The sequence below is a fragment of the Hyla sarda genome, chromosome 10 (genome assembly GCF_029499605.1).
Source record: "Hyla sarda isolate aHylSar1 chromosome 10, aHylSar1.hap1, whole genome shotgun sequence".
NCBI lineage: Eukaryota > Metazoa > Chordata > Amphibia > Anura > Hylidae > Hyla > Hyla sarda.
The window spans coordinates 31,056,257-31,200,435 of record NC_079198.1 but is presented as its reverse complement, the minus strand read 5'-3'; the positions used below and the strand labels follow the sequence as shown (position 1 = coordinate 31,200,435).

The 144,179-nt window shown below is 43.6% G+C and overlaps 1 protein-coding gene across 1 annotated transcript; it reads right to left on the bottom strand.

The window, feature by feature from the left end:
- Window positions 1-38,471: 38,471 nt before the first annotated feature.
- MYBPC2 (myosin binding protein C2) lies at window positions 38,472-132,330 on the bottom strand. Its single transcript, XM_056541695.1, has 29 exons — window positions 132,225-132,330; window positions 125,357-125,437; window positions 121,904-121,933; window positions 117,487-117,564; window positions 116,507-116,655; window positions 115,407-115,524; window positions 113,708-113,750; window positions 113,561-113,623; window positions 103,907-104,082; window positions 103,030-103,162; window positions 95,434-95,558; window positions 92,722-92,827; window positions 92,440-92,606; window positions 90,038-90,203; window positions 78,944-79,050; window positions 75,234-75,263; window positions 75,002-75,141; window positions 74,608-74,767; window positions 74,396-74,500; window positions 74,085-74,273; window positions 73,453-73,587; window positions 61,233-61,400; window positions 61,049-61,137; window positions 60,017-60,212; window positions 56,637-56,776; window positions 55,168-55,327; window positions 46,248-46,384; window positions 41,620-41,806; window positions 38,472-38,497 (listed from the first exon to the last, which is right to left on the bottom strand). The coding sequence occupies exons 1-29, from the start codon at window positions 132,328-132,330 to the stop codon at window positions 38,487-38,489; spliced, it is 3,495 nt and encodes a 1,164-aa protein (XP_056397670.1). The 3' UTR covers window positions 38,472-38,486.
- Between the last annotated feature and the right edge of the window lie 11,849 nt (window positions 132,331-144,179).

Sequence of the window (144,179 nt, the reverse complement as noted above, 5' to 3'; positions counted from 1 at the left end):
ATAACGGGAACTCAGGCCTCTCACTACAACTCCTGCTGCCACTTGCCCCTAGTCTGCTGCGACCTCTACGTGAAGTATTTAGGTCTCTGCCACTCCTCTGTGCACATCCTGGCACTTCTCTGCATGACAATACTTATACTGCATATATGAGGGGAGTACAATACGCTTCACAACGCTTAAAACACTATTTGTTTAGAACAGCAGCAGGTGTGCACTTTTGGCTGGCCTTTCACAGTATCTAGGCCCTTGACAGATTAACAGGTACAAAATAGTACACTACTTAGATGTAGGCATGTGGTATGCACTGATGAGGGCAGAAAAATGCTCTACAGTACACTTAATAAAGTATCTGAGTACAAAACCAGCCGCTGAGTACTTTTTCCTGGACTTTCACAGTATGTAGGCCCTTGACAGATTAGCAGGTACAAAATGGTACACTACTTAGATGTACGTATGCTGTATGCACTGATGAGTGCAGAAAAATGCGCTACAATATGCCTAAAAACTCTGTATTTTTTTTTTAAACACCAGCCAGTGATTACTTTTGGCTGCCCTTTCACAGTATGTAGGCCCTTGACAGAGTAAAAGGTACAAAATCGTACACTACTTGGATGTACGTATGCGGTATGCACTTATGAGGGCATAAAAATGCGCTACAGTACCCTTAAAAAAAACATATTTTTGTAATACACCAGCAGTACACAACAGTGCTGCAGCCAAAAAAAGCCATGTACTAAACACAAAATTGCACTCTGTCACAGACTATTAGGAATGGACTGCTGGGTATTATACCGTCTACAGACCAGTATAACCAGCAGATGATTTTTTGTGGAACAAAGACACTGAATTGCACTGAAAAATTATTCCTGCCTCCTCTGCTAAGGTTTATGAAGTTGAGGCAGCTTGTTGACATGTATGAGGCAACACACTGCTATCTACCCTTCTCTGTAATACAATGCTGAAGAAAGTGACTGGGAGTTTAATGCCTGCAGCTGCAGTAAAAATCCTTTTCAGTGAGAAAAAAACAATGCTCTCCGTCCACGAGAACGCTGATGTGACAGAAGGATGTTAAACGCAGCTGGACTGCGCTTTTCTCTGCTCTAAGACACACACAGGCTCTGCGTCCTATGATCCTTCTGCAGTATATTGTAATGAAGTGACTGGCCGCAAGATGGCTGCCGATTATATAGGGCTGTGACATCACAGGGGTGACGGCTGTATCCTGCATGTGATTTAGGGTTATCCCATCTACGTCCCTTCCCACCTTGCCTTCCTGCCTTCCCAGCGTCCCTTGCCCCATGTACTGACTTGTGGATCTGCCATTTTAGATGCCCTGGAGCCTGCACCACAGTAAATGGAGTTTAATTAAGTGATTTGCACGATAGAATTGCGGCGATATTCCCATTAGTTGCGAATCGAATATTTCCTGAAATGCGTAATGAATTCGGGTTCGTCAGCTTTGATTCGCTCATTTCTATTCAGGAAGTTGTAACACCCCAACGGGTGTGGAACCGCTGTGCCACCTACCTGTTTGATTTCAGGCCAAACTTGGGAGCGAAATCTAACTGTTTCCCTTAGTCTAAGTCTGTAGCACAGCAGAGTAGAGAAGCTCAGATGTAGCCAGTTGATGCAGGCTTGACGAGAGCACAGACATAATTCACAGTCCAGACCATGCACTGGAAAATTAGCAGGGTACAGAGGAATAAGACAAAGACACCAGGGAGACAGGCATAGGTCAGTAACATAGATCAGCAGGACAGAATCAGACACCTTTGCTAGTAGGACTGGTTCAAGGAATTTTGCAATCCTAGGCAAAAGCTAATTTTGCTGCCCTTTTACCCTGCCCATTGGCTCCGCCCTTTGACATGCCCCATATTACTACTGGGGTGACACACTGTAAAAAACCTCCTCTTCATGCTATTACCTTACTACTGGGATAACACACAGTAAAAAACCTCCTCCTCATGTAATCACCTTACTACTGGGGTGACACACTGTAACAAACCCCCTCCTCGTGTAATTACCTTACTACTGGGGGACACACTGGAACAAACCTCTTCTTCATGTAATCACCTTACTACTGGGGGACACACTGTAAGAAGATACCTCCTCATGTAATTAACCTTACTTCTGGGGTAACACTGAGGTGCAGATTTCTTCACACAGAATCGGATAGTAGTGGCTGTGCAGGCATCATGTGACCTCCACTTCATCTCAGCCCCGCCTCCTCTCAAGCATCACCAAAGGTCCTTCAGCAACTATCTTTCCTATCCTGCATTTTGAAGCTCAGCCCCCGAACATTTAACTGGTCACATGATGTGACATCATCAAAGGTCCTCCACCTTCAGCATCTAATCGGCTCAGTCAGCGGAGGAGGCGTAAGAAGAATTCTAGGGTCAGCCCTGCAGGACTTGAGCCCTGCATAATAGTGGAGGAGCGTGCAGTGCTGTCTCCTCTATCTGGACTTTTGGAGCGCAGCGCTATCACATACGCAGAAATATTTACTGTATATGTAATGTGACAGGTTTGCTGCTGATAGCCAAATAGAGGAGACCACATGCCATGCGCTCATCAAGATAGCGCTCTAGACAGCTGCCTATTTTGCCTATGGCAAGAGCTGGCCCTGTTTGCTAATAGTTAAAGCGGTATTCCAGGACAAAACTTTTTTTTATATATCAACTGGCTCCGGAAAGTTAAACAGATTTGTAAATTACTTCTATTAAAAAATCTTAATCCTTCCAATAGCTATTAGCTTCTGAAGTTGAGTTGTTGTTTTCTGTCTAACTGCTCTCTGAGGACTCACATCCCAGGAGCTGTGCAGTTCCTATGGGGATATTCTCCAATTATGCACAGCTCCCGGGACGAGACATCATCATTGAGCAGTTAGACAGAAAACTTCAGAAGCTAATAACTATTGGAAGGATTAAGATTTTTTTAATAGAAGTCATTTACAAATCTGTTTAACTTTCCGGATGCCAGTTGATATATATAAAAAAAGGTTTTGCCTGGAATACCCCTTTAACCACACGTGCTCAGGTGAAAGGAGATGAGTGGCACAACCTCATACTGTATATTTGGTGCCTGACTGGAAAACTGTAGAGAAGCTCACATTGACCCGTTATGCCAGTGCTTGCATGCAGCCCTTAGAGGACAGATCTGCAGCAGTGGTAGAAGCAGCAGGAGTGAGTCCAGAGGCCTATTGGTTTCAGCACAGAGGGTTTTGTTAAGTAGCAGTACAATGGAATGGTATGGTGGTATTTGTGCCTTGTATAGTGGTATTTGGTAAGTGTATGGCAATACCTAATGGAATGTGGGTGCCTTTGGTGGTACAGTGCAAGAAATGAATATAATATTGGAGTAGTTAAATACAGAACAATCTATACTTGGCAGAGTAATTCTGCAGCAAAATTGGGACACAGTCTCTTTTGAGCATAACTGAACAATATGGTTGGAGCAGGGAGTACCTGTTTTGTAGGTATGGTAAAACGCTGAATTTCCTTGAGATTGTAGATTTTGCTCTAGTCAAGATGGACCACTAGTCCCAGGGTTCTCTTTCCAGAGGTGTAGAATGCAACTGGTTGCCTACCAGTGAATTTGAGCAGCAATGCCCACTGCAGGGTGCAGGTTGTTTGAAGAAATGTAGCTTGGTAGCCACTTGGTTCCTAGGCTCAGCCTGATGCCTCCCTGAAAGGTCTGAAGACAAGGGAAACATGAACCACCTCCTCCCTACAGGCTCTGTAATTCAACTTCTTAGCTCTTTCTGTTTTTCTCTCATGAGGAATTAGGCTAAAATCAGGAGGACAAGACAAAGTTCATTTCAGATGCTTTTCTAGCAAATAAGAGGTCCTGGGTTTAAGGATGTTTGGTAGATCCCCCATGTTGAAGCAGCATTGTGATTTAAGAGGTTATTTGTTATTATTTCTGCAATAAAAATAATAAACTTTAACTTACCTTTTGCTGCTCCCTCTGTGTCACTGGAAACAGTCTCCCATCCCCCGGCCCTGGTCTTGTTCCAGCCTGAGCTAATTACTGGCCACAGTGATGACAGCCTGAACCGGTAATAGCCTGAGCAGCGATGTCATATAACAGGCCCAGTGCCAGCTTTAGAAGGGGTTTGTTAGTAGAGCAAGCTCCACCCATCTTTAGAATGCTTCATGTGTAGTTGTATATACAAGTTTGTAGTACATACACTGCTCAAAAAGTAAAGGGAACACTCAAACAACACTATGTAACTCCAAGTCAATCACACTTTTGTGAAGTCACACTGCCCACTCAGGAAGCAACACTGATTGACAATCAATTTCACATGCTGTTGCACAAATGGAACAGACAACAGGTGGAAATTATAGGCAATTAGCAATACACCCTCAATAAAGGAGTGGTTCTGCAGGTGGTGACCACTTCTCAGTTCCTATGCTTCCTGGCTGATGTTTTTGTCACTTTTGAATGCTGGCGGTGCTTTCACTCTAGTGGTAGCAAGAGACGGAGTCCACAACCCACACAAGTGGCTTAGGTAGTGCAGCTCATCCAGAATGGCACATCAATGCGAGCTGTGGCTAGAAGGTTTGCTGTGTTGGTCAGCGTAGTGTCCAGAGCATGAAGGCGCTACCAGGAGATGTGGAGGAGGCCGTAGGAGGGAAGCAACCCAACAGCAGGGCCGCTACCTCCCCTTTTGTGCAAGGAGCAGCAGGAGGAGCACTGCCAGAGCCCTGCAAAATGACCTCCAGCAGGCCACAAATGTGCATGTGTCCACTCAAACGGTCAGAAACAAACACCATGAGGGTGGTATGAGGGCCCGACGTCCACAGGTGGGGGTTGTGCTTACAGCCCAACACTGTGCAGGATGTTTGGCATTTGCCAGAGAACATCAAGATTGGCAAATTCATTACTGGTGCCCTGTGCTCTCCACAAATGAAAGCAGGTTCACACTGAGCTCATGTGACAGACGTGACAGAGTCTGGAGACGCCATGGAGAACGTTCTGCTTCCTGCAACATCCTTTAGCATGACCGATTTGGCGGTGGGTCAGTAATGGTGTGGGGTGGCATTTCTTTGGGGGACGCACAGCTCTCCATGTGCTTGCCAGAGGTAGCCTGACTGCCATTAGGTACCGAGATGAGATCCTCAGACCCCTTGTGAGACCATATGCTGGTGTGGTTGGCCATGGGTTCCAATACAATTCTAGACCGCATGTGGCTGGAGTGTGTCAGCAGTTCCTGCAAGAGGAAGGCATTGATGCTATGGACTGGCCCGCCCATTCTTCAGACGTGAATCCGATTGAGCACATCTGGGACATCATGTCTCGTTCCATCCACCAGCGCCATATTGCACCACTGTTACGCCGAGCGCTCCGGGTCCCCGCTCCTCCCCGGAGCGCTCGCTACACTTCCCTCACTGCAGCGCCCCGGTCGGTTCCACGGACCCGGGGCGCTGCGTTACCACCTCCGGCCGGGATGCGATTCGCGATGCGGGTAGCGCCCGCTCGCGATGCGCACCCCGGCTCCCGTACCTTACTCGCTCCCCGTCAGTTCTGTCCCGGCGCGCGCGGCCCCGCTCCCTAGGGCGCGCGCGCGCCGGGTCTTTGCGATTTAAAGGGCCACTGCACCGCTGATTGGTGCAGTGGTTCCAATTAGTGTTTACACCTGTGCACTTCCCTATATCACCTCACTTCCCCTTCACTCCCTCGCCGGATCTTGTTGCCCTAGTGCCAGTGAAAGCGTTCCTTGTGTGTTCCTTGCCTGTGATTCCAGACCTTCTGCCGTTGCCCCTGACTACGATCCTTGCTGCCTGCCCCGACCTTCTGCTACGTCCGACCTTGCTTCTGTCTACTCCCTTGTACCGCGCCTATCTTCAGCAGCCAGAGAGGTTGAGCCGTTGCTAGGGGATACGACCTGGTCACTACCGCCGCAGCAAGACCATCCCGCTTTGCGGCGGGCTCTGGTGAAAACCAGTAGTGACTTAGAACCGATCCTCTAGCACGGTCCACGCCAATCCCTCTCTGGCACAGAGGATCCACTACCTGCCAGCCGGCATCGTGACAGTAGATCCGGCCATGGATCCCGCTGAAGTTCCTCTGCCAGTTGTCGCTGACCTCACCACGGTGGTCGCCCAGCAGTCACAACAGATTGCGCAACAAGGCCAACAGCTGTCTCAACTGACTGTTATGCTACAACAGTTACTACCACAGCTCCAGCAATCATCTCCTCCGCCAGCTCCTGTACCTCCTCCGCAGCGAGTGGCCGCTTCTGGAATACGACTATCCTTGCCGGATAAATTTGATGGGGACTCTAAGTTTTGCCGTGGCTTTCTTTCCCAATGTTCATTACACTTGGAGATGATGTCGGACCAGTTCCCCACTGAAAGGTCTAAGGTGGCTTTCGTAGTCAGCCTGCTGTCTGGAAAAGCCCTGGCTTGGGCCACACCGCTCTGGGACCGCAATGACCCCGTCACTGCCTCTGTACACTCCTTCTTCTCGGAGATTCGAAGTGTCTTTGAGGAACCTGCCCGAGCCTCTTCTGCTGAGACTGCCCTGTTGAACCTGGTCCAGGGTAATTCTTCCGTTGGCGAGTATGCCGTACAGTTCCGTACCCTTGCTTCAGAATTGTCCTGGAATAATGAGGCACTCTGCGCGACCTTTAAAAAAGGCCTATCCAGCAACATTAAAGATGTTCTGGCCGCACGAGAAATCCCTGCTAACCTACATGAACTCATCCATCTTGCCACTCGCATTGACATGCGTTTTTCCGAACGGCGTCAGGAGCTCCGCCAGGATATGGACTCTGTTCGCACGAGGCGTTTCTTCTCCCCGGCTCCTCTCTCCTCTGGTCCCCTGCAATCTGTTCCTGTGCCTCCCGCCGTGGAGGCTATGCAGGTCGACCGGTCTCGCCTGACACCCCAAGAGAGGACACGACGCCGCATGGAGAATCTCTGCCTGTACTGTGCTAGTACCGAACACTTCCTGAGGGATTGTCCTATCCGTCCTCCCCGCCTGGAAAGACGTCCGCTGACTCCGCACAAGGGTGAGACAGTCCTTGATGTCTACTCTGCTTCTCCACGTCTTACTGTGCCTGTGCGGATGTCTGCCTCTGCCTTCTCCTTCTCTGCTGTGGCCTTCTTGGACTCTGGATCTGCAGGAAATTTCATCTTAGCCTCTCTCGTCAACAGGTTCAACATCCCGGTGACCAGTCTCGCCAGACCCCTCTACATCAATTGTGTAAACAATGAAAGATTGGACTGTACTATACGTTTCCGCACGGAGCCCCTTCTAATGTGCATCGGATCTCATCACGAGAGGATTGAACTGTTGGTCCTCCCCAATTGCACTTCTGAAATCCTTCTTGGACTTCCCTGGCTTCAACTCCATTCCCCAATCCTGGATTGGTCCACTGGGGAGATCAAGAGTTGGGGGCCCTCTTGTTCCAAGGACTGCTTAAAACCGGTTCCCAGTAAACCTTGCCGTGTCCCTGTGCTTCCTCATGTAACCGGTCTCCCTAAGGCCTATATGGACTTTGCGGACGTTTTTTGCAAAAAACAAGCTGAGACTCTACCTCCTCACAGGCCTTATGATTGTCCCATTGACCTCCTCCCGGGCACTACTCCACCCCGGGGCAGAATCTATCCTCTGTCCGTCCCAGAGACTCTTGCCATGTCTGAATACGTCCAAGAAAATTTAAAAAAGGGCTTTATCCGTAAATCCTCCTCTCCTGCCGGAGCCGGATTTTTCTTTGTGTCCAAAAAAGATGGCTCTCTACGTCCTTGCATTGACTACCGCGGTCTTAATAAAATCACGGTTAAGAACCGCTACCCCCTACCCCTCATCTCTGAACTCTTTGATCGTCTTCAAGGTGCCCATATTTTTACCAAACTGGACTTAAGAGGTGCTTATAATCTCATCCGCATCAGAGAGGGGGATGAATGGAAAACGGCATTTAACACCAGAGATGGACACTTTGAGTATCTGGTCATGCCCTTTGGTCTATGCAACGCCCCTGCCGTCTTCCAAGACTTTGTTAATGAAATTTTTCGTGATCTACTATACTCCTGTGTTGTTGTATATCTGGACGATATCCTGATTTTTTCTGCCAATCTTGAAGAACACCGCCAGCATGTCCGTATGGTTCTTCAGAGACTTCGTGATAATCAACTCTATGCCAAAATAGAGAAATGTCTGTTTGAATGCCAATCTCTTCCTTTTCTAGGATACTTGGTCTCTGGCCAGGGACTACAAATGGACCCAGATAAACTCTCTGCCGTCTTAGATTGGCCACGCCCCTCCGGACTCCGTGCCATCCAACGTTTTTTGGGGTTCGCCAATTATTACAGGCAATTTATTCCACATTTTTCTACCATTGTGGCTCCTATTGTGGCTTTAACAAAAAAAAATGCCGATCCCAAGTCTTGGCCTCCTCAAGCGGAAGACGCCTTTAAACGACTCAAGTCTGCCTTTTCTTCGGCTCCCGTGCTCTCCAGACCTGACCCATCTAAACCCTTCCTATTGGAGGTTGATGCCTCCTCAGTGGGAGCTGGAGCTGTCCTTCTACAAAAAAACTCTTCCGGGCATGCTGTTACTTGTGGTTTTTTTTCCAGGACCTTCTCTCCGGCGGAGAGGAACTACTCCATCGGGGATCGAGAGCTTCTAGCCATTAAATTAGCACTTGAGGAATGGAGGCATCTGCTGGAGGGATCAAGATTTCCAGTTATTATTTACACCGATCACAAGAACCTCTCCTACCTCCAGTCTGCCCAACGGCTGAATCCTCGTCAGGCCAGGTGGTCTCTGTTCTTTGCCCGATTTAATTTTGAAATTCACTTTCGGCCTGCTGATAAAAACATTAGGGCCGATGCTCTCTCTCGTTCCTCAGATGCCTCTGAAATTGAACTCTCTCCGCAACACATCATTCCTCCTGACTGCCTGATCTCCACTTCTCCTGCCTCCATCAGACAGACTCCTCCAGGAAAGACCTTTGTTTTTCCACGCCAACGCCTTGGGATCCTCAAATGGGGTCACTCCTCCCATCTCGCAGGTCATGCGGGCATCAAGAAATCTGTGCAACTCATCTCTCGCTTCTATTGGTGGCCGACTCTAGAGACTGATGTGGTGGACTTTGTGCGAGCCTGCACTATCTGTGCCCGGGATAAGACTCCTCGCCAGAAGCCCGCTGGTTTTCTTCATCCTCTACCTGTCCCCGAACAACCTTGGTCTCTGATTGGTATGGATTTTATTACTGACTTACCCCCATCCCATGGCAACACTGTTATTTGGGTGGTCGTTGATCGATTCTCCAAAATGGCACATTTCATCCCTCTTCCTGGTCTTCCTTCAGCGCCTCAGTTGGCTAAACAATTTTTTGTACACATTTTTCGTCTTCACGGGTTGCCTACACAGATCGTCTCGGATAGAGGCGTCCAATTTGTGTCTAAATTCTGGAGGGCTCTCTGTAAACAACTCAAGATTAAATTAAATTTTTCTTCTGCATACCATCCTCAATCCAATGGACAAGTAGAGAGAATTAACCAGATCTTGGGTGACTATTTACGACATTTTGTTTCCTCCCGCCAGGATGACTGGGCAGATCTTCTACCTTGGGCCGAATTCTCGTATAATTTCAGAATCTCTGAATCTTCCTCCAAATCTCCGTTTTTCGTGGTGTACGGCCGTCACCCTCTTCCCCCCCTCCCTACCCCCTTGCCCTCTGGTCTGCCCGCTGTGGATGAAATTTCTCGTGATCTTTCCACCATATGGAAAGAGACCCAAAATTCTCTCTTACAGGCTTCTTCTCGCATGAAGAGATTCGCAGATAAGAAGAGAAGAGCTCCTCCCATTTTTTCCCCTGGAGACAAGGTATGGCTCTCCGCTAAATATGTCCGTTTCCGTGTCCCGAGCTATAAGTTGGGACCACGCTATCTTGGTCCTTTTAAAGTTTTGTGTCAAATTAATCCTGTCTCTTACAAACTTCTTCTTCCTCCTTCTCTTCGTATCCCTAATGCCTTTCACGTCTCTCTTCTTAAACCTCTCATCCTCAACCGTTTTTCTCCTAAATCTGTTCCTCCCACTCCTGTTTCCGGCTCCTCGGACATCTTCTCTGTCAAAGAGATTTTGGCCTCTAAAAAGGTCAGGGGAAGAACTTTTTTTTTAGTGGATTGGGAGGGTTGTGGTCCAGAAGAGAGGTCCTGGGAACCTGAGGACAATATCCTGGACAAAAGTCTGATCCTCAGGTTCTCAGGCCCCAAGAAGAGGGGGAGACCCAAGGGGGGGGGTACTGTTACGCCGAGCGCTCCGGGTCCCCGCTCCTCCCCGGAGCGCTCGCTACACTTCCCTCACTGCAGCGCCCCGGTCGGTTCCACGGACCCGGGGCGCTGCGTTACCACCTCCGGCCGGGATGCGATTCGCGATGCGGGTAGCGCCCGCTCGCGATGCGCACCCCGGCTCCCGTACCTTACTCGCTCCCCGTCAGTTCTGTCCCGGCGCGCGCGGCCCCGCTCCCTAGGGCGCGCGCGCGCCGGGTCTTTGCGATTTAAAGGGCCACTGCACCGCTGATTGGTGCAGTGGTTCCAATTAGTGTTTACACCTGTGCACTTCCCTATATCACCTCACTTCCCCTTCACTCCCTCGCCGGATCTTGTTGCCCTAGTGCCAGTGAAAGCGTTCCTTGTGTGTTCCTTGCCTGTGATTCCAGACCTTCTGCCGTTGCCCCTGACTACGATCCTTGCTGCCTGCCCCGACCTTCTGCTACGTCCGACCTTGCTTCTGTCTACTCCCTTGTACCGCGCCTATCTTCAGCAGCCAGAGAGGTTGAGCCGTTGCTAGGGGATACGACCTGGTCACTACCGCCGCAGCAAGACCATCCCGCTTTGCGGCGGGCTCTGGTGAAAACCAGTAGTGACTTAGAACCGATCCTCTAGCACGGTCCACGCCAATCCCTCTCTGGCACAGAGGATCCACTACCTGCCAGCCGGCATCGTGACAACCACAGACTGTCCAGGAGTTGGCCACCTCATCAGGAGCATGCCCAGGCATTGTAGGGAGATCATACGGGCACGTGGAGGCCACACACACTACTGAGCCTCATTTTGATTTGTTTTAAGGACATTACAACAAAGTTGGCTCAGCCTGTAGTGTGGTTTTCAATTTTGGTTTTGAGTGTGACTTCATATCCAGAACTCCATGGGTAGATAAATTTTATTTCCATTAATAATTTTTGTGTGATTTTGTTGTTAGCACATTCAACTATGTAAAGACGAAAGTATTTCAAACAATTAGTTCATTCATTCAGATCTAGGATGTGTTATCTTAGTGTTCCTTTTATTTTTTTGAGCAGTGTATTTTAACCCCTTAGTGTCACCAAATAGTGCAATCACAGCATCAGAGAAATAAAAAAACAATATAAAAGTGCAAAATCACATGTAATACAAGGCACTCTCTGCCACATGATGTTGTGATGTTTGACTCAATAAACAAATTCAAGGGGGGCATGGATGTTTTTCTGTAAAAAATATAATATTATAGATTTTGGATGTTACGCCGAGCGCTCCGGGTCCCTGCTCCTCTCCGGAGCGCTTGCGGCGTTCTCCTCTCTGCAGCGCCCCGGTCAGACCCGCTGACCGGGAGCGCTGCACTGACATTCACGATGGGGATGCGATTCACATAGCGGGAAGCGCCCGCTCGCGAATCGCATCCCAAGCCACTTACCCGTCCCGGTCCCCGGCTGTCATGTTCTGGCGCGCGCGGCTCCGCTCTCTAGGTCGCGCGCGTGCCAGCTCTCTAAGATTTAAAGGGCCAGTGCACCAGTGATTGGTGCCTGGCCCAATCAGTCTAATTAGCTTCCACCTGCTCCCTATCCATATAACCTCACTTCCCCTTTCCTTCCTTGCCGGATCTTGTTGCCTTGTGCCAGAGAAAGCGTTTAGTGTTGTCCAAAGCCTGTGTTCCAGACCTTCTGCTATTGCTATTGACTACGACCTTTGCCGCTTGCCCCGACCTTCTGCTACGTCTGACCTTGCCTCTGCCTAGTCCTTCTGTCCCACACCTTCTCAGCAGTCAGCGAGGTTGAGCCATTGCCGGTGGATACGACCTGGTTGCTACCACCGCAGCAAGACCATCCCGCTTTGCGGCAGGCTCTGGTGAAAACCAGTAGCAACCTAGAACCGGTCCACCGACACGGTCCGCGCCAATCCCTCGCTGACACAGAGGGTCCACATCCAGCTAGCCGAATCATAACAGTAGATCCGGCCACGGATCCCGCTGAGGTGAAGCTGCCAAGTCTCGCTGACCTATCCACGGTGGTCGCCCAGCAATCGCAGCAAATTGCCCAATAAGGACAGCAGCTGTCGCAGTTGACCACCACGTTACAGCAACTTCTGCCACTGCTACAGCAGCAACCATCTCCTCCGCCAGCTCCTGCACCTCCTCCGCAGCGAGTGGCCGCTCCTAGCCTCCGCTTTGATGGGGACTCTAGACTCTGCCGTGGCTTCCTGTCTCAATGTTCCCTACATATGGAGATGTTGTCGGACCAATTTCCTACAGAACGGTCTAAGGTGGCGTTCGTAGTGAGTCTTCTGTCTGGAAAGGCCTTGTCTTGGGCCACACCGCTCTGGGACCGCAATGATCCTGCCACAGCCACAGTCCAGTCCTTCTTCGCTGAAGTCCGTAGTGTCTTCGAGGAACCAGCCCGAGCTTCTTCTGCCGAGACTGCCCTGCTGAACCTGGTCCAGGGTAATTCTTCAGTAGGCGAGTATGCCATCCAATTTCGTACTCTTGCCTCCGAATTATCTTGGAATAACGAGGCCCTCTGCGCGACCTTTAAAAAAGGCCTATCCAGTAACATCAAGGATGTGCTGGCCGCACGAGAGATTCCTGCCAACCTGCAAGAACTTATCCATTTGGCAACCCGCATTGACATGCGTTTTTCTGAGAGACACCAGGAGCTCCGCCAGGAAAAAGACCTTGATCTCTGGGCACCTCTCTCACAGTATCCTTTGCAATCTACCCCTGTGCCTCCCGCCGAGGAGGCTATGCAAGTGGATCGGTCTCGCCTGACCCATGAAGAGAGGACTCGGCGTAGGGATAAAAATTTATGTCTGTACTGCGCTAGTACCGAACATTTCTTGGTGGATTGCCCTATTCGTCCTCCACGTCTGGGAAACGCACGCACGCACCCAGCTCACGTGGGTGTGGCGTCTCTTGGTACGAAGTCTGCTTCTCCACGTCTCACTGTGCCCGTGCGGATTTCTCCTTCTGCCAACTCCTCCTTCTCAGCCGTGGCCTTCTTGGACTCTGGTTCTTCTGGAAATTTTATTCTGGCCTCTTTGGTGAATAAGTTCTGCATCCCGGTGACCCATCTCGTCAAGCCGCTCTACATTTCTTCGGTCAACGGAGTGAAATTGGACTGCACTGTGCGTTACCGCACAGAGCCCTTGCTTATGAGCATTGGACTGCATCACGAGAAAATTGAATTTTTCGTCCTGCCCAACGGCACCTCTGAAGTCCTCCTCGGTCTGCCATGGCTCCAGCGTCATTCTCCCACTCTTGACTGGACCACCGGGGAGATCAAGAATTGGGGTCCTGCTTGCCGCAAGAAATGCCTCACGTCTGCTTCCAGTCCCGTCTGTTGGGCCTCAGTGTCTCCTCCTGTGCCTGGTCTCCCCAAGGCCTATCAGGACTGTGCCGTGCCTCCTCATAGCCCCCGTCCTGGTGACACTCTGCCCTGTGACATGCTTCACCCTCTGCCCCCCCCTCCCCATTCCCATTCCTTCTGAACTACCTGCCGCTGGTGTAGCTACCCAGGACTACTTTTTGTTCCAGAAGGAGACTCAAGAGGCGTCCCCTATGTTCTCGTCTCTTTTGAAGGGACTAGGAGACAAAAAGAGGGGGAGACCTAAGGGGGGGGGGTCCCTGCTCCTCCCCGGAGCGCTTGCGGCGTTCTCCTCTCTGCAGCGCCCCGGTCAGACCCGCTGACCGGGAGTGCTGCACTGACATTCATGATGGGGATGCGATTCGCATAGCGGGACGCGCCTGCTCGCGAATCGCATCCCAAGCCACTTACCCGTCCCGGTCCCCGGCTGTCATGTTCTGGCGCGCGCGGCTCCGCTCTCTAGGGCGCGCGCACGCCAGCTCTCTAAGATTTAAAGGGCCAGTGCACCAGTGATTGGTGCCTGGCCCAATCAGTCTAATTAGCTTCCACCTGCTCCCTGTCCATATAACCTCACTTCCCCTTTCCTTCCTTGCCGGATATTGTTGCCTTGTGCCAGAGAAAGCGTTTAGTGTTGTCCAAAGCCTGTGTTCCAGACCTTCTGCTATTGCTATTGACTACGACCCTTGCCGGCTGCCCCGACCTTCTGCTACGTCTGACCTTGCCTCTGCCTAGTCCTTCTGTCCCAAGCCTTCTCAGCAGTCAGCGAGGTTGAGCCGTTGCCGGTGGATACGACCTGGTTGCTACCGCCGCAGCAGGACCATCCCGCTTTGCGGCGAGCTCTGGTGAAAACCAGTAGCAACCTAGAACCGGTCCACCGACACGGTCCACGCCAATCCCTCACTGACACAGAGGATCCACATCCAGCTAGCCGAATCATAACAATGGGTATGAGATTTATGTTGTTAGCACGTTTATTCCAGGGATTTATTCTGATTGCCGTATTGGAGTCGGCAAGGAATTTTTACCCCATTTTGGGGGCAATTGACATCAGCCTCATGTATTTTTTTTTTCCTCCTCTGGAACGATACAGTAGGGTTTTATGTTAAACTTGATGGACTCTTGTCTTTATATCAATCTTATAAACTAAATAACTAGTCAATCAACCAGTAAAACACTGCATTGGGGTGCACATAAATATTGATATACTAGTGTAGTCTAAAAGGGCAGAGGACAAATTTATCACTTGCTTAACCCCTTAACGACCATGGACGTAAATGGACATCCTGGCTTGGCGGTACGCGCACCAGGACGTACATTTACGTCCTGTTTACGAGCATTGGAGCGGTGCTCGTGTCATACACAGCAGGTTCAGGCTGCTATCAGCAGCCAGGGACCCGCCGGTAATGGCCGACATCCGCCATTAAAACCTCAGATGCCGTGATCAGTACAGATGATCAGCAATGCGCACGTTAAAATAGATGATCGGATCGCCGGCAGCGCTGCTGGGGGGATCCGATAATCTGTAATGGCGGACAGAGGTCCCCTCACCTGGCTCCGGCCGTCTCCCGGCGTCTCCTGCTCTGGTCTGAGATCGAGCAGACCAGAGCAGGAGAAAGCCGATAATACTGATCAGTACTATGTCCTCTGCATAGCACTGAACAGTATTAGCAATCAAATGATTGCTATAGATTGTCCCCTGTGGGGACATAAAAAGTGCTAAAAAAAAGTTCAAAAATGTAAAAATAAAAAGTAAAACAAAAGTGAAAAATCCCCTCCCCCAATAAAATAGAAAATTGTCAGTTTTTCCCATTTTACCCCCAAAAAGCGTACATTTTTAAAAATAAACATATTTGGAATTTCCGCGTGCATAAATGTCCGATCTATCAAAATATAATGTTAATGATCCTGCACAGGGAACAGTGTAAACGTAAAAAATAAAAAAAGTCCAAAAATGCTGCTTTTTTGTCAAATTTTATTCCAAAAAAAATAATAAAAATGTTCTAAAAGTTTTATATGTGGTATCAATAAAAAGTACAGATGACGGCGCAAAAAACGAGCCCTCATACCACCCTATATACGGAAAAATGAAAAAGTTATAGGTGATCAAAATATTGCAATTTTAGATTACTGATTTTGTTCAAAAAGTTTACGATTTTTTTTAAGCAGTACAAAAATATAAAAGTATCTAGCCATGGGTATCATTTTAATCATATTGACCCACAGAATAACGAACACATGTCATTGTTACCGTAAAGTGTATAGTGTGAAAACTAAACCCTCCAAAATGTGCAAAATTTTGGTTTTCATTAAAATTTCCTCCCTAAAAAATATTTTTGGGGGGTTCGCTGTACATTTTATGGTAAAATGAGGGATTTCATTACAAAGTACAATTGGTCACGCAAAAAACAAGCCCTTATATGGGTCTGTAGATGGAAATATAATAGAGTTAGGGATTTAAGAAGGCGAGGAGGAAAAAATGAAAACGCAAAAATAAAATTGGCCTGGTCCTTAAGGTGAAAATGGGCTTGGTCCTTAAGGGGTTAATGTAGTGTAGACATGGGTTTGAATGTTTTGGGTATCTATACCAGTGGTCTCAAACTGTGGCCCTCCAGATGTGGCAAAACTTCAACTCCCAGCATGCCCGGACAGCCGTTGGCTGTCCGGGCATGCTGGGAGATGATGTTTTGCAACATATGGAGGGCCACAGTTTGAGACCACTGATCTGCTTCTTAATATCTTGGTGAAGTAATAAAACTGCAAACCAGAATAAGTCACAATCATGCCATAAAAAAGAATAGGTTATCTTAGATCTTAATTACTTCTAGTTCTGTTTTCTTCTGCGTAACTGCAATTCTTGGCAGGGTGTAAGGAAATGATTGTGGTAAGGGTACTGTTATCAAGGGCATACTTGTGGCTGCTACACTGACTGGCATTGCAAGTAATAAACAGCCTTTATTTAAACCAACAGTGCTAGGAAGATGGCATAATCCCAGTGAAAATGCCAACTGAGCTAAAATAACACTGCTGGGAGTTAAATTTAAAGACGAAATATTATATTTTTATTAAATAATATTTTCCTAATAAACAGATTGCGGTATCTATTTTTAACTATTTTCATGGTCACAGATTTTTCCATTTTCTGTTTGAGTAGCTTCCTGTTTTTGCACATTATCAGTTTAGATAGTTTCACTCCTGGAATAGTATGAAAAATATATTAAAGTGAGACTAAAAATCCAGTGTGGTTCCATAAAATTTCACGTTGATTCCTGACCAATGCAGTGATGGATCCAAGGGGAGTCCATCGAGTTCAACCTAAAACCCTAATGTGCTGTTCCAGAGGAGGCAGAATAAAAAACATGAGGCTGATGCCAATTGCCCCATGACAAAGAAAACATTTTTTCCAACTCCAACATGGTGATCAGAATAAGTTCCTGGCTCAACGTTCTATCCCCGTAATTCTAGTATTCATATCCTGTCATATTATATTTTTCCAGAAAAGCAATCAGACCCCCCTTGAACATATTTATTGAGTCAGACATCACAACATCATGTGGCAGAGAGTTCCATAGTCTCACTGTTTATAGGCTGGGTTCACATCAGGGTTGGTGCAAGGATTTTTGCCACCCTAGGTAAAAGCTAATTTGCCGCCCCTTGACTTCCCCCATTGGCTCGCCCTTTGACATGCCCCACATTACTACTGGGGTGACACACTGTAAAAAACCTCCTCCTAATGTAATCACCTTACGACTTGGGTGACGCACTGTAACAAACCCCCTCTTCATGTAATCTCCTTACTACTGGGGTGACACACTGTAACAAACCTGCTCCTCATGTAACCTCCTTACTACTGAGGTGACACACTGTAACAAACCTCCTCCTCATGTTATCTCCTTTTTACGGGGGTGACACAATGTAACAAACCTCCTCCTCATGTCATCTCCTTTTTACTGTGGTTACACACTGTAACAAACCTCCTCCTCAAGTAATCTCCTTACTACTGCAGTGACACACTGTAACAAACCTCCTTCCTAATGTAATCACCTTACTACTGGGGTTACACACTGTAACAAACCTCCTCTGCATGTAATCCCATTACTATTGGGGTGATGCACTGTAACAAACCTCCTCCTCATGTAATCACCTTACAACTTTGGTGACACACTGTAACAAATCTCCTTACTACTGGGGTGACACACTGTAACAAACCTCCTCCTCATGTAATCTCTTTTTTACTGGGGTGACACACTGTAACAAATCTCCTTCCCGTGTATCCTATTTACTACAGGGGTGACACACTGTAACAAACCTCCTCCTCATGTAATCTCCTTACTATTGGGGTGACACACTGTAACAAACCTCCTCCTCATGTTATCTTCTTACTACTGAGGTGACACACTGTAACAAACTTCCTCCTCGTGTTATCTTCTTACTACTGGGGTGACACACTGTAACAAACCTCCTCCTCATGTTGTCTTCTTACTTATGAGGTGACACACTGTAACAAACCTCCTCCTCGTGTTATCTTCTTACTACTGGGGTGACACACTGTAACAAACCTCTTCCTCATAAAGTTCAATAGAAAGAGAACCTGGCACTGCCGTACCGTCTAAGACCTTAGGGTTTGTTCACACTGTGGAATTCCCGTGGAATTCCAAGTAGAATTACGCGCAGTGAACATTCCCATCAGTGTTGTGAACGGGTCTTCTGCGAGACCCTTTCATACTGCAGAATTTCTATTCATATTTCGTTCATATGCAAAATGAATCGGGAGGTTCCAACACCTGTTCTCAGAGAACGGAGATGTTCTCTCACTTGGTGGAAAAGAGGTCTTATTGTTTTCTCTATATAATAGAAGCCACATCACAAATAAGTGAATAAACAGTATGTGTGGGTCTACAGGTAATAAATTGATTGACCTCTATACAGTGTTCTCCTAATTTAATCCTATTACTTTTGAGATTGTATTTACAAAAGGAACATGAACCACATAAAAAATGTCCTTGGGGTCTGCTATCATTAAGGCAGTCAATAGAAGATTTTTTCTGAGGACACTGGGGGCATTTATCATTGTAGGTGTAAGTGAAGCATTTTTCTACACTTTTTTGTGTGTGCTGGTAATGTGTAGGAGCACCAAATTTATTAAAGGGGTACTCTGGCACTAAGACATCTTATCCCCTATCTAAAGGATAGGGGATAAGATGCCTGATTACGGGGGTCCCGCCGCTGGGGACCCCGTGATCTTGCACGCAGCACCCCGTTACAATCAGTCCCTGGAGCATGTTCGCTCCGGGTCTGATAACTGGCGATCACGGGGCCGGAGCATTGTGACGTCACGGCCCCGCCCCAATGTGACGTCATGCTGCACCCCCTCAATGCAAGCCTATGGCCTTCACTTACACCTACAATGATAAATGTCCCCAGTGTCCTCTGAAAAAATCTTCTATTGATTGCCTTAATGATAGCAGACCCCAAGGAAATTTTTCATGTGGCTCATGTTCCTTTTGTAAATACAATCTCAAAAGTAATAGGATTAAATTAGGAGAACACTGTATAGAGGTCAATCAATTTATTACCTGTAGACCCACACATACTGTTTATTCACTTATTTGCAATGTGGCTTCTATTATATAGGGAAAACAATAAGACCTCTTTTCCACCAAGTGAGAGAACATCTCCGTTCTCTGAGAACAGGTGTTGGAGCCTCTCGATTCATTTCGCATATGAACGAAGTACATTGAGGCCACCCTGACACATTGAAATTCGTCGCCCTGGAAAGGGTAGAGAGAGCGGTGAGATTCGGAGATAAAGATCTTCAATTGTTGAGGAAGGAAGCGTTTTAGATTATGCATCTTGGTGCAACCGGTCCACTAGGTTTAAGTGACCGGAATGAGATGAATGTTTTTTTATAGCTTCCTCCCTGCATTCCTGTGACTTTTTAGTTAGTTGTGTATTGTTTTTATAAGGGCTCCTTTTTTGTATGTTATTCACTTGGTGTAACATTATTTTGTTTATATGTTACCATGGTAACCTGTCTTTTGGGGCCTTTTCAAACCCGCCATCTAATCAGTTACGTAGTAGGGGCCTAATGAAGCGCATGTAGCGCGAAACGGTTCCTTAGCTCAAGAATTCCTCTCACACCTGTCGTTTCCCTGCACATTTGACTCCTGATTCCTGATGCTGTGATTATACAATAAAGCATACAGATCAGGCAACATACCTGGTGAGTGCGCTTGTCTTCCTTCATACTACATGTGAAAACCTCCTTCTCATGTTATCTTCTTACTACCTGGGTGACACACTGCAACAAACCCTCTCCTCATGTAATCTCCTTACTACTGGGGTGAAAAATGTGCTCCTATAGGAGCTTCACCCGTGGTTGTAAATAGTGTTGAGCGGCATAGGCCATATCCGAATTCGCGAATATTCGCGAATATATGGACGAATATTCGTCATATATTCGCTAAATTTGCATATTCGTAATATTCTCGTTTTATTTTCGCATATGCGAAAATTAACATATGCGAAAATTAGCATATACAAAAATTAGCATAAGCGAAAATTGGCATATGCAAAAATTCACACGCCAGTCTTACACAGTAGTATTAAAGCCTTCTTTACACCACACAAGCTGGAAGCAGAGAGGGGTGATCACTGTGATCTGTACTGTGAAAAGAAAAAAAACAAAAAAAAAACGAATATTCGTAATTACTCGAATAAATTTGCATTGCGAATATTCGCGAGCAACACTAGTTGTAAAGTCCTTAAAGAAGGATTTAATGGAGAAAGATCAGCGCGGATGGAAAAATAATAAAGATTTATTCAATGCAACGCTAGGACTACGTGTTTCAAGGGTTGGGACCCCCTCTTCTTCAGGTCCAGTGATTGGTCAATCTTGCACAGTGTCATTTTATACACATAAAAACCCACGAAAACAGGCAGTTATAATCACAAAAATTACATATCACTTAAATTCCAACATACATGCAAAGAGCAAATAAGATAACACAGAATGTTAAAAACATTCTGTAAAAGCAGCCGCTTATAATAAAAGATGAATATGATAGTCAGAATTCAACAAGTATCTGCGTTATTATAATCCTCGCTATTCCTAATGACTGGATGTTGAATTGAATGTGGGCAGTGGTTCACTGATGATAAGCCGTAGCCTCGTGTGAGATCCGCAGCAGCACCTAACAAGGCCCGTGTTGTATGGGAGACAGCAAGTCCAGACGGTCGGGACTGCCGTAGAACGGGTGCATGCTGTTACCGCCCACAGCACTGCATGTCAAGCTTGTAATTTTGAGCCTCCAAGATTAGTTTATTTGCAAGGTAATTTTTTGATATTGTTACTAGTATCATATTGCATAGTTGCATGCTCGGGGGAGAGGAAAAATATATATAAAAATGATGATGCCCAAGATCTTGTATACTCTAAAGGGAGGACTAAACAGAAGATAATCCTGTCAGTAATACACTTATTAGGCAGAAAGACATAAAAAATTGTGATAATCAATGGATTAATTCTACTGCTTCCTTCAATCCATTAGGCTGTAAAGAGTGGAGGGTGCAAATCCAGAACATCTCTTTTCTGGATAATGTCTCAAATCTATTATTGATGTGTGGGGGAATAAAATCTTTATTATATTATAGATATGATGTTTTCCACAGTATTTTCATCTTGATGGAAAAGAGCAATATGCCTTGAGAAACTATGTTGCATGAAGTTTTTTTTTAATTTTGCTGCGGTGTTGATTGAGACGATGGTGGAGCCGTTGAGCGGTACGTCCCACATATTGTTTTCCACATTTAAAATTGATTAAATAGATAATATATGAAGACTGACATGTCATATTGTTTTTGATAGAGAACTGTTCCCTCGTATATGTACTTGTAAAGGTGGTTCTGTTATGTTCTATTGTCATGCAGCACAGGCATCGGGACCTTTTACATTTATATGCTCCCTTTTTTGGAGACGTAGAACTGAAAGGTTTGGTACCCTTGGTCTCCTTGCTGATCCGTCTCATATTGCGCAGGGAAGGTGCCCTCTGGTAAGTTAAGCCAGGTTTTTTGGGTAGGATGCTTTTTAAATACGGGTCAGCTCTTATAATTCCCCTATATTTGTTTAAGATTTTTTTTGATCATATGATGACCTCCCGAATAAGAAGTTATAAAATTGGTGCTATACTTTTGTTGGAATTTTTTTTATTGATCTTGTTGCCTGTATTATTTTCTGATTCTCTCTTTCAAACAATTCTTTTCTTGTTAGGCCATGTGAGCGGGGGGAATTTGAGGACAAACAGTCGTCTTGGGTGAGTTGTTTTGTTTTTTGAGGGCATCCTCCACCAGTTTTATTGGGTATACCATTTCAAGGAAGCAGATTTTTGGGACCTCCGCTTGCTTGATAAAGGTTGAATCCTTAGTGCAGTTTTTTGTAACTCTGCAATATTGGCCATATGGCATGTTCTCTCCACTTGCGATAATGGCCACTGAGAAAAGGAATGCAGCTGTTTGAATCAACAGGTTTAAAATATGTGGATGTAATTAATTAGTTGTCTTTGTGTGTGATAATTGAATCCAGAAACTCTATGAAAATATTGGAATATTTTGGGGTAAGAAAGAGAGATGGGTCAATCTGCTTGGTACTCCCCCTCCATAAGACAAAGAGGTCATCTATATATCTCTTATTGATGACCATGTGCTCTTGAAAGAGTGGATTACAAGTAATAAAGTGGTCCTCAATTTGTCCCATGAAGAGATTTGCATATGATGGGGCCACACGGGTCCCCATGGCTGTTCCTCTTGTCTGATGGAATGTGGTCCCATTGTATACAAAAAAATTATTTTCTAAAATTAGACGTAAACAGTTTATTAAAAAACAAACTTGTTCTGGAGGGATCTGTGAGTTGGTTTCTAGTGTGGCCTGAGTACTTTAAGGGTGTGCTTAATATTCGTGTAAAGTGCTGTAACATCTAAAGTGACAAGTACCATGTCGTCTTCCCATTCGACACTTTTTAAAATAGAGATGAGTTCATCCGAATTTTTCAAATAACTCAGTAATTTTTGCACATATGTCTGTAATAAGATGTCTAGGTATGGGGAGATATTGCAAGTAACGCTATTAATATCAGTTGTCCAAAAGGGCAATGGTCATCCTTATGGACCTTTGGTAAATGATAATATAAATGAACAGATGGATTGGAGATAAATAAAAACCTATTTTTCTTCTAGTTGATTTTCTGTGAAAAGCCTTCATTTAAAAGATTTAGCATATATTTTGGCAACTGGGGAAAGGATCATAATTGATCTGTCTGTAGTATTCTATATCTCCCAAGATCTTGCAGTCTTCCCTGTCATAATCTGTACAATCTTGAATAACAACCCGACCCTCTGGTCGGGGGTGGATTGTGAGGTTCTTGTTATGTTTGAGTGTGTTCAGGGCCCGTTTTTCTTCTTTGGTCAAATGGCCTTCCTTTGATGGTGTTAGGAAATATCTTTGGGAGGTCCCGGAATTCACTCGGTACCAACTCATGGAAGGTTTTTAAACAGTGCCCTTGGCTGTCCATGGGATAAAACTTAGACTTGGGTTTTATATCTTGGTGTATACCCGGTAGTTGTTCCTCTTCAAAGGCTGGTTTGGTTATGATATTAGGAAGCGCTAAATGGCGTCGTAATGTCAGACGTCTAGTAAATTGGTGTAAATCAAGAAATAAATCAATTTTTTTAGGATTGTAGTATGGGCAATATGATAGGCCTTCACTTGTCAAGTTGAAGACCATCAAGGATTACTTCCACCCCAGAAAATCTACATAAAAAAAATTCGGATGAATTCATGTCCATTTTAAAAGGTGTCGTATGGGAAGACGACATGGTATTTGTCACTTTAGATGTAACAGCACTTTACACGAATATTAAGCACACCCTTGGGATCAAAAGTACTCAGGCCACACTAGAAGCCGACTCACAGATCCCTCCAGAACAAGTTTGTTTTTTAATAAACTGTTTATGTCTTATTATAGAGAATATATATATTTTTTTTATACAATGGGACCACGACAAGAGGAACGACCATGGGAACCCATGTAGCCCCATCATATGTGAATCTCTTCATGGGGCAGCTTGAGGATGGCTTTATTACTTGTAATCCACTCTTTCAAGAACATGTGGTCATCTATAACAGATATATAGATGACCTCTTTGTCTTATGGCGGGGGAGTACCGAGCAGATTGACCTATGGATTCAACAAATCAATGCCCATGATTGGGGCATCTCTCTTACCCCAAAATATTCCAAAATTTCCATAGAGTTCCTGGATTTAATTATCACACACAAAGACAATCAATTAATTAAATTTTTTAACATATTTTAAAACTGTTGATTCAAACAGCTACATCCCTTTTCTCAAGTGGAGAGAACATGCCATATGGCCAATTTTGCAGAATTAGAAAAAACTGCACTAAGAATTCAACCTTTATCAAGCAAGTGGAGGTCCTAAAAATCTGCTTCCTTGAAAAGGTATACCCGTTAAAACTGTTGAAGGGTGCCCTTCAAAAAACAAAACAACTCACCCTAGATGACTGTTTGTCCTCAATTTCCTCCCGCTCACATGACCAAACAAGAACGACAACAATAAAACAATTCCAACAAAAGTATAGCACCTATTTTATAACTAGTTATTCGGGAGGTCATCATATGATCAAAAAAATCTTAAACAAATATTGGGGAATTTTAAGAGCTTACCCGTATTTAAAAAGCATCCTACCAAAAAAAAAAACGGCTTAACTTACCAGAGGGCACCTTCCCTGCGCAATATGAGTCGGATCAGGAAGAAGACCAAGGGTACCAAACCTTTCAGTTAGTTCTATGTCTCCAAAAAAGGAAGCATATAAATGTAAAAGGTCCCGATGCCTGTGCTGCATGACAATAGAACATAATAGAACCACCTTTACAAGTACATATACGGAGGAACAGTTCTCTATCGAACACAATATGACATGTCAGTCTTCATATATTATCTATTTAATCAATTTTAAATGTGGAAAACAATATGTGGGACGTACCGCTCAACGAATCCACCATCGTCTCAATCAACACCGCAGCAATATTAAAAAACGCTTCATGCAACATAGTCTCTCAAGGCATATTGCTCTTTTCCATCAAGATGAAAATACTGTGGAAAACATCATATCTATAATACCAATAGATTTTATTCCCCCACACATCAATAATAGATTTGAGACATTATCCAGAAAAGAGATGTTCTGGATTTACACCCTCCACTCTTTACAGCCTAATGGATTGAAGGAAGCAATAGAATTAATCCATTGATTATTACAATGTTTTATGTATTTCTGCCTAATAAGTGTATTACTGACAGGATTATCTTCCATTTAGTCCTCCCTTTAGAATATACAAGATCTTGGGCATCATCATTTTTATATATATTTTTCCTCTCCCCTGAGCATGCAACTATACAATATGATATTTGTAGCTATATCAAATACTTACCTTGCAAATAAACTAATCTCAAAATTACAAGCTTGGTTCATACTTGACATGCAGTGCTGTGGGCGGTAACAGCGCACTCCCGTTCTACGGCAGTCTCGACCGTCTGGACTTGCTGTCTCCCATGGGACACGGACCTTCTTAGGTGCTGCTGGGGATCTCACACAGGGCTACTGCTTTGCATCAGTGAACCACTGCCCACATTCAATTCAACATCCAGCATCCAAAATTGTATATGTTAATATGCAGCAGGTGAACGTGCATGCCACTCGCTTTTTGTGATCGGCGTGCGTGCTCATGTTAGCTTGCATGCCGTTCGCATGGTGCGATCGGTGCACATGTTTTCGCACAATAGAATGAATCATTCACTCGTTACATATCAGGGAAGATTCGCATACAAATCAAAAGCTAAAATAAAAACCATTCAATGTATACCAGTACTGATTTTTTGTTGCACAGACTTACACACCACCTATATGCCATATGAAGTGGGACATATCTATTGTTAAAAATTGCACATGTGTTTTACTTGCTTTTTAATCATTGTTAAAAACACAATGTAAGTTATGAAAGAGTTAATTGTACTCTGTATAAAAGAACCCTCCCTACTCTGATTGTCCTGCCTGATGAAACCGCACAAGCGCGGTGAAACACGTTATATTTGTTTTAGTAAAATTCCTTCCTTACCTACCTGACGTGTCTGTCCCTGGTCAGTGCCGTGGAGACCCACCATCCCCTGGAGGTTGAGTTCTACTGTTATCTGCGTGACCATTGTTGTGTATGAGCTCGCACAACCACCTGGGGTAAGAGGCTTGTATAAAAAAAAACTTTTTGCCACATCCACCTGGGTGGTTTTACGCTATGGAGCGCTCTCTCTTGTTTTTATAGTCATATGGTTACAATGACACCCTATTTATATAGGTTTTTTAAATTTATTTTACTACTTAAAAAAAATATATAACATTTTCCGTATATGGGGCAGTATGAGGGCTCATTTTTGTGCGCCATGATCTGAAGTTTTTATTGGTACCATCATTGTTTTTATGGGACTTTTTGATCGCTTTTTATACATTTCTTAGGGTATACAAAGTGACCAAAAATACGCAATTTTGGACTTTGGATTTTTTTTTTTACGTGTACGCCATTGACCGTGTGGTTTAGGTAACACTATATTTTTATAGTTTGGACATTTATGCATGTGGCGATACCACACATTTTAATTTTTGTTAAAAAATTAGCTTTTATGGGAAAAGGGGGGTGATTCAAACTTTTATTCAGGAAGGGGTTAAATCACATTTATTCCCCCTTTTTTTTTTTTTACACTTTTTTTTAGTCCCCATAGAGGACTATAACATGCAATCCTTTGATTGCATACACTGGGCAATGCTATGCTGTAGCATAGCATTGATCAGTGTTATCTGTGCTTGATTGCTCAAGCCTGGATCTCTCTCTGCTTCCGGTCATTGAGCCAGTTGCTAACCCGTTTACATATGTCCTCCCCTAGTCCCAGAATCCTCATTTTATGTACTAACCTTTTGTGTGGCACAGAATCAAACCCTTTAGAAAAGTCCTGATATATAACATCCACAGCTTTATCCCGATCAAATCTATAACTGACCTCCTCAGCTCAACTGTCATTTCAAAAAACTTTCGACATTGTCAAGGAGACATATCACAAATATGCGAGCAGTAGAAACACTTTGCCGAGCACTTCTCTCCCAATCTCACTGCAGGAAACGGGCTTTAGAATCAAATGATTTTCAGAGCAGCTCGGTCAAAGGATTCTCCCTGGCTCATTCTAGCAATTGGTGGGGATAGGAACACCCAGACCCTGAAGGTTGAAAACTTTTTGTTAAATTATAGTATCTATTTAAAGGGGAATTCAATAAAGATTCTTTATTGTGCAATAAAACATTGAACAATTTTTATAATGACTTTAGCTCATAGCTTCAAAGATCTCTGTTTATGGTCACTAAATAGATACTTTTATGATTTGAATCCAGAGGATGAAGTGTATAATGTGTTACTATATGGCAAGTGTCTACCCATTTGTACTTATAACCAGCTTAGAAAGTATCAGTCATCCCCCACTGGGCAGGAACATGAATTGACAGACATGATAACGTGTGAAACAACCACATCCATAGCCTACTTCCTGTCCTAAGTTTCCATCTTTGTTTCATAGCTGAATTATGACTAAATAATAAATGCCATTGTACCATAATCCCTCTTTGCTTTGAAGCTTGCTATCTGCGTATGTGTAGAATATTTTATGACAGCAACACATTACACTTTGACCTCCATAAAATTTGTAGTAAAACTGCAATAACTTTTGAAGGCATTGCAGTAGTGAGCTCAGGGATGACTAGTAAATAAACCTGTCACATAAAAGGTCAGCATACTTCTGCCACACAATGTAATTATACAGTAGTTTTCAGCTTTTCACAGCCTTTCATTCTCTCTCCTTTTTCATGATCTAACTTCCTATATTTTAGTCATTCTTGTTATGATGGTGCCTCATGGTTTGCTGTAAAATGACACAAATGTTAAAGAGAAACTGACAGCCTGTTCTCCCGCATTAAATCCAATATACTGGGTTATAGTGTGACAGTTCTAAAAAGACGGGTTACTTATAGGTGTAGTACTTTCAGTGTTATATCAGTTTATTTGTTCCTTTCTATTGCGCTGCTGTGTGCAATGTGGGCGGGGAGCCCCCTGCTCGGCCCGCCCTGTGATGAATATGCAAATATATTCCAGCCTGCCGGTGGTGGTGAGCACTCTGCTCTCTGAGCAGAGGGAGGTGGCCGCTGCCCCACTACACCCAGAAGGCAGCTCACCATTGGTAGGCTAGTGAAGAAATTGGCATATTAATCATGGGGGTGGGCAGGGTGGGGAATATTGAGGAAGCAGGGGAGCTTGGCGAGCCAGCTTCCACCTCCATTGCTCAGAGCAGTGCAATAGGAAGGAATAAATAAATGGACATAACTCTGAAAGTACTACACCTATTAAAGTAAGTAACCCCTCTTTTTAGATTTGTTCACCTGTACTATAACCCAGTAAATTGGGTTTAGTGTGGGAAAACAGGCTGTCAAATTCTATTTAAGGGACTGTACCTTCACAGCCTACTCCCACTGCACCATTATGAGCACTTGAAGAACTAAAAGCCATCCTATGGCCACAGCTGCACACTCCCTGCTCCACCTTTTCCTATTATGTGCTCCCCCCCCCCTCACAGTAGGTGTTGTCATGTTTCCCCACTACAATGAAAGGTGAGTCTCTCCTATTTTCAGACAGAAGCAAAGAGTAACCAGTGACACTCCAAGTGCTGTGACCCACCAAGCAGAGTCATTGGGAAAGGACACAGCACAAGAAGACCATGGAAACGGGAGAACCAGCTTCCACTCTAAGAAGTTTCTACTCCTGGTTTGATTAGACTCCTCAGAAGGCATTGGGGCCGGGGTGGTGCGGTGTGCGACGCGGTGCGGTGGGTCGTGGGGGGTGTGTGGTCACGGTGCGGTGGGGGCAGTGCGGTGGGGGGCGGTACGGGGGGCGGGGCATTATCGGCAAGGTAATTGCCGATACCGATAATGCCCAAAATCGTGATTATCAGCCGATAATATCGGCCAAACCGATGATCGGTCGATCCCTAGTTTATACCATGTTGCCTTGTGCTGAGCAATACCACAAGCAGTGGAGTGAACAGGAAATGAATACAGCAGATCCTGCAGATTTAGTGACTGTTGAATACTAATCTGCTGTGTACCAAAATGTTTTACAACTGTGGGCAAGGAACTGGAGTACTGTGGAAGGGAAGTAGGCAGGGTGGGTTAACTGTGATGAAGAGTTGAGGGAAAGCAATGCATTCTTGTACTACTGACCAACTGCTATACCAGAAGATAGGAAGAGGGCCTGGTAAGGGAAATTATTACATAACCACAAAACATATATATTTTTTGTGATTACCTGGGGCAGACCAGTAAGCAATGCTATATGCTTCTTTAGCATTTTTTTTACTCTCAGGGTTGGCTCCAGTTGTTGCTCCATAATGTATACGGTGGTTAAACTTACTGGCCTAACCATTCAGTGGAAATATTTTAAATCAGGAGAGCCCTGGTACTTTTTGTTTTTGTATACTTACAAAATATCAGCAAAACTGGCCATAGACTAGAAGACAATTGCAGTCAATTACACAAAAAAAGCAGTCTTCCAGGTATGGCATCCTCAAAGAAGATGGCACAAAAAAATCTGTCTGGTCTCTTCTTAAAGTGGTCCTATGCAAAGGTTTCACTGTATGTTAAATCATGTGGGAAACTCTTATCTTGTGAATATATATACTGTAAGTGTTGAGACTTGATGATTCCTGGGCAAATGGGGAATGGTGCTTAGCTGCAATACTAGACACAGCTTGGGCCATGGGGGGGGGGGAGACACTTTTCTCTAATGTCAGCAAAGCACAGCCCTTCTCTTTGTAGAAATGATTCATTTGCACAGGAATGCAGATCGCTGGGGGTGGCAGGTTGATCCAATTAAAATAATGAATACTTTGGGCAGACGTCTATCTCCATTATTAGCGGGTGGCTCAAAGGCAAATGATAACCTTATCATATGACCAGTTAAGAAAGATGTGAGATCACAGTAAATACTGGAAATGATGTGACCGTGTACAAGACTTTATTATAATGCAACATGCTGCTTCAAGTATGCCCTCTGTCTAGCTGTATGAACAGAAAGGTCCCCTATCTGCACTGTGAGCGCCTCCAGTTGCAAGTGGAAGTAACTGTTTTTTTATTCGAAAATGGAATTTAGAGTTTAAAAGGATTATAGGAGGTTTTGTGGATCATATGCAATTCCATATACACTGTACACCAATCCACCATCACACTAAAAGCAAATATATGTGGGTTCCCCTTCGTGTCACCAAAACAGCTCTGAACTATTGAGGCCTGAACTCCACTGAGGGTGTCCTGCACTATCTGATACCAAGACAAATGAAACAGATTATAAACAGAGTCCTGTAAGTTGAAAGTCCTTCATCGATTGGACTTGTATTTCCAACAAATCCTATAGATGCTTGATTGGACTGAAACCTAGTAAAATTGGAGGTCAAATAAGTACCTGAAGTCTTTGTCATGTTCCTCAGACCATAACCCTTGGTAACCTGGCGTCGGTGGGTTCATTGCCCCGTGCCTGGCCCAGGAGAAGCTGTCTCTACCTCGGACTCTGTATAGGTTAACGGTGCTCTAGTGTTACAACCTGACAAGTATATTTTGCACCCCTGTGCCACCACACAGGTAAGTGACGCACACAGACCGATTCTTCACATAATATAAAAATTAAAAAACAACAAAGAAACAAAAAAAAAAAATAGGTCCTGATTCTCATATATCTATTGCAGGTGCTTTTGTTGGTGGAAAGGGGCCAGTATAGGCATAATGACCAATCTTTGGCTATGTCATCACATACACAGCAGGCTGCACTGTGTGTTCTGGCGCCTTTTATTATTTTCAGCACTAACTTTTTCAGCATTTTGCAATACAAGCGTAATAATCCTTGGGAAAACATGACCCTGTTGGTGATTCCCTGGATGTCAGTCCTTGAACTACTTTTGGTGGGTTCTATTCACTGGATACTGGGAACACCCCACAAGGCCTGCTATTTTAAAGATTTTCTTACCCAGTTGCCTACCAAACTGAATTTGAGTTGTTTCATAGCCCATTTTGGCCTTGAGGACAAAACCAATTTTCATTTTTGTGTTTTTATTTTCTCCTCCCATTTTAGGAGCAATAACTGATTTATTTTTTTATCCACAGAGCATATCTTAGCATGTATTGGCATAGCACTTATCAGCTAAATCTGCAATCCACTTATACAGCCTGACTGAAAGCAGACCATATAAGTGGATCCTGGAAGAGCTACATGCAGCAGTTGAGGGGACCCGGACACCATTTTTACTCATCGGATTCCCTCAATTGCACTGCAAGTGTTCAGATGATTGTAACTAAGCCCCGCAACTACATTAAATGCTGGGATCAGTATTGATCGTGGCATCTAAAGGGTTTATGGTGGGCATCAGCATGATCACTGATAACAACCAGGGTTCATCATCTATGAAGTGATCACAGCTTCTGCGATTGTTTCATAGATTGTACATGCTGCAGGGTGTAAATGTACGTCCTAGGCACTAAGTACCAGGCGGCCAGGGTAAACATATAAGCCCAGCATCTTGTAGGGGTTAAAGAGAACCTGTCATTCCTTTGGACTTAGAACAATTATAAAAAGAAAAGAGGTGCGCTCCTGGTGTAATACTGCGGGATGAACAAGAAAGGTGTATGGATAAATTGCACCTTACCGTGTGGTGTTGTACTAAGAGTACAACACCTGAGATGGCATATAGACTCGGTGACAGGTGGCAGCCTCGGTATCCGATTCCCGTAACTTCTCAGTCCGGTATAGAAAGTATAAAAGAGCAAAAGGTGAGAGACTATCCGATGGCGCCTTCCTGAATGATTCAAAATTGCCGTGAGTTTAAACAAGGCAATTTTATTGGAAATAGTGCTATTCCTTTGGACTTGTCTTAGTAAATACTCGTATTCCCCAAGAAATAGCAATTCTGGGACATCAGTTTTGCCTTGTGTGATTGATTCTCCAAGCTAAGTGATTATGAGACATTTTCCATAGCCATGTGTTGCTGACAGTGTGTCTTTAAGTCGTCTCCTGAGAGCATTATATTTAGACAACTTTCTTATGTCTAAGCCAATTATTATAGGTGTGCTGTGTACACAGGGTGCACGTAAGCTCTCAGCACTGTGTTGCCATTGTTTCCCAGACAATGCTTTCACTATTACCTTCCCTTTCATTGCACTTGCAGTAACATTGACTTATATCCATAGAGAACCGTTGTGTTCTAGACTTCCGTGAATAAACAACCCAACACTTGTTCCTGTATGAACTTTTATTGACAGACAAAATGTTGATGGCTCCGTAGCATACAGATCCAATGAGTAACAAGGCTCTAGTGAGTGATTGTGACAATGAACCGTCTGTCAATGCTGTGAATGCTGGCAGTATGTAGTAGCCTCACCGATCCCCATGGTGTTCACTGCGGACTGCAAAAGTATTCAACAAAAGAAGCAAAATGCAACAGTTGTCAGCCAAAAACATAACAACAGCCAAGACCTGGCACAGTACAATGGCACAAACAGTCCTATAATCTAAGCAAGCCATAATGTTATATTTCTAAATATTTCTCCAGATCTAGGTCCCATGCTAAAATGTTTATTACCATATCATCTCCCCCTTCATATGTAAATTCACAGTATATTTGAAATTCACAATGCAGGTCAATGTCTGCACAGATCTTTTTTTGTTTTTTTTGTTTTTGTATGCGGATGGGATTTTTCACAACACATCCACTCTGCTGCAACTGTATATGTAGCAGATTTTCTGCACCTTTCTGGACTTCTGTGCTAAAATTCTGCCACATATATGTCACATGTGACCCTTCCCAATATCTTCCTACTCCTTACAGTTACAAGTGTTCATAGGCAAAACAGATATACACATGCACGCACACTCATCACCTTCATATAGACTTACATGATGGCTCAGTGCGAGTACCAGCTGCTATTCCGAACCTACTTGGTTGGCTGAACACTATAAGGTTTACTGGACCGTAAAATTTTGTATGGAGGGCTGAAGGCAAATATAACTGTATTTTCAAGTCTTTAAGCTTGCGCAAGGGTTTATGGTTTGCGAAATATGTCTTGCATTGCATTTGCAAAATGTGAAGGGATCAGTATCCCTTCACAGAATCTAGTCACTTGTAAAGCTCCTAGCCAATAGAGATGTCTCTACTCCACCGCCGTAGACTAGGAAAAGGTGGTTCCAGTTTGTCTATCTTTGACCAGAGTTATAGAAGCACATGAAGCTCTGCAGCTCCTGTCACACTACATGAGGTTGCAATAGTGAGCTTAGGTAAAGCTAAAGTCAGGCTTTCCTGATACAATAGGCCACAAAAGTCCACCAGCCCTGTCTACAAGCAAATCCTGCCAGTTTGCCTGCCTACGGGCCCACTGCAAGGATTAAATTAACTGTTCAAAAAAGTTGCCTAAAAAAGGGGAAGCAGCATAAGGAAGTTATACAAGGTCTTTAGCTCAAAAATAATGGTTTAGTTTTGCCTCAGGTCATGTAACCAGTAGTGTTGAGCGGCATAGGCCATATTCGAATTCACGAATATTTGCGAATATATGGACGAATATTCATGATATATTCGCAAATATTCGCGCTTTATTTTCGCATATGAAAATATTCGCGTATGCGAAAATTTGCATATGCGAAAATCTGCATATATGAAAATCTATGCAAACAAAACTTCGCATATGCGAAAATTAGCATATGCAAATTTTCGCATTTGCGAAATTTCGCACGCTAGTCTCACACAGTAGTATTAGAGCCTTCTTTACACCACACAAGCTGGAAGCAGAGAGGGATGATCACTGTTATGTGTACTGTGAAAAAAACAAACAAAAAAACAATATTCGTAATTACGAATATATAGTGCTATATTCGCGAATATTCGCGAATTCGCGAATAAAATTTGTATTGCGAATATTTGCGAGCAACACTAGTAATCAGTTGTGCCTAACCTATTAAGATGGGGGAACGTCTCCTAGATATGCCTTTCAGAGTGTTTTGTTGCAGTTGCCCAGAAAATTAAGTGGAGTGAAGTTCTACAGTGTAATCATGGACCACTCTCAGTGAGAACCCTTGTCCAGTTAGCGCAAGAAATTAGCACACCAAGCTAGTGCAGTGCAGAGAGTCACCTATTTAAGTCTACATCTATTTCGGTATTGCTGCTCAGTTCCATTGAAGTGAATAGAGAAAGGTTGTACTACCACACACAATCTGTGGACAGGTGTGGGGCTGTTTCTGAAAGAAAGCAGCTCTGTTTTCCTAATCCTGAATGACACCTTTAAGTACAGTTCACTGAATCCCTGGCTATCAGAGGTCTTTTTCCTGGGCTTTGTGTAAGGGAAAAAGCTTCATTTGAAAAAGGTGCGTGTGAGGACACAGAAGGACTTTGGGTCGAAACCTCTTAGCCACTTGACACTCACAACAGGGACTACTACCCCCATATTGACCCATTCTATAAAGTGCCCTTGTTTGCCACACTCACACACATTTATACACAAACATATGCACTTACACAGTCATACAATACACTGACCTCTGTAGTGGATCTTCTCCCTCCATCCTGGGATTGTGTAGGGGTCGGGAGTAGAGATAGGAATGAAGCTGAGAGGAGAGGGCACTGGATGCACAGCACAGGCAGCACTATAGAGAAGCTTTGGGGTCATGACCTCTGCAGGCTGCCATGCATCCTCTGCCCCCTCCTCTTTGACCCGACAACTGCAAGAGAAAGCTCTGGGAGAGAGTAGAAAAACATGTAGAATGTGCAGCATACAATGGAATGCTGAGTGTCTTCCATTCTTCTACGCAGCAGTATGAGGTGGTCAGTCACCCCCACCACCAGGGACAACTCATTGTGCCCCTCCCCTGGCTTCTATGCAGCTCAACTGCCTGCTCCGTAATATCTCTGTCCCTGGCCATAGGTTACCTTTTGTCTAAAGTGTCCTTTTTCCCTCTGCCTTGATGGTATTTGTCCACATATTTTTTTTTTTATGCATGGGGCAAATGTCTAATTGTCTCAATTGGAAGAAATAGGGGTTGTGATTGTTGAGTTTCTACAAGCGCAATCTTCTTTTCTAAACCTAGGTATCTGGAAGTGGTTTATAACACCAGAACATTCATAATTGTTTATTCGACTTTCGAAATTATTGATAAGGTATGATATTCGCCAAATGAATTTTATTATTAGATCCACAAAAAAATTCAAAATAACCTGTCACGGTAAAAAAGTAGTCAGTTCTGCAGCATCATGTTATGGAGCAGGGGAAGCTGAGCATATATATATGTATATATAGTGCATAAACAGCTTCAGTATAACTTGCATACTGTTCATTTAAATCTTTTTCTTAGGAGTCCAGGGGGTGGTCCTACTCAGTGATTGACAGTTTTCTGTGTATGTATGCTCATAGAGGAAAGGCTGTCAGTCATTGAATGAGACCACTCACCGGGCTCCTAAACTATCAGTTTAAATCTATAAATTACAAGTTAGGCCAGACACTGTAAAAAACAAACAAACTGCAATATCTTGTTTACCAAATTATTTTTTCAGTCATGAAAAGCTGTATATAGTTTATGGCCATTTTATTTAAAGTGAAAACTTTTCTTTAAAGTAAATGTGAATTAAAACTATATGTGTAAATTTAAATATATTTAACTGAATTTTTATGGGCAAATTGGAAAATATAGAATCTTGACAATTTTTAAATAATATAATCAAGTAAGTAAATAAATAACAATACTTTTACTGATGCAGAAAAAGACATTATGATGTCCCATGAGACAGATCAAGGCCGGATATGGGTTTGAGGAAACCCCTTTGTATAACATTGGTGGATGCTCCACTCCCATGTTTTTTAAGGTGGAAATGAAAAATAATAGCGCCATAATACTGATGGAACCTAAGTTATACATTGCTAACATTACCATAAGGTAAATACAAAACAATTTCATACAGTGCTCAGGTGACAGTGCTATACAGTGCATAAAAAATTTATGGCATACATTTTAGGTGACCTATAGGGAATAAAGCGGCCCATAAGATAAAAATGACAGATGGCCACCCATAGTAGGGTAAACATGCAACCCATGGAGGTACCTGGACAATGGGCTCCTTTTACCCATGATATAATCTGGCCCTTAATCTGCTCCTCTCAGTCCCTGATCCATATCTCAATGTGCATCAAATTGCCATTCTTTAATAACATCTTTCAGGTCTTTTTACATATTCAGTCCAATTACTTTCCAGGATAAAGCAAATAAGAAAAACATAAAACAACCAGTAACAAATGTGACATAACAAAACATGCAGGGTGTCAGAGGCGCTGTTCTTTGTTTTCTTTGCGGTTTCGTTGGAGTAGGCCAGCATTAGACTCATCCAAACCCTGTTATGGGAATATAAACACAGACCAAATTACTGACTGCACATGTAAGTACAGCAATAGAAACAAATTGCTGACACTAAATTAATGAGTTAGTAAAACTTGTGTATACAGATTATAACTTCTGGACTCTAGAGGATACTGTACATTGTAGAAAATTTCAAGGGGTTGTTCCACCATTCAATATCATATTCATCACATAGATCATATCAACAAACATTTTCAATTTATATACTGTTGAAAAACTGATATAATGAAGAGTTATGACCGTTGATACATAGTATAGCACCCCCGGTGTTCACAATGTATAACAATATGCACGTCCACCTAGTGATCTTAGTCATGATGGACACACATGCTTCGTCTTTCTCCCCCAACCAGGTCTCTGTGTAGTAATCTAAAAAGAGCTTTCTTTCCTGCTTGTCAGAGGAGAGAAGTCTCTGCAGTGACATTGCTGCATAGCTGAGATGGCTCCTTCTGCAGGGAAAGTAATAAGGTCAGCTGCCAGAGGGGGAAGGAGATTGATGCTGCTCGGTGCTTGCTCCCAGCAGTACCAGGTCCAAATGTTGGTGCTTATTTGTCTCTTACAACATACCTGTTGTTCCAGGTGAACTTTCAGGATAAGCTGCCCTGCCTTGCTTCTCTGCCACATCTCTCCCAATGATGATTGGTCCCAGATGAGCAATGCATCCTCCCTGATTTTGGACACGCAATAGGCATCCACTCAGCAAGTCACTAGCAGTAGCGGTGAACCACCTTGTCCAGTGATTGACTCAGCAACCATTTCCTGTGTGTCTAAACAGAAGCAGGAAGTGCTGTACTTGGCACTGTTAGGTGGGACACGGCTTGGATTATGGCAGGTGAGTATCACTTTTTCTTTTCGATTCCAGCCTTAGCCCTTAGTTTGTGGGACTGGACCACCCTTCTAAAGGGATATTCCATGAAAAAACATTTTTTTTCATATCAACTGGCTCCAGAAAGTTAAACAGATTTGTAAATTACATCTATAAAAAAAATCTTAATCCTTCCAGTACTTATCAGCTGCTGAAGTTGAGTTGTACTTTTCTATCTGACAACAGTGCCCTCTGCTGACACCTGTCTGTCTCAGGAACTGTCCAGAGTAGCAGCAAATCCCCATAGCAAGCCTCTCCTGCTCTGGACAGTTCCTGAGACAGACAAAGGTGTCTGCAGAGAGCTCTGTGGTCAGACAGAAACGAACAACTCAACTTAAGCAGCTGTTAAGTACTGGAAGGATTCATATTTTTTAATATAAGTAATTTTTTGCTTAACTTTTTTGAGCCAGTGAATATGATTTTATTTAAAAAAAAAAAAATTCATGTGATACCCCTTTATGGTCTATTCACACATACAGTATTCTGCACAGATTTGATGCGCAGGATTTTCTGCTGCAGATTTCCATGTAAACTGAATGACTCAACACAGCTTAAATCCTGCGCATCAAATCTGCGCAGAATACTGTACATGTGAATAGACCCTTAAAGGAGTATTCAAGCGCAAAATAATTTATCCCCTATCCAAAGTATAGGGGATAAGTTATAGATCGCAGGGGGTCCGAGCACTGGGGCTCCTGGACAGGGCTGCGGTAGTCTGCAGGAAGTGAAGTTTTGTCCCCAGCAGAAAGCTGCGGCAGACACGCCCCCTCCATGTATCCCTATGGGGTACATGGAGGGGGCGTGTCGGCCGCCGCGTCATGCAGGGACGGAACGCCCCCTTTCCAGCATACTGCTGCGGCCCCGTCCAGGAGATCCCGGGGTGCCCCACGCTTGGACCCCCCGCGATCTATAACTTATCCCCTATCCTTCGGATAGGGGATAAGTTATATTGCACTACAGATCTCCTTTAATTTGTCAGAATGGGGTTTCATAAATCTATATTGCCACACTGTACTTTGTGCTGGTTATGTCAGAAGTCTGATGCCAGAAGAAGAAGTTGCTGGATTTCCACCTAAAAGCAGTGACTTATGCCATAGGTACGACACAGTACGTCCATAAATCACTGTATGGGAGACACATGGAGCCGTCACACTTTAAAATCCCAGCTTCTACTCTGCAATATATAATTTTCGGAGCCATGCCTTTCTTCTGGCACGTCTGAAGACGCATGTGTGTTTCATAGCCAGCTGACTTGAGGTGTGGGGTTAGTTACAAGGCTTGTTAATCCACGCTGACCGCAAGATCATACATTACTTTTGAGAAGCGATCATTAAATACGTTTGCACGTGATACTTACTGTCCTTTTTTTTTCATCCAAGTAACTGGAGACATCTTTATTGGGGAACTACAAAAAATAAGATAGTGAACAGCTGTCAGCCATAAACTTTTTTTTTTTTTTAGGTTATTTATTTCTGGTTTTGGGCCAGAAGAGAAAACTGTTGTTTGTTTAGGGCAGTGGTCTCCAAACGGTGGCCCTCCAGATGTTACAAAACTACAACTCCCAGCATGCCCGGACAGCCAACGGCTGTCCGGGCATGCTGGGAGTTGTAGTTTTGCAACATCTGGAGGGCCACCGTTTGGAGACCACTGGTTTCAATGAATATAGTTTTAAGTCTAAGGCTCTATTTACATCTGTATTGCCGGCTCTTTACATGCATCATTATTTTTTCCAGTAAAATGATGGACACCATGAGGGAACCCAGTGGATCTCATGAAATACCAATAGGGTCCATTGGGCACATTTGGTGTCTGTCATGTGACTGGTCCATCATGGTCCGAGTCCTGTTTCTTATTTTTTTTTTGGTGCTATGATGGAACAGAAAAAACTAATAGGTACATACAGCCTTAGGGTACGTTCACATGAGCGGATTTACAGCGTATTTTATGCTGCGGATCCGCTGGTGAAGGCCCGCTCTATGCTGTCTTTACATGTGCCTGCTCGTAGCGGCAATACGCCACAACGAGCAGACACTCTGCAGCGATGTGCACGGCGTACACGTACATCGCGGCCACTCTCCCTGCTCTGAGCTAGGCAGAAAGCTCCCGCGATGTGCGAGTGTACTGCGACTTGCACATCGCAGTGTGTCTGCTCTTAGCGGCGTACAGCCGCTACGAGCAGGCACATATAAAGACAGCATAGAGCGGGCCTTCACCAGCGGATCCGCAGAGAAATACGCTGTGAAAATCCGCTCACGTGAACGTATCCTTAGGGTAGGGTCACACAGAGTTTAGCGTATTTGATGGTGGGCTGCGGCGGGGAAAGCCCTGTGTGTCTGCTCATAGCACATACACAGCGTATTTCCCGCTGCCCAGCAGATTTCTTGCAGCGTCAAATACGCTGCGTATGCGCTGGGCGTGACGCTACCCTTGGGCTAGCTTCATACTACAGAATTTCCAAGCAAAATTGCCACTTTTAAAATTCTGCCAGAAAATTCTGGGGCGTTGGGATTTTGCTACACGGTGCGCATGACGGAATTTCCGACACTGAAATTCCACCGCCGAGAGTATGATCTTGCTCATTCTTTTGGTGGAATACATTGGCGTCTATGGGATCGGTCCTAGTGCGGACTGATTCAATTGACGCTGCCCACCTACGAAATCTCAGATGGAAAATTTCATAGCCTTAGGAGATATATTTCATAGCCATAGTATTAAAGTAGATAAGAAGCGGAAAAAACGTATTCCCTCAGGATAGGGGATAAGTGTCTGATCTTGGGAGGGGGGAGTTGGAGGCTTGGGGGGATTTTAACTGATGGGACCCCCACTATCTCCCATACAGGGCCCCTGCTCTTCTAATGCGCGTGCGTACCCAGCGCGGAAGCTGGTCTAAACATGTCCCCTCCATTCATATCCATGGGAGAGGTGGAGACACAGCATTCGTCTCTGCCACCCCCATATAGATAAATGGAGGGCGCGTGTTTCGACCAGCTTCCAGGTTGGGTGTGACACGTCATCACAGTAGCAGAGCCAGGCCGAGCTGGGGCCCCGTACAGGAGATTGCGGGGGGTCACAGAGGTTGGACCACTTGCGATCAGACACTTATCCCCTATCCTGCAGAAAGGGGGTCATAATTTTTTTTCTCCTTTAACATAGCCAAAACCAGGAATGGGTCTAGGCATCACATGAATATTGTGATAACTACTCTACCAAAACTGCTGTTTATGGCTAAATTTAAGTTTACTGGCCCACATTTATCATTGTAGGTGTAAGTGACGTATTTTTCTACACCTTTTTTGTGTGCTGGTGATGTGTAGGAGCACCACATTTATTAAATGGTTACAGAGCAATTGAAAAATTTTGTGCAGGTGAACAGTTTCTGAAATTTCTCTCTTCACATACACCAAAAAGCTAAGCTAAGTCTGGGCTGGTGTAGTTTTAGAGACTTTTCAGTGGCTTTGAGCCTTTTTTGCGCCTTTTCACAAAAAGGCGCAGTTCATAAAACTCTTCCATATCGTGTGTATATCCAAAATCAGTGGATTGCAACTCAAAATCAGCAGAAATGTGTAAATCAAAAGGCGCAAATAAACCCTGCTTGCGCCTTTTTTGCGCCTTTTGTAGACACAAAAAACAGTCTAAAGACAATGATAAATGTCGGCCACTGTAATTACTATTGTTGAAAAAAAAAAAAGAAGAGATTTCTGGTGATGCTTTGTTCTCCCCATGTCTCTTAGGTCACAGTACTTGTTTTATGCTAACCTTATCTATGCCGTATAGAGGGGGGGGGGGTCACAGGATATTGTATGAGATGCATAAGTGAACAAAACCAGCTTCAAACAGAAACCTTTATGTCCACATAATCTCAGCCCAAGATACTCAACATGAATAATGCGTCGTGTTTCAGATACATCTTGGTGTGGCTCCCAACAATTGCCTCAAGATGGCGTTGTTTCTTACGATTGATGGTATGTTCTGTACAGAGATCATCCAGCACCACAATAGGACACAACAATTATGGGGGATTTATCTATGTAGCCTTACATTGTACTATAAGCTGTGAAAATCTTTCTTCATCAGTTATCAAAACAGAAGAATGTATGAAAGCAGTTCTTATAAACAGGATGTTCTAGAGCCATGATTCCATCTTCTTAAATGCATAAGTCTCTACCTCTTGTCTTCTAAAGTTGATGATTGTAAATATGGAATCTGCAGCATATGTGGCAGATACTTACAAGACCACAAAACCCAAAAAAGAAAATTCATATAAATTCTCCTTCCCCCTTCACATCCCATCCCCTTCATCCAACCAACCCCTTCCCTTCAAATCCTTGGTTGAACTCAATGGACATATGTCTTTTCTTAACCGTACTATGTAACTATGCTACCGACATGTTTGTCAGCAGTTCCATGAAAGGTCCACTCTACTGCCTGAAAGGGCTGATAACAGGGAACAATTTATTACATTCACATAAAACATATCTGCAAATATGAAATAAATTGCTTCCGTATATTCACAGAACACGTCCCCACCTCTGACTTCCAGTTTGCAGTCCACTACAGCTTCTCCCAGCTCATTTACTGCTTTGCATGAGTAGGTTCCACCATCAAAGAGGCTGGGCTTGCGAATATTAAGAGTGAGGACCCCCTGATTGTGCTTCATGATGAATTTGGGGTCATCTCTGATCTCCATTTTATTTTTCATCCATATCACCTTAGGCTGTAGAATGAGAGTTAAATAAGTACTTGTATAACAACACTACCAGTGGTGAGAACCTCCAGGGGAGGAACTCATACACTTTTTCATAAGACAATATTGTAAATAATACACAAACCTTTATAATGTAATATAAAACAATGGGTTTGGGAGGGGAACTTGTAATGTATCTGAAATAATGGTGAAGTGGTGGTGGGGGGGGGCTTATCAACAACCTTGTTCCAATATTAAAGCATAAAAATGGTACAGGCATAGATTACATTTTTTGTCTACTGGTGGGACAAGCTGTGCCTAAATAGCTTGTCCCCTGACTGTTGAGCAGGTCAAGAGTTAATAAACCCCTGCTGTATGGGCTGGTCCCCCAACCCCTACCTGTTTTCTGCCTAGTAACTAACTTGGTATCTCCTAGAAGTTGCTTGTCCTATCAGGGGGGTACTGTATTTCCTGGGCTTATTGTGCCCTCCCCCTGGTTTATATATCCTGGAGGCCCCCTCCCTTTCCTCAATCTGCCCTTGACACGGAGATTTGTCCCTCCCTCCCCATTTTTATGTTTGTATGTGACAGCTGGCGGAAAAGAAGAAGATAAGTGGGTCATCCTGGGGTAGACCTGGACACCGGCGGGTGGGACAGTACCTCCCAGAGTGACAAGAAGCCATTGGTGCCTTGTTTTATATTATATTTATGGATATTTATATGGTTATTTATAAATAAAAGCTGTGGCCAAACTTCACCCACACAAAAAAGTTATATGGTTGTGATGTCTGTTATTTAATTCAGTAAGTAAGGGGAGGGGGAGGGGTAATTAAGGGGGTTAGTAAGGTAAATTGGGTCTCCGCAGTCAGGACTGTCCAGAACATGACACATTTATTATGAGGCTTGCACCTAAATTTTCATGCCAATAAACTTCAGTTTAACCCCTTAAGGACACCGCTAGTTTTCATTCTTGCATCTTCGTTTTCACCTCCTCGCCATATAAGAGACATAACTCTTGCTTTTTATTTTTATTTTTTTTGTGGGACTAATTATTTTTTGCAATGACAATTTGCAATGATTTGAAAAAACACAATTTTGCCCCTTATTTTCATGCAGTGCACTTTACTGTAAAACTGACTTGTTATCTTTATTCTGTGTGTCACTATGATTAAAACAATACCCCTATTTACATATTCTGACCCCTAAAAGTTTTTTTTATTTTTCAGTATGAGGGCTCATTTTCTGCGCCATGATTTGTAATTTAGATATGTACCATTTTTGTTACTGTGTGATTACTTTTTATTTACATTTTCTGGGATTTTATTTGACTAAAAATCTAACATTTTGGACTTTACTCAACATTATTGTTATCGGTGATCTACTGATAGAGTCGGCCTTAGCAGGAGCAGTTAAGAAGACCTCCGGCTGCCAGGGGAACCTTTCGGACCCCCCGCTTATATATGTTGCAGATGTGCTGATTGGGCAGGGTGACTGACTGTTAGGATCTTAAATGTAATTGATCACAGCACTTAAAGGGTAATGGTGGACATTGTGGGATTGCAGATATCATTCTTTGACTGTGAGTGCATGGCTGCTAATAGCAGAGATCACCCACAGTCTATGAAGCGAACACAGCTCCTGCACTCACTTATAGACTGTAAACACTGCAGGATGTAAAAACTTGTTTTCAATTGGCTCTTGTAAAATGGCCAACGATGAGCCTGCAACCAAGCAAACATTTGGTTGTCAGCTGATGGGATATGCTGTGAGGTCAATAAAATCATTGTTATCAGCCACACATTGCCCTGAGTAAGTAGGGGATGTGAGTCTGATAATGATAACTTTAAAGGACCACACACACATATAATCCAGCGATTGTTCATGTGGTCCAGCAACGAGATTAGTCAGTTGCATGAAAGCTCTGAAAATGAGCACCAATCACAGTGACCGGCACTAGCCCGTCCACACTGCCGGCAGAATCCTGCTGCAGAATTCTGTTGTTTCAATAGGATTCTGCATCTCTGTGCACCCCACCAGATTTCTACTGGAGGAAAGGACGTCCACCAAAAAAATAAATGTGTTTGTTCTTTGGGCAGAATTCTGCCGGACTGCATTGTTATCTATGGAGATGGCGTACGTCTTACCACTGATAATTTCAGCGGCACCTACAGAGACAGGATATCTGCCCAGAATATCTCTAGGCAGAGAATCAGCAGTGTGGAGTGTCTCTAAAAAAAAGCCTAAAAGGGGTTATCAAGGAAAAAACTTTTTTTTCTATATACATCAACTGGCTCAGAAAGTTGCACAGATTTGTAAACTACTTCTGTTAGAAAATCTTAATCCTTTCAGTACTTATGAGCTTCTGAAGTTGAGTTGTTCTTTTCTAAGTGCTCTCTGATGACACCTGTCTCTGGAACTGTCCTGATTAGAAACAAATCTCCATAGCAAACTTCTTCTACTCTGTGCAGTTCCCGAGACAAGCAGAGGTGTCTGCAGAGAGCACTGTTGCCAGACAGAAAAGAACAACTCAACTTCAGCAGCTGATAATTATTGGAAGGATTAAGACTTTTTAATAGAAGTAGTTTACAAATCTGTTTAACTTTCTGTTTAACTTTCTGGAGCCAGAGGTTTTGTTTGTAGTCTGTAACCATGGAAACAAATATGTTTGCAGAAGAGCTATTTGTACAAAATGATCGGATATTTTTTATGGCCCATTCACTTCTTGTTCTTGGTCTATGTTTCTGGTATCAGTGGGATACTGGCAAAAAGGTAAGCTGATGTATACTATGGCACAAAAGCATTCTTGACTATATTCTGTCCATTAAAATGTACTGCAGCCTAAGGGTGTGTTCACACGCTAGTAACTAGCAGTGGATTTTCCACTGTGGGAAATCCGCTGCGAGTTACACTACCATTGATTTAAATGAGTCCACAGACAGTCCGCAATAGTGTCAGATTTGCAGACTGTCTGCGGACCCATTCAAATGAATGGTAGCGTAACTCGCAGCGGATTTCCCGCAGCGGAAAATCCTCTACTAGCGTGTGAACGCACCCTAATACAACACTTATCCCCTATCCGGCTCTGTCTCGGTTCTCTCTGTGCAGGAGGTGTGTCGGTCGCAGCATGACGCCGTGGCCGACATACATCCTACATGTATCTCTATGGGAGAGGCCGAGATGCAGTGCTCATGCATCCCTGCCTCTCCCATGGAGCTGAATGGAGGGAGCGTGTCTGTCGACCTCTTAGTATGGTCGACAACACGAACATCATCCGCGCAGAGCCGGGTCCCCGTACAGGAGATCGTGGAGGGTCCCAGCGGTCGGAAACCCCATGATCAGACCCTTATTTCCTATAAGTTGTCTATGGCTGCAGTACTCCTTTAAAGAGACCAACTGGGGTACACCAAAAGAACCTTTGCTGGTGTCTTGATGTATACTGACACCAAGATGTGAATGGCCTTCGGCAGACATAAAGAATATTATATATATAATTATATATATCATATATAAGTATATATATATATATATATATATATATATATATATATATACACTCAGTGCTTTCTAAAACCACTGCCAAACTTGTGTGGATTCTTTATGTCTGCCCAAGGCCATTCACAAGACGACCATAGCCCTCACAGATGAGTTGAAGGAGTAGCTTTATTCCTTCACAACCCGGCTTCATCTCTATACTTTATCTGGCCCTCTAACCGGGACCGTGTACCTAAAGCACCCGAATGCTGTTTATATTGTTCACGGTGTTGCTGCTTTTCCTTCTACAGTATATATATATATATATATATATATATATATATATATATATATAGTATATATATATATATATATATATATATATATATATATATATATATATCCACAGAGCAATTTGATCAGGGTTTTCCCAGCATTACCATATTTTACATAAAGAAAATAGGGTTGAGTTGCAATGCCGGTCACAGCCATTGACAAGGGTGGCAGTGTTTCTGGAAAGCAATAGTAGATCCTTTATTATCTGTTTGTATTGTGCAGTTCTGTGTAATAGAGACACATCTGGTCAGTGAACATGTGTGTCTATAGTGCTATTCACCTGTGCGTGCACACTAGGCGGTGGGTAAATATACCTTTCAGTTTTGGGCTGTGTATTCCTTACAGTAAAAAATCCTAATCTTGTGGATTATGTCTTCCTCCAGAAGACCAAGACTTTTTCCATGTTTTAGGAGAAAATCTTAAACTAAACCCTCCCACTGACTCACACCTAATATAACATTTATGAGCTGTGCCTAGTATGAGCTGGTGTAGTAGCCAGACATATAATTGGCATGCAGTTGAAACTGTTTTTTTTTCTTGTAAGGATTACTAAACGCAATATCTATCTATCTATCTCTCTATCTATCTATCATCTACCTTTTTTTTAATCTACCTATATATCTATCTATCTCTTAGTTTTTCATTGTAATAAATATCTGCATACCTTTGGATGGCCCCTTACTGCGCAATTCAAGGCTGTGCTGTAACCAGCAACTACAGTGCGGTCTATGAGTGGGGTTAGGAACTTAGGAGGACTGCTGACATCTCGTTCTTTGTAGTCGTTTGGCTTGTAGACTATACCTGTAAAGACATAAAAATGTAATAAAGTAGACACTATGGTCCAATCTCAAAGATCCTTTGCACATGTGTATATAGACCCTTAGTAATATAAGGATTTTCCATCTGTTTAAAGGCCATCTGCAGCTGAAAACAACATATCCCCCACCCGCATGATAGGGGATAAGTGTTTGATCACGGGGGGGTCCGAACGCTGGAACCCCCCCCCCCCTGCGGCTCTCCCATGCAGGAGGTGGCTGACACGCCTCCCCTATGTAGTTCTATGGGAGAGGTGGGGAGGCAGCGTTCGTGCCTTACTGCCTCTCCCATAGAACTGTATGGGGAGGGGGTGGGAAGGGGGGCGTAACCATCTACCTCTCTAGGTTGACGCTACGCGAATTAGCGCTCTAATTGAGCACTATTGTTGTGGACCCATTTGGGAGATCATACACTTATCCCCTATCCTGAGGATATAACACTGCAGATGTCCATTAAAGGGGTTCTGCTGCTGGGGTCCTGCTGCTGGGGATCCCCGGGATCTCTGCTGCAGCACCCCGCTATCATTACTGCACAGAGCAAACTCGCTCTGTGCGTAATGATGGGCAATACAGGGGCCAGAGCATCATGACTTCATGGCTCCGCCCCCTTAATGCAAGCCTATGGAAGGGGACGTGATGGCCACCATGCCCCCTCCCATAGACTTGTATTGAGGGGCGGGCCCTGACATCATGAGTGGGCAGAGCCGTGATGTCATCATGCTCTGGCCCCTGAATTGCCCATCATTATGCACGGAGCGAGTTTGCTCTGTGAAGTAATGATAGCAGGGTGCTGCAGCAGAGATCCCGGGGGTCCCCAGCGGCAGAACCCCCGCAATATGACATCTTATCTCCTATCTTTTGATAGGGGATAAGATGCTAGGGACGGAGTACCCCCTTTAAGGGTTTCCTATACAATGCATTCAAAAAGTCTTAATAAAATATTTTTCCCATCACTATGCACTCAATACCCCATAATTACAATGTGTAATTTAATAATAAAATATCAAAGATTTCAATCATTCTTTGATCAGTAGAAATACACTACACTTCTATTTGTTGCTCACGGCAATATACACAGACAACATATTTAAACAACGTACATTTCACATAAGGTCCCATCTCATAATTATATGTAATTTCAATGTATAGTCCCACAATTTTACTCAAACCTCAACATTGCCCGGTGCCAAAATTAAATGAGCACTGTCAGATACAAAAACTTTTTATATGTTGTACATCTTGGCAAAACATTAACCTTTCTTATATACTTCATAAGAAAATTTTATTTCCTTTTTACGGAAATCATGTCTTATAAAATCAAGGCTTGGTCCAAGCTGAAGCACAGGCATAGACAAAATCCAGTAAGTGAGGGTGGGCTAGCTCCTCTGTGTTCTCTCCTGTCTGATAGGACTCCTCTATGTTCTCTCCTGTCTGATAGGACTCCTCTATGTTCTCTCCTGTCTGATAGGACTCCTCTGTGTTCTCTCCTGTATGATAGGACTCCTCGGTGTTCTCTCCTGTCTGATAGCACTCCTCTGTGCTCTCTCTTGTCTAATAGCACTCCTCTGTGTTCTCTCTTCTGTCTGATAGTACTCCTCTGTGCTATCCTGTCTGGTAGGACTCCTCTGGGCTCTCTTCTGTCTGAAATGACTCCTCTGTGCTCTCTCCTGTCTGATAGAACTCCTCTGTGCTTTCTTCTGTCTGATAGCACTCCTCTGTGCTCTCTTCTATCAGACAGGAGAGAGCATAGAGGAGTCCTAAAAGACAGGAGAGAGCACAGAGGAGTCCTATCAGACAGAAGAGAGCACAGAGGAGTACTATCAGACAGGAGAGAGCACAGAGGAGTTCTATCAGACAGGAGAGAGAACAGGGGAGTGCTATTAGACAGGAGAGAGCAAAGAGAAGTACTATCAGACAGGAGAGAGAGCATAGAGGAGTACTATCAGACAGGAGAGAACACAGAGGAGTGCTGTCAGACAGGAGAGAGCACAAACAAGTACTATCAGACAGGAGAGAGCACAGAGGAGTACTATCAAACAGGAGAGAGGATAGATGAGTACTATCAGACTAGAGAGAGCACAGAGGAGTACTATCAGACAGGAGAGAGCACAGAGGAGTCCTATCAGACCGGAGAGAGCACAGAGGAGTACTATCAGACAGAAAAGAGCACAGAGGAGAGCTATCAGACAGGAGAGAGCTCAGAGGAGTGCTATCAGACAGGAGAGAGCACAGAGGAGTACTATCAAACAGGACAGAGAACAGAGAAGTACTATCATACAAGAGAGAGCTCAGAGGAGTGCTATCAGACAGAAGAGAGCACAGAGGAGTACTATCAGACAGGAGAAAGCACAGATAAGTGCTATCAGACAGGAGAGAGCACAGAGGAGTCCTATCAGACAGGAGAGAGCACAGAGGAGTGCTATCAGACAGGAGAGAGCACAGAGGAGTGCTATCAGACAGGAGAGAGCACAGAGGAGTGCCATCAGACAGGAGAGAGCACAGAGGAGTACAATCAGACAGGAGAGAGAGCACAGAGGAGTGCTATCAGACAGGAGAGAGCACAGAGGAGTACTATCAGACAGGAGAGAGCATAGAGGAGGGCTATCAGACAGGAGACATCTCAGAGGAGTACTATCAGACAGGAGAGAGCACAGAGGAGTACAATCAGACAGAAGAGAGCACAGAGGAGTCCTATCAGACAGGAGAGAACTCAGAGGAGTGCTGTCAGACAGGAGAGAGCACAGAGGAGTGCTGTCAGACAGGAGTGATCACAGAGGAGTACTGTCAGACAGGAGAGAGCACAGAGGAGTGCTATCAGACAGGAGAGAGCACAGAGGAGTACTATCAGACAGGAATGAGCACAGAGGAGTACTATCATACAGGAGAGAGCACAGAGGGGTGCTATCAGAAAGGAGAGAACACAGAGGAGTACTATCAGACAGGAGAGAGCACAGAGGAGTACAATCAGACAGAAGAGAGCACAGAGGAGTGCTATCAGACAGGAGAGAGCACAGAGGAGTCCTATCAAACAGGAGAGAGCCCAGATGAAGTTCTAGCAGACAGGAGAGAGCACAGAGGAGTACTATCAGACAAGAGAGCACAGAGGAGTACTATCAGACAGGAGAGAGCCCAGAGGAGTCCTATCAGAGAGGAGAGAGCACAGAGGATGCCTATCAGACAGAAGAGAGCACAGAGGAGAGCTATCAGACAGGAGAGAGCTCAGAGGAGTGCTATCAGACAGGAGAGAGCACAGAGGAGTCCTATCAGACAGGAGAGAGCACAGAGGAGTACTATCAGACAGGACAGAGAACAGAGGAGTGCCATCAGACAGGAGAGAGCACAGAGGAGTAGTATCAAACAGGAGAGAGGATAGAGGAGTACTATCAGACTAGAGAGAGCACAGAGGAGTACTATCAGACAGGAGAGAGCACAGAGGAGTCCTATCAGACCGGAGAGAGCACAGAGGAGTACTATCAGACAGAAGAGAGCACAGAGGAGAGCTATCAGACAGGAGAGAGCTCAGAGGAGTGCTATCAGACAGGAGAGAGCACAGAGGAGTCCTATCAGACAGGAGAGAGCACAGAGGAGTACTATCAGACAGGACAGAGAACAGAGAAGTACTATCAGACAAGAGAGAGCTCAGAGGAGTGCTATCAGACAGAAGAGAGCACAGAGGAGTACTATCAGACAGGAGAAAGCACAGATAAGTGCTATCAGACAGGAGAGAGCACAGAGGAGTCCTATCAGACAGGAGAGAGCACAGAGGAGTGCTATCAGACAGGAGAGAGCACAGAGGAGTGCTATCAGACAGGAGAGAGCACAGAGGAGTGCCATCAGACAGGAGAGAGCACAGAGGAGTACAATCAGACAGGAGAGAGAGCACAGAGGAGTGCTATCAGACAGGAGAGAGCACAGAGGAGTACTATCAGACAGGAGAGAGCATAGAGGAGGGCTATCAGACAGGAGACATCTCAGAGGAGTACTATCAGACAGGAGAGAGCACAGAGGAGTACAATCAGACAGAAGAGAGCACAGAGGAGTCCTATCAGACAGGAGAGAACTCAGAGGAGTGCTGTCAGACAGGGGAGAGCACAGAGGAGTGCTGTCAGACAGGAGTGATCACAGAGGAGTACTGTCAGACAGGAGAGAGCACAGAGGAGTGCTATCAGACAGGAGAGAGCACAGAGGAGTACTATCAGACAGAAATGAGCACAGAGGAGTACTATCATACAGGAGAGAGCACAGAGGGGTGCTATCAGAAAGGAGAGAACACAGAAGAGTACTATCAGACAGGAGAGAGCACAGAGGAGTACAATCAGACAGAAGAGAGCACAGAGGAGTGCTATCAGACAGGAGAGAGCACAGAGGAGTCCTATCAAACAGGAGAGAGCCCAGATGAAGTCCTAGCAGACAGGAGAGAGCACAGAGGGGTACTATCAGACAGGAGAGCACAGAGGAGTACTATCAGACAGGAGAGAGCCCAGAGGAGTCCTATCAGACAGGAGAGAGCACAGAGGATGCCTATCAGACAGGAGAGATGACAAAGGAGTTCTATCAGACAGGAGAGAGCACAGAGGAGTACTATCAGACAGGAGAGAGCACAGAGGAGTGCTAACCCACCCTCACTTATTGGACTTTGTCCATGACTGTGCTTCAGCTATGATAAAGCCATCATTGTATATGCCAGGATTTCTTTAAAAAGGAAATAACATTTGCGTATGAAACATTTGCTTATGAAACATTTTCTTATGAAAATGTTGTCCATCTTGGCAAAACATTGACCTTTCTAAGGTTAATATTTTGCCAAGATGTACAACATATAAAAAGTTTTTGAATCTGAAACATAAAAAGTTTTTGAATCTGACAGTGCCCATTTAAAGGGGTACTCCAGTGGAGAACTTTTTTTTTTTAAATGAACTGGTGCGAGAAAGTTAAACAGATTTGCTAATTATTTCTATTAAAAATCTTTACCCTTCCAGTATTTCTTAGCAGCTGTATGCTGCAGAGAAATTATTTTCTTTTTGAATTTATTTTTTGGTCTTGCCCATAGTGCTCTCTGCTGACACCTGATGCCTGTATCAGGAACTGCCCAGAGCAGGAGAAAATCTCCATAGCAATTATATGCTGCTCTGGACAGTTCCTGACATGGACAGAGGTGTCAGCAGAGAGCACTGTTGACAAGACAACAAAGAAATTCAAAAAGAAAAGAATTTCCTCTGTAGTATACAGCTGCTAATAAGTACTGAAAGGATTAAGATTTTTAAATAGAAGTAATTTACAAATCTGTTTAACTTTCTGGCACCAGTTCATTAAAAAAAAAAAAAGTTTTCCACCAGAGTACCCCTTAGGTTAGTCAAATAAAGTTAAATCACCCCACAAATGACTTAAAGGGGTTATCCAGGAAAAAAAACTTTATATATCTATATATCTCAACTGGCTCCAGAAAGTTAAACAGATTTGTAAATTACTTCTATTAAAAAATCTTAATCCTTTCAGTACTTATGAGCTTCTGAAGTTAAGGTTGTTCTTTTCTGATGACACGTGTCTTGGGAACCGCCCAGTTTAGAAGCAAATCCCCATAGCAAACCTCTTCTAAACTGGGCGGTTCCCGAGACACGTGTCATCAGAGAGAAATTAGACAGAAAAGAACAACCTTAACTTCAGAAACTCATAAGTACTGAAAGGATTAAGATTTTTTAATAGAAGTAATTTACAAATCTGTTTAACTTTCTGGAGCCAGTTGATATATAAATATATATATTTTTTTCCTGGATAACCCCTTTAATGCAATCACTTTGTATCTACCTGTTGCTATTAGATATGTCCTACTCTGTCATACTATAGTAGAACATGTGCAGTCTGGTCATTCAGGGCGATCATGCTTGCTTGGTTGCTATAGCCTTTTGGGAGTGATGAGAGAGGCTATAATCTTTCTATAAATCCATAAACCACTCACACCATTCTCTAAACAATACCCAGCCATGCATGCATGCTGCGAATGTGGGGGACTCAGCACTCACATCCCAATGTAACTGGAATGTAACTTCTAATGTGTTTACAAATTCTATTTAGTGTTTCACCAACATCACTCTACAATACTGGATCTTAGCAACTATGTGTTAACCATGTGTTATCATTGGATATATTACAGTGCCCAGAGCCACAGCTACTAGGGTAGGGTCACACTATTTTGCTGCATATTTTCTGCAGTTGATTTTGATACCAATTGACTTTAATGTGTAAGAAAATACGCAGCAGCAAATATTCCTGCAAAATATGTAGAAAAATAGTGTGACCCTACTCTTAAAGGGGTACTCTGGTGAAAACCTTTTTTCTTTTAAATCAACTGGCTCCGGAAAGTTAAACAGATTTTTACATTACTTCTATGAAAAAATCTTAATCCTTCCTGTACTTACTAACTACTGAATACTACAGAGGAAATTCATTTCTTTTTGGAATGCTCTCTGATGACATAAAGAGCACAGTGCTCTCTGCTGATGTTATTATAATAATAAGTCTTTATTTATTTATTGTTGTCCTTAGTGGGATTTGTACCCAAGGCAGCAGTGCTAACCACTAAGCCACCATGCTGATTTTAGCATATGTCTGCTATGCACGGTTGCTAAAATGGACAGAGATGTCAGCAGAGAGCACTGTGCTTGTGATGCCATCAGTGTTCCAAAAAGAAAGGAATTTCCTCTGTAGTATTCAGCAGCTAATAAGTACTGGAAGGATTAAGATTTTTTTAATAGAAGTAATTTACAAATATGTTTAACTTTCTGGCACCAGTTGATTTAAAAGAAAAAACGTTTTCACCGGAGTACCCCTTTAAGGTGCATAACATTTTCTTGGAAATATTAGCAGTACCTGTGAATACTGTTCCCCTTTCCATGGCTGCAGGCTGTAAGTAAACATTCAGAAACCTTCTCTGTCACTAACATATATGTCTGGGATTTATTAAATAAAGACATGGGAGAAAGAAGGAGCATTGACTGACTCTGCTGCAGCTAATGTGTTAGACTGCTGTGAGTAGCCGAGACCACCAGGGGGTGACATCAGATAAGCTAGAGCTCAAGCACTTCTCCAAATCCACATCAGAAAGAACGCAGCACAGTTATAAAGAGAAAAGTGAATTATATATATTTATCTATCTTGGTTTTGATCTCTTTCTCTCTTTTTTTCAAATTTTTTCAATAGAGGATTATGGGGACAGTCTATTTACATGTTCTGCTGTTCAGAGCTCATGTGCAGGGAAAGGGGAGCTTGCCCATCACCTATCATTGGTGGAGGATCCTGTGTTATCTGACTTCAACTTTATAATAGAATTGTTACATTTCATTGTAATCCTGCCTGTGATCATGATAAGAGGACTGCAAAAAATGATGGGGGGTATTTATCAAAGGATTTATGTGTTTTTTTTATGTAACTTTGGCGCAATGCTTTGGCGCAGTGTCTTTTTGCGCCAAAGTTTGGCGCATTTTCTCCACTGTCATTTTTACAACTTTATCAAAATCACACGGTCCTGTGTGTGATTTTAACTTTAGTCAGTAATTCCTCATTTGCGCCAAGCGATCTTTGGCGCAATTTTGCACCTTTCGTTTTTTTGGCGCAAATCACCGCCAAGAAATTTTGCACATGGAAAACACACTTAGCAATGTCAGAAAATGTAAAGGCGTCAAAATACATAAAAACATTTTTTTGTGAAAGCAGCGACGCCTCCGAGACTGCTCAATACTATCCTGCGACATAGTTGAGCCAGCATTGGACATGGCCGCACAGGTTCAGGAAAGGTAAGCACTAAAGCAGTGGTCTCCAACCTGCGGACCTCCAGATGTTGCGAAACTACAACTCCCAGCATGCCCGGACAGCCAACGGCTGTCCGGGCATGCTGGGAATTGTAGTTTTGCAACGTCTGGAGGTCCGCAGGTTGAAGACCACTGCACTAAAGTAACAAAAAAAAAAAAAAAACTACTCAAGTTGAAAATAAAATCCATTTCACATGGTGGCTATAAACCCCACAAAAGAAAATAACTCATATCGCTTGCTGATATACTGCAGGAGGGACTCCGAAATGGCTACTCTAAAGGGTAAAATACACTGTCCTCTGTGGTGGTAAGTTCTGTGTAAAAGGCGCTGTGAACAGCTGATTTCAACATTTGCGCCAAAATTACTAACAACTTGCACCAAATGATAAATTTGGTGCATGTCCACGAAAACCAAAGTGAAAAAAAAAGGCTAAAAAGAAACTGTCAACAGGCAAAATTGATAAATACCCCCCTATCTGTGCAGAACGGGAAGTGTCAACACATGATAAGGCTTAATATATATATATATATATATATATATATATATATATATATATATATATATATATATAATTTGCCGTTTATTGTAACTCAAATTCTGAAGTTTGGAAATGAATGCTGCTAATGATACAGTATGTATGAATATGTACACTGCTGTTCAAAACAAGATGTACAGAAAATTATTCAGTAATACCCTCTGGGGGGCAGTAATGGGGTCCTGTAGCAGCCCAGATGTAACATAATCACCAGGGCTTGTGAACACTGTTTTCCCATGCTCAGTTATTTTAATGCAATTGTTGAAGCCAAACCAATGAATAGATCATAAATGGAGAACAAGAGACTGCAAATTTTCCTGTTATCAAATTGATTACTTTGGCATCAAAAACGACATAAAAAATGGGGAAAACACCTGTCAGACCACGATAAACCATTCAAATGATCGAATAGATGACTGTGCTTTTACCTGTTTTCTGGATGACTGCAGTGTTCTTGGAAACACACGGGTTCTCGCTTAGGCCACATATGTTCTCACTGAACACTCTGAAATAGTATACATTACCCATGACAAGGTCTGAAATGGTACATTGGGTTTTTCGGTTATGTTCAAATACAGTAAACCATTCCTGTAAGAAAAAAAAAAAAAATGCTGGTAATTTGTCAGGAAAGAAAAAGGCTACCAGAAGAAAAGATTAGAACAGAATTATAAACAAGGTCATGTATCTGCATAAATTCAACCAAGACCATGTGCACACATTTCAGATTAGGAAATCAGATTATTAAAGTACTATACATTTGAAATAAAGCATATTTCCATAGTGAGGCCTGCCCCCCAAATTTTTTTTTACAGGCATGTGATCACAATTACAAGGGGTCTGATTGTGGCAGTGGGACTTTGAGTGTGTTAAATAGTTGTCTTCCTGTGATCAGCTAGGCACGGCGGCAGTAACTCTATGATAAATAGGTATTCCAGCTTTATACGTCACACCGTCTCCCGTAGACATGAATGGAGGGGTGTGGGGTGACGTCACGAGGGAGCATGGCCGTGACATCATGTCCCCGTCTCGGAGGCAGCACCTGGCACAGAATGCAGGTGGCCGCACCGAGATCGTGGGGGTCCCCAACGGCGGGACCCCTGCGATCATACATCTTATCCCCAATCCTTTGGATAGGGGATAAAATGTATACAGCCGTAATTCCCCTTTAAAGATATATACTGTATATATATATATATATATATATATATATATATATATATATTTTTTTTTTTTTTTTTGGTAATGATTTTATTTTTTATTTTGCCATTTTACTATATGGAATCTAATCATTTTCATTCTAACTAATAAGCCTTTTAATAAGGTGACACATCCTGTTATGTACAGATCACTTTCCAATATATCCAAATGCTGTTAAAACAGCTCTAGTAACATGGTCCCCTCATAATAATGTACTTAAAAAAAAAAAAGTTAATCATTTAAAATATAAAAAAAAAATGTTGAAGTAACATGAGAAAATATTCTTTCACTGAAAGAGTAATAGATGGTTGGAACAAACCCCCAGCAGATGTGGCTAGTAAATACACACTAAGTGAATGGAAACCTTCCTAAGAAAATCATAGTGGCCCAGATTTATCAAACTATGAGAAAGGAAAACTAGAGAGATTTTTCCACAACAACCAATCACAGCTCAGCTTTCACTTTACGAGAGCTTGTAATGATAGGAAAGCTGAGCTATGATTGGTTGTTATGAAAAAATCTCTCCAATTTTTCTCTCACAGACTTTGATAAATCCGACCCGGTGTTTTTAGGTCTTTCATTGACATTCAATAGAAACATGAGGTGTAATACATGAGAAAAGGAAAACCCTTTTGTTCTCTCAAATAATATGAAAATAAATATAAACAGTATAAACCAACAATAGAGCATTCATATTTACCATTGTCTTCTTGTCCGCTTTCTGTATTGTATAGCCTGTGATTTCTGAATTCCCATTGTCTTTTGGAGGTAACCACTCCAATAAGGCATTGAATCCCCAAACCTCTTTGACGGTTACTGCTTGGGGAGGACCGGGTTTTTCTAGGAACAGAATCAAACATTTTAACCATGTAATATCTTGATCTCTTCAAAAATAATTTCTTAAAAATTCAGATTCCCCCTTTTAATTCCCCCTGTCAATTATAATGACAATGAGCATTTGTAGGAACACTCATTCCTGCCTGGGTAAAAGTGGCAACGATCGAATGATAAAATGTTAATTTGTCAGCTGATCACATATGTTCGGCCAATAAAACATTTGTTATTGGCCGCATATCACCTTGTTTAATGAGGTGATGTGTGACCAATGATGATCAAATAAAGGACTCTACAATCGTTCATGTGACCTGGCTGCATAATTGATCGAGCCTGGGGAAGGCACGCGAAAAGAGCGCCAATCACCAAGATTGGTCTTTGCTATGTGCAACCTGTTGGCCTATCTACAAGGGGCCTTACAGTACATCAGTGTCAGTTGCACTTAAAGCGGTTCTCCGGTGCTTACACATCTTATCCCCTATCCACTTGATCGCGGGTGTCCCACAGCTGGGGATGCCCGCGATCATGCACACGGCACCCCTTTAGTAATCAGACCCCGGAGCGTGTTCGCTCCGGGTCTGATTATGGTCAACTGCAGGGCCGGCGGTGTGTGAAGTCCCGCCCCCGCCCCTGTGTGACGTCACACTCCGCCCCTCAATGCAAGCCTATGGGAGGGGGCGTGATAGCTATCACTCCCCTTCCCGTAGGCTTGCATTAAGGGGCGGAGCGTGACATCACACGGGGGCGGGGGCGTGATGTCACGCGCAGCCGACCCTGCGGTCGACCTTAATCAGACCCGGAGCGAACACGCTCTGGGGACTGATTATTAACAGGGTGCCGCGTGCATGATCGCGGGCGTCCCCAGCTGCGGGACTCCCGCGACCAGGCATCTTATCCCCTATCCTTTGAATAGGGGATAAGATGTGTAAGCACCGGAGTACCCGTTTAATCTTGACAGACTATATATATACACGGACAGCACACAGCGATCCTAACAATTGTTAGAACGTCAAGAGTAAAGAGGTTTATTATGCAAAAAGTGGCACAATTCTGTTGCAATTTAAGCCAAATGGGGTGGAATACATGGTGTGGGACAAGTTAAAGGGGTACTCCACCCCTGGATAAGATGTCCGATCACGGGGGTCCCGCTGCTGGATCTCCCTGCTGCATCCGGCATTCTAGAGCATCGGGAGCTCATGATGTCATGGCCACACCCCATTCATGACATCATGGCTATGCCCCCTCCCATAGACTTGTATTGAGGGGGGTGTGACTGTGGCGCCACGAGCCTCTGCCCCGCATCAGACATCTTATCCCCTATCCTTTGGATAGGGCAAATGATGTCTAGGGGCAAAGAACCCCTTTTAAGCATATGTTTCAGACACCACAACAGTAATGAAAAGTGTAAAGAAAAGGGGGTGACTTAGTTGAAGTTGATGCCTGATTGAATGTCCCAAATTTAATGGAGATATCCAGTGCTGAAAAACTTATCCCCTATCCTAAAGATAGGGGATAAGTTTCAGATTGTGGGGGGGGGTTCAACCGCTGGGGCCCCCTACAATCTCCTGTACGGGGCCCCACCAAAGCCAGGAAGGGGGCGTGTTGACCACCACACGAGTCAATACACAAGTCAATACAACTCTATGGCAGAGCCGGAGTGCTGCCATCGGCAATCTCCGGCTCTGCCATAGCGATGTATTGAGGGGGCGTCTCAGCAGCGTCTTTGTGCGGTGGTCGACACCCGCTATCTGGCCAGCGAGCCGGGTCCCGTACAGGAGATTGCGGGGGGGCCCAGCGGTCGGGATAGGATAGGGGATAAGTTTTTCAGCACTGGACTACACCTTTAAGGAGTTGTTTTCTTTATGACACCTCATTTAATTTGCAGATGACTTTGTGGGGGAAGACTAAGGCCAGCCAGCAACTCTGCAGTGAAGATTCAGGTAGTACTGTCTATTGGTCATTAATATGCATGACTGTCATATAACAGATGGAGCTGTTCCTCATTCAGGCTCATAAGAAAGGGATAATGGCATTATTTTTCCATAACAATAGGGCAATATAGGCCAAATGACATCTATTGCATATGTTCTATAAATATATACATGCATCATTTTACTCAGGAACTATATCTGTATTAGTGGAAAAATTAGCAAAAAAATTAATTACTGTAACATCAACATGGACACCATACGGATATAAAACCCCTTGACAGGTGATGAAATGATAACCCGGTGTACGAGACTGTCAATATCTTACTAGGCAGATGATGAAACCAGCGGGCAGTGCAATAACATATCTCAGGGAGCTTTGCCCAGTTCCCAGAAGACCAGAAGCGCCTTCCTGACCAATTCAGGACTGGTATATTCACACGTTCGGCTCTGAATTAGGAGGGATTAAAATAAACCTTCTCTCACATTCTGTAGCTTGTATTGGATCTGCAGGCAGCACTGGATATTGTCCAGCAGGATGGGATAAATATAGGTGATATAAAGGAACCTGATCTGTATAGATATTCCCCTCACATGAACTTGAAATTTAGGTGGGTCTGGGACTGTCAGACTGTATAATTAATATTGGTAGGGTTAATAGGGTTCTCCAAGAGTGTGACAAACATGCAAAGTGTTACATACAAAGATTGATGCACATTTCAATAATATATGTCATCTGTACAGGCCAGTGCTGTGTTGTCCCCATAGTTTGCATTGCTAAGCAGCTCAAGGTGGTTGAGGCTGCAGAGGGACTGACAGCTCTGATCTTAGGTCATGTTTTGTCACACTTTGTTATATGGAGATCCCTGCACTTGCAGTACATGTCAGCAAACCTGTCAGTACAGTAAGTGTCAGCAAACCTCATTTTCACAGACATGCACTGTACATGAAAGCAGGTCCAAGCTGTGGACCTCCAATTGTTACAAGACTAGAACCCCCAGCATGCCCGGACAGACGTGATTTTACAGTACGAAAAATGTGTGACAAAACAAAAAACAAGATTTTATTGCTCCATACAACGCATTTCAAAGCCAGTCCGACTTCTTCCTCAGGTTCCTCAGCTAGAAACTGGGCTGGCTTTGAAACGCGTTATACGGAGCAATAAAACCTTGTTTTTACATCCTTTTATCTGAATAAGGTTCTGGATATTTTATTTACGAGGCAGCGCCTGGTTATCCCCAAGAGGACATGTTGGAGTGCGTGGAATTAAACATGACATATGAATATTCACAATTTGTCTTTAATCTGCAGAACCTACCCACAATTCGAATGTTGATGTCTGCTTTATCCTCCATGTTTTCTATCTGTACACTTAGACCATATTTTCCAGAGTGTCCCCTTTCGGCTGATCTTATAAAAATAATGGTGTCGACATCAGTAGTTCTGACATTAACTTGCTTGGTATCCAGAGGTTTTCCCTCTTTGTTCCATGTCACCTTTGGTCTTGGTTTTCCCTATTGTTTTTTCAGGACAAGAAAAATTTAGATAATCGAATGTTACAAATGTCTGCTTAAAATTTAGTTTTTCACCTTTCTATGGCTTCTCATTCTCTTGTTTTTTTTGCCCACATTGCATTCAGTTCACTGAAGAGGAGGGGGTATTTCCTTGATTGCCCTCACATCTTATGTGGAAACTTCCTCCCTCACTCCTCACACAGAGCCCTGCTTGTCCCGCCCTGACACATAATGTATTTTGTCTCATCAAAGAAACAGTAGGTAATAGCTGCAGGGAAAAGACAGTGTTCTGAACAGTGGAGGGACCCCTAGCTATAAAAAAAATATAGAGCATTTTCTTACCCAAAAATATACACATTTTTGAACCAAAATATATTACAAATACACATAGAGTGTTAGTATCTACATTATATAAAAAGTATTTGAAAATAACAGAGCCCATTTAACTATCTATACAAATATAAAATTTACAATAAGCCTAAGCTTGAGATGCATTAGATAAAATACATCCAGAAATGTTGTATCTAAATTGCGAATTGTGGATTCATTTTCTCTCCAAATTGTGCTAAGAGGGAAGGTTCCTTTTTCCAGTGATATAACTACAAAATGTTCTCTCTGACTTCCCCTCTTAACAGCAAAAATCCCACATCTCTCTTCTCCCCAATCCCCTCTCACAGCATGAGTCTCATAAAGACACTGAAGATGGGATTCTGCTGCAGCTGCATCCCCTCCTCCCACGTTCTCTCTGTCTAGAACTAAAAGTTTCCTGCATTCACATGTCCTACTGATTTATTTACAAACTTTTATTTTTGTATGTAACTAGAGAAACAATTTACCTGAAAGGGGATGACCAGATTGACTTGCTCTCCAACTCTTCTAATATAGGTTTGCCTGAGGTGTCTAGGCAAACGAATCTTTGGTTGTTCTGTAAAATAAAAATAATGAAGTAAGATTAAAATACATACAAACATGGGTGCATCATTCATACAAAGGGGTCTATGATCATTTCTTGTCACTTACGCACAATCTCCCGGATAGTGACAGGTTGAGCAAGGGATGTTGGTTCACTTTGTCCTGCAATATTTACAGCAATAACTCGGAATTCAATTTTCTCTCCCGTAGGAAGATCCCTTACTGTGTATCCACATCTTTCTACCAGTTCAGTGTTAGCCGGGGTCCATTCTGTATCTGTAAATTAAATAAATAAAGAGTTTATAATATGATAATTACATAATCACTCTTAGACTAGATGTCCATGATGACCTTTACTTGGGGGCTGGTCATTGCCATATCACATGTCACCACAACCTCATTTTTTTTTCTTTTCTATGGGGGACCTTTCCCTTGGTTAATATTGTGGTTGCATGTAATGGTAACTCAGTTCTATGACCTGTCATTTATCTAAATGTATCATGGAGTACTAGTTAATTCAAAGAGTCATAGTACCATAGTAATTTTGGTCGTCAATGTATCAATTAAACTAAACATTAACAATCACTCAAAAATTAGTTATCCACAAAGCTAACTTGCAATAAACAGTAAGATATATTGATTATTGTTATAAATTATTTTATTTTTTTTCAGAATAAGTGGTTGCACTTGGGTGGCAAATTATGTTCCAGAAGTACCAGAACATTCTCTGGAGGGCCCGAGCTTTGACACTATGATTAGGGATGAGCGAATTGAATCTGACAATTTCGAATTCATTACGAATTTCAGGAAAAATTTACTTTGCAACTAATCCAAATATCGCCGCAATTCGATCGCACAAATTTCTTCATTAGGCTCCATTTATTGCAGTCCAGGCTCCAGGGCATCTAAGATGGCAGCTCCACATGTCAGGACATGGGGAAAGGAACACTGGGAAGGCGGGAACACGGTAGGAGGGATGACCCTGAATCACATGCAGCATGCAGCCTATCAGCAGCCAGCCAACCCTGTGATGTCACAGCCCTATATAATCGGCAGCCATCTTGCAGCCAGCCATTACAGCGTTCTATTGCAGAGAAAGATAGAGAGGAACAGAGAGCAGTCTGTGTTTCACAGAAAAACATTTTTACAGCAGCGATTCAACTCAAGCCCAGATCAGCCTAAAAGCACTGATAGGGAAGAGAGAGAGAGATTGAGAGAGAAAGTGCAATTTTAGGTGTAGTACACAGTGACTGTGTGCTGCAGCACTGGTGTGTACAACAACTGAAAAGCTAATAGTAGCCACCCAGTTAGGGTGAGCAGAGCACTAAAAGCCATAATCACCTGCTATTAGTGCCTAATACAGGTTGCATAGCAGAGCGTATTGTCCTCTATTAAGTGTAACATGTGCGTACATAGGTGATGTTCCATTTTGTTCCTGTTTAATTCTTAAGGGCCTAGTTACTGTGAAAGGCTGGTGTTGTAGACAAATACTGTTTTAAGTGTAGTGGAGCGTATTGTACTTCCCTCATAAGTGCATACCATGTACGTACATATACGTGGTGTACCATTTTGTCCCTTTTATAGTCCTAAGGGCCTAGTTACTGTTACGCCGAGCGCTCCGGGTCCCCGCTCCTCCCCGGAGCGCTCGCTTCACTCTCCCCGCGGCAGCGCTCCGGTCACGTCCTCTGACCCGGGGCGCTGCGATTCCGCTGCCAGCCGGGATGCGATTCGCGATGCGGGTAGCGCCCGCTCGCGATGCGCACCCCGGCTCCCCTACCTGACTCGCTCTCCGTCTGTTCTGTCCCGGCGCGCGCGGCCCCGCTCCCTAGGGCGCGCGCGCGCCGGGTCTCTGCGATTTAAAGGGCCACTGCGCCGCTGATTGGCGCAGTGGTTCCAATTAGTGTTTACACCTGTGCACTTCCCTATATCACCTCACTTCCCCTTCACTCCCTCGCCGGATCTTGTTGCCTTAGTGCCAGTGAAAGCGTTCCTTGTGTGTTCCTTGCCTGTGTTTCCAGACCTTCTGCCGTTGCCCCTGACTACGATCCTTGCTGCCTGCCCCGACCTTCTGCTACGTCCGACCTTGCTTTTGCCTACTCCCTTGTACCGCGCCTATCTTCAGCAGCCAGAGAGGTGAGCCGTTGCTAGTGGATACGACCTGGTCACTACCGCCGCAGCAAGACCATCCCGCTTTGCGGCGGGCTCTGGTGAAAACCAGTAGTGGCTTAGAACCGGTCCACTAGCACGGTCCACGCCAATCCCTCTCTGGCACAGAGGATCCACTACCTGCCAGCCGGCATCGTGACAGTAGATCCGGCCATGGATCCCGCTGAAGTTCCTCTGCCAGTTGTCGCTGACCTCACCACGGTGGTCGCCCAGCAGTCACAACAGATAGCGCAACAAGGCCAACAGCTGTCTCAACTGACCGTTATGCTACAACAGTTACTACCACAGCTTCAGCAGTCATCTCCTCCGCCAGCTCCTGCACCTCCTCCGCAGCGAGTGGCCGCTCCTGGGTTACGCTTATCCTTGCCGGATAAATTTGATGGGGACTCTAAGTTTTGCCGTGGCTTTCTTTCCCAATGTTCCCTGCATCTGGAGATGATGTCGGACCTGTTTCCCACTGAAAGGTCTAAGGTGGCTTTCGTAGTCAGCCTTCTGTCCGGAAAAGCCCTGTCATGGGCCACACCGCTCTGGGACCGCAATGACCCCGTCACTGCCTCTGTACACTCCTTCTTCTCGGAAATCCGAAGTGTCTTTGAGGAACCTGCCCGAGCCTCTTCTGCTGAGACTGCCCTGTTGAACCTGGTCCAGGGTAATTCTTCCGTTGGCGAGTATGCCGTACAATTCCGTACTCTTGCTTCAGAATTGTCCTGGAATAATGAGGCCCTCTGCGCGACCTTCAAAAAAGGCCTATCCAGCAACATTAAAGATGTTCTGGCCGCACGAGAAATTCCTGCTAATCTACATGAACTTATTAACCTAGCCACTCGCATTGACATGCGTTTTTCCGAAAGGCGTCAGGAACTCCGCCAAGATATGGACTCTGTTCGCACGAGGCGTTTCTTCTCCTCGGCTCCTCTCTCCTCTGGTCCCCTGCAATCTGTTCCTGTGCCTCCCGCCGTGGAGGCTATGCAGGTCGACCGGTCTCGCCTGACACCTCAAGAGAGGACACGACGCCGTATGGAGAACCTCTGCCTGTACTGTGCTAGTACCGAACACTTCCTGAGAGATTGTCCTATCCGTCCTCCCCGCCTGGAAAGACGTACGCTGACTCCGCACAAGGGTGAGACAGTCCTTGATGTCTACTCAGCTTCTCCACGTCTTACTGTGCCTGTGCGGATGTCTGCCTCTGCCTTCTCCTTCTCTACAGTGGCCTTCTTGGACTCTGGATCTGCAGGAAATTTTATTTTGGCCTCTCTCGTCAACAGGTTCAACATCCCGGTGACCAGTCTCGCCAGACCCCTCTACATCAATTGTGTAAATAATGAAAGATTGGACTGTACCATACGTTTCCGCACGGAGCCCCTTCTTATGAGCATCGGATCTCATCATGAGAGGATTGAACTTTTGGTCCTCCCCAATTGCACCTCGGAAATTCTCCTTGGACTTCCCTGGCTTCAACTTCATTCCCCTACCCTGGATTGGTCCACTGGGGAGATCAAGAGTTGGGGGTCCTCTTGTTCCAAGAACTGTCTAAAACCGGTTCCCAGTAACCCTTGCCGTAACTCTGTGGTTCCTCCAGTAACCGGTCTCCCTAAGGCCTATATGGACTTCGCGGATGTTTTCTGCAAAAAACAAGCTGAGACTCTACCTCCTCACAGGCCTTATGATTGCCCTATCGACCTCCTCCCGGGCACTACTCCACCCCGGGGCAGAATTTATCCTCTCTCTGCCCCAGAGACTCTTGCCATGTCCGAATACGTCCAGGAGAATCTAAAAAAGGGCTTTATCCGTAAATCCTCCTCTCCTGCCGGAGCCGGATTTTTCTTTGTGTCCAAAAAGGATGGCTCCCTACGTCCTTGCATTGACTACCGCGGTCTTAATAAAATCACGGTTAAGAACCGCTACCCCTTACCCCTCATCTCTGAACTCTTTGATCGCCTCCAAGGTGCCCACATCTTCACTAAATTGGACTTAAGAGGCGCCTATAACCTCATCCGCATCAGAGAGGGGGACGAGTGGAAAACGGCATTTAACACCAGAGATGGACACTTTGAGTATCTGGTCATGCCCTTTGGACTGTGCAACGCCCCTGCCGTCTTCCAAGACTTTGTCAATGAAATTTTTCGTGATCTGTTATACTCCTGTGTTGTTGTATATCTGGACGATATCCTAATTTTTTCTGCCAATCTAGAAGAACACCGCCAGCATGTCCGTATGGTTCTTCAGAGACTTCGTGACAACCAACTCTATGCCAAAATTGAGAAATGTCTGTTTGAATGCCAATCTCTTCCTTTTCTAGGATATTTGGTCTCTGGCCAGGGACTACAGATGGATCCAGACAAACTCTCTGCCGTCTTAGATTGGCCACGCCCCTCCGGACTCCGTGCTATCCAACGCTTTTTGGGGTTCGCCAATTATTACAGGCAATTTATTCCACATTTTTCTACCATTGTGGCTCCTATCGTGGCTTTAACCAAAAAAAATGCTGATCCCAAGTCCTGGCCTCCTCAAGCAGAAGACGCCTTTAAACGACTCAAGTCTGCCTTTTCTTCGGCTCCCGTCCTCTCCAGACCTGACCCTTCCAAACCCTTCCTATTGGAGGTTGATGCCTCCTCAGTGGGAGCTGGAGCTGTTCTTCTACAAAAAAATTCTTCCGGGCATGCTGTCACTTGTGGTTTTTTCTCTAGGACCTTCTCTCCAGCGGAGAGGAACTACTCCATCGGGGATCGAGAGCTTCTAGCCATTAAATTAGCACTTGAGGAATGGAGGCATCTGCTGGAGGGATCAAGTTCTCCTGTTATTATCTACACCGACCACAAGAACCTCTCCTACCTCCAGTCTGCCCAACGGCTGAATCCTCGCCAGGCCCGGTGGTCTCTGTTCTTTGCCCGATTTAATTTTGAGATTCACTTTCGTCCTGCCGATAAGAACATTAGGGCCGATGCTCTCTCTCGTTCCTCGGATGCCTCAGAAGTTGAACTCTCTCCGCAACACATCATTCCACCTGACTGCCTGATCTCCACTTCTCCTGCCTCCATCAGGCAGACTCCTCCAGGAAAGACCTTTGTTTCTCCTCGCCAACGCCTCGGAATCCTCAAATGGGGTCACTCCTCCCATCTCGCAGGTCATGCGGGTATCAAGAAATCTGTGCAACTCATCTCCCGCTTCTATTGGTGGCCGACTCTGGAGACGGATGTTGTGGACTTTGTGCGAGCCTGCACTATCTGTGCCCGGGATAAGACTCCTCGCCAGAAGCCCGCTGGTTTTCTTCATCCTCTGCCTGTCCCCGAACAGCCTTGGTCTCTGATTGGTATGGATTTTATTACTGATTTACCCCCTTCCCGTGGCAACACTGTTATTTGGGTGGTCGTTGATCGATTCTCCAAAATGGCACATTTCATCCCTCTTCCTGGTCTTCCTTCTGCGCCTCAGTTGGCTAAACAATTTTTTGTACACATTTTTCGTCTTCACGGATTGCCTACGCAGATTGTCTCGGATAGAGGCGTCCAATTCGTGTCTAAATTCTGGAGGGCTCTCTGTAAACAACTCAAGATTAAATTAAATTTTTCTTCTGCATATCATCCCCAGTCCAATGGACAAGTAGAAAGGATTAACCAGATCTTGGGTGATTATTTGCGACATTTTGTTTCCTCCCGCCAGGATGACTGGGCAGATCTCCTCCCATGGGCCGAATTCTCGTATAACTTCAGGGTCTCTGAGTCTTCCTCCAAATCCCCATTTTTCGTGGTGTACGGCCGTCACCCTCTTCCCCCCCTCCCTACTCCCTTGCCCTCTGGTCTGCCCGCTGTGGATGAAATTTCTCGTGACCTTTCCATCATATGGAGAGAGACCCAAAATTCTCTCTTACAGGCTTCATCACGCATGAAGAAGTTCGCAGATAAGAAAAGAAGAGCTCCCCCCGTTTTTTCCCCTGGAGACAAGGTATGGCTCTCCGCTAAATATGTCCGCTTCCGTGTCCCTAGCTACAAGTTGGGACCACGCTATCTTGGTCCTTTCAAAATTTTGTGTCAAATTAATCCTGTCTCTTATAAACTTCTTCTTCCTCCCTCTCTTCGTATCCCTAATGCCTTTCACGTCTCTCTTCTCAAACCACTCATCCTCAACCGTTTTTCTCCCAAGTCTGTTCCTCCCACTCCTGTTTCCGGCTCCTCGGACATCTTCTCGGTCAAAGAAATTCTAGCTGCCAAAAAGGTCAGAGGGAAAATTTTTTTTTTAGTGGACTGGGAGGGTTGTGGTCCTGAAGAGAGATCCTGGGAACCTGAGGACAACATCCTAGACAAAAGTCTGCTCCTCAGGTTCTCAGGCTCTAAGAAGAGGGGGAGACCCAAGGGGGGGGTACTGTTACGCCGAGCGCTCCGGGTCCCCGCTCCTCCCCGGAGCGCTCGCTTCACTCTCCCCGCGGCAGCGCTCCGGTCACGTCCTCTGACCCGGGGCGCTGCGATTCCGCTGCCAGCCGGGATGCGATTCGCGATGCGGGTAGCGCCCGCTCGCGATGCGCACCCCGGCTCCCCTACCTGACTCGCTCTCCGTCTGTTCTGTCCCGGCGCGCGCGGCCCCGCTCCCTAGGGCGCGCGCGCGCCGGGTCTCTGCGATTTAAAGGGCCACTGCGCCGCTGATTGGCGCAGTGGTTCCAATTAGTGTTTACACCTGTGCACTTCCCTATATCACCTCACTTCCCCTTCACTCCCTCGCCGGATCTTGTTGCCTTAGTGCCAGTGAAAGCGTTCCTTGTGTGTTCCTTGCCTGTGTTTCCAGACCTTCTGCCGTTGCCCCTGACTACGATCCTTGCTGCCTGCCCCGACCTTCTGCTACGTCCGACCTTGCTTTTGCCTACTCCCTTGTACCGCGCCTATCTTCAGCAGCCAGAGAGGTGAGCCGTTGCTAGTGGATACGACCTGGTCACTACCGCCGCAGCAAGACCATCCCGCTTTGCGGCGGGCTCTGGTGAAAACCAGTAGTGGCTTAGAACCGGTCCACTAGCACGGTCCACGCCAATCCCTCTCTGGCACAGAGGATCCACTACCTGCCAGCCGGCATCGTGACAGTTACTGTGAAAGGCCAGCCAAAAGTACACACCTGCTGGTGTTGTAGACAAATACTGAGGGAGGTGGTGTTGCGAGCGTTCAAGCTCCTGAAGCAGACACTGTTTAAGGAACCTGAGGAGGACATCAGTGATGTGCAGACACAACTCGATGATGATGAAGCCGATTGCACTTGGGAGCCGGGGGCAGAAGGGGCTTCATCATCATCAGGAGAAAAGGGTTGCAGGTTGCCCGTGAGGCAGCAGCTGAGACAGCAAGGTGGTAGCATGGTTGGCAGTCAGCTTGGTGGCAGAAGCGAAAAGTCTGGAGCAAAACCTACCCGGGTTTGGGCTTCGTGGCAGACTACCTTCCCGGGATGTAGTGGAACAGGGGTTCCTGGAGTCAGGGCAGTAGCAGTCAATCAGTGCGGACTGTTGGTGGGAAAATCAGCTACTTGGCGGTGTGGCAGTTTTTCATCAAGCATCCAGAGGAGGTTAACATGGCCACATGCAAGATGTGTCGGAAGAAGGTGAAGCGTGGCCAGGGTCCCAATGTTGGCACCACGACCCTGCGTCAACATATGCAGCAACACCATAAAGCGGCTTGGGAGAACCATTGCTCCGATGTGGTGGTCCAGCCTGCTGCATCACTCAGTGGCACGCCGCTCCCTGATTCAGCCAGCCAAGGCTCCACCACCTTAGCCGAAGGGAGCTGTGTGTCATACCCATCTTCTGTCCCTCAAGATGCTCCTCCTACTTTAAGTCAGTCATTCTGCCAACAATCCATCGGTGAAGCCATGTCCAAGGGACAACAGTATGCACCCACTAATCCAATGGCGCAGAAGCTGAATGTGCTCCTGTCCAAGTTGCTGGTGCTGCAGTCCCTCCCTTTTCAAGTGGTGGACTCTGCCCCTTTCAGAGAATTGATGGCTTGTGCCGAGCCGAGGTGGAGAGTCACAAGAAGTCATATCTTTACGAAAAAGGCAGTACCAGCCCTGCACAATTTTGTGGAACAGAAGAAAGGCCAGTCCTTGAGCCTGTCGGAGGGTACCAAAGTGCACGGCAGCATCAATGTATGGAGCTGTAACTGCGGTCAGGGAAAATATATGTCCTATACGGCCCACTGGGTAAATGTGGTTCCTGCACAGCCACAACAGCAACTTGGACAGGTCACACCGCTTCCTCCTCCACGCTCTCAGGACATTGGTCCTGTGACAGTGTTCGACTCTGCCACCTCGTCCTCCACCAGCCTCCACTGCACAGACAAGTCTCAGTGTACCTCCAGCATACCATGTGTTCAGGGCACAGCGGTGTCACGCTGCTCTTCACATGGTTTGCCTTGGCAAATGGAGTCAAACAGGGGAGGAACTGGCTTACTCCACTAAAATTGGAAATGGGAACCATGGTGACTGACAACGGGAAGAACATCTTGTTTGCGCTGCGAAAAGAAAGCCTGAGCCATGCGCCCTGCATGGCACACGTTTTCAATCTGGTTGTCAATCTGTTCCTGAAGTGTTCCCCCCCATCTGCAAGACATCCTAACAATGGGAAGGAAACTTTGCATGTATTTCAGCCACTCGTACACCGCAAAGCACACCCTCCTTGAGCTGCAGTGTCAGAACTGTTTCCCCCAACATAGTCTTATTTGCGATTTTTCCACGCGTTGAAATTACACCTTCCATATGTTGGACCGCCTATATGAACAGAGAAAAGCCATCACTGATTTCTTGATGATCCAAATGGATAGGGGAACTCCCCTGTGTAACTTCAATGTCAACCAGTGGCAGCTCATTCATGACACCTGCCGTTTGCTCAGGCCCTTTGAGGAAGCCACATTATTAGTCAGTCGCCAGGATTACGGGATGAACAACATCATTCCACTGCTTCATTTACTACACGTGTTGAAAACGATGGCTGGTCAGGGCACTGGAGACGTGGCACCTCCATCTCACGGCCACATGAGCCCTGTGGGGGCTGAACTGGAGGGGGAGGGGCACAGTGGAGCACAGTTTAGGTTTTGCAAAATGGGCGGTTTTCTAGTCATCTGACAGGAGAGGAGAAGCAGCCAGAGGAGCTAGAGGATTATGAGAAAGGCAAGACAGAGGACCCAGACACACCATGGCAGTATGCAGTGGGGATAGAGGCAGGGAGTCCTTCTGAGTCACTTGCACAAATGGCACGATGCATGGTCACTTGCTTTCATAGTGACCGCTGAATTGTCACCATTCGGCAGCGGGATAACTTCTGCCTCTCCACCTTATTGGACCCTCGCTACTGGCGCAAAATGGGGGCCTTTTTTACACCCACTGAAAGGGAGGACAAACTGACCTACTAGAGAGACATCCTATGTAGTCAGTTGGCCAATGCCATCCTCTCGCAGGTTTGACTCGGGAGTCCCTCTGTGCTCACCTTCCACTGCCATGGATGCTGGGGAGGGGTGGGGTTGCAGGAGCAGTACCAGCTCCATCAGCAGCAGCCTGAGTCTACAGTTGCTGATGAGTAGCTTTCTTCACCCACATAGTGAAGCAACTCATCAGCAGCAGGTAGACCTGGAGTAGGACCTGAACCAGCAGGTGGTGGCACACCTTGACATGACCCTGCCAACACACTTTGAAGATCCTCTGGACTTCTGGGCAGCCAAACTTGATTTTTGGCCGCAACTAGCAGTTTTCCCTGGAAAAGCTGTCCTGCCCGGCCAGTGGTGTGCCATCAGAGCGGGTGTTTAGTGCGATGGGTGCCATAGTAAACTAGAGAAGAACTCGTCTGTCCACCAAAAATGTGGAGATACTGACCCCTGTAAGGCTCTATTCTTGCATTATTAATTCTTTTCTTGGCAAGTGTTACTTTCCCGAAAAAGTGCAGCCCCAAACAGGAACCTCTCCCTATTTCCACCTACAAACACTGCCATTTCCCAGGGTTTTTAAGTATAAATAGGGAGAGGTTCCTGTGTGGGGCCACCCTTTTCAGGGCAAGTAACACTTGCCAATAAGGCAATTAATAGTCCGAGAGTAGGGCCTTACTGGGGAAGTTTTTACCCCCAATGTTTAAAATGGACCATGTGTTGTTCCCTTCGACCTTTTGTAGGTGGAATATTTTGGGTCCATATATTTTATCCTAAGAATATTATTCAAAGTTAAGTTTTACGTAATGCGTGTCCTCAATACTTACTTGTGCACACTAACACTTTTACAAAAGAGACCGTTTTCTTCTGCCTACCTGCCTCAGCTACTATTATGATCCTGCCACCCGCCTGATGCCACACATTTAATGCCATCCACTGCCCGACTTTCAGGACTGTCTCATACTGCCACCATATGTTCTCCTCATGCTGATGCCAGCTCCAGGCTGTCTTATACTGTCACCATATCTTTTCCTCATGCTGATGGCAGCTTCAGGCTGTCTCATACTGTCACCATATGTTTTCCTCATGCTGATGCCAGTTCCAGGCTGTCTTATACTGCCACCATATGTTCTCCTCATGATGATGCCAGCTCCAGGCTGTCTTATACTGCCACCATATGCTCTCCTCATGCTGATGCCAGCTCCAAGACTCTCTCATTCTGCCACCATATGTTCTCCTCATGCTGATGCCAGCTCCAGGCTGTCTCAAACTGCCAGCATATGTTCTCCTCATGCTGATGCCACCTTCAGGCTGTCTCATTCAGCCACCATATGTTCTCCTCATGCTGATGCCAGCTCCAGGCTGTGTCATTCAGCCACTATATGGTCTCCTCTTGCTGCTGCCAACTCCAGGCTTTGCCATTCAGCCACTATATGGTCTACTAATGCTTCCGCCACCTACAGGCTGTTTCATTCTGCCACTATATGGTCTCCTCATGCTTCCGCCACCTCCAGGCTGTGTCATTCAGCCACTATATGGTCTCCTCTTGCTGCCCCCAACTCCAGGCTGTGTCATTCAGCCACTATATGGTCTCCTCCTACTTTCACAAGCTCCAGTCTGTGTCATTCAGTCACTATATGGTCTATTCATGCTTCCGCCATCTCCAGGCTGTGTCATTCAGCCACTATATGGTCTCCTCTTGCTGCTGCCACCTCCAGTCTGTTTCACTGGTCTCCTCATGCTGCTTGCACAATAAATAAAACTTTTTAGGTTCATCTATTTGAAATCTTCAATTAAAATGTTAAAAATATCTTTAATCTTTTGAATTGTGAGGCCCTATGGTCTTGTCAGGCTGTAGCCAACCTCCAGGCTGGGTCATTCAGCCACTATATGGTCTCCTCATGCCACAGCCACCTCCACGCTGTGTCATTCAGACACTATATGGTCTTCTGATGCTGCTGACACCACCACGCTGTGTCATTCAGCTACAATATGGTCTCCTCTTGCTGACGCCTACTCTAGGCTGTGCCATTCAGGCACTATATGGTCTCCTCTTGCTGCCACCAACTCCAAGCTGTGTCATTCAGCCACTATATGGTCTCCTCATGCTTCAGGCACCTCCAGGCTGTGTCTTTAAGCCACTATATGGTCTACTTATGTTTACGGCACCTCCAGGTTGTGTCATTCAGGCACTATATGGTCTCCACATTCTGATGCCACCTCCAGGCTCTGTCATTGTGCCGCTCTGCAACAGTGATTTTAATAGCGATGCCTCTAATCTGCACGTCATACTGAATAAGAGTATTATAACAGTATTCACTAACACAACAGACTCCCTATGCGTGTTACGCCAATGCAAATGTTCTACACCCCTATTGAGCTCTCTGTAGCCCAGAAATAGCAGTTTTTAATAGAGATTTGCCACGAATAAATTCGGACCAAAACAAATTTTTTCGGAAAATTTGGCAAATGGGCTGAATCGAATTTTCAAAAATTCTCTCATCTCTAACTATGACAGTAAAACTTTAGGGATGACTTTGAAGACAACCTCTTGTCACTATTACCTATGGGTTTATATAAATAACATTTCAATTAAATTTCCATTTTAAAGTGGATGTGTACCTGCTCTATAGAGCTGAAGGTTTTGCACATGGAATCATTTCTCTTTGTAGGACCACAGAACCTCAGCTAACTAAAGCAAAAATTATATGTTTTGTTGTAGTTTTCTTTTTTTATAAATACTTACTGCATCTCATATTAGGAAATCATCAGAGACTCACCTCCTTCTTTGCGGTACTCAATCAAATACCCATCAATTCCTCCAGCTCCAATACGATCTGGTGGTCTCCACTTAAGGGTGCAGGTTGTGTCTGTGACGTCATCAACCGTCAAATGTAGAGGTTCACTCGTTGGAGCTTAGAAAATGAATATTATTAGTCTAAGAAACTCTGAATGACATATAAAGTCCTATTTACTAATATAAAATGTTTATTGATCTCATTGTTTTGGTCAAAATAATTTTATAGCAGTGGAAATTAAAAATGAAATCCACAATGTTTTGGCAAGACCCAATGAAACACAGGATATTTCTAACCCCACATGCATGTTTTTTTTTTTTTTTTTTTTTTTTTTTTTACTCATTTACCATCTTGAAGACATAACCAGATTTACATAACCAGGCAATATTTTTTTTCCAAAGAAGACAAGTTTTGAATAGCTATTTTCTAATAGCTATTGTAAAGTGAATATTTTGCAGTTCTCTAAAAAAAAAGACATGACATGATACACTGTTAGATCAGTATCACACAACCAAGATATGGCCGCATTGAGGTTCTTCCTGTACATTGGTATGCTTTTACATTAAGAATAAAATAAAAAACATGTTAATTGTCCCATCCACTGAGTCACTTACCAATTGGCATAAATGGTTTGGATGTGTTGGCTTGCTGGGATATACCAATGTCATTTACAGCAAACACTCTAATTTCATACATGATGCCTTCAATCATCTTTACTGACTGATATGAGGTCTCTGGGTACACTTCAAAGTTCATCTTCATCCATCTCTGACTACCTTTCTTCTTTCTTTCAATGAGGTATCCTAAAATATGGCAAAAGTCATATTAATACATTAGTAGTGCTTAAGTGAGACTGTAGTTGAAAAGATAAAATTCCGTTCAAAGAAAATATTATTCAGTACATTTTTCAGTACATTTTGCTCACCTGTTACCTCCTTTCCACCATTATATTTTGGAGGTTCCCAAACAACACTAGCCCAGTCCTCACCAACACTGGTGATGCGAACATTCTCGGGAGGATCAGGCACATCTTAAAAATGAAAATAATAAACATTTAAAATCAGGTAATAAAAGACTTTAATTCAATACAGTATTTCTGGAACACTTAGAGATGATAAAACATAAAGTTCAGTTTACCCACTACTTTGACGATCAGGGTGGCCTTGTCTTCACCAACAGGGTTGGTCACCACAATGTCATATTGGCCTTCATCAGACCTCTCAGCTCCTTCAATTACTAGGCTGCTTAGCTCTGTCCTAAGCTCAATATGCACGCGTCCTTCTGTATCTTTAAACTCCTGTTAGTAAATAAGTCAGATAAGTAAATTGCAGTCTTATAGTTGGACTATGGCATTCAGATACATAATGGTCAAATGCAAACACAATATTTGGCTAATAAAGTAAGCATGTTAATGTGTTTGTTGGAAAATCCTAAAAATACATGATTGCAATGCTCTTATGTGTATATTGCACTTCTGATCAGACATTCATGCTTTTTAGCATCTTATTTATGACCATTGCTATTAACTTGCCTGTCCTTTTCTGAACCAGGATACAGTTGGTGCAGGTTCTCCAGTGATCGGAACATCAAAACGCAGTTTGTTTCCAGCCACAACAATAATGGTGTTGATATGTTCCCCACCGGAGCAGTCCAAGTGGATTTTAGGTGGTTCTAGAGAAACATAAATCAGATTGCAGGTAACTTTTCATAGTCCATACACTGAAGACTCTATATATTGAGATATTTATTTTGCCGTCACTTACCTTGACGTGGAACATACTCCACTTTGATTTCTGAAAAGAAAACATAATATAATTATTATCATGTCACTATTAAGGTGTTTCATAAATCCTAGCCAGGACCCAAGGTTAATGCCGGGCATCACCAATGAGGCGGGTACCCGGCGCTAACCCTTTAGACGCCACAATAAAAGTTGATTGCGGTGTCTAAAATGAAAGTGAAAAGATCCCGGCAGCTAAGCGGAGCTGATCAGGACCATCGCAATGAAATCCCAATGTGCCGATCAGCTGAGAGGATGGCGGAAGGGCCCTTAGCTGCCTCCTCCCCGTCCGATTGATCTTCTGCAACTCCCAACCAGCCATGCAGGGTGGAGCAGCAGAGCACCGAGAACACTGATGAATACTATGCTATGGCATGGTATAGCTCCCACTCTAGGTAAAAAAAAATGGAGGCTCTTAGCGCACATTTTGATCAAAAAGTGCGCTAAGACCCTCCATTTTTTGACGTAGAGTGCTGTTGCAACTTTCTTTTTTGTACATTTTGTATTTGCCACAGCAGCGGGCACCTGTGTATTAGGTTGCTGTGCTGGCTATTTTTCCTTTTGTTTTTACATGTTATAGCTCCCTATAGGACGCTAAAAAAAAGTTAACCCCTTAAGGACTCAGTGTTTTTTCCGTTTTTGCATTTTCATTTTTTCCTCATTACCTTCTAAAAATCATAACGCTTTAAATTTTGCACCTAAAAATCCATATGATGACTTATTTTTTGTGCCATCTTTTCTACTTTGCAGTGACATTAGTCTTTTTACCAAAAAATCCACAGCAAAACGGAAAAAAAATCATTGTGCGACAAAATTGAGGAAACAATTAAATTTTGTAACTTTTGGGGGCTTCCGTTTCTATGCAGTGCATTTTTTGGTCACAATTACACCTTATCTTTATTCTGTAGGTCCATACGGTTAAAATGATACCCTACTTATATAGGTTTGATTTTGTCGCACTTCTGAAAAAAATCATAACTACATGCAGGAAAATGTATACGTTTAAAATTGTCATCTTCTGACCCCTGTAACTTTTAAATTTTTTCGCATACGGGCCGGTATGAGGACTCATTTTTTGAGCCGTGTTCTGAAATTTTTATCGGTACCATTTTTGTGTTGATCGGACTTTTTGATCGCTTTTCATTCATTTTTTTATGATATAAAAAGTGAACAAAAATACGCTATTTTGGACTTAATGATATCATTTTATAGTTTGGACATTTACGCACGCGGCGATACCACATATGTTAATTTTTATTTTTATTTACACAGTTTTTTTATGGGAAAAGGGGGGTGATTCAAACTTTTATTAGGGAAGGGGTTAAATGACCTTTGTTAACTTTTTTTTTTCACTTTTTTTTTGCAGTGCTATAGCTCCCTTAGGGACCTATAACACTGCACACACTGATCTCCTATGCTGATCCCTGCAAAGCCATAGCTTTGCACGGATCAGTCAGATAGGGGCTTAATTGCTCAAGCCTGTAGTTCAGCCTTGGAGCAATCAATCGACAATCGGATGCCGCCGAGAGAAGTTAGGGGACCTCCGTCTGCGTCCCAGCTGATCGGAACATCATGATTTTATCGCGATGTCCCGATCAGCCCGACTGAGCTGCCGTGAAGCGTTTACTTTTGTTTTCAGACACGGCGGTCAACTTTGATCGCCGCATCTGAAGGGTTAACAGCGTGCGGCACAACGATCTGTGCCGCACGCTGTTAGCCCAGGGTCCCGCCTATCGTTAGCAGCCGGGACCGACCCGGTGTGATGCAGGGTCACGGCATGACCCCGTTTTTCACACCGGGGCCGGGCTCAGGGCGTACAGGTATGCCCTGAGTCCTTAAAAGGTTAAAGGTGTAAAAAAAAAAAAAAGGAATAAATATGAATAAGCCCCTCCCCAAAAACTGTTTGAATCCCCCTTCATTTCCAGTTTTTTAAATAAAATAATGAAATAAAAATTAAACATAAACATATGTGGTATCCCCACATGCGTAAATGTCCCAACTATTAAAATATAAGGTTAGTTTAACCGCACGGTCAATGGCGTACATGTAAAAAAAACAATACCAAAGCCCAAAATTGGGCATTTTTGGTCACTTCAAATATCATAAAAAAATGAATACAAAGCGATTAAAAAGTCCCATCAAAACAAAAATGGAACCACTAAAAACTGCAGATCATGGCGCAAGAAATGAGCCCTCATATAGCCCAATATGGAAAAAAATTAAAGGTGTAGTCCAGTGGTGAAAAACTTATCCCCTATCCTAAGCATAGGGGATAAGTTTGAAATCGCGGGGGGGGGTCCAGCCGCTGGGGCCCCCTGCGATCTCTCTGTACGGGGGCCAGGCTCTCCGGCCAGATAGCGGGTGTCAACCACCGCACGAAGCGGCGGCCGACATGCCCCCTCAATACATCTCTATGGCAGAGCCGGAGATTGCCGAAGGCAGCACTTCGGCTCTGCCATAGAGTTGTATTGAGGGGGCGTGTTGGCCGCCGTTTCGTGCGGAGGTCGACACGCCCCCTTCCCGCGGGCTGCCGGGGCTCCGTACAGGAGATCGCAGGGGGCCCCAGCGGTCGGACCCCCGCGATCTCAAACTTATCCCCTATCCTTAGGATAGGGGATAAGTTGTTCACCACTGGGTTCACCACTGGACTACTCCTTTAAAGAGTTATAGGGGTCAGAAGATGACAATTTTAAACATACTAATTTTGGTGCATGTACTTATAATTTTTTGTAGTAAAATAAAATAAAACCTATATAAATTGGGTATCCTTGTGAATGTGTGGACCTACAGAATAAAGAAAAGGTGTCATTTATTACCGAAAAAATGTACTGCGGAGAAATGGAAGCCCCTAAAAGTTTTTTTTTATTTCACCCCACAAATAAGTTTGTTTTTGTGTCACCGCAATTTATGTTATAAAATATGTGATGTCATTACAAAGTACAATTGGTGACACAAAAAAACAGATTCATATGGGTCTGCTGGTGCAAAATTGAATGCTTTATGATTTTTAGAAGGTGAGGAGGAAAAAAGAGTCCTTATGGGGTTAATATATATTTTATGGGAAAACAGCATGGAAAGATTAGAGAATTAGTCAATAAACAACAAATTCTACAAAATCTTCCACCCTCAAAGATATATGGCAATCTGCTCAGCTTATCAGCTTATTGGCTCCATTTAAATTGTTGCAGACTATAAGTCTTGGGCCTTATGCACTTTAACATATAGCTATTTCATACAACCTTCAAGCCTCTATTAGATGTTCTTTTGTCGTAGATTTCATGCTGAGTAAAACAGATTTTTATGGAATCCCATCAGATTCTTTAATAAAGAGGTATTTTCATCCAAAACAGTGCTTCTATGGCAAAACTTGTTGCTATAATATGGTTACCATATGAACAACAAACAAAATGGCACACTGTGTGCCAGTGGGTTAGTATTTGTGTGTTCACTGCCATGTGCCTGCGGTCTAAGGCTAGTTTTGCCCAAAAGCAGTATCTGTAACACAATATGCAGTAAACATCCTCCGTGTATTAACCAGATCAAATGTACTGCCGCAAATGTATGTAATCTAAGGCCTTAGGCCTCAAACGGAGAGAGGCAAGTGTTTTGTTATAGATATTTGAAACAGGCATGGGACAAGGGTCACTATGGACAAATAGTTTACAACCCAATTTAAGATGAATATACATTTACCAAGGAAATTTAGTTTAGCAGAAAGAGTCAAAGCGAACCCATTGGGAACAAAAGTGTAGTCAGCTTCATCTTCTGGCTTCACATCGTCAATCACCAGCTTGTGAATCCTGCAATGATAAATGTATTTATCTTATAACATTATATATGCTTTAACCATCCTATCTCCAAAGGGGTACTCTGATGCCAAGCATCTTATCCCCTATCTACAGGATAGGGGATAAATGTCAGATCGCAGGGGGTTTGACCTCTGGGATCCCCCGCGATCTTCGGCCTGGCACCCCAGCTCTCTCTGTTGACCACGGCACAAAAGTGTGGCCAACACCCCCTCCATGTATCTCTAAGGGAGAGACGGAGATACAGCATTTGGGTATCTTCTGCTCTTCCTTTAACTGGTTATCCTGAGCATAGCTCGAGCAGCTGTGGGAGACTGAATCACATCATCTTCAATGCTATAGCAAACGCACATGTAGCTGCCACCATTCAAGATTCTAAGAATGAAGGCATTGATGTGTCTCTGAGCTGTAAAGAAGGGTTGATCATATTCATGAAAACAGTAATGTAGCATTTTTAAATGCTCATCACATAACTATTAGTATTGAGACTATGCAAGGATCCCTGTGTTATATACCACCCCCTAAGGCCCTACACTAGGCATAACACAATGGGGAAATTAAAAACTATTAAAAAAAAAAACTCTTAACCGCCAATAACAAACAATTACAGCTCAGCTTTTAATTCTTAAACTGTTCTAGTGAAGCAGGAAGAATACCAGAGCCAAAGTAAAATGTAGAGGTCTTAGAAAACATACTGAAGAATCTCATGGAAAATTCAAGTCTTCACTAAGACATGTCAGGAGATCACTGTAATTTGGCGCAGCACTCGAAAAATGAGGTTCCAAGACAAAAATGTTGTCAAATCAAAGTTGACACAGTTTCTTCCAGATAGATAACATAACAATAACATGTTTCGGGGTAAATTTCCCCTTCCTTAGATTGGTAATAGATACAGGCATACAGAGCAAACATTTACTGTATAGCATGAGAAGTGGTGCCAAAAACCAGTGGGTGGCGCAATTTTACGGGGTAATTAGCCGTAAAACCTGATAAAAAAAACCATTGGAAACACATTGGTAAATAGCCCCCATTGGGAACAAACTTATAGACATAAATATACATATACAGTTAAGGAAAAAAATATTTGCCCACCTGCTGATTTTGAACATTTGCCTATTGGCATTAAAAAGATCAGTCTATAATTTTAATGGTCAGTTTATTCAAACTGTGAGAGACAGAATAACAACAAAAATCACATTTCAAATAAAACATGGATGGATTTGCATTTTGCTCAGTGAAATAAGTATTTGATCCATCACATCAATCACCCAGAAATCAAGGTATTGCTAATTATGTAAATCGCTGCAAAATGCTAAACTTTTTTGTCCATTTGTGGCAAAAACGCACTTAGAAATTAATTGCGGTACCGCAAATTGTGAACACAGCCTAAAGCGAGTGCTTGTTGTCCCAGCCTGTTACCTGTATAAAAGACACCTGTCCATAGAAGTAATCAATTAGATTCTAAACTCTTCACAAGGGCCAAGACCAAAGAGCTATACAAGGATGTCAGGGACAAGATTGCAGTCCTACACAATGGGCTACAACAATGGGCTACATGACCATCACCAAGAAGCTTGGTAAGAAGTTTACAACATTTAGTGCGATTATTCGCAAATAAAAGAAAAAGCTAAATTACTGTCTATCTCCCTCGGTCAGGGGTTCCTTGAAGGTCTCACCTAGTGGAGTTTCAATGATGATGAGAATGGTGAGGAATCAGCCTAGAACTACATGGGAGGATCTTTTCAATGATTTCAGCTGGGACCATAGTAAAAAAAAAAAAAAAAAAAAAACAATTGGTAACCCACTACATCAATAAGGACTGAAATCCTGCAGCACCAGCAAGGTCCCCCTGATCAAGAAAGCACACGTGAAGGTCCATCTGAAGTTTGCCAATGAAAATCTGAATTATTCAAATGGAGAACTGGGTGAAAGTGTTGTGGTTAGTTGAGCCCAAAATCAAACTCTATAGCATCAACACAATTCAATGTGTTTGGTGGAGGAGGAATGTTGCCTGTGACCCTAAGAACACCATCCCTTATCATCAAAAGGCAAGGTTGAAACAAATTATGCTTTGGGGGTGTTTTTCTGCTAAGGGGACAGGATAACTTCACCACATCAAAGGGATGATGGATGGGGCCATGTATCGTCAAATTTTGGAGAGAACATCCTTCCCTCATGGATAGGTATTCCAGCATGACAATGACCCAAAACACAGAACCAAGACAGCAAAGGAGTCGCTCAAGAAGAAGCTCATTGCAGCCCTAGAAACACCTAGCTAGTAACCAGACCTCACTATCATAGAAATCTGTGGAGGGAGCTAAAGGTTTGCATTGTCAAACATCAGCCTAAAAACCTCAAATTCCCCCTAAAATGTTTATAAACCTGGTGGTCCACTACTAGAAAAGTCTGACATCTGTAATTACCACCAGGTTCTAAGTCACATTTTGCCAAGCGGTTAAATACTTGTTTTACTGAGTAAAATGCAAATGCAAAATATAGCTGAAAAGTGTTTTTATGGATTTTTTTGTTGTTATTCTGTATCTCACTGTTCTAATAGTGATAGATACTGCATACTGGTACATAGTTGTGACTCACCGGTGGTGTGTCACTGTTGAGACACAGAGGCAGTGAAAGGGTGTTTTTTTTTCTTAGCTGGACTAGCAGAATCCTTCCCCTTGTGGCTGATTAATAGGAAGGGTGCTGAATTAGGGCGGGTTCACATTACGTTTTGAGTTTACAAGCATTCTGAATGGACCTAAAACCGTGGTATGCCGCAGTTTTAGGTCATGTCACAAAACCGGATGCGGGGCAAGAATTAGCCGACTGGAGTCACTATGTGACTCCGGTCGGCTCATTGAAATGAATAAGATATAGGCCAGGTCTGGCTGGGATACGGGAGCGCCCAGTTTTCACTCCCCCCAGCTAAATCCGGTTCCCGCAAGCTCAAAACGTAATGTGAACCCACCCTTAGCTAGACCGAGAAGCTAGACCAGGACAGCAAGATGGCTGCAAGGGGGAGACAGGGGTCCTTCCCAGGAACTGTGAGTGACCTACACAGTGAAGTGGACTGCGACAAACTGTGGCAACACAGGTGAATTGTTCTTTCTCCTGTATGAGGCAGACAAGGGGTCTGAGGAACACACATCAAGAGGCTGCAAATGCTGTGTGTGAATATTGAGTAGAAAGGGTTGCAGGATTTTCTATGTGTTTTCACTGGCAGGGGTCAGCCCACCAGATGGTAGAAAGGGCATGAGGGTATGTGTAGTTAGAGGACCAAAAGCCCAGGCTGTTATTTTTGTTCCAGTGTTTTGCTTATTTTATTATCCTGCAACCCAAATAAATCTGGTGAGGAGCCATTGTGCAAGAAGAAGCTGCTGTTTGTGTGTTTAATGAAGAAAAACGTGTTCTCTTGGCTGCGGTGAAGGACGATCCCAGAACTAATCCCAGAGTATTTCTCACACTGTTAATATGCTTATATTAATACCTATTGGCTGATTCATGGCTGTGACTCCCTACGGCTGTTAGTATGCTAACACATTGTTTCTTTTTTTTTTTTTTTTAAAAAGGTAATCTATATGTATATTTATGTCTATATTAGGGATGAGCAAATTGAATCTGAGGAATCCGAATTCGTTACGAATTTCAGGAAAAATTAGATTTGCAACGAATGCGAATATTACCATGATTTGATCGCTTCATTGAACTCTATTTAGTGCGGTCCAGGCTCCAGGGCATCTAAAATGGCGGATCCACATGTGAGGACATGGGGCATGGAATCCTGGGAAGGTGGGTAGGAGAGATGACTCTTAATCACATGCAGCATGCAGCCTATCAGCAGCCAGCCAGCCCTGTGATGTCACAGACCGATATAATTGGCAGCCATCTTGCGGCCAGTTACTTCAGCCTTTTATTGCAGAGAGAGAGAGCAGTGTGTGTTGCACAGAAAAGCATTTTTACAGCAGTGATTCACCTCCCAGTCACATCAGCGTTCTACTGCAGAGAGAGACAGAGAGCAGTGTGTTGCACAGAAAAGCTTTTTTACAGCAGCGATTCACCTCAAGCTCAGATTCAACCTAGAAGCACTGATAGGGAAGAGCGTGAGATTGAGAGAGAAAGTGAAATTTTGGGTGTGGTACACAGCGACTGTGTGCTGCAGCACTGGTGTGTACAACAACTGAAAAGCTAATAGCAGCCAGCCAGTTAGGGTGAGCAGAGCACTAAAAGCCTATTGTCCTCTATTAAGTGTAACCTGTGAGTACATCTAAGTGGTGTACCATTTTGTTCCTGTTAAAGTCTTAAGGGCCTAGATACTGTGAAAGGCCAGCCAAAAGTACCCACCTGCTGGTGTTGTAGACAAACACTGTTTTAAGTGTACTGAAGCGCATTGTCCTCCCCTCATAAGTGCATACCACATACGTACATCTAAGTGGTTTTCCATTTTGTTCCTGTTAAAGTCTTAAGGGCCTAGATACTGTGAAAGGCCAGGCAAAAGTGCACACCTGCTGGTGTTGTAGACAAATACTGTTTTAAGCGTAGTGAAGCGGATTGTGCTCCCCTCATATATGCACTAAGTATGTCAGACAGAGAAGTGCCAGGACGTGCACAGAGGAGTGGCAGAGGCCTAAATTAATTAGGCAGAGGTTGCAGTAGACTAGGGGCGAGTGGCAGCAGGATTCGCAGTGAGATGCCTGGGCTCCCAGTATTAGCTAACGGTCGTGTCTCCACCAGCAACCCATCTGCCATCATCGATTGGTTAATACAGTCATCCACTTCATCACAAGTGACATCTGACACCCCAGTCAACAGTCAGTGGGTTCCTTAGACTCAACCCTCAGTTGGCATGGCCCGGGAGCAGTCCCTGTCCTCCCATTGCCTCTGTCCTATGATGTTCCCTCCCCCACAGAAGTATCTTATGCTGTGGGTTCAGCTCCACTATTTAGTGAGGACGATCTACTAGAGGGGAGTCAGCAGCTACTTCCCAGCCAAGAAGTGAAGGAGACATCCGCCGCTTCCTCCGCTAGGTGGGCAAGTAGTGATGAGGAGAATGGCATGGGAGGTGGTGTTGCGAGCGTTCAGGCTCCTGAAGCAGACACTTTTGAGGAACCTGAGGAGGACATCAGTGACGTGCAGACACAACTCGATGATGATGAAGCCAATCGAACTTGGGAGCCGGGTGCAGAAGGGGCTTCATCATCATTATCAGGAGAAGAGGGTTGCAGGTTGCCCATGAGGCAACAGCTGAGCCAGCAAGGTGGTAGCATGGTTGGGAGTCAGCATGGTGGCAGAAGTGGAAAGTCTGGAGCCAAACGTGCCCAGGGAAGACCACCTTCTTCGCAGCAGCCAACCTTCCCGGGAGGTAGTGGAACAGGGGTTACTTGAGTCGGTGGCAGTAGCAATCAGTGCGGACTGTTGGTGGGAAAATTAGTAACTCGGCGGTGTGGCAGTTTTTCATCAAGCATTCAGAGGATGTTAACCTGGCCACATGCAAGATGTGTCAGCAGAAGGTGAAGCGTGGCCAGGGTCCCAATGTTGGCACCATGGCCCTGCATCAACATATGCAGCGTCAACATCACTGGGAGAACCATGGCTTCGATGTAGTGGTCCAGACTGCTGCATAAACCAGTGGCACGCTGCTCCGCGTTTTATCTAGCCAAAGCTCCACCACCTCAGCCGAAGGGAGCTGTCTGTCATACCCATCTTCAGTCGCTCCAGATGCTCCTGCTCCTCCTACTTTGAGTCAGTAATTCTGCCAGCAATCCATCGGCGAAGCCATGTCCGAGAGACAACAATATGCGCCCACTCATCTAACGGTGCATCAGCTGAATGTGCTTCTGTCCAAGTTGCTGCTGCTGCAGTCCCTCCCTTTTCAAGTGGTGGACTCTGCACCTTTCAGTGAACTGATGGCTTGAGCCGAGCTGAGGTGGAGAGTCTCAAGCCGCCATTTCTTTGCGAAGAAGGCAGTACCAGCCCTGCACAATTTTGTGGAACAGAAGGTGGGCCAGTCCTTGAGCCTGTCGTTGTGTACCAAAATGCAGCGCGAACGTATGGAGCTGTAACTACAGTCAGGGACAATGCATGTCCTTTACGGCTCACTGGGTAAATGTGGTTCCTCCACAGCCACAACAGCAACTTGGACAGGTCACACCGCTTCCACCTCCACGCTCTCAGGTCATTGGTCCTGCGACAGTGTGTGCCTCCTCATCCTCCACCGTGTCCTCAGCCTCCACTGCACAGTCTCAGTGCCCCTCCAGCACACCATGTGTGCTGGGCATGGTGGTGTCACACTGTTCTTCACAAGGTTTGCCTTGGCAAACTGAGTCACACAGGGGAGGAACTGCTAAAAGTAATTCATCAAGAAATCAAATGATAGCTTACTCCACAAAAACTGGAAATGGGAACCATGGTGACCGATAACGGGAAGAACATCTTGTCTGTGCTGCGACAAGGAAGCCTGAGACATGCACCCTGCATGGCACACGTGTTCAATCTGGTTGTCAAGTGGTTCCTGAAGTGTTCCCCCGTCTGCAAGACACCCTAACAATGGGAAGGAAACTTTGCATGCACTTCAGCCACTTGTACACCGCAAAGCACACCCTCGTTGAGCTGCAGCTTCAGAAAGCCACCCCCAACATAGTCCCATTTGTGACGTTTCCACATGTTAAAATTCTACCCTCCATATGTTGGACCGACTATACGAACAGAGAAAAGCCATCACCGATTTCTTGATGATTCAAGCGGATAGGGGTACTCCCCTGTGTAACTTCAATGTCAAACAGTGGCAGCTCATACATGACACCTGCTGTTTGCTCAGGCCCTTTGAGGAATCCACATTATTAGTCAGTTGCCAGGATTACGGGATGAACAATGTCATTCCACTGCTACATCTACTACAATACGTGTTGGAAACAATGGCTGGTCAGAGCACTATAGACATGGCCCCTACATCTCATGGCCACATGAGCCCTGTGGGGGCTGAACTGGAGGAGGAGGAGGGGGAGGGGCACAGTTTAGGTTTTGCGAGATGGGCAGTTTTTCTAGTTATCTGACAGTAGAGGAGGAGCAGGAACAGCTATAGGAGCTAGAGGGTTATGAGGAAGGCGAGACAGTGGACTCAGACACACCTTACAGTATGTGGTGGAGATGGAGGCAGGGAGTCCCTCCGAGTCACTTGCACAAATGGCACGATGCATGCTCACTTGCTTGTGTAGTGACCACCGAATTGTCACCATCCGGTAGCGGGATGACTTATCGCTTTCCACCTTTTTGGACCCTCGCTACCAGCACAAAATGGGAACCTTTTTTACACCCACTGAGAGGGAGGAAAAACTGACATACTACAGAGACATCCTACGTAGTCAGTTGGCCGATGCCTATCTGTGCCATCGTCCATCCTCTCGCAGTTCTGACTTGGGGGGCCCTCTGCGTTAACCTTCCACTGCCGTGGCTGCTTGGGAGGGGTGGAGTGGCAGGAGCAGTACCAACTCCATCAGCAGCAGCCTGAGTCTACAGTCACTGATGAGTACCTTTCTTCACCTGCATAGTGAAGCAACTCATCAGCAACAGGTATACCTGAACCAGCAGGTGGTGGCATACCTTGACATGACGATGCCAACATACCTTGAAAATCTGCTTGAATTCTGGGCAACCAAACTTGATTTGTGGCTGCAACTAGCAGAGTTTGCACTGAAAAAGCTGTCCTGCCCGGCCAGTAGTGTGCCATCAGAGCAGCTGTTTTGTGCGGCGGGGGCCATAGTAACCCCAAGGAGAACTTGTCTGTCTACAAAAAATGTAGAGAGACTGACCTTTGAGAAGATGAATCAGTCATGGATAAGCCAGGATTTCCACCCACCAATGCCTGATGCATCAGAGTAGATTGACCATGGTGCCACACAAATATGGACAGTGCTAAACATATTTAAGGCTCTCCTCCCCAGTTACAGACATTCCTCCGCATCAGACCACAAGTAAGTATTGAGGTTATGCATTACATAAAACTTAACTTTTAATATTCTTACTACAAAAATAAAATATATGTACCTAAAACTTTTTTGAAATCAAACAATAGGAAATGTTTGCAAAAAACACCATATGCCACCTACACCACCAAGTATTGATGTGATGCAAAGATCTCTAAAAGGTGGAAGGGAACAACGTATGGTCCATTGTAACCGGTGGGGGTAAAAACTTCCCTTGTAAGGCCCTACTCTCGCATTATTAATTCCCTTCTTGGCAAGTGTTACTCGCCCTAAAAAGGATGGCCCCACACAGGAACTTCTCCCTATTTCCCCCTACAAGCACTGCCATTTCCCTAGATTTTTAGGTGGAAAAAGAGAGAGTTTCCTGTGTGGGGCCGCCCTTTTTAGGGTGAGTAGCACTTGCCAAGAAGGGAATTAATAGGGTGAGAGTAGGGCCTTGCAGATGAAGTTTTTACCCCCACCTGCTACAATGGACAATATGGTGTTCCCTTCCACCTTTTCGAGGAAAGTGTTTCTTGTCTTAAAAAGGGCGGCCCCACACAGGAACCATTCCCTATTTCCACCTAAAACTCTGGGAAATGGCAGTGTTTGTAGGTGGAAATAGAGAGAGGTTGGGGCCACCTTTTTTAGGGCGAGTAACACTTGCCAAAAAGGGAATTAATAATATGAGAGTAGGGCCTTACAGGGGAAGTTTTTACCCCCCCAGTTAAAATGGACCATACGTTGTTCCCTTCCACCTTTTGGAGGTCTTTGCATCACATCAATACTTGGTGGTGTAGGTGATACGTGGTGTTTTTTTCACACCTTTCCTTTTTGATTTAAAAACAAAATTTGGGTCCATATATTTTATCCTAAGCATATTATTAAAAGTTGAGTTTTACGTCTTGCATGTCCTTAATACTTTCTTGTGCACACTAACACTTTTAAAAAAGAGACCATTTTCTTCTGCCTACCTGCCTCAGCTACTATTCTGATCCTGCCCCCCGCCTGATGCCACACCTCTGATGCCAAGTTCTCCTTTTTTCACCAACCTTTGTCACCAGGTACTGGTTTTGCCACCCACTGCACCAGCCTGTCACCGGGTCACTTTCAGGACCTCCAAGCTGTTTCATTCTGCCACCATATGTTCTCCTCATGCTGATGCCAGCTCCAGGCTGTCTCATTCTCCCTTAGTATGTTCTTCTCATGCTGATGCCAGCTCCAAGCTGTCTTATACTGCCACCATATGTTCTCCTCATGCTGCTGCAAACTCCACGCTGTGTCATTCAGCCACTATATGCTGCTGCCAACTCCAGGCAGTGTCATTCAGCCACTATGTGGTCTCCTCATGCTGCCGACAACTCCAGGCTGTGTCGTTCAGCCACTATATGTTCTCCTCATGCTGCCACCACCTCCACGCTGTGTCATTCAGCCACTATATGTTCTCCTCATGCTTCTGCCACCTCCAGGCTGTGTCTTTCAGCCTCTGTATGTTCTCCTCATGCTGCCGCAAACTCCAGGCTGTGTCATTCAGCCACTATAAGGTCTCCTCATGCTGCCGCCAACTCCAGGCTGTGTCATTCAGCCACTATATGGTCTCCTCATGCTGCGTCCACCTACACGCTGTGTCATTCAGCCACTATATGGTCTCCTCATGCTGCCGCCACCTCCACGCTGTTTCATTCAGCCACTATATGGTCTCCTCATCTCATATTGATGCCACCTCCAGGCTCTGTCATTGTGCGGCTCTGCGACAGTGATTCTAATAGCGACACCTCTGATCTGCATGTCATACTGAGTAACAGTATTATTTCACTAACCTAGCACACACCCTATGCGTGTTACAGTAAGGCAAAGGGTTCTACACCCCTATTGAGGCTCTCTGTAGGCTAGAAATAGCCCTTTTTATAGCAATTTGCTATTCAGACTGAAACAATTTTTTGGGGAAAATTTGGTGAATCGTCCGAATCAAATTTTTCAAAAATTCGCTCGTCTCAATTCTATGTTTGTATACAATGTTTAAATTGTATTTTAATGTACAGGCTTCATATTACAATTTGTTTAATCCACTGGTTTTTGTCACCACTTCTCATTCTATTTATACCTTTACCAATCACTAATCTGATGAAGAGAGAATTGGACACCGAAATGTGTTATTTTTGTGTTTTCATCCATGTGGAATAAACTGCATCAGCTTTATCTTACAATATTGTGTCAGGAAACTTGATTTTTGGAGTGCAGCACCATATGACAGAATTACTCTTACTAAACATAGCAGATCCATTCCAGGTCTGCTGGGCCATCTAAACCAACAGCTACTTGACAGAGCAGCTGTCTCCAGTGGTTTTCTATTCCCCTGCAAGGGAGGATGTGCATATTTTTATACTCCAAAGGTGAGCGGCTAGTCATTAGATTACCCTATACTATCACTCTGGAGGTATATGCCGTCTGGTGCTTAGGGTGATGCATAAGGTGCTGTCCTCTTTTCATTCCCCTCTCTTCTACAGATCAGACAGGTTCTCTAAGGGATAGTCTGGGAAACTGAACTTATTAGACACTTATCCCCTATCCACAGGATAGATGATGTGTCTGGTCGCAGGCAGTCCGACCACCGGATACCCCCCATGATCTCCTGTACGTTGCCCTTTCAACTTACCCATCCTTGGCGCACTCCAGACCCCTCCTTCCTGGACGAGCACAAGTGGTAGCCCGCTCAAACAGTCACCAGTGCATGTCCCAACGCAGCTGGTAATGGGCAGTCACTTAATGTAATGTAAGGTAATGGGCTAAATGGTTAGTCACTTGAGCCTGTCTAGGAAGGTGAGCTTGCCGAGGATGGGTAAGTAGATGGGGCCGCATAAGGAAATTGCGGAGGGTCCCAGTGGTCATACCCCTGCACTTAAAAACGTATCCCCTATCCTGAGGATAGGGGATACATTCCTAATGAGTTCAGTTCCCCAGACTACCCTTTTAATATTTTTTGTTTTATCTTGACACTTGTAAAAAGTCACCCATTTATGACTTACCTGCCCTTGTGAGTCATTGTGATGCGCTTGCTTGGTCGGATCTCTACTCCATTTTTATACCATTTCCCAGTCACTTTTTCATCAGACACCTCACATTTAAAGACAGCTTGGTCTGTGGCCTTCACTGTTAGGTCAGCAATGCCTTGGATCACTTCAAGCTGTTTCTCTGAAATAAGAAGTGTCAGACAAGATTTTGTATGAAAGTGAATATTTTTGAATGTTAAAGTGTACCTGTTGTAAGCAAAAACGTTTATATAATGTAGATAGTACAATTATATTTATATTTGCTGTATACATCAGTTAAAAAATGTGTATATATGTTTGGGTGAAAAAAATGCTGTTCCTGAAGCTATTGCCTGTTTGTCTCTCTGAGGAGTCAAAATACAGGAAGTGAGGGCAGGACAAGCAGGGCTCTGTGCAGGCTCCTGGCTTGTCAATCATTTTACTGTGTGAGCTGGGAGCATGTCACAGAACCTCACTGCACAGAACCCTGCTTGTCCTCATTGCACAGAGCCCTGCCTGACCTCAGTGTACAGCATGGGTGTCAAACATTCGGCCCGCGGGCTGCATGCGGCCCACAATGACTATCTTTGTGGCCCAGCAAAGATATTAATTGCTCTCGTCAGGGCCGGATCATCATTGGCGCTCCTGGAGCTCCGGGCCCCATCACATTTGGGGCATCCCTGTGTCCCAAAAATCTTTTCAGGACACAAAGTTGCCCCGGTTACCTCTCTGTGGCCCCGCGTTAACTTTAAAAACGCAGGGGCCGCTGGGAGGTAGTGCACGCAGGGACGTCACTGATGTCCCGTGCGTGCACCCAGATGAGAAGAGCAGAGCGGAGCGGAGCAGTGAGGAGGACGCGCAGGTATGGTAAGTCACCACTCACCAGCACATCATCTTGGTGTTCCGACCACCGCTACTCCGGTCTCGGGACCTACTGCTATGGCCCATAGGCCATAGCAGTAGATCGTGACCCCGGACTGGAGGAGTGGTGGTCCGAACACTGAAGAGGGGCAGTAAACAGGCAAACAGCCTCCAGCCATAGACTGTATATGGCTGAAGGCTGTATGTCTGTGGGGGAACTGTACTACACCTAATGTGGGGAACTATACTGCACCTAATGTGGGGAACTATACTGCTCCTAATGTGGGGAACTATACTGCACATAATGTAGGGGAACTATACTGCACCTAATGTGGGGGAACTGTACTGCACCTAATGTGGGGGAACTGTACTGCACCTAATGTGGGGAACTATACTGCCAACCTAATGTGGGGGAACTGTATTTCACCTAATGTGGGGGAACTGTACTGCACCTAATGTGGGGAACTGTACTGCACCTAATGTGGGGGAACTATACTGCACCTAATGTGGGGAACTATACTGCACCTAATGTGGGGGAACTGTACTGCACAGTCTTGTGCAGGGGTTATGGGGTCTTGTGCAAAGGGGGGCATGGGGTCTTGTGTAAAGGGGCCATGGAGTGTTGTACAAAAGGGGCATGGGGTCTTGTGAAGGGGGGGCATGGGGTCTTTTGTAAGGTGGGCATGGGGTCTGGTGCAGGGGGCATGAGATGTTGTGCAGGGGGGCATGGGTTATTGTGCAAAGGGGACATGGTGTGTTGTGCAGGGAGGTTTTTTATGCGGCCCACATAAACTTAAACCTTGTTTTTTTGGCCCATGCTAGCCTTTGAGTTTGACATGCTTGGTGTACAGAGCCCTACTTGGCCTGAGTGTACAGAGCCCTGCTTGTCCTCAGTGGGTAGAGCCCTGCTTGTCCTCAGTGTACAGAGCCCTGCTTGTCCTCAGTGCACAGAGCCTTGCTTGTCCTCGGTGCACAGAGCCCTGCTTGTCCTCAGTGAACAGAGCCCTGCTTGTCCTCAGTGTACAGAGCCCTGCTTGTCCTCAGTGTACAGAGCCCTGCTTGTCCTCATTGCACAGAGCCCTGCTTGTCCTCAGTGTACAGAGCTCTGCTTGTCCTATGTGTACAGAGCCCTGCTTGTCCTCAGTGTACAGAGCCCTGCTTGTCCTCAGTGTACAGAACCCTGCTTGTCCTCAGTGTACAGAGCCCTGCTTGTCCTCAGTGTACAGAGCCCTGCTTGCCCTCAGTGTACAGAGCCCTGCTTGTCCTCAGTGTACAGAGCCCTGCTTGTCCTCAGTGTACAGAGCCCTCCTTGTCCTCAGCACATAGAGCCCTGCTTGTGCCACCCACACTTCTTGTATTTTAACTCCTTACAGAGACACACAGACAACAGCTGCATGGACAAATAAATCCACATTTTTGACTGATATATATTACAAATACATAATGTTATTTTCAACATAATATAAAAAGTTTTTGTTAATGACAGGTACACTATTAATAATACAACTATTTTTCCTACATAGCCATGTCTCACATACCTTCAACTATGAGGTCAGCTTCACACTTTCCACCATTTGTCATTACTTGGTAGCGGCCAGAATCTTCTAATGTGGCCTCATTTATGATCAACATGTGCTTTTTCCCATCTTTCTTAAAACGATATTTTAATGTTTCCTCCCGAGTTAGTTCAACTCCATCTTTCAACCTTGAAAAAAAATGGATAAAGTGTGTTACCTATTTAACAGAATGGGCTATATATGACTTCATCAAGGCTGTCTTTAAAGATTGACGATTTAAAGTTCAAGAACCATTATACATACCACATGACTGCAGCTCCTTCTTCTGATACCTCAACTTCCATTTCCACTCTCTCTCCCACAAACAATTGATGATCATCCAGCGGTTTCACAATTGTGACAGGAGGTTCTAAACATAACATTTTAGTGTCAAACCAAATAGTTTTATTGAGAGAAACCAAGAATAGTACATATCAAGCATATAAAGACCTTTCGAAGAGGGATGCACAATAAAAATATATTATGAGCATAGGGTACAAAAAAAGAAATCCACAGTCCTGAGAACCAGGAAAACTAGAGAACCAAACATGGGAAACAGGGGGGAGAGGAATGGGAGGGGAAGGATAAAAGAAACCAGGTTTGGAGATTAGGGAGAAGGCAATCAAACAGGGCAGGTATGGTATACTATACAGCATTATACACTCGTAAATGAAGATAAGACATCATTTTATATCCAGTGATTTGTCCCCCAGTAGGCGCACTACAGGACAAAAAGGGCAACATGATCCCATAACCGAGGAAACCAGGTCAACAACCCGTCTTCAAAAGGCAGCCACCAGAGGTCAAATCGACCAAACATGACCCATAGAGCCATCTCTCTGGCAGCCCCAAAAACACAAGGGGGAGACCGAACGGTAAATCAACTGTAGTTTAGTCTGGACATCATAAGTCCTATGAAGAACCTTAAGGGCCGTCTCAGCAAGGAAGACCTGCCAACTGCCTTGAGACTGCATACAGCAGGAAATAGAGAGATCAAAGCCCAGTTCAGTCTCCCATTGTGTCATAAAAGGCAAGTTCACAGAAGGGTTGGGGCTATTAATAGCAGAGTAAACCATGGACAAGGATCCAGGAAGGAGAGGGGAATAGAGGGCCAAGGCTTCAAAAGGTGTGGTAGTAATAGAGGGTGTGACAGCTGATAGAGATGAGCAAATTTACAGTGATTCGATTTGTCACGAACCTCGCGGCTCGGCAGTTGATGACTTTATCCTGCATAAATTAGTTCAGCTTTCAGGTGCTCTGGTGGGCTGGAAAAGGTGGATACAGTCCTAGGAGACTCTCTCCACCTTTTCCAGCACTCCGGAGCACCTGAAAGCTGAACTAATTTATGCAGGCTGAAGTCATCAACTGCCGCGAGGTTCGTGACAAATGGAATCTCTGTAAATTCGCTTATCTCTAACGGATGACAATGACTTCAAATAGGAAAAGATCTGAGAAGTCCACAAGGACTTTGAGGTTGGTGGGGAGAATTTAGAGAGAAATTGAGACTGAAACATTAGCTTCTTGCCTAAATATAAAATTTTAAAGTCATTGGCCCACATTTATCATTGTAGGTATAAGTGAAGCATTTTTCTACACTTTTTTTTTTTGTCTGCTGGTAATATGTAGGAGCACCAAATTGAAAAAATGGTCACAGATTATTTGATACATTTTGTGCAGATCACATTTTCTGAAATTTCACTCTTCACATACAACAAAAAGCTAAGCTAAGTCTGGGCTCGTGTAGTTTTAGAGACTTTTTGGTGATTTTGCAACTTCTTTAAGCCTTTCCACAAAAAAGTTTATAAAACTCATCCATGTCCTGCGTATTGTCGAAATCAGTGGATAACAACTCAAAATCAGCAGAAATGTATAAACCAAAAGGCGCAATAAAAGACACTTGAGCCAAAATAGTGGCAAATATAGATGGGGAAAAAAAGGTAAACACAATGATAAATGCCGGCCTTTATGCATATATGTCACGATGCCGGCTGGCAGGTAGTGGATCCTCTGTGCCAGAGAGGGATTGGCGTGGACCGTGCTAGTGGATCGGTTCTAAGTCACTACTGGTTTTCACCAGAGCCCGCCGCAAAGCGGGATGGTCTTGCTGCGGCGGTAGTGACCAGGTCGTATCCACTAGCAACGGCTCAACCTCTCTGGCTGCTGAAGATAGGCGCGGTACAAGGGAGTAGACAGAAGCAAGGTCGGACGTAGCAGAAGGTCGGGGCAGGCAGCAAGGATCGTAGTCAGGGGCAACGGCAGGAGGTCTGGAACACAGGCTAGGAACACACAAGGAAACGCTTTCACTGGCACGATGGCAACAAGATCCGGCAAGGAAGTGCAGGGGAAGTGAGGTGATATAGGGAAGTGCACAGGTGATCAGACTAATAGGAACCACTGCGCCAATCAGCGGCGCAGTGGCCCTTTAAATCGCAAAGACCCGGCGCGCGCGCGCCCTAGGGAGCGGGGCCGCGCGCGCCGGGACAGGACCGACGGAGAGCGAGTCAGGTATGGGAGCCGGGGTGCGCATCGCGAGCGGGCGCTACCCGCATCGCGAATCGCATCCCGGCTGGAGGCGGTATCGCAGCGCCCCGGGTCAGTGGGCCTGACCGGAGCGCTGCAGTGAGGAGAGTGTAGCGAGCGCTCCGGGGAGGAGCGGGGACCCGGAGCGCTCGGCGTAACAATATACAGTGAAACCTTTCCAAAAGATCACCTCTTTTATAAGATCGCCACCCTATACAAAGAAAGTGTGTTTCTACAATATGGTTGCCCTAAGGAGTTTGAAAAAATAAACAATAAAAAACTCCAAAGTTTGAGAAAACATGAGATAAATAATTCTCAGGTTTTTGTGTGAATTTGCTACAGAATGTTTTTTCCACAACTAAGCCGTCTTGTTTGAAGTTGCCCATCTATTCTGGAAACACTTTGTGGCACTATCATATTTAGTAATGTTTGTTAATTTGCCTTTCATTTTCTTACCTTTCACAAACAGCTCTGTAGAACATTTCTCATCACCAACAACACAGTCATATTCGGCATCATCTGCGAGCGTACATTTGTTGATGATCAATATTCTTTTCAGGCCAACATTCTCAAACACATACCTGAAAGACAGTCCATATATATTATGGAATCGATAACAGAATTGTGTATAAATGTATAAGTACAAAGATAATTAATGGTATGGGAGGATTACAGGACCAAGACAGGTTATCAAGCTTTGGGTTATTTAGTTTGGAGAAAGGACATCTTGGGGGCTATTTGATCACAATGTACAAATATACGAATTTATATTGTTCTTTCTAGTGATCTTTTTACTGTATTTTTCGCCGTATAAGACGCACTTTTTCTTCCCCAAAACTGGGGGGAAAAAGTTGGTGCGTCTTATACGGCGAATACACCCCTATCGCGGCGGTCCCTGCGGCCATCAACGGCCGGGACCCGCGGCTAATACAGAACATCACTGATCGCGGTGATGCCCTGTATTAACCCTTCAGACGCGGCGATCAAAGCTGACCGCCGCGTCTGAAAGGAAAGTGACACCGGCTGTTCAGTTGGGCTGTGAAATCGCGACGGTCCCGAACAGCCCAACTGAATAGCTGGGTTAGTGCTTACAGGACACCGGGAAGGACCTTACCTGCCTCCTCGGTGTCTTCTCCGTTCAGGGATCCCCTGTATGGCCGGCGCTCTCCTTCCTCGTCATCATGTCGTCGCGTACGTGCATCGGTGTGCGTAACAACGTGATGGCGGCGATGGAGAGCGAGGATACCCATTCAGCAGCAGAGACGTTCTGGAGCGACGGGGACACGGCGACAGCGATGGAGCGACATCCAGGGCAGCGGTGACGGGTCCGGAGCGGCGGGGACACGTGAGTATTACCTCCTATGCACTGGTCTTCAATCTGCGGACCTCCAGATGTTGCAAAACTACAACTCCCAGCATGCCCGGACAGCCAACGGCTGTCCGGGCATGCTGGGAGTTGTAGTTTTGCAACATCTGGAGGTCCTCAGGTTGAAGACTACTATTGGGTTCAAAATCTTTATTTTTTTAGATTTTGCACTGATAAATTGGATGCGTCTTATACGCCGGTGCGTCATATAGGGCGAAAAATACGGTATTTCTAGGCTGGTAGCCATGATAAGGGGGAATCCTCTACGTCTAGAGGAAAGAAGCTTTCACCATCATCACAGACAGAGATTCTTTACTGTAAGAGCAGTGAGACTATGGAACTCTCTGCCCCATGATGTTGTGATGTCTGACTCTATAAACAAGTTCAAGGGGGCCTGGATGTTTAAAAAATAAAAATAAAATTTAATTTATGAGGATAGAGCGTTAATCCAGGGATCATGCATATCGCCAGGAAGGAATTTTTCCTGTCATGGAGCAATTGGCATCAGCCTCACGTTTGTTTATTTTTTGCCTACTTCTGGATAAACACAGTAGGGTTTTAGCTTGAACTCAATGGACTTGTATTTTTTTCAACATTACAAACAATGTAACTATGTAACTTTTTATATGGAACTGAAAATAATGTATCTCAATAATCGTTCATGTGTGCTGTTTAATATTTAAAGAGGATTTGACAGCACTCCTTTATGGTTAGCAAAGAGGATCTGCTGTCTCCCCTGACTTGTCTCTTTCTGTGGACACTTGTATTCGTCATGAAATAACAATTTCTTTGAATGTTGTATTTTGCTGTTTCTATGTTATTCTTTCTAAAATAAAGTTATAAATTAACAACTAGATCTTACCATTATCCTTCTCAAAGGGTTGTATCCTACAAAGTCTGATATATTCAACAATGATTGAACACTGTCAGGCTGACTCCCCCTGAGGTAGCTCGACAGAGCAAAACATATGTCGGGGTTTGGCATTGACCTGGGTAAGGTTTCTATATCCTCTAGTACTGGTTCACTATTTTTGTTCCCTATCTGATTACTCTTACACTTGTATTTTACTTTATAAGTAGATGATAGGCTGTTCTTTACTATTTGTATGTTTACTGAGTATGTGACCACCTTACCCCTGTCATGTCATCCATGTTGTTATCGTACTGTGCCAGCTTTATTTTATGTATTTTTTACTGATTTATTCTAATAAAGATTTTTGCATTAATTTGAATTTGTATTTTTGAGCTCTTATATACCCTCTTCTTTGGTGTAATATATCGGGTATTAGTGTAATATTTCCCTGTAGTGGTGTCCACTATAGGATGGCTTTATGGAGTAACTGTCAGGCTATGTCACACAGTGTATGGTTTATTTGCATTAATTTTCTATGTTTATTTGTGTTAGTTTTTCTATGTAATTATATAGGAAAGTGGTTGTCTATGCACACAGTGCATACAAAATAGTCTTTTTTTTTTTTTTATCTGTCATTCTTACTTGCGAACAATTTTTTGTTCACATTGTGTTGTTCACCCCTCCCAAAATGGTGTTAAAAAAGAGGAATTTAAGTTTTAATTTAAAATGATGTGGGTGTAGCTTATTGGCCAGGGTGCAGGTTTATGCGTGATTTTAAATAAACATACCTAGAAGTTAAAGGGGTACACCAGTGGAAAACTTTTTTTTTTTTATGAACTTATGCCTGTATCAGGAACTGTCCAGAGCAGGAGAAGATCCTCATACCAAACTTATGCTACTTTGGACAGTTCCTGACAAGGACAGAGGTGTCAGCAGGGAGCACTGTGGACAAGACAAAAAAGAAATTCAAAAAGCAAAGAATTTCCTCTGTAGCATACAGCTGCTGAAAAGTACTGGAAGGATAAAGATTTTTTTTTTTTTGATGGAAGTAATTTACAAATCTGTTTAGCTTTCTGGCACCAGTTGATTTAAAATATTTTTTTTCCACCGGAGTACCCCTTTAATAGCAATCAATAAAAAATAATATAAACCAAAAATACTGATGGAAATGAAAAACGCACCCACTAAAAAAGAAAAAAAGGTTGTAGAAAAATTGGTAATTTTACTATATGGTGTGTTTGGAATTATTGTATGCTGCAAAATACTCCCGAAAAAAATGGTTACACTCAGTTCTCAATTTATAAAAAAATTTCTAGGAGGAATAAGACCTCACGTGGTGGAATTTTCAAACGGAATCTGTCAGAAAGTTCTGCTTGGAAATTCTGTGGCAGCAGAATCCCATTGTTTTTAATGGGATACTGTTGCACTGTGAACACAGCGGAATTTTTGCAGCAGAAACATATGCCAGGGAAATTCTGATATCAGCCTCCGAAGAAAGAATTAACATGTCAATTGTTTCTGCATAATCCACTTGGAAATGCATTGCATTGCTGGTGCCTGCTGTCTGCAAAATATCCACAGGAAATTTTCTGGGCAGACATTCACATTGCTATCAGTTTGGTCATAACACTGGCATGTTCGGTTGGTGCCCACTGTCTACAGAATGTCGGCCACAAATTTTCCAGGTTGAAATTCAAAAAATCTGCTGTGTTAACACACCTTAACAGAGGAAAAGCAAAAGGGTGAATTATAAGAAAAGCTCCTAAAGAACTGATATCTCATATGGAATGCAAGGATTTCCTAAAACATGTCTGGAGTGGTGCTGACCAGGGACAGGCACGTCAGGAAGGTACAAAAGGGTTTTATTAAAACAATGCAACGCGTTTCACCACGCTTGCGTGGCTTCATGCCTGATGAAGCTGCGCAAGCGCGGTGAAACGCGTTGCATTGTTTTAATAAAATTCTTTTGTACCTATGTGACGCGCCTGTCCCTGGTCAGCGCCGTGTTAACCCACCACCTTCTGGAAGTCATTATCTACTGCTACTTGCTTGGTTGGGAGGCTGCAGACCGGGCCTTATCACTCACTCACACTGACCATTGTTGTGTGTGAGCTCACACAACCACCTGGGGTAAGAGGCTCTGATTATTTTATGCCAATTTCTACCCGGGCGGTTTTACACTATGGAGCGCTCTTCTCTTTTATAATGTCTGGAGTGGTGACAGGTTTTCTTTGGAATTTAGGACAATATTAGGTAGCAAAACCAGGAAATCATGTAAAATAATTATCTTATCGATTACTTAGGGGCAAGGGGGACAAATTTTATAGCATGTTATTTAAATGAGTAGATAACGTCAAGGGGAATGCAAAGTTTATACATGAGAAAATGAAGGCATGTTGCTTTAAATGTATTAATGCTCTTGTATGTCATTCTCAGGATATTATAATAATAATAATACAAATTATTATTATTATTATTAGTTTGAGCTTGCCATGCACAAAACATAAGTGTCCACTTGTTTGGGTGGACAGCAATTTCCCCCAACCTCCCCATATACATGTATTATTATTTAGGCTCTTTACTGTTACCCTAATACTGCAGGAAATCCTTCAATACATTTGGCAAACTTATCCTTAGACTTTAACCTACTGTCGGGATTTCCGCTTATTTGCTGTATGGAATATTGTAGAACTCCATGAAGTATGTAATATCTGCAATAAATATTGCAGATATACTATAAAGACCATTCGAGTTAGGTTAAAACATAACTTTTACTGATATTAATAGAAGGTAATGAAAAAAAAAAAAGGGTACACACATAAATTGGGGGCATAAGGAAAAAAGGGGTACAGGTGAAGCCCTAATCTTAAAGTCCCTAATAAATTCTTACTATACGTGTGGAAATAGAAAGAAAAAACAATAAATGGGGGGGGGGTAATACAATGTAATCTTAAAATTGTGGTAGGTCTCTTTTGCCTACGCGTTTCGCCCTCCTTAGTAGTAGGGCTCATCAGGGATAAGAGAACCACAAGTAACACATGATATAAATGGGTGTACCTAATAGAACATACACAATAAAGTAACCGATAATGTGATAAAGGGTAAGAATAGTAAGCAGGCGTCTCAAAGAGGAAGTCCTCGGGGCGTCCTCGTGGCACATCCAGGTTTCCTACACGGCAACATTATCAGTGCGGGATATCATACCGCCATAGGACAACTGTATTACCATCACCAGGTAGTTTTTTCTACCATATATATTGTCAGAGCCCCAGACTATTATACATCTGCCTTTACTGGATGTGCCACATATTTAATTTTCCTATCTCATCCCGGCCTATTGTCCAGGAATCTGTGATCAAATATGTGGATACTTGAATAATATATCTATCAGCCTGTTGTACAATATTTAATTTTGGTGCGGCTGTCATCATATATATGCACAATACAGGCTACTATTTATATAATACCCTCTGAAGCCATCAATTTCTAGAGTGGATTTGTATCATCATTGTATCTGTATTGTTGATCATGTAAATGTTGCCACATGTCTAAGACTGATTTCTGACTAAGACTGACACAGACTTCCTCTTTGAGACGCCTGCTTACTATTGTTACCCTTTATCACATTATCGGTTACTTTATTGTGTATGTTCTATTAGGTACACCCATTTATATCATGTGTTACTTGTGGTTCTCTTATCCCTGATGAGCCCCACTACTAAGGAGGGCGAAACGCGTAGGCAAAAGAGACCTACCACAATTTTAAGATTACATTGTTTTACCCCCCCCCCCCCCCCCGCATTTATTGTTTTTTCTTTCTATTTCCACATGTATAGTAAGAATTTATTAGGGACTTTAAGATTAGGGCTTCACCTGTACCCCTTTTTTCCTTATGCCCCCAATTTATGTGTGTACCCCCCTTTTTTTTATTACCTTCTATTAATATCAGTAAAAGTTATGTTTTAACCTGACTCGAATGGTGTCTATACTAAGTGGTGTTTGAAATTTAACTCTTATCACCAAGAGTTGTATATCGATGTAAGGTTGTGGTACCTACTATCTATACCATAAGTTTGGTTTTTCTTTTAGATATTCTATAAAGCAGGAGTAAAATCTCCCTTAGCAGACATCTCCCAATAGAGGACGCCACCCAATAGCGATAAGCTAGAAGATAGACCGTAGAAGTAGGAGATGTCAGCGCTGTATGAATAAGCCAGGAGTAGCGGCATAAAATAAAGGCAGGTTTATTGGATGCAACGCGTTTCTCTGCGCATGCGCAGCTTCCACAGGCATGACAGGATTGGGCTCTCATGGGGTATAAATACCTCCATGTGTTAACCCTTTATATTACATACAAAAGTTGTGTATACAAAAAATATAAATAAAACATGAACATTACATATGTTTTGTATACACAACTTAATGTTCATGTTTTATTTATATTTTTTGTCTACACAACTTTTGTATGTAACATAAAGGGTTAACACATGGAGGTATTTAAACCCCATGAGAGCCCAATCCTGTCATGCCTGAGGAAGCTGCGCATGCGCAGCGAAACGCGTTGCATCCAATAAACCCGCCATGATTTTATGCCGCTACTTCTCCTGGCTCCTTCATCCAGCGCCGACATCTCCTACTTCTACGGTCTATCTTCTAGCTTATCGTCCTCAAGGAGGGCTGCGGATGAGGACACATATACGTTCAGGCGCTTCCCGTTGTTGTGTGTGTGCACACAACCAGCTCTGGTAAGCGGCGTGGGATAGATCTCTTCCCCCTCCCTATGGGCCTGACCTGCTGATCCCGCACATGGAGCGCCTTTTGCTTTCTTTTTAGATTATCTCCCAATAGCGGACAGTTTTTTTTTATTCCCCAGCAGAGTCCCATAAGACTTAATGTATTTGCACCCTCCAACTAGGGGACACTCCCAATAGCGAAAATGGGCACACCCAATAGGGGACAAAACACTCCCATGGGGGACAAAACACCCCCATAGTGGACAAAACACTCCCAATAGGGGACAAAATACTGCCATGGGGGGGGGGGGGGGTACAGCCAATACCCTAGTAAGGGGCCCAGGCTCCCAGGGGAACCCTGGCCCCCACTACACCCCCCTGCAGCAGCCCTAGCACAGAAGCAGAAGACTGCTACTTAAACAGTGGACTCCTTCTTCTGTATGTCCGCCAGCCAAATCATTCTCCCCCCCCCCCCGCCCTAATCCCCCCCTTACCACTTTATTCCCCCTGTGCCAAATCATCCACTCCCTTTATTACCCCCTGTGCCATTTCATTCTCCCTTTATTACCCTCTGTGCAAATTGATTACCCCTTCTTTACCACCCCCTGTGCCATTTCTTCCCTTCTCCCCTTACCCCTTTGTGCCACTTTATTCCCCCTGGGCCAAATCATCATGAAATTGCACAAGGGGTGATAAGGAGTGATTAAACGGCACTGGGAGTTTGTACTGTACTATTACTTTTAATCATGTTTTATAGGTAATTACACGCGGGAGTGAGTACGGTACAGTACAGTACAGTATTCGGTCATTTGGATTTTTGAGCCTTTTTTCCTAATAGGGGAAATCTCTCAATAACAGTTTTTTTCCCATGAGTGTCTGGGAGATTCTACTGTAATATGTATGGGCAGACAGTTATCAGATATTTGGTCATTTCATTTACACAATGACTCTGTTTGATAAAAGTCCATCTCGTATGTGGTTTCGATCCATATATGACATGTAGTTGAAGTGTTTATCTAGACAGTAGCCTTACACCATTCATAGCTGAAGTTAGAAATACACCATATTGACAAAGACAACAAGGACTCGCGGTCACTTACTTGGCACTGGGACGGATCTCCTGGCCATTCTTAAACCATTTTATCTGAATATCAGGGTTTGCAACCTCTATAATCATTTTAATCTTGTGGCCCTTATCTATTGAATAGCATGGTTCCAGTTTCTTTGTAAATGCTGAAAAAGTAAAATAAAATATAATAATTTTTCTAAATAAAATATTTACAGAATAATTAAGGTCATCTCTATAACATAGATACCATAGATTATAATTTAAAAGTTTGTTATTTTGGAAGCATGCAGCTGTTTCTGCCTACCGACCGGCTCATGTTTCTTGGGGATGAACAAAGATTCAGAATATGAAAATCAATTGTGTCCATTCAAAAACATAGGAGTTAGGCTAAGTTCATACGGTCATTGTACTCTGACCGATTGAGAGTCCGTTTGGCTCTTTTTTTTCTCCGCTGAATTGACCCTGAAGAGGCCGGGTCCCGACGCATTCCATTGACTTTAATGGGGTACATCGGTGGAAAAAATAGGACATGCAATATTTTTCTGTCCGCTGATAGACTGACAGAGTTCCATTTACTGGAGCACAATGGTTGTGCATACCAGCCCCTATCCTAATGATCAAAAAGACACACATAGGTCTGCATACACAAAATTGTAGATTTTAGTCTTTTCAAGTTTAATTTCAAGGTTTCTTTTTTGTATTTTTTGTAGAACTAAAGCCCTCCATTTGTAACCCCCCCCCTCCCAACCACCACCACCCCCACCAAAAAGAAAAAACATAAAAAAATTCAAAAGTGTCTGAAACCTCTATGCTGTTTTAGAAATACTAGAAAAAGATTAGAGCTGCAGAACTTGTCAGCCCTACCTAAAACGAAATAGGTGTGTATCTCTTGTTTTAATTTTATTTACCTGCACTTTTTTTGGGTTCTACTTTCACCTTTTTCAGACGCTTCAGCATGCCTCTAAGGTCAGTCACACCATACTGAAAGGCAATTCTTTCAAACTCGCTTGGTTTGGCATTTTTTAGTATTTCCCAGACATCAGGTGGGATTCCTTCTGGCTCATCCTTCTTTTCCTTTTCCTCCCTGGGAATGGAACAACATACAATGTAACATAACTGCATAATAGAACAGTACAAAAGAAGAATGCAACATCATCTGTTGTTTATAACATTGCCACCATACTTTAAAGCTCGTCCAAAATTATCTTTATACAACAGCCACTTGTGGGCCAAGAACTGGATACTTAAAATAACCACATGTGCTTCATGTGAGGCTTCTTTCACACTATGTATTATTCATCCATTATTAAACATCCGTTTTCTGTATTGTATAATAAAAAAAAAATGGATGTATCATACCGGATGAAATAACGGGTGCTAATGGCTGAATAACTTCCGTCAAAATAACAGGCATATTCATCCGTTAAGACCCGTGATAACGTCCATCATGTACCATTATTTTATGGCCGTTTTAACATCTCTCCCTACAGACTCCCGCAGCCGGGACTACTACTACTCCCATCATGGAACAGACTTGTTTCCATGATAGGAGTAGTAGTCCCCTGGCTGCAGGAGTCTGCCAGTGGCTTGGGAGGCTACATTAGTGTTTGTGCTACTACATAGAACAGACTCTGTTCCATGATGGGGGTTGTAGTACAGGGGATGAGGGATTGATCGCATCGGGTCTTGCTTCTGAGACCTGATGCGATCAGAAGTTATTAAACAGGGGAGTGGGCAGCATGCGCCCCTCCCCTGCGATGTACAATGTATTTTTACTTTAATTTTTTAATTCCCTGCCGGGAGCCCTGAATGGCCGGTACGGAGGAGCCATTCAGGGCTCCCGGCAGGGTTTTTAAACTTACAGTGTGCCTAATTAGTGTATAATCACATTCCCCCTGCCTTAAGTATATTCATTTTATTCCCCCCGATGTGTATAGGTATGATTCTCCCCCTGCCTGCTGCCCAGTAATCTTCTAGCGCTGTCACAGCACACAGCAGGGACATGCCATTCCATTCCCTGCTGCTCATCTCCGTACTTGACAAAGATGAGCAACCTGGAATGGAGAGACCTGTCCCCCCGTGCGCTGCTTCATTTATTCACTGCCACCGGTTCCTGACATGTCCCTGCTGCAGCCCTGCTCCAAGCGCAATCAGAGCGCACAGCGGGGACATGTCAGTCTATTCCCCACTGCTCATCGCCATACCTGATGGGGACATGTCGGGCGGCAGTGGGGAATGAATAAATGAAGCAGAGCACATGAGGGACAGGTAAGGTACCGGTGGTGGCGGGGAATGGAGCGCTATAACAGCGCACAGGGGAGATGGGTCCTTCAATTCTCCACTGCTCATCTCTGTCAGATCCGGAGATGAGCAGCAGAGAATGGAATGGCATGTCTCTGATGTAACAGCGCTAGAAGATGACCAGGCAGCAGGCAGGGGAGGAATCATACATATACACATGGGGGGGAATAAAATTAATATACTTAAGTCAGGGGGAATGTGAATATACAGTAATTAGGCACACTGTAAGTTTAAAAACCGTGACGGGAGCCCTGAATGGCTCCTCTGTACTGGCCATTCAGGGCTCTCGGCGGGTAATATAAAAATGAAAGTAAAAATACATCGTACATCGCAGGGGAGCAGAGCATGCCACCCACTCCCCTGTTTAATAACTTCTGATTGCATTGGGTCTCAGAAGTGAGACACAGTGCGATCAATCCCTCAGCCCCTGTACTACAACCCCCATCATGGAACAGAGTCTGTTCCATGATGGGGGTAGTAGTACAAACAATAATGTAGCTTCACCAGCCACTGGCAGACTCCCGCAGCTGGGGTACTACTACTCCCATCATGGAAACATGTCTGTTCCATGATGGTAGTAGTAGTAGTCCCTCAGCACTGCAGGAGTCTGCTGATGTCATCTATTCTAAACATATACAATGTATACAAGATACTATTCTACCATTTTTTCATTTAAGAAAAATAAAAAGTCAGATTTATTGACAACCTCCAGTAAATCCACTAAGTATCAATATATACAAACATTGTAGAAATCTTTATATCTTAAATGGGCACTGTCAACAACGTTTTTTTTTATATGTTGTAGTACTTCTGTACTACAACATATCTGTAATATATTTAAATTTTTTACATTTTTTAAATTATTATTAGGGAGAAATTCATGTTTGAAAGCCGGCCACTAGGGGTCTCCCTCCTAGTGGTCGGCTGCAGCCTGGTGTGACATCATGCCTGAATTCAGACCAATGCCGGACCGAAGAGGTAACTCTAAGTAACACTGACATAACCTGTAATACTTGCAGATGTAATATAGATAGAACAAGCGTTTCAAAGATGGAAGACTGGACCAGGTGTAAAAAGGTAAGTAGGAGGACGGGGCCACAAATGACCCCACACGTTCCGTCGCTCCCAAAGGCGACTTCCTCAGGAAGTCGCCTTTGAGAGCGACGGAAGGCATGGGGTCTTTTGTGGCCCCGTCCTCCTACTTACCTTTTTACACCTGGTCCAGTCTTCCATCTTTGAAACGCTTGTTCTATCTATATTACATCTGCAAGTATTACAGGTTATGTCAGTGTTACTTAGAGTTACCTCTTGTTGTTTATATACTATTGATTATATTGCTACATAGCCTGCATACCTATGATACATAATAGTTTCATTTATATGGTGTCACGATTTATTCAATACAGTAGGACGGGGGCCTGTTTCTAGGAGAGGGGGTTCATGGCCCCTCCCTAGGTGAGTGCTTGGGCTTACATTTATAGCCCATTATTTTAATTGGTTTTAATAATGTTTTTTCCTCCCCTTTGTTATGCAGTTTTTTGCCTGGTGCATATGTTATAAATAAAATTGTTATATTTATCCAATATTTGTGTGTTGGTGTGTGGATAATTATTCAGTGTTTCCCCTTCACTCTTTTTGCTTTGGACCTGATGTGACAGTGCGGGCGCTGCGAATAGCTCTCTCTGGTATGGGCATCTGCTAGCTCCGTGTGGATGATATGGAGCGATTTCCCAAGAGTTAAATGAAGATGTTGCTCCAGCAGGAGACTCATGGTTGTCTGGCAGCGTTCCCAAACACAGATTAGAGGATCAGGTGTGGTAAGTGAGATCCTGTGCAATGTAGAAAATCCGGTACTTCGGTGCAAATTACAGCCAGGCAGCAGTGCTTGTTTTTAGTGCCGTATTCAGACGATGCAGGTAACTCTAGACGTGCTTCAGGGTGCTTAAACCAACCCCTTCTTCAGTAGACAAAATTGTGTCAGTATGTCACAATTTTGTCTACTGAAGAAGGCCTATTTCATTTCCGGTTTAAGGAGAACCTGTTAGCCACTAACCAAACTTTTTCTAAAAGTTTGGCCAGCCTGCCAAACCAAATTCTTGAAAAGTTTGCTTAACTCTAGATAATAACATTATGAATTGCACTTACATTACCCTTCTGCTATTATATTCTCTTTTATCCCGCAAGGTATCTATGTCTGAGTTGTCACATTACTTTCTAATCTATTTCATACTAAAAGTATTAGTCAAAACCAAAGACCAATGATTTACGATTCAATAATTCATCTTCTAAGCCACTGCCAAAATGCTTGATGCTTGGGATGATAGGGAAGAGATTATGTGCATTGTTTGGCCTACTTTAGAACTATTCAATCCAGGCTGGGCAGATGATCAAATATCTGCTACATCTTAACATTGCTGAAGTGTATTCATTGCATAATAGCAACACAGCTAATGATAACTTATTATTGTAACTATTCTGTACATAGGAAGCACCAACAGAATGTGTAGTGTTGTGTGATTAGATCTGTATGATTAAAATTCTCTGATCACATTGGCATAGATTCAAAAATGCTTGAACAGGACTATATTATTGATGCCTTATTCTTAGAAGAGACCATCAAGTAGGCGTGAGACACCTGGCACTCCTATCAATTAACTGATTTGAAGGGCCGCTATATCCATGCAACCAGCTGTGTCACTCCCTACCACACACAGTCCATTTCCTTGGTTAATGGCTGTTGCTGGTATTGCAGACCATCTCATTAAAGTAAATAAGATAAGCTGTGATGCCAAGTACAGCCGATACCCGATGTATAGTGTTGTACCTGGTAGACATCTGGGATAGTAGAAAATGAAAGTGCCACTCACCATGTATTTCAGCTCAGTGAAGTGACGCCAGTGTGCCCAACTTGATGGTCCGTTGAACTGCTGGAGAACAGCTGTCAGCAATCAAGTTGAGCACACTGGCGTCCATGCTTGGAGCTGCAAGACTTTAAATGTCTGTACTGTCTGTATGATGCACCACAATAAAAAGTGAAGAGAAGACACGTGGTGAGTGCTATTTTCATTATTTATTATTCCAGATGTTTGCCTTGGACTGCTATCAATTCCTAGAAGTAGAGCACCACTAGTCTCTTGAACTATATCTACCCTGGTGAAAGGAAAAAGCTGTTGGAGTGTATTGGTGTATATTACTGTATTTGGAGCTATTGCAGTGCCATCCCTCTATACCTGAACTGTGTTGTGCCTGGTAGTAAATGAAGAAGCAGCAGAGTTTGCACAAAGTTTGCACCAGGCAGCAGTCAGGGAAGGAATCATACATATACACATGGGGGGAATAGAAGGGCCCCTTCAATCAACAATTGACAAAAGCTGCCGGGACTTAGACCACTACTACATCAAGCTGATCAGTGGTTGTCTGGGTGCTGGGGCCCTCGCTGTATTATTGTCCCCGGATTGAATGGTGCGGACCGTCCCTGAGCTCCTGCTACATTAGTTGTCTATAAGGCCACCAAACTGTGCTGATCATGAAAATGATCCAAAGTCCCATAGACAATGAATGAATTGGCGGCCACAAATAGATCTGCACTATATATTCTAGGGACATATATGTCCCCTTTCTGGGGATGGGCGGGACCACCACCGATATGCTTATTATCTCCTATCCTGTGCTCTAAAATGCCAACACCATCCCCACAAATAGGTTATCACATGGGTACCTGACTATTACCTCAGAATGCTCTAATCATCTAATAGAATATCTTACAAACCAAATAACCCTGTTAAATTAATATAATTGTGTTGGTAAAAGCTACATATACTGGGCAATAAATATGGTACTTGACTATCACTGGTTCCTCCTATAGAGAATAAATAGAGAAGCAACGTTCACCTGAGACCACCACTCCAGCTTTTAAACACATTCTCTATCATTTTCATAGGAGGTAAGTTTAAATGGTGGGACAACCAGTTTAAGACTAATGCCCTAATCTCTAGATTGATCACACAGTCTTTAGCTTCCCATATGAATTAAACATGAACAGCGTTTTTGGGTACTGGCTAGTTAGTGTACTAGAAAAAATTAAAGAATATTTACTACCATGACAAATGGTCTGAATGGAATGAATTTGTACAAGAGATCCAGCCAACAGCTCTTTATTTCTTATAAACCTCACAATAGATTTTAGATTTTCAGCTTTTTTCCTTGTCTAAACTAGCTGGAAATGCAATGGAGAAGAAGTTGAGTGGTCAAGTGATCCTTCTGAAGAGCCTGGCAAATAGGGATGTATTCAAAATGATGCACGCGTTGTTTGTTGTGAAAAATATTTCTTAGGATACTATTAGAAAAAAACTAAATTGAGCTCATACAAAAGAACATACAATGGTCTTTTCTAGACCATTGTAACAAGAAACCAGACTTAACAATGCCAGATCTGCAAAATATGTAAATGGCTGCCAGAACTGACCAATCAGAATGGGCATTTCACTAATAAAATGCTGATTTCGGGTAGAAGAGCTGTCATGGTGCACATCTACAATCTTGTATAATGATCTGATTGCTTCTCAGCATAATATCAAAAACTAACAGGTTGTTAGTATACATTTTGATCAAAAAATACAAGCCCACTCGCCACGTCAAGGCCACCTATCCAGAGTGGGTCCCTAACGTCCCTAGCATAAAATGGCGCAGCACCGGGCGGCGACCACCACCGCCGCAACGCCAATGCCCACAGGGGGGGAAACGACCCACTGGCAGAGCAGCCCCAATGCCACTCAAACCAGTCTATGAGCCGCACCCCCCCCCCCCGCAGACACGGCGCCACGGCAGCAACGGACACCGCACAGCACCACACCAGTGTGAACAGGGATGTAAAAGCTCACTTACCATACTCTCCCAGTCAGACTGGGAGGCAGCTAGGAAAGAAATGGCCCATGTGCAGCTAACTACTGCTTATATAGGGTTGGGCTGAGGGGGTGGGGAAGAGTGCAGCACATGTTAAAACAAATAAAAAGGAGGGGATAGAATTCTAGTGTGAATTCGGGTAGAAGAGCTGTCATGGTGCACATCTACAATCTTGTATAATGATCTGATTGCTTCTCAGTATAATATCAAAAACTAACAGGTTGTTAGTATACATTTTGATCAAAAAATACAAGCCCACTCGCCACGTCAAGGCCACCTATCCAGAGTGGGTCCCTAACGTCCCTAGCATAAAATGGCGCAGCACCGGGCGGCGACCACCTAATTTTACTAACAACCTGTTAGTTTTTGATATTATGCTGAGAAGCAATCAGATCATTATACAAGATTGTAGATGTGCACCATGACAGCTCTTCTACCCGAATTCACACTAGAATTCTATCCCCTCCTTTTTCTTTGTTTTAACATGTGCTGCACTCTTCCCCACCCCCTCAGCCCAACCCTATATAAGCAGTAGTTAGCTGCACATGGGCCATTTCTTTCCTAGCTGCCTCCCAGTCTGACTGGGAGAGTATGGTAAGTGAGCTTTTACATCCCTGTTCACACTGGTGTGGTGCTGTGCGGTGTCCGTTGCTGCCGTGGCGCCGTGTCTGCGGGGGGGGGGGTGCGGCTCATAGACTGGTTTGAGTGGCATTGGGGCTGCTCTGCCAGTGGGTTGTTTCCCCCCTTGTGGGCATTGGCGTTGCGGCGGTGGTGGTCGCTGCCCGGTGCTGCGCCATTTTATGCTAGGGACGTTAGGGACCCACTCTGGATAGGTGGCCTTGACGTGGCGAGTGGGCTTGTACTTTTTGATCAAAATGTATACTAACAACCTGTTAGTTTTTGATATTATGCTGAGATGCAATCAGATCATTATACAAGATTGTAGATGTGCACCATGACAGCTCTTCTACCCCAATTCACACTAGAATTCTATCCCCTCCTTTTTCTTTGTTTTAACATGTGCTGCACTCTTCCCCACCCCCTCAGCCCAACCCTATATAAGCAGTAGTTAGCTGCACATGGGCCATTTCTTTCCTAGCTGCCTCCCAGTCTGACTGGGAGAGTATGGTAAGTGAGCTTTTACATCCCTGTTCACACTGGTGTGGTGCTGTGCGGTGTCCGTTGCTGCCGTGGCGCCGTGTCTGCGGGGGGGGGTGCGGCTCATAGACTGGTTTGAGTGGCATTGGGGCTGCTCTGCCAGTGGGTCGTTTCCCCCCTTGTGGGCATTGGCGTTGCGGCGGTGGTGGTCGCTGCCCGGTGCTGCGCCATTTTATGCTAGGGACATTAGGGACCCACTCTGGATAGGTGGCCTTGACGTGGCGAGTGGGCTTGTACTTTTTGATCAAAATGTATACTAACAACCTGTTAGTTTTTGATATTATGCTGAGAAGCAATCAGATCATTATACAAGATTGTAGATGTGCACCATGACAGCTCTTCTACCCGAATTCACACTAGAATTCTATCCCCTCCTTTTTCTTTGTTTTAACATGTGCTGCACTCTTCCCCACCCCCTCAGCCCAACCCTATATAAGCAGTAGTTAGCTGCACATGGGCCATTTCTTTCCTAGCTGCCTCCCAGTCTGACTGGGAGAGTATGGTAAGTGAGCTTTTACATCCCTGTTCACACTGGTGTGGTGCTGTGCGGTGTCCGTTGCTGCCGTGGCGCCGTGTCTGCGGGGGGGGGGGGGTGCGGCTCATAGACTGGTTTGAGTGGCATTGGGGCTGCTCTGCCAGTGGGTCGTTTCCCCCCTTGTGGGCATTGGCGATGCGGCGGTGGTGGTCGCTGCCCGGTGCTGCGCCATTTTATGCTAGGGACGTTAGGGACCCACTCTGGATAGGTGGCCTTGACGTGGCGAGTGGGCTTGTACTTTTTGATCAAAATGTATACTAACAACCTGTTAGTTTTTGATATTATGCTGAGAAGCAATCAGATCATTATACAAGATTGTAGATGTGCACCATGACAGCTCTTCTACCCGAATTCTCACTAATAAAATGCTATTAGGTAGTTGTGTTGCCTATTTGTCTTTTTTTTTGCTGCACATTACTACACTGACTTTTTTTTCTTACTAATGACAATAACGCTTTGAAGATTACAGTTAAATGGGCACTGTCACCAACATTTTTTTTTATATGCTGTAGTACTTATGTACTACAACATATCTCTAATACAGTTTCATTTTAAAAAAAAATTTAAATGGTTTATTTTACATTTGAAAGTCGGCCACTAGGGGTCTTCCTCCCAGTGGCCGGCTGCAGCCTAGCGTGACGTCGCGCTTGAATTCCGATCGATGCCAGCCAGGCAATCGGTCCGAATTCATTCAGCCTTCGCTCACTCCCTGCCTGTCAATCAGACAGGCAGGAGCGATCGCAGTGAACGCCGGGGCTGCGTGCATTGGCTGCCTAGATTCATGCGCAGCCCGTCCCCACCCCGTCATGTAATCATTAGGGTGCCTAAAGCTGCTGCAAAACTACAACTGCCAGCATGCCCATACAGCTGTATGGGCATGCTTGGAATTGTAGTTTAGCAACAGCTGTAGGCACACTGGTGATTAGTGATCAATGTTTATAAAGCAGTGTGCCTACAATTTTTTATAAAGTATAATTGGGCATATAGGGCCACGTTGGGGGGGGGGGGGTTCTATATTATTATGATTTTTTAAATGAAAAAATACCAACCATTATATGCAAAATCTCAATCCCGGGTCTGAGCAGGTGTATATTTCAAGGCAAGCTACTCCTATACTCCTCCTCCCTGGGTAGCACATGCACTGCTAAACAGGGAGGAGGAGACACCGGACCAGTCTACCGTGCAATTTGCGGATCATCTATGCGTGCTCCCAATAGGAGCGCAGCATAGATGAAGTGAGGGCGGAAGTCGGCGCCCAGCAGGCATCAGTGACTTCACGCCTGGTGGGGAAGTCGGCTTCCGGGAGAGGGCAACTCAGCAACACAAGAAGAGCTGAAGATGACCACTTTGTAAGTTATGAAAAAATTTTTAAAGGCAGGGAGGGGGTTAGGGAGAGATTACCTATAGGTAGGGACAGAAGAAGAAAAAAAAAGATGTGGGGGCTACTCTTTACCATAAAAACTTGATTTTAACAATAGGTTTCTTTTTGTTGGCACTAGTTCTGGAGATACGAGTGGGTCCCATTGGTGGAACCTGCATCTATCAATCATTTATGGCATGTCCTATGGATGTGCCATAAATGTCTTAGATCAGAATAACCCTTTATTCTATTATACATTTTCTAAGAAAGCAGACATAGGAAACAGGGACACAAAACCATGGTTACCTTTTCTTGAGCAGTCCACTAAAGTCGAGTTCTCCTGCATTATCATCTTTTTTTGGTTCACCCCTAAAAGAGATTTGAGGTGCAACAAAATAAGTATCACAATATAAGAAAAGTATGACCAAGATGGGAAATGTAAAGCGTGCTTACGTTCTTTTGAAAGCTTGCAAAATATTGTCTTCATCTCTTGATGCTGAAAAGGGATTTAGAAAGTCTTTGTCAATGGTAATTGGAGAAGTAGAAATCTCAAAGAATGAATAATTTCAAAATATTTATCAGACATTTGTTTAAAGCAGTGTTCCCCAACCAGGGCTCTTCCAGCTGTTGAAAAACTACAACTCTCAGCATGCCTGGACAGCCTTTGGAATTTACTACAGTAATGCTATCATCCACCCAGAGTAGCATAGCCATATTCCCCAGGAAACATATTGGGGGGGGGGGGGGGTATGTATGAAGCTTTTTACACTGTTTTTTTGTCTGTGATTTGTCGCAATTTTTCTTTTATGTCATTTTTTGCGACAAACAATTGCGCCAAATGGTTTAGAACAAAATCACTGATTTCACTTTGTTAGTCGTGATTCCAGTTACAATCATTCTTTGGTCTGGAATTCATTAATTGCGACTTTTCAATTTGGCGCAGGTTTAGGCGCAAATACCTTCATTTAGGCGCAAATCTACACCATGAATAAAGTGACAGAGAAAATAGCTACAACAATAGAACGTCCCAAAGTCAGATTTACTGCCTGAAATTCTGGGTCTGCGCCTTTTGTAGGGCTACATTTGTGCCAAAATTACAAACTTGTGTACGACAATTGATAACTTTGGCGGAAATATGCTCCATTTGACGCTAAAAAACATACATAAAATCACACATTGCTACACCATTATTGATACATGTCCCCCATTGTCCCTGGCCACATGAAATGCTGGGGAAGACCTTTACTACAACACTTCCAAGTGCGGGTCCCATGCAAAAAAACAAGACAAAGCGCCATATGGAGGAGAGAACGTTTCTACACCAGCACAGACGTGGGTTCTTTACTGTTAAAGCAGTGACACCATGGAACTCTCTGCCAGAGGAAGTGGCAGTGGTTGTGGTGAATAAAAGAGATGGGGGACAGGACACATTTTTGGAGGGTAATAATATTACAGTTTATGGATACTATATTAATAGGGACAGAACATTGATCCAGGGACTTATTCTGATTGCCATATTGGAGTCAGGAAAAAATCCCCCCCCCCCCCCCCTTGGTATGGGGCAATAGACACCAGCCTCATGAGGTTTTTTTTTGTCTTCCTCTGCATCAGCACATTAGGGACACCACAGTTCCCGTATCAGATTTTTGATGAAAAACTGATTCCCAAAACCTGAGTAAACTGTATCAAAACGTGTGTACAAATTTCACCCTGTATATTGTTAAGAATCGTATGAATCGGTTTGAAAAATGATGTCCGGTTGCATCCGTTTTTTTAAGAAAAAAAACTGTATACGTTTTTTAACTTTTCACTCCATTTTGAATAAAGTTTCACTTGTTTGATTAAAATTCCAAGAAAAAAACTGTGCAAAGTCAAAAACACATACGGTTCTGTACGATTCCCATTGACTCCCATGTTAAAAGAAAAACATATATGGTTTAATACAGTTTTTCACCCGGACCAAAAAATGTGGTAGTCTACCGTTTTGGGTACAGGTAAATATATATAATTTACATAGATATTTTAGTAGGCTTATTTTGGGTGCAAAATACATTAATTTATCAGGCCTTGGGCTGATATTCTCCACCCACTTAAAATGTTAAAAAGTTTAAGAGTGATGCAATAGTTACTTTCTATGTTTGAGTTAACATACCTTCCACGTCAATATTGAAAGAAGCACTGTCACATTTGTCTTTGGAAATCACTTCACATCTATATCCACCAGAATCGGCCTCTACTGCCTTCAGAATCTTCAGTTCAAAATGATATATCTGTAAGAAGACATTGGCCCAGATTTACTAAGATTGTGAGCTTTTCAAAATAATGCCATTTGGCTTAATGTATTAGGCAGTTTTTTGCACAAATTTGGGCCAAACTAAGTAATCACACCACTAATATAAAATACCAGAACAATTTAAAGTGTGTTCTGGCTTTATACATCCTATCCCGTCTGGCAGGGGACCATTGCAATCATACATCTTAACCTTTATCCTTTGGATAGGGGATAAGCTGTATAAAGCCCAACTACCCCTTTAAAGTTGCTCAGACAAGTGCAAACACCATTCCGTCCCATTGCACCATTATGAGACTATTCACGCCAAAATTATAGGAAAACTCTTAGTTTTTTTTTTGCCTTACTCTGGATCAACACAGTAGGGTCTTAGGTTGAACTCGATGGACTCTTGTCTTTTTTTAATTTTTTATTAAACCTTACAAACCATGTAAACATATTGTGACATATGAAAAATCATATCCTTTTAGGGTTTATGAGCTGCTATGTTGAAATTTTATCTGCAAACCCTGACACAATCTGTGGGGAAAATTGTAAACAAAAAAGATTTCTGCATGATACCCTGAGGTCTTCTTGAAGTCCTTATCCTTAACCTAATATCTAACCCTTCCTCCAATTGCTAATTTGGTGTCCACTAGGTTATTTACCTAAATCGAATCCCTATTGATTAAAATTTGCGAAAATCTAACTTTTTGGGAGGGAATTTTTATTAATTCTCTATCAATTTGCTCATCCCTAATCCGTATCCTATAAACCTATCTTTACCCCCTCTTTTAGGACAAACACTTTTTCCTTTACTAAAACCCATCAGTCTCCAGATGTATGGTATAAAAAAGGATGACTAAGTAATCTTCTTCCTTTCCATCTTTGTGGGTTCAGTGTGTGACAGCGATGACCTTTTGGTCGGGCATGTTGGCAGAGTCATCTGTCAATGGATTCTATTCCTAAACTCCATGTTTTACCTTCTTTTCTTTCTCAACATTTTCCTTAAACTGAAATCGAGTTCCACTTTTGCTACCCAGCTCCAGCCATTTGCCTTTGAACCACTTAATGGATGGCTTCACAGTCAGCTGGCTCGCATCAACACTTGCTTTCAGAATGATATCCTTTCCTGTATAGAAAATATAAATATTTTGAAGGACAGATCTTCCATGTTATTTATTGTATATTGCTTTTCTCTACAGAGACATCTTCCCACAGAGACCAATATATGTAATTCAAAGTCATTGACTATATGTTCTGTTCCTCTACAAGAGACAAATATTTTACATAGGAAATCCTCCAGATTACATAGGAAATCCTCCGCCCGAATATGTGCTGTCTTTACAGATGGCATTGCACATTGCGTCAAAAAAATGCCGAAAAAATGAACATGACAATTCTTTTGTCGGATTCCAGAAAGAGATTACCTTCCTGGAAACATGCCTCGTTTTTCCTTCAATCCTATGGATCTAAAATAACATAAAAATCTTGCTATGCCTTTGTTGAAAATCAGAGACATGCAGAGATATAGTAGAACACATAAATGTCTCAGTATAACTAAAATACAAAGCCTTGCATTGGTGCATGGGTCCAGGGCCGGCCTTAAGTGTTCAGGTGCCCTGTGCGAGCTAACCTTGTGGCGCCCCCCCCCCCCATTACCCCATAAACATACACAAAGGCGAATCATATTTGGAAAAAAAGAAAAATAAATGAAAATTAAATTGTATACTTGCTAGAACATCCCCCCCCTCCAATGATTCCACCTATCTTGTTTTCTCTTTAACTTACAGGTTCAGTTTCAACTATTAGTGTCATAATCTGTTCCCTTCCTATTAATGAAATATATGGGAAAAAAATGACAAAAATGACAAATTGTGTTATGCCTAGTGCAGAGATGGGTTAGTGGGACATGACACTTGGATTCATTGATATGATTAATAAAACCTTTTATGTAACCTACCAGCTTCCACTGATACATTTTCTGGTGCTTCAATGAATAATCCTATTAATTCAGGGGAGCGTTCTTCAGGATTTGTGTCTAGAAGTCAGATAAAATCATAAGTTTGCAAACAACATTCATTCATTAAAAAACATCCATAATCTCTGGTTACAAAATGTGACTTAAAGGGCTTAGGGGATAAGTGTCTGATTGGTGGAGGTCTTACTCTTTAGGCCCTTTACAATCATAGAGGTCCCCAATGCCTCTGTTTGAATGGAGATGCGAGTATGCACACTGCCACTTTGTGGGATTGCCAAACATAGCCAAGTACAACTCTTTTTGACAGTCCTATAGAGTTTGAATGAAGTTGCAGCAGGCATACTGAAACACAAGACCATTAACACAGGACCAACATTATCATGATACACTGCTCAAAAAAATAAAGGGAACACTAAGATAACACATCCTAGATCTGAATGAATGAACTAATCGTATGAAATATTTTCATCTTTATATAGTTGAATGTGCTGACAACAAAATCACACAAAAATTATCAATGGAAATCAAATTTATCAACCCATGGAGGTCTGGATATGGAGTCACACTCAAAATCAAAGTGGAAAACCACACTACAGACTTATCCAACTTTATGTAATGTCCTTAAAACAAGTCAAAATGAGGCTCAGTAGTGTGTGTGGCTTTCACGTGCCCGTATGACCTCCCTACAACGCCTGGGCATGCTTCTGATGAGGTGGCGGATGGTCTCCTGAGGGATGTCCTCCCACACCTGGACTAAAGCATCTGCCAACTCCTGGACAGTCTTTGGTGAAACGTGGCGTTGGTGGATGGAGCAAGACATGATGTCCCAGATGTGCTCAATCGGATTCAGATCTGGGAAACGGGCCGGCCAGTACATAGCACCAATGCCTTCCTTTTGCAGGAACTGCTGACACACTCTAGCCACATGAGGTCTAGCATTGTCTTGCATTAGGAGGAACCCAGGGCCAATTGCACCAGCATATGGCCTCACAAGGGGTCTGAGGATCTCATCTCGGTACCTAATGGCAGTCAGGCTACCTCTGGCAAGCACATGGAGGGCTGTGCAGCCCCCAAAGAAATGCCACCCCACACCATTACGGACCCACCGCCAAACCGGTCATGCTGGAGGATGTTACAGGCAGCCGAACATTCTCCATGGCATCTCCAGACTCTGTCATGTCTGTCACATGTGTTCAGGGTGAACCTGCTTTCATCTGTGAAGAACACAGGGCGCAAGTGGCAAATTTGCCAATCTTGGTGTTCTCTGGCAATTGCCAAACATCCTGCACGGTGTTGGGCTGTAAGCACAACCCCCACCTGTGGACATCGGGCCCTCAAACCACCCTCATGGAGTCTGTTTCTGACCGTTTGAGTGGACACATGCACATTTGTGGCCTGATGGAGGTCATTTTGCAGGGCTCTGGCAGTGATCCTCCTTGCACAAAGGCGGAGGTAGCGGTCCTGCTTCTGGGTTGTTGCACTCCTATGGCCTCCTCCAGGTCTCCTAATGTACTGGCCTGTCTCCTGGTAGCACCTCCATGCTTTGGACACTACGCTGACAGACACAGCAAACCTTCATGCCACAGCTCGCATTGATGTCTCATCCTGGATGAGCTGCACTACCTGAGCCACTTGTGTGGGTTGTAGACTCATGTTACCACTAGAGTGAAAGCAACGCAAGCATTCAAAAGTGACCAAAACATCAGCCAGGAAGCATAGAAACTGAGAAGTGGTTTGTGGTCACCACCTGCATAACCACTCCTTCATTGGGGTGCCTTGCTAATTGCCTATAATTTCCACCTGTTGTCTGTTCCATTTGCACAACAGCATGTGAAATTGTCAATCGGTGTTGCTTCCTGTGTGGACAGTGTAATTTCACAGAAGTGTGATTGACTTGGAGTTACATTGTGTTGTTTAAGTGTTCCCGTTAGTTTTTTTTTGAGCAGTGTAGTTGGGAGTCCCATGACTCGGACCCACACTGACCCTTATTACCTATCATGTGTAATCTGTGGATAACCAATTTATTATCCAGAGTTCCTCAATTGAAATGATAGTAGATCAAAATCTAACAGATTTTTTCAACCTTTGTTTTTTGGAGGTTGTTTCCGGGCTGAAATGTATGTTTAAGGTTTTATTGACATTTCGTTCCGAGCCCTGTCAAGAAGAGCTAGACATACTGTGGAATACATGTCCTTCAGGAGGAAAGTATGTTAAACTAGGATTTTCTATAAAGTTAAAAAAAAATACTATACCAATGCATACAGACCCAGTGTGTAGCAAAGGAGGCTCCTTTAGCATAGGAATGTCGGCCGTGAAGTGACGAGTAGGCTTGTACACTTTGATCAAAATGTATAATACCTACCTGATATTAGTTTTTGTAGCTGTACTGAGAAGCAAAAGATCAATGCACCAAATGTAGATGTGCGGCCATGTCTAAACTTGTTTTATATTTGTATTATGTCCCCTCTTTTTGGTTTTGCCTCAGTTCCAGCAATCCACCAGCAATTTGGCCCAGGTGTTTCCTTAGTTCCAGCACTCCGCCCATTCAGTCCAGGTGTTGCCTTAGGTCCAGCACTCCGCTCATTCATTTCACTCCTAATGTTGCCTTAGCTCCAGTACTCCACCCATTCAGTCCAGGTGTTGCCTTAGGTCCAGCACTCCGCTCATTCAGTCCACTCCTAATGTTGCCTTAGTTCCAGTACTGCACCCATTCAGTGCAGGTGTTGCCTTATTCTCAGCACTCCACCCATTTGGCCCTTATGTTGCCTTGATTCCAGCACTCCACACATTCGGTCAAGGTGTTGCCTTATTTTCAGCACTCCACCCATTTGGCCCAGATGTTGACTTGGTTCTAGCACTCCACCCATTCAGGCCAGGTGTTGCCTTATTTTCAGCACTCCATCCATTTGGCCCAGATGTTGCCTTGGCTCCAGCACTCCACCCATTCAGGCCAGGTGTTGCCTTATTTTCAGCACTCCACCTATTTGGCCCAGATGTTGCCTTGGTTCCAGCACTCCCCCCCATTTGGCCCAGATGTTGCCTTGGTTCCAGCACTCCACCCATTTGGGCCAAGTGTTGCCTTGGTTCCAGCACTCCCCCATTTGGCACAGATGTATTTTTTTATTAGAAGGAGCCTGCAAGAGTTTGTTTCTAGTTTCTCCCAGTCTGCAAGGCAGAGAGCACATAAGAAGGTAAACTGTTTACACTGGTTTGGCACTGTGTCGCCGACATTGCTGCTGTGGGGAGGCATGGCCCAGAGCTAGGAACTAGGTGACTGTGAAGTGGGGGAGTAGGCAAATACATTTAAAATAAAATGCACACTAACTGTCTGATGTTAGTTTTTGTAATTGTACTGAGAAACAATAGATCAACGTACAATATGTCTAAATTTGTGTTAGGTGCATAAGAATACTCCTGACATACAAATATATGAAACGTATAGAAACAAATTGTGAGTGAAAGACTTTAAATAACGCACTTAAACGGGTATTTCTTATCTCAGCTTCGCCGGCCCCATAGAAGATGAATGGAATGGTAGCTGCACAGTGCTTTCAATTCATTCGGGGGATAGTCAAGTCCCCGTTCTCAGGATCGGGTGGGTTCCAGTTGTCAGCCACCCACTGAACAGCTTTTTATACTTATAGATATGAATGGTAATACCCTTTTAACTAGAAATTATGATTATTATAGCCCACAGAGAACTTGATGTTGCTTCTTATAGGTAACAGTAGAGAGATTTCTCCAATCACTGCTTTACCATCCGAACTGTAAAGTTATAGAATCTGATTCAAAAAGGGTTGGTTATGGCAGAAAGATTTAAAAAGTTTAATGGTTTCATTGAAAAATACAATATGCAAATAAATGTTGATCGGGGAATCTTTCCAGTTGCCGGCAGGGTTCAGGATAGAATTTTCCACTCTGCAGTAAATGGGTCTATGCCATTCATATTTTATTTTTACATTTTCTGGATCCACTGTCTTTGTAAGTCCACTGTCTTTCTATTTTTTTTTTTTTTACCCCCTAATACCCTTATGTAACTAAGTTGTGCCATTTGATTCAAAAGACAGTAATCCCGCAAGCTTCAGCATGATGCCATGTCAAGGAGTGCAGCATATTTTTTCCATTTTTGTTGTGCTTCAGCTTGTTAGTTGTGGCTTGTTGTCTAGAAAGAAGTTTCTTTTTCAATATCTACATGTTAAGTGGAAATCACATAGACCACTTAGTTGAATCTTGAATAGTACTGAATATCTTGGTCTTCTTCTGCAGTTCCTAATTATATTCAACATTTTCAAAAATGTTTAATTTTCCCAAATTTAAAGCTTTGATAGTAGATTTCTGCAAGTTTTCCTGTTGACTATATCTTTCAGTGGTATAACAGATCTACCTGAAAAACACTTACCGTCTGGTGGAAGTTCTCCATCATGGGCTCCTATAAGTCAATGAAGGAAAATTGACACAATAAATTATTAATACACATAGAAATGAGAACATTTCTACATCTGTGCTCAGCTGCCAATCTTTTCAGTACTACCCTGGTGGCCGCGGATCTGGAGGTGACCGGACCTGCCAGACTCATGAGGTACGTCCTTCCCTAGCTCGCCTGCTTCCCTATTCCTTCTTTTCTCTCTAACATTCATCTCACATTCTTGTCCTTGTTCTACTTTGATCCATCCCCCCCCCCCTTTTTTTCCTTTCTCTTCTCTCTCTTCTCTCTTGATCTATGTGACTGTGCTTATATCTTCCATAACTTGACGGCCCTTACCTACACCTGGCCTACACCCTTATTGAGATTTACATTCCAGTTACTGTGTTTATTCTCATGTTCTCTCTGAATTGCACTGTTATATTGAATTGAATTAACCATTGTCATGCTGTAAGGAGCACCTTCTATGATATTGAACTGGCCGTCCCATGAGCGTATCGAAGAGAGTCACTCATATCATCCTTTCTCCCTGTAAGATGCTCTTGTTGTTTTTAGTGTCTTGTCTGCTATTTTTGAAAATAAAAAATTTTACTTTGGAAAAAAAAAAAAAGAAATGAGAACATTTCATACCACGAGTTTTACACCATCTTATTGTGTTTCGTAAGGAAATGAATCATGATGATCATGGAACAAAGGGGGAAAAAAACGTGGGATCAAGATATGGAAGAATCTGTGCTTTCCTGCCATGGTGACATTTTATCTTCCTGTCCTTCTTGGTGACATCAGAAACTACTCATACCCAACGCAAAAATGATTCTTCAACCTCATGACCCAACCTGAGGAGTACTGGTATCTTCAATGACTTCACTGACGACTGGTTAAAAGGTGTGACATGCAAACATGCACATTCAACACATAACATACAAACACACATGTAGTATGGAAAGGACACAAGACAATTGTTGAAGTGCGTCTATCACTTGAAATTGTGCTAGTAAACAGACCACACAGTGTACAAGCAGCATACATGTATATTGCTGTCATAACTTGGTAACTCTCTTTTGTGTTTTTTTTTTTCCTTTATATTGTTTTTTTAGGCAGTCAGAGAAGTGTGGCCCAGGGTCCGCTTTACCCCGGGACTGCAACGCCTCTCTTGTATGTGTCACAGAAAAGACAGAAAGGGCCCATAGCAAGGATAAACAGTGACCACCATTAAGGTGCCAGATTTTACTATACCGGACAAAAGAGCTTGGTGTTTGTTTTATCCTCTATACCTTATTCCTTATGCCAAGGCCAATTTCCCAACCTATTAACAATAAAGGTACTTTGTGGAAGGGATCCATTGGATATATTGTTTGCCTCCATGGCATGTATATCTTTAAATGAATAAATGGGAAAGATTGAAAAATAACTAGATAATTGGGCTATAGAGTGCCTAAATCTTTATGCCATAAAGTGTGTTAAAAGGGAAGATACGGTATATATTTCTTTATATCAGTAGCAGTTAATTCTCAGGTCCCTTTTTTCGAAGCCAAAGTAGTAGGTTATCATACTGAGGAGGGTAGTGGTGGGCCCTTAATGGTGCAGGCCTGGGGCATTTTGCCCACCCTATAACCCGACCCTGTGTTATTGTATCACAACAATATTATATTAAGGACATTAAAGCATTGCATATTGGTGTTGGTTTTAAACATGCAACTTTATGTTGTTAACAACACTCTAATGGCATCATTGGTGATCTTTATAAAGGTAATATACTGGAAAAACACCAGGGATCAACAAGTTAGGAAAAAGATAAATTTTTTTTAGAAACAAATAAAACATTATATTGTTACTTGAGATTAGTTATAACACCTTTTGTTCCTCATTGTATCATAATCATAAATATATGGTTATCTTTACCAAACGGCAATAAATACCATTTCATTGACAACTTTAGATTAAAATCTTCATTCCCATAAAAACTACCTGTTGATCTTATAAAGAGCATATGCAATTTTATATCTCCTCTACCCTTGGCACATCAGAAAGTCTCATTGGTGTGGGTTTATGAGTTGTGATCCTATCTAGAGCTGGAGAAAATGATTTGCCTTTAAAAAAAAAAAAGGTTTTCTACTAATGAGGACGCTGACAAACATACAAATGTACAAAACATTCCATAAAAATAAAACATCATAAAAATGACAACTTTCCCATAAAACAACAACCTAGAAGAGATCGGAGGGACTCCTGAGTATTTGTAAGATTATAAGTGTTAAAATGTTTAATTACATTAAATGTATTGGATTTTTGTTTTACTTTTTACATTTACCTATGTACATTTTAAAATATTCCTGAAATCTTGTAGTTTTTATTCATACTAAAACTATGCAGAACTATGTTGTCTGTGATGATAAGGAGGAGGCTGCTGGTGAGTGATTAATACAGCATTGTAAGGAAGCCAGTAGATAGAGAAGACAATAGATGATATTCACAGCTCACCCCCCAACCCTCTCTAGTGAAATTACCCCAGAAAAGTTCACAGAGCATGCCCAGAAACTTTTCTCATTCATGTCAATTGGACAGTCTATTGTGCCTATGTCCATGGGGCATGCTGTAAAGTATTTCACAAAATGCTGTTACAGACAACTAAAAAATGGCAGCCCCCATAATAATGTACAAAAAATCTATAACAAAAATCTATAACAAAAGTCTTTATAAGACTGGGGGGGGGGGGGGGGGGGGGGGGACACAAATTCCAGTAGATTTGGAAACAATGACACAATGCATCAATTACTGGGACATACTGAATGGCTACATATTGACCACACACTACATTTACAATATACCAATACAAAAATGCCAACAGCTGACATTTTTGGAGCACTTTATTTAACTACATTGAAAGTACAACCAACAAGTAAAGGACACCATAAAGCATAACTTGTTGACAATAAACACTACATTGATCAATAAAACCAGCAACAACATGGTCTTTTGTTATATGTCAGAGCCAGTTTTATTAAAAATTTTAAACATCATTTAATCATTGTACATCAATTGTATTAACATGTATTAGATATAGTCAGATTTTGCCACTGTTATGGCCGTGAAACCTTTTTGGAGCTTCACGGTGAGATGATGATTATTGAATCACAACTGGCCACACAGAGCTGTATTATAAAGCAATGTATAACTGTCCTTACTTGCATGGAAGGGATCAGTCAAGGACTTCACTGTTGACAGTTGTTGGGGATTAATGCTACAATTTACCAGTATTAATTTAATCCAACTGGATGAAAAGGCGCCAACACCCCACACCAAGAAAGACTTCTTTTTATTCATGTTTCAAAATGCTTCGTTTTTTTTTTTGCTCCACATTTTGGTCCAACGACCATAACAGTAGCTGCATTGTAACAATAAAATAATAGTATCTCTACATAATTTTACCTTCTTTAGGGGCTGGCTTTTCAGCTGGTTTTGCTGCTGCTTTCCCAGCTGGCTTTGCAGGACCAGGTCCTTTTTTAATTCCTGAAAAAAAAGTTTTGAACATTAAAGCTTTATTTATAGACAAAAAAATATTAAGTTTTTATTTCTTCACAGATAATCTATAGCTTACATATTTTTATTTTAAATATCCCATCACCATAGTAATTAAGGCTTAAAAAGAGAATGTCAGCTGTACTAATATGTGCAGACACTGTCTGGTAGCTTTTAGAGTATAAGAATAGAGTATAAGTAGACGTGCCAGGCGGAAGTGCATACTGGGTCCGTATTACGCCTCCTCCCATAGACATGAATTGAGGGGGTGTGGTGGCTGTGTTCGCCAGTCATCCGACACTGTATGGAGTACGGATGACTGAAGATCGCGAGGGTCCCCAGTAGCCAAACCGATCAGGGATAACATGTCTAGTAGGAGAGTACCCCTTTAAAGGGGTACTACAGTGTAAAACAGTTTTTTTTAAATCAACTGGTGCCAGAAAGTTAAACAGATTTGTAAATGACATCTATTAAAAAATATTAATCCTTCCAGTACTTATTAGCTGCTGAATACTACAGAAGAAATTATTTTCTCTATGGAACAAAGAGCTCTCTGCTGACATCACGAGCACAGTGTTCTCTGCTGACATCTCTGTTCATTTTAAGAACTGTCCAGAGTAGGAGAAAATCCCCATAGCAAACATATGCTGTTCTGGACATTTCCTAAAATGGACAGAGGTGTCAGCAGAGAGCACTGTGCTTGTGATGTCAGCAGAGAGCTCTGTGTTCCAAAAAGAAAATAATTTACTCTGTAGTATTCAGCAGCTAATAAGTACTGGAAGGATAAAGATTTTTTTTTAATAGAAGTAATTTACAAATCTGTTTAACTTTCTGGCACCAGTTGATTTAAAAAAAAAAAATCAAGTTTTCCATCGGAGTACCCCTTTAAGAAAGTTTTTTTTTTTTTGGAACATAAAAATGTGGGGAAAAAAAAGTTTAAAATCTGTAATAATTATGGATGTAAGTTAAAATGAATGTTAACTGACAGACATTTTGCCATTAAATTCAATGCAGTTTAATGGATAGAAAAAAAAACAGACTTTTTTTTGGATGTTTTTCATCTAAAAAAAAAAAAAGTGCCAAAATACTGTCTGATCTTGTTGTGACAGTATCCTACAGCGATAGCGCTAACATTTAATAGTATCCCGTAATACCCTGCTGTGCTGCCTTTAATATTTACTAGTTTCCCCTTGGACTGTACTGCAAGTCATTCCCTATAAAAAGATACAGTCAATGTGTGAGTCCGTTTTATTACGTGGGGTCAGGTGGCTGAGTCTCTAAACCTCCATGAAATCCCTCTGATCACTGGCAGAGGAGGAGAGAAAATTCTAAACAAAGCTGTCAAAATACAGCTCAGCAGTGGCGGGATGAAAGACTCCGGGAGCAGATGCTTAAAGGAGTAGTCCAGTGGTGATTCAGTGGTGAGCAACTTATCCCCTATCCTAAGGATAGGGGATAAGTTGCAGATCGCGGGGGGTCCGACCGTTGGGGCCCCCCGAGATCTCCTGTATGGAGCCCCGACAGCCGGCGGGAAGGGGGCGTGTCGACCTCCGCACGAGGCGGCGGCCGACACGCCCCCTCAATACAACTCTATGGCAGAGCCGAAGCGCTGCCTTCGGCAATCTCCGGCTCTGCCATAGAGATGTATTGAGGGGGCGTGTCGGCCGCCGCTTCGTGCGGGGGTCGACACCCGCTATCTCTGCGGAGAGCCGGGGCCCCGTACAGAGAGATCGCAGGGGGCCCCAGCGGTCGGACCCCCCGCGATCTCAAACTTATCCCCTATCCTTAGGATAGGGGATAAGTTTTTCACCACTGGACTACCCCTTTAAGGTAGTAGATGGCTCAATGAAGGATCCTGGGCACTGATTGTTCTTTCTATAGTCTTAGCCATCTGTATAGCTGGCTTTAGTAATAAAAATTCTCTTTTTCTGTGGATGCATGTTTTCTCTTTTTTATAGAAGTACAATGAAACAAAAACAAACACAATGAAACAAAAACAAATACAATCAATTTATATTTTTTTATTTTAAAGTGTAACTGTCATTTTAGAAATATTTTGCCATGTCACAGGGAAGAAACAGCACTCAGCCATGTTCTTCTCTGCACTGGTTCTAATGATAGGTAGGGGTCTCATCACCCAAAGCCTCACCAATGAAAACTTTTGACATGTCTCTATGTCATGTTAAAAAATTTGTAAAATGACGTTACCGTTTAAAACAGAGACAGCCCTTTTATTTTAATCCCACTTGATAGTTAAAGGGGTTATCCAGGAAAAAACTTATATATATATATATATATATATATATATATATATATATATATATATCAACTGGCTCCAGAAAGTTAAACAGATTTGTAAATTATGTATATTAAAAACTCTTAATCCTTTCAGTACTTAAGAGCTTCTGAAGTTGAGTTGTTCTTTTCTGTCTAAGTGCTCTCTGATAACACATTTCTCGGGAACTGTCCAGAGTAGAAGCAAATCCCTATAGCAAACCTCTTCTACTCTGTGCAGTTCCTGAGACAAGCAGAGATGTCAGCAGAGAGCACTGTTGCCAGACAGAAAAGAGCAACTCAACTTCAGAAGCTGATAATTATTGAAAGGATTACGATTTTTTTTAATAGAAGTAATTTACAAATCTGTTTAACTTTCTGGAGCAAGTTGATATTAAAAAGAAAAAAAGTTTTTTTTCCTGGAATACCCCTTTAAAGTAGTTCATTCTTTAAGGATGGAGAACTACAATGAAAAATGCCCATGCAGAGCATTTATCATAAATAAGAATATATAAGAAATAGCATTCCATGGATAGAGGTTGAAGAGGGTGAGGGGCAAAGAAGGATTTTCCATTAAACAACTATCATACTTTCGTTATTGCATCACCTCAGGGTGATGCAATAAGGATCTCAATACAAAATAATCGAAATACAAAAGAAAAAAATGTCTGGATGTGCTTTCTTTTTGTTTTGTACTATGATCCGTCAATGAAAAACCACCTGGCCATTTTGATTATTATTATGAATCAAATGTTTTTTTACATGGCATGGTGGTGCAGTGGTTAACATTGTTCCCATGCAGCTCTGGGGTCTTAGGTTCAAATTCCAAAAATTACAACATCTGCCAAAGAGTTTGTATGTTCTCCCTGGGTACTCTTGGTTTCCTCCCACACTCCAAAAACATACTAATAAATTTAGATTAAAGAATTATAAGGCATAGTATATTGTGGATTGATTTATGATACATTCATGTACAGTTGGTGCATGCAAGGTAATATCTCCAGTCCCCCAATACGACAGGTATGTTTGCAATGCAATCTATTTGGAACGTATTAAGTCTTGTTTTTTAGTTAGTGATTTCTCTTGATATATTCACCAAGATTTACTTTAAAGGGGTACTCCACCCCTAGACATCTTGCCCCCTATCCAAAGGATAGGGTATAAGATGTCTGATCGCAGGGGGTCTCACAGCTGGCCCCCCCCCCCCCCCCCCCCCCCGTGATCTCTGTGCAGCACCCAGCATTGGTTAAAAATGCTAATTGCTGGCGGCGGGGGTTGTTACGTCACGGCCACGCCCCTAGTGATGTCACAACACCCCCCCTCAATGCAAGTCTATGGGAGGGGGCATGGCGGCCGCCACGCCCCCTCCCATAGACTTGCATTGAGGAGGCATGGCGTGAACTCATGAGGGGTTGTGGCGTGACATCGCAACCCCCACCACTGGCTCCAAGTGTTTGGAACAAAATGTTCCGAATGCTGGGGCAGCGGAGAACCCCTTTAGTACCAATACTATTTTCCTAAAGGATCTTCTCCTTATACAGTATAGTCTATTGCTTTCACTTCGAATAAATGATCTCACTTCCAATAAGATACCCACTTTACCTCATACCCCTTCAGAGCATGTTTTAAATAAGCCCTGGTATGCTAGTGGAGCACTCAGGTTCCAAACGCTTTACATACAGTGAAGAAGATAGAGTTCCCCGCACGTCCTCTCATGGTTCCTTATTTCTGCTCTAGGGGATATCCAAGACCAGAGGCAGCTGTTGGTGATGCTGTACGCCCATGTTGGTACAGAGTCGAGCAGCTGAGTCTTGACTGTGTATCACATGCTTATCATATCTAATCCACTACAGATTAAAGGGTGGAAGGCTGTTATGTTTAGAGGGAAAGAAACCTTTCATCCAGTTGCAGAAGATAATCCGCTATAGCCCAATGTTTTCCTCAGTAAATATATAGCGTCTGTAGCATCTTATATACACATAGAACATAGCTCTGTAACATAGTGTTGTAGTAAGTGCTTCACAGCCATTATATGTTTTATAGCTTTAGTATTCTAACGTGTACTATAAAAACCGGTCACCAGTCCTAAAAATTCACCTTACACATTTACTCCTTATAAGCCCTATTAAAAGCTTAAAGCGTGCCTGTCAGATCCAACAAAAAAATGTTTTTTTAATATATCACTCAGTACTACACGCTTCCACCCATAGACATGAATGGAGGGGGCATAGTGTGACGTCACAAGAGGGCGTGGCCGTGCGCTGGGGCACTGGAGTACCCCTTTAACATTATATCATGCAGAATGGTTTTTTAAGTCAATTTTCCAGCAGTCTTAAAGGTTCCCTTTAGTTTCATAAAAAAAGTAGCATCTTCAAGCACATATTCGAGCACAAAGGACCATAAGTAGAGTCAGAGTTGTTAGAGGCTTAGCTAGGATCCTCCAGATATGTTTTGCATCTCTTATCTCTACTGGCTTTCTACTCCTGACTTATTAAAGGGTTACTCTGCTCCACAGCATCCGGAACATATAGTTCCTGACCGCTGTGTGCAGGCTTCCGTTTTCACGCCCGCCCCCTCTTGACGTCATGCCCCGTCATGTGACGTCACGTCCCGCGCCATCAATGCAAGTCATAGACTTTCATTGAGGGGGCAGTCTGTGACGTCACGAGGGGACGGCGTAAACACGGAAGCCTGCACGCAGCGGTCAGGAACTCAATGTTCCGGACGCTGAGGAGCGGAGAAACCCTTTAAAACATCAATTGGAAAGGAATAGATATGTAAAGCATCTGTGTATAATGATCAGTGAAGCCTACAAACATCTGTTGCCCCAGCTTCCAAGACATTTGCATTAGTTTCCATTACCACTGGTTTCTGGTCGCATTAATATAGTGTATGTTATTGTTGCCTTACAGTCATGTAGTTATGGCTTTAGTGCCAACGTGGATCTAAAGTTGTCCTTAGATTAGATGGAAACCAGTCAAAAAAAGGAAAGATGAATTTCAGATTACATTTATTTTTAACTTGACACGGAAGAAAGTTTATGGTCTTTGGGAATCTTCAGTGGAGCCGGAATGTAAGGAATGTAATATGAGTCTTATTCCACTATATCAAGTCATGAGAGTCTCACATGGCAAATACTTATCCAGTCTACTGACCACTAATTAAAGAACCCACACCTGAAAACTTATACTCCTTAAAGGGGTACTCCGGTGGAATTTTTTTTTTTTAAATCAACTGGTGCCAGAAAGTTAAGCAGATTTGTAAATTATACTTATGTAAAGTAGAAAAAGATAGTGGCAGTGGCACCTAACGGTATATAGAAATGCAAAGTATCTATTATAGAGGTCCAACGGATAACAGACTATAGTGGTAGTCCATGTTCATACTGAATATCCTGCGTGATGGTGGTGCCAGGACTGAGGTATGCAAACGAAACAATAGTAATAACAAAGAAAAGGGTCCGGCAACTCACGGTCTAGACGCTAGCTGCTAACAGGCTTGAAGTCCGTCCATGGGGCAGAGGTGCCCCATGGACAGACTTCAAGCCTGTTAGCAGCTAGCACCTAGACCGTGAGTTGCCGGACCCTTTTCTTTATTATTACTATAGATTTGTAAATTACTTCTATTTTGTAAATTACTTCTATTTACTTCTAATTCTTTTTGAATTTCTTTTTTGTCTTGCTCACAGTGCTCTCTGCTGACACCTCTGTGTCAATAACTGTCCAGAACAGCATAGGTTTGAAAATGGGGATTTTTTGCCCTGCTCTGGACAGTACCTGATATGGGCATCAGGTGTCAGCAGAGAGCAATGTGGACAAGACAAAAAATTTATTAAAAAAGAAAAGAATTTCCTCTGTTGCATACAGCTGCTAAAAAGTACTGGCAGGGGAAAGATTTTTTAATTGAAGTCATTTACAAATCTGTTTAACTTTCTGGCACCAGTTGATTAAAAAAAATGTATCCCTTTAAGTGGGCCTCCTCCTCTTTGAATTTTGCTTGACCTTATGATCATCTTCTCCGATTGCTGCTTTTCTGGGTCCTAGCATAATTGGAATCGAGAGAACTGGCCAACCGTCTATTTATTAGCAATGCAACCAAGACAGAATTAGTTGTTGGCTTTGGTTAATAAACTCGAATAAGCAAATGTTCTGAGACATTAAATATTACTGTAGAACAGTGGTCGCAAACTGTAGCACTTCAGATATTGCAAAACTTCAACTCCCAGCATGCCCGGACAGCCATTGGCTGTCCGGGCATGCTGGGAATTGAAGTTTTGCAATATCTGGAGGTCCACATATGGAGGTCCACAGTTTGAGCCTACTGGTTATTTACTTATTTTTTCATTAAAACCAGTCAAGTTCCACCATTATACAGAAAATTAACTACATACAACTAGATACAAATAAAAGATTGTTATTAAAGAAAATCTGTCATCGGTGTCACCTGCACTAACCTGTCGATGCAGACAGGTAGTGCAGGTGACACTGATGACAACAGTACTTACCTTGTCCCTTTGTTCTTGTCGTTCTCGTCATTGTCATTCTCTGGCAATCTTCGCCAGCATCTTCAGCCTTGGGCCTGACCTGAGCATTGGCGGAGCTTAGTGACATCACCGCTGCTGTTTGCTTGCAGCGAGACCCAGCAGAGAACAGCAGCGGTGATGTCACTAAGCTCCGCCCATGCCCCAAGTCGGGCCTGGATCTGAAGACACCGGAGAAGATTGCCAGAGAACGACAGCACGGAACATGACAATGTAAGTACGGTTGTCATCAGTGTCACCTGCACTACCTGTCTGTACCAACAGGTTAGTGCAGGTGACACTGATGACAGATTTCCTTTAAGTCACGACTTAACAAACATAAGGCTATGATAAGAAAACATTTATTAATGGACCCAAGTTTAGATAGTACAAAGTATGGTAAAACAATGGCAGTGAGGCATTTTAAAGGAAATCTGTCATCAGTGTCACCTGCACTAGCCAGTCAGTACAGACAGGTAGTGCAGGTGACAGTGATGATAACCATACTTACCTGATCTCGTTCCACGCTCTGGTTATCCTGCTATCTTCCTCCATATCTTCCGTTCCGGGGCCGACTTGGAGCATAGGCGGAGCTTTGTGATGTTACTGCTGCTGTTTGCTAGCAGCAGTGATGTAAGAAAGCTCCGCACATGCTCCAAGTTGGCCCCAGAAAAAAAGATATGGAGGAAGATAGCAGGAGAACCAGATCAGGGAACGGATCAGGTAAGTATGGTTATCATCAGTGTCACCTGCACTACCTGTCTGTACTGACAGGTTAGTGCAGGTAAGGCTTCTTTCACACTGCTGTGTTCTTAGAACACGGCAGTGTGACGGCCGTTTGGGGAGCCGTGGAGAATAGCGGGAGAAAAAATGCTGTTTGCGCTGTCTTTTTCTCCCGCTACTCCCGCTACAAAATAACGGTGCCCGACGGACCCCATTATAGCAAATGGGATCCATCGGTACCCGTTATTGCCTATTGTGCCCCATCCCAATAATGGCCGTTAAAGGCTGGAAAAAAATAAATAAAAGAAAGAGCCTGATGGCCGTTTAAGAATGGGGCACAATGGCAATGTGAAAGTAGCCTTAAAGGGGTACTTCAGTGGAAAACTAAAATCAACTGGTGCCAAAAAGTTAAACATATTTGAAAATTACTTCTTTTTAAAAATCTTAATCCTTCCAGTACTTATCAGCTGTTGTATGTTCCACAGGAAGTTCTTTTCTTTTTTATTTTGTTTTTCTGTCTGACCACAGTGTTCCCTGCTGACACCTCTGTCCATATCAGGAACTGTCCAGAGCAGGAGAAAATCCCCTTAGCAAACCTCTCCTGCTCTTTACAGTTCCTGATATGGTAAGAGGTGTCAGCAGAGAGCACTGTGGTCAGACAGAAAAGAAATCAAAAAAGAAAAGAACTGCCTGTTAAACGTACAGCAGCTGTTAAGTATTGGAAGGATTAAGATTTTTTTTTTATGGAAGTACTAGCTGAATACCCGGCGTTGCCGGTTCAACAAAGGAGAAAGCTTTTGACTTCATATCGCGTCCTCATATATTGTTGTCATATCCCAACCTCATATCCCATCCTCATACCCCAACCTCCTATCCCGTCCTCCTATCCCGACCTCCTATCCCGACCTCCTATGCTGACCTCCTATCCCGACCTCCTATCCCGACCTCCTATCCCGTCCTCCTATCCCGTCCTCCTATCCCGACCTCCTATCCCGACCTCCTATCCCGACCTCCTATCCCGTCCTCCTATCCCGTCCTCCTTTCTCGTCCTCATATCCCGACCTCCTATTCCGACCTCCTATCTCGTCCTCCTATCCCGTCCTCCTATCCCGTCCTCCTATCCCGTCCTCCTATCCCGTCCTCCTATCCCGACCTCCTATCCCGACCTCCTATCCCGTCCTCCTATCCCGTGCTCCTATCCTGTCCTCCTATCCCGACCTCCCATCCCGTCCTCATATCCCGACCTGTAATATGTGTACCAGGTATTGAAATATCTCTAGCCGTACGGAAGTTATGTGGGAACATACATTTCCCATTGATTTGCATGGGATGTTAAAAAAAAAAAAACCCTCACAAATGGGGGTAGTTAAGGGTTAAATGAACTATCCTATATTTTAAGTGGACATATAAGTAACATGTGATCAAGTTTTATCGAAATATCTCCAGCCGTTTGGAAGTTATGCAGTAACATATATTTCCCATTGACTTGTATGGGACTTTAAACATAAACCTCGCCCCTGGCAAATGGGGGTGAGTAAGGGTTAAATCACCTATTCTATGTTTGTTGTTGACATATAAGTAACATGTGTGCCAAGTTTCATGTTAATATCTTTAGTCGTTTGGAAGTTTTTGAGGAAGATACATACACACACACACACACCCACATTGAGTTTTATATATATATATAGAATATACAAATCTGATTAACTTTCTGGCACCAGTTGATTGAAAAAAAATAGTTTTCCACTGGAGTAACCCTTGAAAGTAATGATAGATTTCCTTTAAAGGGGTACTCCGGTGAAAACCTTTTTTCTTTTAAATCAACTGGTGGCAGAAAGTTAAACATATTTGTAAATTACTTCTATTAAAAAATCTTAATCCTTCCTGTACTTATTAGCTGCTGAAAACTACAGCGTAAATTCTTTTCTTTTCTGATGACATCACGAGCACAGTTTTCTCTGCTGACGTTATTATAATAATAATAAGTCTTTATTTATTGTTGTTCTTAGTGGGATTTGAACCCAAGTCCCCAACACTGCAAGGCAGCAGGGCTAACCACTGAGCCACCATGCTGCCCTTAGCATATATCTGCTATGCATAGTTATTAAAATGGACAGAGATGTCAGCAGAGAGCACTGTGCTCGTGATGTCATCAGTGTTCCAAAAAGAAAGGAATTTCCTCTGTAGCATTCAGCAGCTAATAAGTACTGGAAGGATTAAGATTTTTTAATAGAAGTAATTTACAAATATGTTTAACTTTCTGCCACCAGTTGATTTAAAAGAAAAAAGGTTTTCACTGGAGTACCCCTTTAAAGAGAGAGGACAAGCATTATCCAAATTGAGGTGGCATGAGTTAGAAGTGACTTATGACAAATAAGAGTCTTAACCGTAAATCTCTGCTACATAGAGAGTGTACTGCATTACTGTAGTCCCTATGGGTAAGAACAAAATTTGCAATTTTTAAAAATTTTTGTAAAATATTACCCGATCATGATCTTTTGATTTTTTTAAATATTTAATTTATTTAATAAGTTTTGTATAATTAATGTAAATCTAATATCCAATTTGGGACGATCGTGTCAACATTAGTTAAGCCTCCTACAGCAGGCATGAATGATTAAGGGGGCATGCACCCCGAAAATGAAGGGTCCGGGTTTTCGAGCATGGGTGGATGTGGAAATCATTGCTTTATCTCTATGTGCTATTCTTTGTAGGATCCTAAACCTGCTATGATGAGAAATCTAAAGAAATAAAGAAAAATAGATGATATGTTCCTATGTATCATGAGTCAATCCCACAAGGCAAATCTTAAAGGGGGACTCTGGTGGAAACAAGTCAAAAACAAATATTTTCAAATCAATTGGTATCTGAAAATTAAACAGATTTGTAAACTACTTTCTATTAAAAAAATCTTAATCCTTCCAGTATTTACCAGCTGCAGTATAAAACAGAGAAATTTGTAAATTTCTTTTCGGTCTGACAACAGTGCTTTCTGCTGACACCTCTGTCCGTGTCAGGAACTGTCCAAATTAGAATCATATCCCATAGAAAACCTCTCCTGCTCTGGACAGTTCCTGACACGGACAGAGGTGTCAGCAGAGAGCACTGTGGTCAGACTGAAAAGAAATTCAAAAAGAAAAGAACTTCCAGTGGAGCATACAGCAGCTGATAAGTACTGGAAGGATTACGTTTTTTAAATAGAAGTCATTTAGAAATCTGTTTAACTTTAAGGCACCAGTTGATTATAAAAAAAAAAAATAAAAATTAATTCCACCGGAGTACCCCTTTAACCTTCAATTATCATCACATTCTCTTCACTGCCTATATAGGTCAGGTTGGTGGCATCTGGAGATGGGAGATCCTCCATATACTATAAAAAGATCATATGACATTAGCACACATCTCTCAGCCCATCAGTAGAACGTAATTTACAGCTCATTCTGCCCCAGGCATTGGACTGAATACTTCCCATTAGGTGGATTAAACATACGTCGGACTTTTTTCATGCAGATCTGTCACAAATACACCGAAAAATGCTTGCCGATTTTGTTGCAGACTCACAGTGGATCTCACACATTAACACTGCAGGTAACATTTACAGCTGTTCCAACCCCCGTGGGTCTATTCACAGACCCAGATTTGATGTGCAGGATTTGAAGCTGCAGAGAGGGCCGTCACGCCCCCTCCCATAGACATGAATGGAGGGGGCGTGGCGTGACGTTACGTCCCCAGTCCCGGAAACCTGGATGCTTTTGAAACTGGAGATTCAGCACCCACATATAATGCGGGTGCTGCAGGGAGATCGCGGGGGGTCTCAGCAGCGGGCCCCCCGCAATCAGACATCTTATCCCCTATCCTTTGGATAGGGGATAAGATGTTTTTGCAGGGAATACCCCTTTAACACTGCTGCATTAGGCACAGGCCCATGGTTGCCTAATGGCAAATATGGCCCTGGGTACAGCTGCACTCTCTCTGTCCCCATTCTACACTCACCTCTGGCCAGTGAAGGGAAGAACTGGGAAGCTGGGTCCTCGGTGATCAGCTTCCTGCTAGTGTGTGAGAGGGGGGGGGGGAAGTAGTCTGTATAAATGGGGGGAAGTTTTTGTGGAGAGGGGAGCTGTCTGTCTAAGGAGACATTATGAGCAGTCTTTATAAAAAAAGACATGAAGAGAATTCTTTTAACCCCTTAACGACGCAGGACATATATTTACGTCCTGGGCCGGCTCCCGCGATGTGAAGCGGGATCGCGCCGCGATCCCGCATCATATTGCGTCGGTCCCGGCGCTCATCAACGGCCGGGACCCGCGGCTAATACCACACATCGCCGATGGCGGCGATGTGCGGTATTAACCCTTTAGAAGCGGCGGTCAAAGCTGACCGCCGCTTCTAAAGTGAAAGTGACCCGGCTGCTCAGCTGGGCTGTTCGGGACCGCCGCGGTGAAATCACGGCGTCCCGAACAGCTGACAGGACACCGGGAGGGCCCTTACCTGCCTCCTCAGTGTCCGATGGGCAAATGACTGCTCCGTGCCTGAGATCCAGGCGGGAGCAGTCAAGCGCCGATAACGCTGATCACAGGCGTGTTAATACACGCCAGTGATCAGAATAGGAGATCAGTGTGTGCAGTGTTATAGGTCCCTATGGGACCTATAACATTGCAAAAAAAGTTAAAAAAAAGTGTTAATAAAGGTCATTTAACCCCTTCCCTAATAAAAGTTTTAATCACCCCCTTTTCCCATAAAAAAAATTAAACAGTGTAAAAAAAAAAATATATAAACATATGTGGTATCGCCGCGTGCGTAAATGTCCGAACTATAAAAATATATCATTAATTAAACCGCAAGGTCAATGGCGTACGCGCAAAAAAATTCCAAAGTCCAAAAAAGCGTATTTTGGTCACTTTTTATACCATTAAAAAATGAATAAAAAGTGATCAAAAAGTCCGATCAAAACAAAAATCATACCGATAAAAACTTCAGATCACGTCGCAAAAAATGAGTCCTCATACTGCCCTGTACGTGGAAAATTAAAAAAGTTATAGGGGTCAGAAGATGACATTTTTAAACGTATAAATTTTCCTGCATGTAGTTATGATTTTTTCCAGAAGTGCGACAAAATCCAACCTATATAAGTAGGGTATCATTTTAACCGTATGGACCTACAAAATAATGATAAGGTGTAATTTTTACCGAAATATGCACTGCGTAGAAACGGAAACCCCCAAAAGTTACAAAATAGCGTTTTTTCTTCGATTTTGTCGCACAATGATTTTGTTTTTCCGTTTTGCCGTGCATTTTTGGGTAAAATGACTAATGTCACTGCAAAGTAGAATTGGCAACACAAAAAATAAGCCATAATATGGATTTTTAGGTGGAAAATTGAAAGGGTTATGATTTTTAAAAGGTAAGGAGGAAAAAACGAAAGTGCAAAAACGGAAAAACCCTGAGTCCTTAAGGGGTTAATAGAGGGGAAGTAGTCTGTGTAAGAGAGGGGGCATAAAGGAGGAGTCTGAGTAATGGGAGGAACATGTGGAGCAGACTGTGTGAGTGAGATGGGACCATGGTAGCAATCTGTAAGAGAGAGGGTATATGGGGCATGGTCTGTGTAACAGAGGAGGGCATAGAAAGCAGCATTTAGGAGAGATTGCCTACCAAGGGAGCTGTCTGTGAGAGAGGGTGGGCATAGGGAAGAGTCTGAAATGAAGAAGATAATATTAACATTTTATTTATATAGTACACACAGATTCTGCATCGCTGTAAACTCAATGTGGTCCCTGTCCCCATTGGGGCTCACGATCTAAACCTATCAGTATGTTTTTAAAGTGTGGAAGGAAACCGGAGTACCTGAAGGAAACCCATGAAAACACAGAGAGATCATACAAACTGTTTGCAGATGTTGTCCTTGGTGGGAACCCACAACCCCAGCACTTCAAGGCAACAGAGGTAAGTATTGAGCCATCATGCTGCCCTATGGCAATTATTTATATTTGCCCATGCAAACAGGTTACCATACATGGGTAAAAAGTTGTCTAACTACTGTGAAAAACAATCATATGAAAGTTGAATATATGAATCTACAGTATATACACTACTCAAACAAATAAAATAAAGGGAACACTTAAACAGCACAATGTAACTCCAAGTCAATCACCATTCTGTGAAATCACACTGTCCACTCAGGAAGAACACTGATTGACAATCAATTTCACATGCTGTTGTGCAAATGGAACAGACAACAGGTGGAAATTATAGGCAATTAGCAAGGCAACCCCAATAAAAGAGTGGTTCTGCAGATGGCGACCACAGACCACTTCTCAGTTCCTATGCTTCCTCGCTGATGTTTTGGTCACTTTTGAATGCTGGCGGTGCTTTCACTCTAGTGGTAGCATGAGACAGAGTCTACAACCCCCACAAGTGGCTAAGGTAGGGCAGCTCATCCAGGATGGCACATCAATGCGAGCTGTGGCAAGAAGGTTTTCTGTGTCTGTCAGCGTAGTGTCCAGAGCATGTAGGCGCTACCAGGAGACAGGCCAGTTCATCAGGGGACATGGAGGAGGCCATAGGAGGGCAACAACACCACAGCAGGACTGCTACCTCTGCCTTTGTGCAAGGGGGAGCACTGCCAGAGCCCTGCAAAATGACCTCCAGCAGACCACAAATGTGCATGTGTCCCCTCAAACAGTCAGAAAAAGACTCCATGAGGGTGGTATGAGGGCCCGACGTCCACAGGTGTGGGTTGTACTTACAGTCCAACACCGTTCAGGACGTTTGACATTTGCCAGAGAACACCAAGATTGGCAAATTCAACACTAGCGCCCTATGCTCTTCACAGATGAAAGCAGGTTCACACTGAGCACATGTGACAGACGTAACAGAGTCTGGAGATGCCATGGAGAACGTTCGGCTGCCTGTAACATCCTCCAGCATGACCTGTTTGGCAGTGGGTAAGTAATGGTGTGGGGTGGCATTTCTTTGGGGGGGGGGGGCACACATCCCTCCATGTGCTTGCCAGAGGTAGCCTGACTGCCATTAGGTACCAAGATGTGCTCCTCAAACTCCTTGTGAGACCAAATGCTGGTGCGGTTGGCCCTGGGTTCCTCCTAATGCAAGACAATGCTAGACCTCATGTGGCTGGAGTGTGTCAGCAGTTCCTGCGAGAGGAAGGCATTTTTGCTGTGTACTGGCCCGCCCGTTCCCCAGACCTGAATCCAATTGAGCACATCTGGAACATCATGCCTTGCTCCATCCACCAACGCCACGCTGCACCACAGACTGTCCAGGAGTTGGCAGATGCTTTAGTCCAGGTCTGGGAGGACATCCCTCAAGAGACCATCTGCCACCTCATCAGGAGCATACCCAGGTGTTTTAGGGAGGTCATATGGGCACGTGGAGGCCACACGCACTACTGAGCCTCATTGTGACTTGTTCTAAGGACATTACATCAAAGTTGGATCAGCCTGTAGTGTGGTTTTCCACTTTGATTTTGAGTGTGACTCCATATCCAGACCTCCATGGGTTGATAAATTTGATTTCTATTGATAATTTTTGTGTGATTTTGTTGTCAGAACATTTGTTGTCACAACTATGTAAAGACGAAAGTATTTCATACGATTAGTTCATTCCTTCAGATCTAGGATGTGTTATGTTAGTGTTCCCTTTAGTTTTTTGAGCAGTGTATATACAGTTAGAATATTTCAAATAAAGACCAATTCACTAAAGCAGGTACTGAAGCAGTTTATTATTGTCTATTTAACCTTTATCTATCTTTGGACAACGTGTCACAACTAGTATAAAGAAACTAAAGGCGTTAAAAGTCATGTGGTGCTCTCCTCCCCTCAGTAAATCCCTGAGGTTGTTAGTTGGTAGACTGCTTAATGGCCTGTTACATGTCTATTAACACCACCATGTTACAATGGCATTTCTCAGTATCTATTAATGCCACGAGGGTCAAAGAAATTTTTAAAGACCTTGTTTACAATGTGTAAGGTTAATTATCAGCCAGTCAAAGGTGGTGCAGGGTTAATTCTTTAGAAAGGGTTGTAACTTTAACATAGACCATTAATTAACATAGCAATGATGGTGTTGATGTAGAATATCCAGATACTGATTATTGCATTTGATGACGATTAGGCAATCATGAATGCTAAATATAAACATGGTTGTGCCAAGAACACTTTGTGTTTCTTCCGTGATGCCATCATAAACAAACACTGTTTACCACTAGTTTTGAATTGCAAAAGAAAGGGTTTAAGGGGCTTCTCAGATCCTCTGCCCCCCATTTTTTAAAATTTATTTCTAACCAATAAACCTATGTATTTCAGACACATTTTAAGCATGAATAACATTTTTGAAATATTTATGTAATCATTAATTAAGTTTCAATTCAATCATGAGATAACACCACCAATGTCTTTATCTGATGGAAGGGGCGTACATACAATACCTGAGACCCCATAGCAAAAACTCCCCTAAGGCCCATAAAAAAAAATCCTCCCATTCCTTACAGTATAGGCCAGGTGTGGCAGCCTTCACTTTTCCCCTGGCCAGGTACCCATAGATGCACAGTGGTGGCAGTAGCTGGGAGCAGGATTGTATTCTTGGAGGTCATCATCTCTGTACCCCGGTCCAGCTCAGTCAGGTTCAGTGGCGAGGAATTCCAGCAGCATCCACAAGGAGGGTGACAAGGAGTGAACACCCAGGAGAGGAGTAGGCAACAGCTCCAGGCTGCTGATCATCGCACTGCCCTCTCCTCGCCCCAGACCTCTTTGGAGGTGAGTAATGTGTGCACACAATCCGTCAGTGAGCATGCAATGATCTCCAGGGGGGGGGGGGGGGGACATATAGGTAGACCATGCAACTGCAGCCGTGCACTCCTGTCCACAGGCCCCATAGGAGTTGCATGGTCTGCCCCTATGGGTGGTACGCCACTGTCTGATGGCAAGATGCAAAGCACTAGTGTTGAAAATAAGGCTTATTTACAATAGATTGTGCAATAAAGGGCATTAGCTGGACACACTGCAAACTTTAATGTGCTAAGTGTTCTCCAGGATAACTGTGGGAAATTTTACATTTGGAAAAAATATATATTTTTTTGTAAAATATTAAAGTCAAACTTTGCATTTCTTGCTTTTCCTGCTACAAAAGGGATCTTCACTTCCCCTTAGGGTCCATAAAATATTTTGTAGAACAGATTCATTTTCAGCACCACTGTTATATAATTCAATGCATATATATTATAAGGTAACATTATTTAGTCCAACTAACCATACAAATTATACTTATAAGTAGTACATAGTTTCCCCCTATATTAATAGAGAGTAAAGTTACACATGCAGACATATATGTATATATATATATTTATATATATATCTTTTATTGACACTATCAAATGTCCATCTGAATTGCTATGTGGTATGAAAGCATGGTCTCATAGGGAAAGAAGCCCAAGGCTACGATGCTACATACCAGTCATCTATAACATTGAGAACATAGGACTTTCCAATTATAAGCGTCATTTGATACCTCAGTACATAAACACCTCGGTCAATATTTAACAGAGGTGTCACTCAAATCTACATGATACTTGTTGAAAACTTTATTACATTATAGATTTCAATACTACTATGGGAACAGTTATAGGACTTAAAATTAGAAATTGCCCATGGTCCGTATTGAGGCTTGGCCCCATTCAAGTGAATGCTGTAATTCTACACATCGCCCATTGACAAGTGAGGAACTGTTTTGAGAAATGTCCTACAATCTAGCAAAGATGAGTAAAACTAAATATTACTATGCATCAACACAAATTAATCCGCATTGAATGGGGGCAGAGATGAAAACACTATGAAATGTGTTACTGTATTGTAGAGTTGCAGATATATACTAAGCCTATAGGTCTAAAAGAGACAACATATTTTTGTTTCCTCTGGTATTCTATGTATTTTTGTCTTTTTGGGGGGCTTACACGTCAGTAGCAATAGTTATACTATAAGCTCAAACATAGAAGTCCATACTGTGTGTACCACAGAGACATGCCACGTGGCTGCTTTGGTGCCTGGAAGAAAGGGGTCCTCTTTCAGGTTGGTACTATCCCCACTTTGTTTTTTTTTAGTAGAACTTGCATGGAAATGTGGCTTCTAGGAAAACGGAAAAGGAGATTGGGGCAGCAGTTCTGGGTACTTAGGAGTGGCCTGGTGAGTTCACGGGACTTGTAGTCTTTTAAGTATGTCAATAATCATATACCTATCCTATCACCCAATGGTCACTTTGTCTTCTAAATATGAACATTAGAAGTTTGGTTCTGAGGGTCTGAGTTCAAATCCAACCCCAACATCTGCATGAATGACGTGTAGGGGAATACGATAATGAGATCCACTAGAAACATAGACTTATGTGAGTGATGACAAACTCTGTATGATACTGTGGAATATGTCAGGGCCATAAAAGCTATGGTAAATAAATAATATGAACCTACTTTGGTGCTCTGAAATGCGGCAATGTGTTTTGTTAATGTCACAAGTTTCTTCAAATGCCACTGCTCCTCCATTATCACTTCCAAAAAGAAAGATCAAAACAAACTTAAATAACAGATTTACGACAACCTAATACCACCAAAGGATTTGATTTCTTTCTAAGACTCTTGCCAAGCTGCTTTCAAAGCCCTTTGCGCTGTAAAGACTTTTCTTGTAGTGAAAGGAATGACGGACACACAAGATAATGTCATCCATATCCAGTAACAGGATAGTAATCAGCCATATGGTTCCTATCAGTTGTAGTACTCCATAGACTATAGAAAATAAGCTATAAACAAAGATGGCTGCAAGGCTTCGAGTCATCACTACAAGCACACATCTCCGAGATTGGACTATTTGTACTTTTTATCTTCCCCACTATTATACTTTGGAAAACAAAAAAAAAACAAAAAAGGCAATAAAATTTTATTTCGTACTAATTAAAATTCCCCTTTCTCTTTTATTAAATGGTTTTGCTCAAAGCTTTCACTCAAATATGCAATTATAGAGGATGTGTGGGCTCTTTTGACCTGTATTACAAATACAGTGACCACCGAAGGCAGCATCAACATATGATGCTTTTGTATGTCGGGGCCATCGCATAAACGGCTATCCGGCAGCGCAGACTGCTTCAGCTGCCGCCGGATAGCCGTTTACGGTGCCCATGTGGTCCGGTGATGATCACTTATCTGCCCTCGGGGCTCCGGGG

Bases quoted from the DNA above. Each gene is read 5' to 3' on its own strand.
- MYBPC2 (XM_056541695.1), bottom strand. From the start codon at position 132,330: ATGTCACTAAGCTCCGCCAATGCTCAGGTCAGGCCCAAGGCTGAAGAT. The intron at 95,559-103,029 runs GTAAGTGACCGC...ACTGTCTTTCAG, and splicing joins GAGATCCGTCCCAGTGCCAA to GTATGTGTTTGAGAATGTTG. The intron at 46,385-55,167 runs GTAAAAGCACAG...ATGTCTTTACAG, and splicing joins TGCAGTCATCCAGAAAACAG to GTATAGTCTACAAGCCAAAC.